General features: G+C 36.2%; 8 protein-coding genes across 9 annotated transcripts; 4 read left to right on the plus strand and 4 right to left on the minus strand.

Annotated features, from left to right (window-relative positions):
* The first annotated feature begins 4,735 nt into the window (after positions 1-4,735).
* On the plus strand, positions 4,736-6,208 carry LOC145070561 (putative F-box protein PP2-B12). The gene is made up of 2 exons (XM_079017500.1): positions 4,736-5,189; positions 5,455-6,208. Exons 1-2 carry the CDS (start codon positions 4,860-4,862, stop codon positions 6,073-6,075), a joined length of 951 nt encoding a protein of 316 aa, XP_078873626.1. The 5' UTR covers positions 4,736-4,859; the 3' UTR covers positions 6,076-6,208.
* A 6,129-nt stretch (positions 6,209-12,337) lies between these two features.
* On the plus strand, positions 12,338-52,657 carry LOC145066596 (uncharacterized). Its single transcript, XM_079013891.1, has 8 exons — positions 12,338-12,469; positions 13,338-13,406; positions 49,880-50,262; positions 50,352-50,598; positions 51,011-51,291; positions 51,370-51,432; positions 51,492-52,039; positions 52,653-52,657. The coding sequence occupies exons 1-8, from the start codon at positions 12,338-12,340 to the stop codon at positions 52,655-52,657; spliced, it is 1,728 nt and encodes a 575-aa protein (XP_078870017.1).
* A 2,780-nt stretch (positions 52,658-55,437) lies between these two features.
* Positions 55,438-70,239, minus strand: LOC145068623 (uncharacterized). Its single transcript, XM_079015617.1, has 9 exons — positions 70,075-70,239; positions 68,344-68,374; positions 68,084-68,252; positions 67,277-67,699; positions 58,666-58,712; positions 58,504-58,586; positions 58,240-58,434; positions 56,590-56,882; positions 55,438-56,416 (listed from the first exon to the last, which is right to left on the minus strand). The coding sequence occupies exons 2-9, from the start codon at positions 68,370-68,372 to the stop codon at positions 55,592-55,594; spliced, it is 2,064 nt and encodes a 687-aa protein (XP_078871743.1). The 5' UTR covers positions 68,373-68,374; positions 70,075-70,239; the 3' UTR covers positions 55,438-55,591.
* A 10,931-nt stretch (positions 70,240-81,170) lies between these two features.
* LOC145069698 (sterol 3-beta-glucosyltransferase UGT80A2-like) lies at positions 81,171-85,529 on the plus strand. Of its 2 annotated transcripts, none has more exons than XM_079016644.1 (13): positions 81,171-81,447; positions 82,496-82,668; positions 82,762-83,149; positions 83,246-83,416; positions 83,511-83,574; positions 83,671-83,728; positions 83,817-83,994; positions 84,228-84,358; positions 84,500-84,602; positions 84,713-84,789; positions 84,854-84,901; positions 85,001-85,150; positions 85,226-85,529. In XM_079016644.1, exons 1-13 carry the CDS (start codon positions 81,300-81,302, stop codon positions 85,394-85,396), a joined length of 1,860 nt encoding a protein of 619 aa, XP_078872770.1. In that variant the 5' UTR covers positions 81,171-81,299; the 3' UTR covers positions 85,397-85,529. The 2 variants fall into 2 exon arrangements, with proteins under 2 accessions (XP_078872770.1, XP_078872771.1); XM_079016645.1 differs by having other exon boundaries at positions 81,282-81,447; positions 82,474-82,668.
* Positions 85,530-87,651: 2,122 nt separating this feature from the next.
* Positions 87,652-89,920, minus strand: LOC145068061 (putative UDP-arabinopyranose mutase 5). The gene is made up of 3 exons (XM_079015052.1): positions 89,780-89,920; positions 88,999-89,110; positions 87,652-88,918 (listed from the first exon to the last, which is right to left on the minus strand). The coding sequence occupies exon 3, from the start codon at positions 88,832-88,834 to the stop codon at positions 87,791-87,793; it is 1,044 nt and encodes a 347-aa protein (XP_078871178.1). The 5' UTR covers positions 88,835-88,918; positions 88,999-89,110; positions 89,780-89,920; the 3' UTR covers positions 87,652-87,790.
* Positions 89,921-109,327: 19,407 nt separating this feature from the next.
* On the plus strand, positions 109,328-112,429 carry LOC145071074 (Zinc-binding dehydrogenase family protein). The gene is made up of 5 exons (XM_079018001.1): positions 109,328-109,737; positions 110,500-110,680; positions 110,812-110,978; positions 111,730-111,812; positions 111,920-112,429. The coding sequence occupies exons 1-5, from the start codon at positions 109,495-109,497 to the stop codon at positions 112,296-112,298; spliced, it is 1,053 nt and encodes a 350-aa protein (XP_078874127.1). The 5' UTR covers positions 109,328-109,494; the 3' UTR covers positions 112,299-112,429.
* Positions 112,430-112,482: 53 nt separating this feature from the next.
* On the minus strand, positions 112,483-115,540 carry LOC145071073 (U3 small nucleolar RNA-associated protein 18 homolog). The gene is made up of 2 exons (XM_079018000.1): positions 115,243-115,540; positions 112,483-114,279 (listed from the first exon to the last, which is right to left on the minus strand). The coding sequence occupies exon 2, from the start codon at positions 114,260-114,262 to the stop codon at positions 112,661-112,663; it is 1,602 nt and encodes a 533-aa protein (XP_078874126.1). The 5' UTR covers positions 114,263-114,279; positions 115,243-115,540; the 3' UTR covers positions 112,483-112,660.
* An 18,007-nt stretch (positions 115,541-133,547) lies between these two features.
* LOC145070764 (uncharacterized) lies at positions 133,548-135,117 on the minus strand. Its single transcript, XM_079017726.1, has 2 exons — positions 134,600-135,117; positions 133,548-134,304 (listed from the first exon to the last, which is right to left on the minus strand). Exons 1-2 carry the CDS (start codon positions 135,004-135,006, stop codon positions 133,713-133,715), a joined length of 999 nt encoding a protein of 332 aa, XP_078873852.1. The 5' UTR covers positions 135,007-135,117; the 3' UTR covers positions 133,548-133,712.
* Positions 135,118-144,179: the final 9,062 nt, after the last annotated feature.

Below are 144,179 nucleotides of genomic sequence, written 5' to 3' on the forward strand. Positions count from 1 at the left end.
CTCATAAAACAAGGTAACACAAAAAACTTTTGGTGATCCATAACTTATTCTTAAGTTATGGAATCCTTTAAAACATTAACACCAAATTTTGTAACTCCAAAAAAAAAACTTTGAATCAATTTTTTTTTAAAACCTTTTCATATCCATAACTTATGGAGGTTTCAAAAAATAAAACTCTTTAGATCAAACTTTTAAAACTAATAAAATAATCATATTATTTTATCTTTTATTAAATTTGACCTAATTCAACTCATAAAGCAAATTATTCAAATTTTACAAATAATTAGTTTTTCACAAGAACAAGTAATTATCTTAAAATTTGACAAACTTCATGTTTTTTTTTTCAACTTTGAAAATAAAATATTTGCATCAATATAACAGAAAACAACCCGTGGCTCTGATACCACTGTTGGGTTTTGAGCATTCTAACACTTCCTAAGTGTACATGCAACCCTAAATACCTTGGATCTATGTTTTCTCTATTATACATGCAAATAAGAACATCCAAGGTATTATCCTAATCTAGCATACAAAAACTATGAATGTAACAAGATAGAATACATACATCTTGATGTAGCTTGATGTCTTCAAGCTTTAAGAGCTTAGCCCCAATAGTGTGGAAGCCTCAAGTGGAATCACAAATCACCAAGACACCTTGGAATACTTTAGAGAATATGATTACTTGGTTCTCTCTAGTGAAATTGGCTAGCCCTTCTTTAGTGTATCCACACTAGTGCCAATTTCACCAACCAAAGACATCTTTATATAGTATGGAGGATTAGGGTTAAACCCTAATACCCATGACCTTTCATTTCCTAGGATCCATGGGTTAAACACTCCATGGACTATCCATGAAAGCTTAGCCCAACCTAAATGAACTTGGCCCATTCCATATATATAAGAGTCCATATTTAATTAGTTCCTTTTGATCACTTAATTAATTATGAATTAATTCTTGATCAATACTAATTAAATAATATGATTCCATATTAATATATTAGAACTTATAACATATTAATATTAATCATAAACATACTATTCTCAAAAGATTATCCATATAAATTGTGTCGGTGAAGTACAACCCAAATGGACCATGTCGGGTCGGGTCAAGTACATACCAAATATAGTTATGGACTTAGACATTAATCCAATAGTTATAGGGGGATTGTAGCTCGGAGGATCGAGCACGAGTGATTCCGGGATTTGCGAGCTATCGAGATACACGAGGTGAGTCTTCTCACTATACTATGCCCGGAAGGGTTTTGACTGTGTGACCGGAAGGTCGGATATGGTATGAGACATATGTGCTTTATGTGATAAGTTAATTGTTATATGTGCTATGTATGATATGCTTGATATGGGCCAGAAGGCATTATGTTATGGGCCGGAAGGCGAATATGTTATGGGCCAGAAGGCGATGTAATGTGGACTGTAAGGTTGGCATGGGTAGGACCGGAAGGTTTACCCAGTCGGGACGGAAGTCCCCTGAGACACATGGACCGGAAGGTCGGGGCCTGGAAAGGCGTATGTGTGTAGGTTGTATTTTGGGGAACTCACTAAGGATTTATGCTTACAGTTGTTGTGTATGTGTTTCAGGTACTAGCGAGGACCGTAGGAAGGCGTCGGCGTGATCTGTACACACTGATGGAGGATTTATGATCTTGGGATTTTATATGATTTGTATTATGATATGATACATTGGATCTTTATGCCTTATTTTGGATGGAAATACATTTTTAAGAAATGAAAATTTTGTTTTAAAATTTCCGTTGTTACAGGTTATGAGCACTACATCAATCCTATGGTGTTCATGCAAACCCTAAAGCTTTTGGATCTAGTTTGTCTAATGAACATGCAATAATCATCCAAAGCTCACAAACCGTAGATCTAGCATACAATAATCAAATTAACATATGAATAAGGGTTTAGATCTTACCTTGATTGTTATGTAGCAATAACAATCTCAATTCCTTTTTAATATTGACATTTGAAAGTTTAGTGCCTCAAATGTTGCACCTCTAATGGAGTCACAAACACCATGAGCAACAAGATGACCTAGGAGAAGGAGGAGGAGCACCAAAACGTCCAAGAACCCTTAGGGATTACTTCCACGTGTTTTTTGGGCCTTAGGGGTTCCTTATATAGGTAGGCTATTAGGGTTTTCAACCAGGAAACCCTAATCTGACTACTTAGGCCCTAAGCAGCCCATGGACTCCCTCCTTAGAAGCCTTGGACAAATTCTAATGGGTTTCCCCATAGATTTTTTCCACTCAAACTTCTATGGAGTCCATTAGACCAATATTCAACTATCACACAATTGACAGTTCTAGTCCCCTTTATTTAATTAATGTCTTTTAGCCACAAAATTAATTCTTATTAATTCTTAACTAATATTAATTAAACAATATGATTTATATTTTAATATATTATTGATATAATATATTAATAAATCATAATTAATCCTTTTTCTACTTAGTTCATCCTATCAGTTGCTATGGTGAAGGCAACCCAAAAGGACCATGCTCACAATCGGGTCAAGTACATACCAAAATAGTTATGGGCTTAGACACCAAATCCAACATTTTGTGCATTTGGATGTAATGGTTTAGAAGTACTTTGTTGTCATGGTTTTATTATGATCCTTTAGGCCTTTTGGTCATGAATCTAATGTTAACCTTTTTTATTGTTAAAGAATGATGTTTATATTGGATTAGGTGTCTAAGCCCATAAATATAATAGGTATGTACTTAAATTGATAGTAGCACAGTCCTTTTGGGTTGCTTTCAAGACTAGCAACTTGGAGGATGATTTTGGAGAAAGAGTTTGATTTATTATTTAATTAGTAAATTGAAATAACTAATTTGTTAATATATTATGAGAATAATATATTAATTAGAAATAGTAATATTTAATCAGAAATTAATTGGAACCAATTTTGGGATTAAAAGAATTAATTAAAAGTGCATGGACTAAATTGTAATTGTTCAATAGTTGAGCAAGAGGCAATCTAGAACCCTCCATAGGCTATGGACGGTTTTCTTGTGCCTTAGGGTTTCTAGAATGGTCTTTAATGGATAATTTGGAAAGTAGATAATTACCCAGTTTAAGATAATCTTGGACTTGGGCTTATCTAGGGTTTCCTATCTACACTATAAATAGGGTCATAACCCTACAATTTTCGGTCGCCCGTTTCCAAGAGATCCAGTCAAAATTTTGAAGCCTTCCTCTTCCTTCTCAATCGTCTTACATTGCTAGTATTGGATGTGAGCCATTAGAGGCATGATAATTGTGACGCTTGCTCTCAAAGTTTGAACAATACTAAGGATTTGCATTGTTATTGCTATATAACAATCAAAGGTATGTTTTATAACCCTAATTATGTGTTTTGATTATATACTAGTTCTAGGGTTTCTACATTGTCGTTCATATTGTATGTTCAATTAGAGAAAATGTAGATCAAAATTATTTAGGGTTGCATGCACACATATGATTATATGTTTTGCGTAATACCCATCGGTTTATGGTTCAGAACTACTTTGTTATCATGGTTTTATTTTGGTCCTTTAGCCCTTTAGGTCATGAATTTAATGTCAACCTTTTGTGATTGTTAAAGAATGACTTCTTTGATGGAATCATTGGCTTCGTAATTGAGAGAGAGAGGGAGAGAGAGAGAGAGAGAGAGAGAGAGAGAGAGAGAAAAGGGGGGGCTTCTCTTTATTTATTAATTCTTAAAATAGATAAATATATATTAAATTAAAAAATGGAAGAAAATTGAAAAATAAATACATGAGGGGCATTGCAGTCATTTTAGTTTACAGAGAGACCAAATATGCATCGAAACTAGGCCAAAATGACTACCAATATAAAATTGAAATGTTTTTTTATCTTTAGAAGGTAAACTAATTAGAAATTGATATCCATTTAAAATTTTAAAAGTAGAAAGTAAACTAATTGATGAAATTGATATCCATTTAAAACTATATTTATTGCAATTATTACATTAAAATATTAAATAAAATTTAATAAAATAAAAAAAAAACTCATAAAATAACATGTGAAAAAAAATAATTCAAAATTACCACAAATTGACATTTGTCAAAATGAAGTAGAACATCTCATGTGGCAAAAAAAAATCTTTATTTATTAAGAAGGATAAAATTAATACATATAATTATAAATTTAATTACACTCATAAATCATTTACCACATATTGACATTTATTAAATTGAAATAGAACATGTCATGAATTCTTTATTTATTAAAAATGATAAAATTAGTACGTATAATTATAAATTTAATTACACTCATAAATCATTATCCATATAAAAGTGTGTGCTTTTAAGATATCTTAGCGAGGGAGACAAAACATGAAATGTTGAATGCTAAGGAATGGCGATTGATATTTATTTGACTTTAATGGAACATACATAGAATCTTCTGTCGATCACTTTCTTGTGTGGTTAATAACCCTCCTTCCCACATCCTCCACGTTGTAATCTCTCTCTCTCTCTCTCTCTCTCTCTCTCTCTCTCTCTCTCTCTCTCTCTCTCTCTCTCTCTCTCTCTCTCTCTCTCTCTCTCTCTCTCTCTCTCTCTCTCTCTCTCTCTCTCTCTCTCTCTCTCTCTCTCTCTCTCTCTCTCTCTCTCTCTCTCTCTCTCTCTCTCTTATATTTCGTCATTCACTCTCAGATCCAACGTCTTAAAGTCCACCCATTTTAAACAACACCGCTTTTTTTAACACTAAAAAACTTAACCCCTAAGCTATCTGACACTGCTGAAAGGTACACCATATATATATAGACAAACACATACATCTTCTTCATATAAACATATACACATACATTTCAAAAACTGCCAAATATGAGAAGTCGGTTATCGAAAATGGAAAATGAAGATAGCGTTGAAAGGTGTTTCGCCGACGATGATTTCTTTGGGTCGTTACCAGAAGGGTTCGTAGCCAAGGCGTTATCCCTCACCAGCCCTCGGGATGCTTGCAGGTTGTCCTTGGTTTCCTCCCTTTTTAGGTCGGCGGCGGAATGGGACGCCGTCTGGGAGACTTTCTTACCGTTCGATTACCAGAAGATTGTATCCGAGGCCGAAGACGGTGGCTGTTCCTTAAGTTTTTCTTCCAAGAAACAGCTGTATCTTCGTCTCTGTGATCATCCTCTCATCATCGATGGCGGCAATAAGGTTAAATTCTCGATTTTTTTCTGTTAAAATCATTTAAAGATCAAACTTTGTTAATTCTATCAATTTAAAACCATTTTAGCCACAAAGACCGATATTTTTTAACGGCCTCGAGTTTTGGGTGCCTCTGTTTTCTAAAACGGCGGAACGGATTGAGTCTTTGTTCGTTGAAATTGCGGGATTGAGTCTTTGTTCGTTAAAATTGTGGCTCAAGCTTTAAATTTGAATATTGTCTAAACTGACGCCATTGATGCTATTTTTTTTACAGAGCTTCTCACTGGACAAAAAAACCGGAAAGAAATGCTACATGTTGGCTGCAAGGGACCTATCGATTGTCTGGGGAGATACTCCGAGGTATTGGCGATGGATCTCATCACCGGAATCACGTTTTGCAGAGGTGGCTGAGCTGATAAGCGTATGTTGGTTTGAAGTCCATGGCAGGATCAGTACTTCCATGCTTTCACCAGACACCACATACGTAGCATTCATCGTCTTCAAATCAACATCAGAAACTTACGGATTCGAGTATCAACCTGCAGAGGTTTCAATTGGGATCAGTGGGCTCGAAACCCAGACTCAAACCGTGCTTCTAGAACCAGAATCTGAAGAGAGAAGACGATATCCAGTTGTGCCCAGAAGAAGAATGGGAATGTTCCATAGACGCCACCTTCCGAACCACCCAGTCGTCGTCCCTGTTAATACACACTCTTCAAAGGGCCCAAAGCAAAGAGAAGATGGATGGCTGGAGATTGAGCTTGGTGAGTATTATATCAAGAAAGGAGAAAAAGGAGAACTGGAAATGAGTATGACGGAGGTGAAAGGAGGAAACTGGAAAGGTGGGCTTCTCATTCAAGGAATTGAGATCAGGCCCAAGCCCTGTAAAAGTTAAGATTAGAGATGTTTTTTTTTTTTTTCTTTTTTTAATTTTCCAGATTACTTCATGTTTTCTTTTAAGTTCCCCTATGATGGTTTTGAAATTTTGTGATATTATTACATTATTATTATTTGAGGTCTTTCATTTATAGCTTTCCGGCAAAATAATATATTAACTATTACCACAAAGTCTTGAACAAGACTTGAACTCATAACCTCTAACTCTAAAACTAAGTGATTTGATTTGAATTGATAATTGTTGCTAAAAATGATATGATTTGAATTGATAATTGTAGCTAAAAATAAAAAAGGCTACTGCTATGAAAAATCAACTCATAATTCAAAATGTCTCGCATTAGTTTCTCATAATTTCCTCTATAACTAAAATCCCACAACTTTACTTCTAAGTACAATTCATTTAAAGATTACTACAAACAACTATTATTTCTTATTTTGAGTTTATAATTTGGAGTGGAGTGAACCTTTTTAATAACAACAATATAAAAATCATAATAATAATAATAATAATGGATCTCACCCTCCATCTTCATCTTCTCTAGACCATGCTTCAAGTAAGGTGATAATTTGTGATCTTCATAGAAACGTCATGGTCGTGGGTTTGGCCTAGCGTGATTGATTGCAATGGTGATGGGGTGGGGTCATGAAGATTTGTAGGGACATTTCAGGTTTATCAAAAGAGAGTTTGGGGTCCATATAATAATAATAATAATACAAAATTTCAGAATTGATCCCTGAGCATTTCAAAAAGTGGCAGTTTGACGACAACTTTAAAAAACTCTTCAAGTATAGACATGTGGTTTCAAAAAGTAGCAACTTTGGTCCTTTTTCAATATTCCGTTCAAATGGAGTTGTAAATCACCAATATAATCCGAAAGATGTTTTTTTTTCTATTTTTATACTAGTTTATAACCCGTGGAAACCACGGTTACAAAATTAATTAAATATTCATAGTAAAAAATTCAAAATTATTAATCAATTATTTTATATAAAATTTTAAATACATTATTAATTAAGAGATTTTTTTATTAGTTATGTAAAATTATAATTATTGATTCAAATAAATATGTGTAATTAATTTATCATATATATTAGACTATTTTTATTTGTGAACTAATGAAAACAATAATATAAAATTTAAAATTTAAAATAATAAATAAATAGATTGACAAATAACATTACATTAATTAGGAGGTTTAATGAATTTAAAATGGAGAATTAATAGAATGACAAGTGGCATCATATTAATTAGGAGTTCTAATATTATGACACTTGGCAAAATAACTACTCTTTTATTAGTATAGATATTATTATTTCATTCACCAATTCAATTGCCCACGCATCATCCACGGTCAACAATCATCCACCACTAACTACAACCGTCTAGATTAAGGGTATTTTTTAAGAAAAAATTAATATAGATTATTGATGTTGAATTCAAATGTTTAATGTTATGAAATATTAGTTTGTGAATGACCATTGGATTCTTCATTTCTCTCATAATTTTCTATCATTATTTAGCATTGGTAACAACCATTTCAATGTATTTTATGAGTGTAATAATGCACAATCATAATGTGCATTCATCTTTCATCTTATTTTGGCTGGATAAATAGTGAATCATATGTATTAGAAAGTTCTCTCCACTCTTATGTCTTTCTTTACTTTATAAGTTATCTTGTTATTTGATCATATTTTATAACACGTTATCAGCACGACTCTACCATAGAGCTCTAGCTCCTTATTGTTCTTGACATTTTCAGGTATGTATTTTTTATAAGTTTACGTCTATAATGCTTACAACTTATTTTATGAAATTTCTTAACTAACAATTCCTTAACATACAAGTCTTTATTTTGATTACTATTTTCATTATAGAAGACCATGCTAGAGAAAACTTTCTCTATTTTTCATGCTACTAAAATGCTCCTACAGTAGCAATATCATAAGAAAGGTTTAAAATAAATATGAATCAATCTCATGTCTTCTTGTAGCTAAACAAAACAATGAGTTATTGATGAAAAATCACTAATCAATCTCGACCAGTTCTAGTGCATTCTCTGAAGTGAATGCAACATCATATAATCATAATAGTCATGGGTATAACCGAAGTCATGGAGGTTATCATAATTATTATAAAAATGACAAGATTAGAAGTAACCACCAGAAGTTGGAAAATAACAAAAACTCACATCTTAGATAAAAGTGGTCAGGGAAAAAAGAAAGTTGAAAATATTTGTCACCGATGTGGAATGACCAGTCATTGGTCTTGTATATGTCACTCTCCAAAGCATTTTGTTAATTTTATCAAGCTTCTCTAAAATCTAAAGAACAATAAAATATCGAAACAAATTTATTCAAAATGATTTTCACAAAGATGAACAAAAAATGGATACATTTAAATGTTGCGAATTATCTTATCTACCCAAAAGGAACAAGTGGTGCTATGGTTGATGACGGAAAAATAATATATAATAGTTTTGTTTCATGACTTTTATTATGTTTTTATGTCATATTCGTTTTATGAGAAATGATGTCGCCACAATCTTCCCAAAGTAATAAAATATAACTTTATTTCTCTTAGTCGAATGTTTCTTATGTTTTATTTATTTATTGAAGAGAAATATGGATATTCATAAAAGAAATAAGGAAGATATATGTCTTGCAGACATAGCATTTTTAATAATAAAAAATATTTTGCATACTTATCAATTGGAGAAGCAAATGTTAATACAATAACGGGTAGTGCAAAAATGATTGAGGCTCCGGAAGAGCGAATATCATATTACCACAAGGGACAATAATTACAATAGGTGATGCGTTATTTTTATCAAAATCACCAAGAAATTTATTAAGTTTTAAGGATATTCGGTCCAATGGATATCATGTTGAAACAAATAATGATGGTGATAAAGAGTATCTCAATATTATAAAAATGAGCCCATTCATTCCATTCGATCGATCTCACCTATTTAGTGATAATAGGTGTGGAGGACTTTTTGGAATTGAATAAAGCAAGACTTTATCGGGTAATAAAAGATTTTTGGAAAAGTTACCCGTATTGTCCTCCGGATTGTACTATACAAATATTAGAATGATTGAATCTCATGCTATTAAAAATAAAATATATGATAACACCTTCAAAGTTCGGCATGACCGGTTGGGACATCCCGAATCAATTATGATGTGTAGAATAATTTAAACTTTAAGTGGTCATTCAATGAAAAACCAGAAGATTTTTCAAACTAATGAATTGTCTTGTGTTGCATGTTCTCAAGGAAAATTCATTTCTCGTCCATCATTGAGTAAAGTTGGGTATGAAAGTATTGGTATCTTAGAAAAAATTCAAAGGGATATATGTGGACCAATTTATCCACCATGTGGATCATTTAGATATTTTATGGTTTTAGTTGTCGCGCCAACTAGATGGTCATACATGTGCTTGTTATCTAGCCATAATCTTGCTTTCGAAATGTTACTTGCACAAATAAACCGCCTAAGGGCACATTTTCCCAATTACCCAATTAAGAAAATTCGACTTGACAATTGTAACATCCCAAAAACACAGTCTGAAAATTTCGTTTAAATTTAATAATAAAACCATAAATAACTTCTTCTCATAAAAATCATAAGTCATGTATCAAGTCTCATATCAAAATATATCAGAGTAATAACATCTCAGGCTAAACAAATGGCGTGTACACTGCAATCTTCCCAAGCTCCTCTTTTGAAAACTGAAGTACCTGAAACCAAAACTAAAAATTGTAAGCACGAAGCTTAGTGAGCCTCCCCATACTACCACATACCATACACATAATCACATAACTTGGGCCTAGCTCACTGTATCAGGACTGCCCCGACATCGGACCGTAATCCGGAACACATATAAACATATCAACAATGCATATAACATAAACACAAAATTTAACTCTGGGACTACTCCCAACTGCATCGGGAAGAATCCCGGCATCGGCTTACCCGACATCTGACTCCTCTTTGGCATCGGGCTCACCCCGGCATCCGATCGCATCGGGAATCGGGCTCACCCCGGCATCGGGCTTACCCCGGCACATACATAGCATATCATATATCATAAATACATAACATAATCACATAAACTGCATCGGGCTTGCCCCGAAATCGGACCGGAGCCCGGAACATATAACATATAGCATATGAACTGGCATACATCGGGCTTGCCTTGGAACACATAATACATGGCATAACAGCTAACATACATCGGGCTCGCCCCGGCATCGGGATTACCCCGGAACACATAACACATAATACATATCATATCATATAACATGTATGAATCACAAAGACCTCATGCATACTTAACTACTTCTCGGGACCGCCCCGACATCGAACCGAAGTCCGGAAACATATAAACTGCATCGGGCTTACCCCAGCATACTACAACTACTTAAACGGGCCGTCATTTTGGCCTTAGACCTATTCCTACTGGAAGAGGACTCACCTCACACTGTTGTAGTCCTGCTGATAAAACCATAGTTGCTGGATGATAGATTCCCGATCTATCAATATCAAAATAACACCTAATTAATAATTAGGTTCCACTACATGACTATAAATACATACTTTGGATAATTACTACATTACCCCTAGCTTGGCTTACCCAAGCCCAAGGCCCAATCCATAGGCCCAAAGTCAACTAGGGATCGAAGCCCAACATATGGCCCAACTTTCCAAATTGGGCCCAAACCTCTACATGGACTTCCCTTAAGGCCCAATTGTTCAGTCCAGTCCAACATGTCTCATTCTTAGAGCCCAATATCATAAAACCATCTAGGCCCAAATTATCGCCCATCCAATCCTTCATATGGGCCTTACCCTAAAGCCCAACTAATTACTTTAGTCCATTTGATTGTTCTTGGATGGCCCAACACAAATACCAAGTGAAATTAGGGTTTCACATAAAATGATAATTAGGGTTAAGTGTTTCTTACTTAACCCATTAAGGACTTAATCCATTAAGTCCTTTACTCTACTAGATAAATGTATGGAGTGATTGGGCTTAATACACAATTCCATTCCAATGGTCCAAATGTGGGCCCAATAAGTCTAAGGCCCAAATACTCACAATTAGGGTTTTCTAAACCCTAATTAGGGTTTCTCACCCAAACATGGCCCAATAGGCCCAAAAATAAATCTTTAAGCCCATTAGGGTTTTGCTAGGTCCATTAGGGTTTTTCTTGAGGGGCACCACCCATTACCACCTCGGGTAGTGGTGGTCAATGGCGGCTTACTGAATTACTCCGGGACTTACATTTATTAATTTATTTAAATAAACAGGGCGTTACAACAATGTTGGAGAATTTAGATAACAAGCTTTTAATGAATATTGCATGTAAATTGGGATAACTATTGAACATCTTGGTGCACACGTTCATATGCTAAATGGTGTAGCTGAGTCGTTAACGAAACACCTTCAATTAATTGCAAAACCAGTAATAATGCATTATAAATTTCTTAATTGATATAAGGGCATGCAATTTTACATGAAACATCACTTATACGCGTCATGCCAACTAGTTATCATAAGTTCTCCCCCATTTAACTAGTTTGCGGTCAGGAACCAAATATTCCCCATTTAAGGACGTTTGGATGTTCAATTTTGTGTACCCATTTCTCCACCTCACCAAACAAAAATGGGTCCTCAAAGAAGAATGAGAATTTATGGTGGATATGAATCTCCATTTATATTAAAAAAATTTAGAACCATTAACTGGAGATTTATTTATAGCTATATATGACGATTGTCACTTTGAGAATCGGTTTTTCCAACATTAGATGGAGAAATAAAGAAGCTGGAAAATAAAATCTCTTGCACTGAATTATCACTTTCATTTTTAGATCCTCGTTCAAGTCAATGTGAACTTGAAAAAGATAATTCATTTACAAAATGTAATATATCAGTTGCAAGATGCATTTACTGACCCTAAGTGAGTAACAAAATCTCATGTACCAGTTGTAAATGCTCTAATTAGAATTGATATCCCAAAAGGAAAAATACAACTACAAATGAATCTAAGCCACGCCTGAAGCGTGAAAGACCAACCGGTTCCAAAGATAAAAATCCTAGAAAAGAAATGGGAGCAAATCTAATTGATGGTCAAAAAGAGAAAACAAAATCTCTTGAAATGATTAATGAAGCTCTAGAAGAGCCTAATGACATAACAAAAGAAACTAAGGTACCTTGAAATTATGAAAATAAAGAGATATCAATAAATTATGTCATGATAGGAATAAGATGGAACAGAAATAAGATAGATGTCGACGGTAATTTTTCAAATCATGTTGCACGCAATATTATGGAAGAAAATGAGGATCTTGAATCTGAATCTATAGATGAATGTAGAATTGAAAAGGTTAGCCAAAATGGAAAGATGTAATCATTAAAGAGCTTAATTTACTTACTCAATGAAAAGTTTTAGGACATGTGGGATACAAAGCAATACTTGTTGCACGAGTTTTTACCCAAAGTCCCGATATTGATTATGTAGAAATGTATTCTCCGATAGTTGATGCAGTTACATTCAGTTATTTTATAAGTCCGACAACATATGCATAACTGGAGATGTGTCTAATGGTTGTATTTACTGCCTATTTATATGGTTCACTTGAGAATGATACTTATATGAAAACCCCAGAAGGGTTTAAGGTGCCAGAAGCACAAATGTCTAATTTTCGAGAAGTATATCTAGTAATATTAAATAAATCTTTGTATGGATCGAAACAATCTGGATATATGTTGTACAGTTTTTTAAATACCATTTTGTTGAAAGAGGGCCACAAAAATGATTCAATAAGACCATGTGTATTCATAAAAGATTCGGATTTGAATTTGTCATAATTGATGTTATTCTAGATGATTTGAACATAATTGGAACTCCTTGAAAATTGGAAAAGGCCAATTCTTTTTTTAAAGAAATATTTGAAATGAATGATCTTGGTAAGATGAAATTTTGTTTGGGTCTTCAAATTAAGCATACAAAAATGGAGTTTTTGTACATTAATATCTAGAAAAGGTGCTTAAAATGTTTATAGGAATAACTCACGTCCATGTGTAACCCGATGGTGGTAAGGCACTTAGATGCCAAAAAGGACCAATTTCAACATCATAAAAAACATGAAAATCTTCTTGTTCCTGATGAACCATATCTTTGTGCTATTGGTGCACTAATATAGCTTACTATTAATACAAGACCTAATATATATTTTTTGTAAATTTATTAGCAAGATATAGATCTTGTCCAACAAGAAGACATTGGAATGGAGTCAAATATATTCTTTGGCATCTTCGAGGTACAGTGGACATGAATTTATACTAATCAAATTTGAAACATCCCAAAATTCGAGACCAAAAATTTCTTTTTAATAAAACATTACTTTAAACAAAGACATCATTCCAAAACATAATCTGAGTATAAGTTTTCAAAACACAGGTTTATTATCAGAGTAAACATTCCCAGGCTGACTAAACTATGGTGTGTGCCATGCGATCACCCCGAGCTCCTCCCTCCGCTACCGGAAGTACCTGAAAACAAAACTAAAAACCGTAAGCACGAAGCTTAGTGAGTTCCCCACCTTACCACATACCATGCAAAACCACATACTGCACATACTGGGCCACGCCCGCTATCCTGGGCCTCGCCCCCTACCTCGGGCCTCGCCCGATACAACGGCCCCGCCGCTCCAAGCCCCGCCTGGCTTCGAGCCCCGCTCGGATACAGATCTGTTTCACTTAGGCCTCGCCTGTCACAGGAGCCTCGCCCACTAACATATAATATCACCTAAACATATCACATAACATTACATAAACTAAACATATATTGACAACTCTTGCTCTAAGGCCTCGCCTATCTCTGGGCCCCGCCTGTATCCTGCTACTGATGAGTCATGGAACCTCGTCCATACTCCTGCTGCTAGTGAGGTACGGGCCCAGCCCACCCTCACTCCTTTCCTAACTTGGGCCTCACCCCTGCTCTGCTGCTACTGAGATGTGGAACACCATCCACACTTTGTTATTGGTGAGATACGAGACCTCGCCCACACTCACCCCCCTACCAGGTACATACAAGTATCACACAGACAACAAGTATAAACTATCACATAAACCATTCCTTGGGCACCCGCCCGCTAACACTGGACCTCGTCCTGAACACATACTAGCATACGATGCCTAGGGCTAACCCCTGGGTCTTCTACTCATGTCTACATGGGCCGGCATTGTGGTCGTAGACCCATTCATACAAAGGGAAACTCACCTGATACTGTTGAACTGCTGCTGCTAACCCCTTTGACCGCTACCTGGCCACTGACTCCGAACTGCTGCTCCGCTAGCTCCCCGAGCTACCAATATCAACATAACACTTAGTCTAACTGACCTTCAAAGGTCAACCAAGTCAATTCTGGTCAAAGTCAACGTCCTGGTCAAAGTCAACCTTCCAGGTCATCCCTACTCGTCGAGTCACCCTACTGACTCGCCGAGTTCATAATTCCAGAGTCCTTCCACTCGCGACTCTACTCGCCGAGTCAGCCCCTGACTCGCCGAGTCTACGGATTCCCGATTCCTGTCCTGTCCAACTCACTGAGTCCTGGCTCGACTCGCTGACTCGAGACTTAACTCGAAGGGTTTGGGACCACGCGACCTGACTCGCCGAGTCTAAGAACAGACTCGCCGAGCACACGACAATCTTCATCCAACTCGCCGAGTTCATGCCTATCTTCATCCGACTCGACGAGCTGTTCATTCCACTCGTCGAGTTCCTCCTCATCTTCAAGCTACTCGCCGAGTCCACTCGAAGGACTCGCCGAGTCCAATAAGATCCACTTACATGCAGAGGACTTCCGAGTCATGCATGAGCTGCAAACTGTAGATCTACCCTTCCCAAGCCTATTCCCCACGTAAAGTTGCAAACTTTACGTGTAGAGAGGGAGATCTAGGCAAAATGCACTAATAACTAGGGTTTAAGACCAAAAGGCTCCACAATCCATTCAATGGCTGATACTTTACGGGATTCTAAACCAAAACAAGCATGGATCCGAGGTAGCAACCTCAGATCTGGACCTCAAGCTCAAGGTTGATCTTAAACATGGCTTAAAAGCCCCAAAACTCATAACCAAGGAAAATCTGGAGGAGAGAAACGACTTAATACCTTCAAATGCTTCTGAAATGCCCCCCCAAAATTCGGATCCAAGACCACTCCTTGATGCTTCAAAGATTCCCACTCCTTTTTCTTCCTTAAAACCACTCAAAAATGGCTAAAAGCTTGAATGAACACAATGGGGGCTTAAGGTGCGGCGTTTTGGGTGTGAGAGGCTGTAAAGGAGCCCTAGGAAGAAGATTGAGACGTTTAAATAGGCTCCAAGCCCCGGATTTAGGGTTTTCCTCGCACAGACCAGACTCGCCGAGTCCACTTACTCCTCGACTCGCCGAGTTAGTCACTTACTCCTCGACCCGGATCCCGCTCCGACTCGTCGAGTCCTTCCTTGGACTCGCCGAGTCCCTCCTAAATTTAGGGTTTCCTTTACTTTCTTGGCTTTCAAAATCTTGGGTGTTACAAAATTCTTCTTTGTAAAATTAATTGGTTATGCAGATGTTGGATATTTATTTGATCCATATAAAGCTCGAACTCATACAAGTTATTTATTCAGTTATGGAGGTAAGAAAATTTCTTAACATTATGTTAAAAAAAACTTTAGTTACTGCTTATTCTAACCATGCAAAGATTATAGCAATTCATAAGGCAAGTCATAAGAAAGTTAACTTAACATATTCGCAAGAATTGTGGTCTAACTTTTAACAGGGATGTTCCAACCATACTATATGAAGATAATACGACTTGTATAGCTCCATTCACGGAAGGATTTATCAAAAGAGACAAAACCAAGCATATATCACCCAAGTTCTTTTTCACTTATGATCTTCAAAAAGAGTGTGGCATCAACATCCAGAAAATTCAACCAAGTAGCAACATTCTTGATTTGTTCACTAAAGCATGTCCTACATCCAAATTTGAAAAGATGATATGAAACATTGTTATGCGGCGCTTCAAGGAAATCAAGTCATGTGCTGATCAGGGGGAGTTGGAAACATATTGTACTCTTTTCCTTTGCTATGTTCTTCCCATTGGGTTTTCTTGGCAAGGTTTTTAATGAGGCAATTATTTCCAATATCTATTAATAATCATGTATTCTTTTTTCTTAAAAAGGGGTTTTTCCAATGAGGTTTTACCTATTAAGGTTTTAACGAGGCATGATACAATCGTCATTCAAGGAGGAGTGTTATGAAACATTAGTTTGTGAATGACTATTGGATTCCCTATTTCTCCCATAACTCTCTATCATTATTTAGCATTAGTAACAACCATTTCAATGTGTTTTATGAGTGTATAATGCACCATCATAATGTGCATTCATCTTTCATCTTATTTTGGTTGTATAAATAGTGAGTCATGTGTATTAGAAAGTTGATGATTTCATCACAAGTATTGGAATAAAAGTTCTTTCCACTATCATGTCTTTCTTTACTTTATAATTTATCTTGTTATTTGATCATATTTTATAACATTTAAGACATAATTATTTTGATATGATATTAATGATGTACTGTTTTGAACAAAATATCTCCATCGTAACTAAATTCATCTATTTCTTATGCTTTTTCATATGCATAATTAACCAACAAGTAACACATCCATACCATCCACTACAAAAATAACGAAAAAAAATAGAGTAAATGCTATTAACTTTCACATTTCTTTGTTTAGGTGACATAATTTCTTCATAGAGACCACAACTTTTATAGGGAGATAAGAGAAATAGAAATGAAAAAGGAAGGTGGTGTTTATTTGGGAACCATGTGTTAGGGACAGGTGCCAATGTTTTGATGCATCTCACTCTTAATAGTCATTGAAGTCTCCAAATGCTCATATGTTGGTTGTGTTGTACGTAGGAGAGGTAGTGAAGCTTACAGCATGATTCATCATCTTGCAAGAAATTTACAGCTCAAAAGGTGGAAGTTATCCATACCTAGAATTACTCAGTTATATCAATTAAAGTAACCTCTATGGCAATACCTCGTACAGTAGTAGTTACAAAATTGGAGAATTAAAATGTACATCATTAAATGTGATTATGTCTCATCCATAAGCGATTCCACTAGTACCTAAGTCAAGAAGTAGAACATGATCCCATGAGCTATTAAATCGAGAGAGTTGGAAAATCATGATGAAACACTAACAACTGTATAAACGTGTAGCCCAACTGAATTCCATTATATTCCATGCTCATATATCGAGATTCCATCTCATTCCTACAACCAGAATCGCAACAAATAGTGATAAATTAATCATCTTCCTCTTTATTGATTTATGAATGTGATCAATAGAAAACTCACTACTAGCACTTGGATTGGATTAATGACCATGAAGATAAGGCTAGTATACCATTAACGGAGGGGTTTGTGGTCCATTTTGGCAAGAACCACGAGCACAAACACCACCCCAAGTGTATGTGGTTGGTCGTGTTTGTGGTGGGGTGTGATGGCTACAACGAAGAAGAACGGAGAATAGGAGGGTGAGGGGTGTTTGACTCGGTTGACTAGCCGTTGAACGGCTAGTTTTATATTTTTCATTTTTTTAAACAAAATTACCTATAAATACTACTTCAAACAACAATATTCTCCACACCATTCTTCTCTTTCTCTATTTACATATACACATTTGTATTGTTTAATCCAAAAACCATGGATCCCAACCAAAATACCCCACCAAAGTTGTAACAACCCGATATTTTCAAGTCAATATAATGATCTAAAGTCAAGTATTGTAACCTATTGTTTTTGAGATAATAAGAATAGCGTCAAAAATGAAATGTTCAAAAATCTCAATTAGAATGTACTAAGTGATAGATATCGTAACAAGGCTTTCAAAAACATAAAGAACACTAAAATCCGAGTTATAACGAACAAATTATAACCAGTCAAAGATCCGCAACAAAACCGGTAAAACACTGTTAAGCATAAAACGCGAAATTTCAATAAAATACTTTTTAGCCTTAGGTATCTAAATGAAAGTCGTAGATATCATTAAACCGTAAACGTACATAAAAAGAACATCCAAATCTAACTTCGTAGGAGAAAGTTATGATTTTTCTAAGTTTCGGGTATAACAGTAGATAGCTAAAAACTCGAAATAGAGATCGAGCGATTTTTAGCCGACGCAACCTAAACGACAATCGAAGATCTCGACAATAGTAGTACAACAGTAAAAAGACACACGAAAACGGACGTCGTATGAAGGAGTTATGAATTTTTAATGGACTTTTCATGTCCCGGCCTGTTAAAAATATAATATTAAAAATAAAGTCAAAAATTAGCCGACAGAGTCTAAACGAAAGTTTTAGAGCATAATCTCACCTACACGTGGATATAAAGAACGTAAAAAACGGAACTCGTATTGTAACGTCCGGGTTTCAGGGCTAAGCATTTTTCTCAATGTAATAGTCTAGGTCAACTTTTGTAACTCTTTTTAAAGTAATAAAGATGAAATATTTGAGTATTATGTGAATTATATGTGTTTATTATTTAATTATAAATGTATAATTAATAAAGAATAAAAATGAGCGTCAAAATTAAAGTGTGAGATAATCCCGGTATCTCTACATAAAGTTGTAGAATATGTCTCAAGGTTTCCGTGCATATAAGGAACGCCGAAATCCGAGTTATAACGAAGAAGTTATGACCCGTCGAAGTTTCACGACAGAACCGGCACGATACCGGAAAGCATGAATAGTGAATTTACGATAAAGCGAGATTTAGCCTTAGTGATCTAAACGAAAGTCGTAGAATATGTTAAACTAAGAACATCGATAAAAAGAACGCCCAAATCTGACTTCGTATGAAGAAGTTATGAGATTTTAAACAGACCAATTCTGTCCCGGCTTGTTAAAAATATAACTTTAAAAATAAAGTCAAAATTAGCCGACGGAGTCTAAACGAAAGTTGTAGAGTACATCTTCACCTACGCGTGGATATAAAGAACGTCAAAATCGGAGTTTGTATGAACGAGTTACAAATTATAATAGCATATTTACGTATTAAAATAAAGTATAAATCATGTATACGTACACATATATATACATATGTATATATCATTAGAAAGGTATCGACGATGCGGTCATTATAAGACTAATGTTGAGTTCTTTCGACATTAGTTTAGTACAAATATCATTAAATCCATTTATAATAGTATTATAGAGGGGTGTTTAGTTGTTTATATAACTAAAAGGTCATTAAGTAATTATGGAGGGTAGTTTTTGAAAATTCAATTAGTATAAATAAGAGCTTTGGGCTCTCATATTTCTTGCACCATTCTCTTGATTCAAGAGTCTTTCTCTCCTTATCCCCCGAGCATTTCGGTCCCTCGTGATTCGACTTCTCTTTCTGTAGCTTAGTATAGTAAGGTGAGCGCTGAAGCGCTACACGAATCTTTCTTAGAAAGATTCAGCGACGAAGTTCTGCCCCTGCAGAGCCCGACTCCTAGCTAAAACCCCCCTTGTAAGTAAGTTATGCTTACCTTATTTTAATATAGCTTATATTTAAAATTAGTATTGTTATTATGAACTTATAATAAATATTTGAGCTATTATTATAACTTATATAAGTGTCGTTATAATATATTTTTTTAACTACTCGCGGTACGGGGAATCTGGTTTAAAGGGCCGCATAGGGTTGTTGGACTTCAGAAGTGCTATATGCCAAAATGGTCCTGCCCTCCGGTGTTTTATGTCTGGCCCCTGTCTGTACATAGTGGTTGGAAAATATTGTTTAACGCTTATATAATAATAATAATACTAAGACTAATAGTTGGTCACGGTAGATATTAGACTAAAATTTAGCGATAATAATGCTAGGTTTCGTCGAAGGAAAATAGAATCGTTAGAAGCAAGCGTTGCCCGATTTTGGAATCATCACCTTAACAAGTGAGTGCATAGTTACTTTCAACTTACACATAGATATGAAGTATTTTATATAAATTACGTGCTATGTGTGCATATTATCTGAATACTTGCTATCTATGCTAGATGAACGTTGTTATACATGTTTTCAATGATTTAAACTGTATATGTATTTTATATCTACGAAAATGTTGGGGTAAAACATGGGTAGATGCAATAGGTGATGTGTGATAAAATGATGAGAGGCCTCGATGTTGATGTTGTTGATTCTTTCATCTAGAGGAGTATGGATGACGACCACGGACTCTTCTAGACAGTCCAGTGGAACACTAGCAGGCTCGCAACCTGTAGGTGTTTGTGAACGATATGTTCACCGGTGTACTCCATCCCCCACATGGTTGCCTTTAGGACATTTATTGCTGAGGAATCCCCTTAGCAGTAGTGTCCGTCCCGATGATGATCCTTAGGCTAGGTCCCTTATGATAGGTGTTTAGGGACGTAAAGTGAGGATAACGGGAACGGGTAATCGGGTTATTGTTGATCGATGAAATTAATAAACTTATTTATTGTGGGTTGAAAACCCTATGTGCTCACCAGGCTCCCAAGCCTGACCCACTCAGTTTTATGTATTACAGGTAGTGGCGCATGAGCATAGGTGTGATGTTTTGGACGAGGGATTACGGATATAGGCCTGTAGATATGAAATAATGTAGTAAGGCTTATATTGTACTGTTTATGCTTTTGATCTGTACGAACATGACATCCCGAGTCTTTTAATGAAATACATTTCTATGGAAATGCTTTTGATAAATCTTTATCATATTTTTGTTTTGGGACAAATTCTGCAACACTTTCATTTAAAATGTAACTCTGATTTTTAAACAAAGCATAAACAAACCGGTCTTTTCTAGCCGTGATTTTGGGGATGTCACACGTATGCGAAAGATATGATTTTTTGAAGTTCGGGACATTAATTCCAACAACTGTCAGAGACTCACAACGTGAGCCCGAAGCTCGCGACGCAAGCCAATGATTGATGTGTGCCAGATTCGGGTATCATACGTCGAGTCTACGGAAGGGATAAGAACCAAGTTCACGACATGAACAACTTCATGTTCACGACGTGAACTCAAAAAATGCACCCTATAAATAGAAACCGAGGGCTTCGGTTTTGGATGCTCAATTCTATCATCTCTCCTACATTTACTTTGTTTTAAGCCTCTCGATTCTACCCCGATGCCCCGGTTACGTATCCTAGCTCTGACGGAAGCCCGAAGCCCCAAAACTCCCGAGAAGCTAACCTCGTTCCAGTCGAAGTGTTGCCCGCGTATAGCCTAGCTTTTCAACAGATCATCACTCTTACCAAGTGAGTTCATACCCCTAAACTTATCTTTTAAATGATTTTAAATGATTTTATGGGGGTGGGTAATACAAGTAGAAAACAGTATAGTTATTGTATCAATCATATGTGATTAATAACTCTCAAACAAGTGGATTTCTTATATTTCAAAACGGTTTTATCAAACAAACTATTTCAAAACATTTTATAAACTAACATCAAGTCATCAATAACCATTCAAATGGTTAAAATTCTTTTATATGCTAAACTTTTTTATCGAACTCATTTAAACTTATATGTTGTCAAATCATGTATATATAGATATAGTTATATAAATAAGGTTGAAAGGGCTTAGGACTGATAACTCGCTTTATTTCCTGTTCCTTGTTTGGTTGTGGACTTAGGGTATCAGTTGTTTGTCCGAGTGTCGTTTGAATCTTAGATATATATTATGTATATGTATGTAGATATAAAAGTTCTTTTATTAGTTCAATACCTTTCGGTAGCAAAGGTGTACAATCATGATCAGTCATTCAAACAACATTACCTGTAAACTATAATAGGTATAGTTTAGAAGATTACTACTCCCTATTTCTAGAACAATGAAACATACAAGAGTCATTTCATACATGAGTTAGTTCAAACATACTATAAATAGAAACAAGGAGGAACATACTATACACTAGGATAGAGAGAACATACTATACAAATACAAGAACACTATAACATTAACGTGAGCCACTGCTTCATGGCATGGCAATATACCGTTGTGTCACATTTTGTAACCAGAGTCTGCTGGAGGGAGAGCATGAATTTGTGTATAGATCTATACGGGATTGACCATCCTACACCTTCCTGCTAGCTACAGTGGGACCTGCAAGTCTACGGGTGACGAATGTCATACCATTTTGACGTCTTTGATCGTCGTGTTTTACTAGTCAATCAAGTATGGTTATAATTTCATCACATTTTACCTTAATTAAACAATTGGTTTAAGGTAGTTAGCACAATGGTAGTTAGTATATACAATACTACAATACATCTTTATTTTCCCATTACATTCATATTGTGATCTTCTCACATAAACGGTAATGTAAACTATATTTTTGGTAATGATAGTCATATTTGGGAAAAACACTCACTTTTACAAAAGAACAAAACTTACAGAACAGTCGGGTCTTGGAAGAGACTACATTTCTTTATAAGTATAAAATATAAGATTTTCTAGGAGATACAAACATTTACATCAAACACTTACAAACATTTACATCAAAGATTTACAAACAATTTCATCAAACTTATATGAACATTGACACTAAAATACTTATGAACTCACCAGCTTAAATGTTGATCTACTCTTTCAAAATAACTTGTATACTCAAATCACCAGTAGACAGGTACACTAGACAAGGTTTTTGAGAAGATGGAGCGTGTTCAAGACTCGTCTTTTATTTTGATTCATATTTTGGCATCTTTCAAACTATACACAGAACACACTAGTATTAAATTATACTATTAATGTAATGGATGATGTTGTTGCTTGTTTACTATTATGCATTGATATGATATTGTACATGACGTCCTCTGCCCCTGCATGTTTCCGCCTTTCCGGTTTGGGGTGTGACAAAAATATCGAAACCAAAAGCCTGATAACTTTTTTACGTTAGATACAACTCATCGTCAATACTCGAACATAGAATCGCCTCAAGGTGGTTTTATGAATTTGCTCCAAGGTTGTTCCCCTATCCAACAAACTCATTTTTTTCAACAAACTTATCAACGGTTTACGCCCTATAAACAACCTTTTCAATAACAATTTTAATCCATTTTCGTATACCAACAACATTTCCAACCACAACAACACCCACAACCCTCACAACCCCAACCACCGGATTCACTGGATTTTGTAGCCAAAACACAACCTTCACCACCACCTTAACGGCCCAACCAAAACAAAATAAAAACCCAAGGTTACCACTCAAACCAATCAAAGCGAAAGGGTGACTTGGACAAAAGAGGAAGAAGGGAATTTAGCAAAAGCATGGCTTTCGGCTTCCCAAGACACCATACACAGAGATACTCGATACTCTGACATCTACATGTTTTTGGGCAAATGTTCAAACTGTGTTCTATTGTTTAGAGGGAAGTGAACACCGAAATCCTGACCAAATTAGTTTGCAGTGGCACAATTTGAGGCCAAAATGTACTGAATTTGGTGGAATCTACAACAATCTAAGCAACCTACATAAATGCAGGTCAAGCAATTTCGATGTGTTTAAGGCGACTAAGGATCAATATGTAAAAACAACGGCAACCCGAAAAGCTTTTCCATATCTCAAACCTTGGCTACAGTTGAAGGATGCTCTAAATGGAAAAAAAAAACTTACAGAAAAAAAAAAATCTTCTAGTTTGAAGCGTCCAAAAAATGTCGATGGAAGTCACAACAATCGGACGGCCGAACAAACATCAACATCAATTATGAGTGGGTGGATCTTAAATATGAACAACCTCTTCGTCAACCGATAGAAAAAAATAGAGTAAAGAAAGGGGCTTATGGATTGTCTTCAAAAATTCCGGGTTCTAGTATTATTGATCATTTTAGAGAAAACAATTGAGCAATATATCTAACTACAAGAGAGCAAGGTGGCGATGAAGAGTCGAGTGGAACATAGAAAATGCTAGATGTGCAAACGTCGTTTCAAGAAGCGTAAACGGCATTTCAAACGAAAAACGATTTGGAGATATTGAAAATGATAGTTGACAACTACGATGGTGAAGATTTGGAGATTTTTTTTTTGCAATGAAAGAATCCATCCGAGCGAATTATAGAAACAGGGAGTAGTTTTTTATGTTTTTTTGTCTTTTATTTTTTAAAATTCTTGTTTTTTTTAAATTAATGTAGTCTTTTTTAATGAATGAAAAACTAGTTTAAAATATCTATGCTTTTTTTTGTATATTTGATTTAATATTAATTTTAAAAAATGATGTGGATTGGTGTTTTAGTGGTAGGTACTCCAGATAGCCTAAGATCATTTGGAGTACCCTCACAAAGGGCTCCGTTGTCCACATGGCACACAACCATAAATGTGAACACCACCTTAGGTGTTTAGTGGTGGTTGGTGGTTGCAAGCTTTTGTGGTCATTTGTGGTGGAAGCATGAATCATCATAGCCAATGTTAGGTGTATTTTATGCATCTTTTTACATATGCATTTCACGTTTAATTATAGCATTAAATGGCATTTTAGTATAAGTTTACATGCATTTTACATTTTCGGGATCGATGATCTATCTACTTTTCACGGTTTTTATGGATGTTTCAGGCGCGTTTAAAGGTTGGAGCATGTATAGGATGTTTGAGGGAAGCTCTCGGTAAAGTTTCAGAATTTTCGGAGTCAGATTAAAGAAATTGCAAAATCCAAAAATGGATGTCTCTCAGATCATTACACGGGTCGTATTTTGATTACTCTTTTCTTTACACGATCGTGTTTTGGAGCTCTTCAACACAACAAAGTCATTACACAGCCGTTTTTTGTCAAGGTGTATCGTTACACGGCAATGTAACATGTTTTGACAGTTTTTGGACTTTTAATTTCCAATTAAAAGAGGAATTTTTTGTCATTTTGAAGATAACTTTGGCCAAGGACTTGCAAGGGGAGATTTTCAGAGATCATATCATCGATTAGTACTTTGGAAACATTTTATCTTTGATTTTGTAAGCTAATTTAAGATTTATACTTTATGTAATTTGTGTTCTAAGTTAGGCATGTGTGGCTAATTACCCTTTCATTTCCGATTCTAGATTCCTAATTACTTGTTGTTTAGATTGTAATATGTACTAAATTTCATGTTTCTATCTAGTAATGTTTGATTTGGTTTTCATTATATGTTTGAATTGTACACTTTTCACTTGATTAATGAATTATGGTTCATATCATTCTTGTTAATCAAATTGTGAAATTTGTATATGTTTTATGATTTTGAATTGGTAACAAGCACTTAATTGGTTTCAATGGAATCAAAATTAGTGTAATAAAAGATTATATCTTTTACATTCCCGAGCCTACGAGGACTATTCAACATTCTCGATATTAATTGCTTGAATTTAAAGTCTTTTAGTGATTTAATCTAAGAGCTTGGTTGGATTTAATCAACTAAATGAATTTTTATTTAAAGATCTTGTTTAGGGTAAAATATTTTTGTCAATTTAGAGATATTAGATCATATTAGTATCTTATTTACCAATCTAGATTAAACGTGAATTGATGTCATACTACGTCTAGCAATATAGCATTTGGAATCGTAAATGTCTTTTAATTATTAAATTCTAATCTTTATTTAGTTAATATATGAAGTTTATATCGATGTTACCAAAACCCCCAGTTTAACAATGGTAATGTGTTGTGTGAAAACATGGTCAAACATTAAGTCTCGTATCCCGGTGATCAAATCCTGCTTATTCTATATTATCTCTTAGTATATAGTAACAGTGACTTGCTATTATTTGTGTTATTTTATCCCTTTCATTTATTGGTTTGACACTTAAACGACTAATTATCTTCTTTCTCTCTCTATCTGTCTCTGCCTCTCTCTGCCTTTTAAGTAATTAAAACAGGGAAATCTTCAATGAAGTCCTAATATTTTGAACCAATTTACGGTTTAATCCCAACTTTTATTTTTTAACAGAAAAGTCCCGATTATTTTATATTTTGCATATATTTCAAAATAGTGATTTTTTCAACAGAAAATGACATATTAACGTATAAAATTAGATAATCGGGACTTTTCTATTCTAAAAATAAATGTTAGGATTAAACCGTAAACTAACCCAAAATATTATGACTTTCTCACAGATTTCCCAATTAAAATATATATTTTTTATTTAAATAATTAAAAAATAATACAGATACAGTGGTGGGTATACCAACCATTTGTTATTATGTATGGTGATGAGGTGACACTCACCACAATAGTGGTTACTAGTGGATACTCCGGATTACCGGATAGCCTAAGGGGACGCGGCGGTTGTAGTGATCAGGAAAATGTAGGATTTTATAAGGGGTAGGGTAAGGCTGGTTTATTTATTTTTTATTTTTAATTAAAAATAGTTAAAGAACAATATAAAATAAATTAAAAATGTATAAAAATTATTTGTCATTAACCAGCCATGTAAGAAATTACTACTATAAAGATTATTCATGAGAAGTAAAAAAAAATTAGAGATTGAACTTATGACTTTTATAAAGCACATAGAGTATTTCTTTAATCTTATCTAAAAATAAAATAAAAAATTAATATTAATATAGATAAAAATATATAAAATATTGGTCTATTACGGTCTTAATAAACTCTTTTTATTATATATGCATATTAAACTAAAATAAATGAATATTAAATGAAACTTTAATATGAATATAATATTCTTAAATACAAATTTTGTATATTAAATGAATAGGCGGTGGGCATCATTGTGTTCTATGAAAGGCTTCTTGGGTAGAATGTATTAGGCTATCGGGAGTGAAGAAGTGGTGGAGACGATTGGTGCACATGATATGCATGAACACAACCCCCGGGTAGGTTTATGGAGCGTGGTTATGACGGTCCGTAGTCCCATTTACTCTCCTTCATGACTTCTTATCTCTATCTTTCTCTTATTCTCATATATCCCTCTCTCTTTCTAACTCTCTATGTCTCTTCCCCTCTCTTCTTCCTTGCATCAAGAGCAACCTGATGGTGATGGTGGAGGGAAGTGGAAGGTGGCCATGTCGGACCACTCCCCCTCCCATTTCGAACAACCTTAGAGTGGACGGTGTCATGCAATTAAATTCAGGAAATGAAACAGGGGAAAAGAGGGAATGGATAGAATATGACCTTATGTGTTTAGGAAAAGAAGAGAGAAAATTTCTTAGGGAAAACTCCCCAAGCTTTCTTTTCACTTTCTTCAACTTTCAACATATGTAGTGTGCATCATTATGTGTACTAAAATGTTAATGAAGGCATGAAAGTTAAGGAAAACCATTTTCACGTGATCAAGGAAGTTGAGGAAAGAATGAGAAGTGGGAGAAGAAAACGATCGGGCGCTAATGTTGCTTCGGGGAAAAAAGAGAGATGCTTAGGATAAATGATCATCAATATATTCCACAAAGTCGGTAACCCATCAGTCTAAACTTAAAAAACTGTACCCTAATACTGATGATCATCCATTCGTCGTACCTGCCCCTAGTTTCCTGACTAGGAACAACACCAAACCATGCAAAAAGAATACTCAAAACATCTCGATCGTGAACTTCACCTAATCCCAAATCCGGAAATTGTGCCTCAAAACCTTAAATACACACTTGACTTCCTAACAAGACATCACCAACTCATTGCTCCCACGAGCATAACGATCGTCAATCCAAGAGTCTCATGTTGCATCTAAATCCCTCATCATCTCAGATGTACAACCACTTGACAAATCATTAGAGACATTATCAATAATCTTAATGACCCGAAGTTTCAAATCTAATACCCATCTCTGGTAACCAACTCCTAATAATAGCCTACAAGCAAGCAGAGACCCACAAATGCAAACACTCAGTAAGTGACTTCCAATGCACAACTACTACATCAAAAAAAAATAAACTTTTACAATCCACATGATCCAAACCAGCTGTCCACTGAGTCTACCGACTACCTAAAATGCACCAACACCCAACCATGTCAATAAGACTAACGATCTAAGACCTAAGAGTCTCAACCAAATGACTACCACCTCCCACCCATATGAGTCATGCAACCACTGGTTCACGATACATTGTGACACCCTCTAACCACCAGAAAGATTAGCTCACGGTGCTACGCCGATCTTGTCGTCATTCTATCACTGGCCCGAAAACTCACAACCAGCACCATAAGGGCCTAAAGGTACTCAACCATCAATCCAGGGAATTGCAGGAACCCAATCAACATCCCTATCAACACTGACCAAACAAGGGATGTCAAAAACTTATGTGGGACCTCGCTCTCATGGGACCCCGATTCCGTACGAGATTCATTTTTTAAAAACTTTGGGGGCAGGAGTGGGATTAAACCCCGTTTTATTTTCGGGACCAAGGGCGGGAGTGGGTATTTCCATCTCGTACTCCCGTGGGGGCCTCGTTTGTATACATATATAAAAAAAACTATGTATTTAATATAAAAAGATATATATAAATAATACATTATCTAATTTTAGGGTTTTGTGACTTTCTGCCACTTCACAGCATACGACGATATGATAGTGAATTGGTCATATATTTTTGGACATGTCATACTTTTTTTTGTAATGTTGGATTTGTCATTTTGTAATGTTAAATTTGTAATGTCAGATTTTTTTTGTTAAAAATCTAGATTTTTAGCTTTTAAAGTTATGAAAAATAGTTCTAGCCCAAAATATAACAACTTTTTTAGCAAAAAAATCGATTTTAAGCCTATAAAACGGCGGAACGGGGGCGGGATCGAAGGTGATTAAGGTATTCCGGGGCGGGATCGCGGGCTATGTAAAAGGGCAGGGGCAATAACTAATTTCAGGGGTGGGGGCGGGGCAACGATTTCCGCTCCCATTTGGTCCTGTTGACATCCTGTAACATTCGCAATTTGGTATGTTTCCTTTTATCCCCTTTAATGCAAATTGTTAACATTTTGGTCCTTAGCTATTATGCGGTGCGTACTCTATGAGTACGCTTAGCGTACTAGCCCATTAACTGATCGTGGGTTTCACCCACGTACGCGGGGCGTACATGGAGTAGGGGCAAACCCTAATTTTTAGAGTTTGCGCCCTATTTAAACAACTTATAGCACCTCTTGGACATTTATTGACCAGCCTCCAACACTTTATGCCCTAAAAACGAAACCCTAAGTGCCTCTTGTGAGTTTTGAGCTTGCAAGTGTAACATCCTAAGTCAGAATCAAGAGCTCAGGGGGTAAAGTGTAAGTTTGGAAAAGAGGAACTCGGCGAGTATGAGCTACAACTCGTCGAGTCTAAGCATGTGTCGGGCACATGTTAAGTGACCGGACTCGCCGAGTCGGAGGCTGGACTCGACGAGTCCGTGCTGGAATGAGAAACCCTAATTCCTAGGGTTTGCACCCTATTTAAGGAACCTTAACCCCCATTTCGGCCCCTTATTACTCCCCTGAGAATCAGCAGCCCTAAAATCATAAGTAAGATCCTTGGGAGCATTTTGGAGCTTGATAAGTGGATTTAGGAAGGAAGTCTTAAAGATTAAGAAGCTTGGATCAAGGAGGCTTGAGGAGATTTGGTTTGCACTTCAATTGGAGGTTGTTTTGAGGTAAGGATTCATCATCTTGGCATTATTTCTTCTAGATCCACCTTTCATGTAGCTTTAGCGTTTGTTTGGAAGAATTTGTGATGAGATCTTGATGCATGAGCAAGATCTGGAGTTGAAACTCCAGATTTGAGTTTTATATGGATTCTATGTGAAGAAAGCCCTTTGTTTAACTATGCAAAAGCCAGCCCTAATGATTAAGTTCCAATTTAGCTTGGTTTTTGGTGAATGGGTCATGGAAGCACGTAAAGGTAGCAACTTTATGTTGCTAATGAACCATAGGAACCTTGATCTATTGTTTGGAGCAAAGGAGAAGCTCTGTAATTTCAAATTATGGAATAACCCGTGTGGACTCAGTGAGTCTGGGAGAAGACTCGGCGATTCGGGTAGGGTTTGGTTCGATTAGTCCCGTGTGGAATCGGAGAGTTGGAAGAACAACTCGGCGAGTCTGTTGAAGATTGCCTTGGACTCGGCAAGTCTGGTCGTGGAACCCTAGCCTTTTCTGGTTGAGCTGTGAATCGGTGAGTCGAGGGATGACTCGGTGAGTTGAGCAGGATGGGACTCGAAGATGGTTGGACTCGACGAATCTTGGGGTGACTCGGCGAGTTAAGTCGTGGCATGGGAGTTTCTGAACATAGGAACTCGACGAGTCAACGAGTTGACTTGGCGAGTAGGTCAACCAGGAAGGTTGACTTTGACTAAGGACTTTGACTTGGACCAAGGGTTGACCAGTTTGACTTCCAAGGGTATTTTGGTAATTATTGGTGTTTATTGGTTTGGTTATTTGGTAATGATCAGTGGTGGAGTTCGTGCTGGTGGTCGGAGCAGCGTGGTCTTAATCCTTCAAGTCGGCAGTTGCAGGTGAGTTATCCTCACTATACTGACAGGGTCTACGGCACCAAGGCCAGCCCTCTATCGGATGGAAATCCGGGTATTGTTGTTATGTTATTGTTTTGCTATGTTTGCATCCTGGTAGTTAGGATGGTATACGTTAGGGACCTGGTTAAGGTCGGTATCCTGATAGTTAGGATGGTATATGTGTGACCGGAAGGTCTTATGTGCTATGAAGAGTATGAGATATATGTTGTTAGATGTTATGAGAGGAGTTTTGTACAAGGGCATTGTGTTTTTAAAAAATATATACATATCCATAGTACTTTTAGATTTATTTACCAAATCATAGTAAAATTTAAATTTAACTGTCGGATTCCATCTCTTTTATACCAAACATAAAAGAATATTAAGTAGACTTTTATGGGTTGTGTCTAAGAGGCCTCCTCGATGCCTCCTCTTTGTTTGGTTTGTCGCCGGAAAATGATAAAAGCAAAATAACCCAAAACATTGAAAATATATTTCTTCTTTTGTTTATTTGCTTGCCAGAAAATAAGAAGAAACACTGGCAGCAGGAAAATAAAAACAACCATAATCGATTTGAATATGTTGACAAAATATTTGCTTTGAGTTTGTTCGCAGGAATATGAAAACAACCAAAATCAATTTGGAAATCTGAACTGTAATGTTGGAGATACACAATGTTCATCGATAATATTCCAAACACTTCTCGTATCATTTCAAACATTGGTCGTTCAACAATGTGTTATAAATAGGAATGTGGAGGGGGGCGTGTTTCACCAACTGTACGGAGGAGTATGAACGGAATCGCCGGTGGCATGTTGGAAGTAGATGGCCGGCATCGTTGTGTCAACAGTGCTTTAAAGTTGACGGTGGCATGTAGCGGTTGTGTGATGGGTGTTCTCCGACACTCCTCATCGGGTAGACTAGCCATTACTAGTGGTGCTTGTGAGGAATAAAGCAAAAAACTAGTAGACATGTAAGAACCTCATGGTGAAGTAAACTTCATCTAATTATCATGATCTAAGAAAGTCAACTCTAATTAGTTAAGCAATCATCCTCAGAATTCAATCGTTAAAGCATGTCAAAGGCTTTTAAGATAGCAACCATGTGTAGGCACCACGTCCAGGGAGTGGAGTTTAGTAGTTTACGGTGGTTGTAAGGATTGCTGATAGTTTTCAAGAAAAACGAACGACAAAAGACGATCAAAAATGATTTTTGTGTTTTATTTAAAAATAAATAAAATATACAATTAAATGGTAAATAAATTTAAAAGTACCCTATTATGGTAAATACTTTTCTTACATGCTACCTTTTGGTAAAAAAACTCGTTATGAGAGCTGTATGTGCTATGTTACGATATGAGCAGTATGTTATGGACCGGAAGGTCATCATGTTATATGCAGTTATATGATATGTATGTGCTATGTATGTCATGTATGATAAGGTCCGGAAGGTTAAGATGATATTTATGTATGTGCTATGTATGCTATGTATCGTAAGGACCGGAAGGTCAAGATGATATGGACCGGAAGGTCAACAGAGTATGGACCGGAAGGTCAACAGAGTTATGGGATGGAAATCCCCTGAGACATATAGATCGGAAGATCCTATGGAGTTATGGCCTGGAAGGGCGTATGTGTTGTTATGGCCTGGAAGAGCGTATGTGTTGTATGTAGTATTTTGGGGGTAACTCACTAAGCTTTCGGGCTTACAGTTTCAGTGTATTGTTTCAAGTATTTCAGGAGATCGTGGCAAGGCGAAGGCGTGATCGTATCGCTCCTCATTTTTATGTTGATGTTTGTGGGATACTCTGATAATAAAAGAATTGAAAACCTTTTTGTAATAACTTAATGAATATGGTTGTTTTTGAAAAGTTTAAATTGGTTGTAAATTTCATGGTCGTTACACGTTGGTATCAAAGCCTTGGTTTGAGTGAATTGGAGGAACATTCGTGTGAATCCAGTCTCAAATCAAGGAGAGTTTTCAAAGTGAAATTGAAATGGTTTTCAAAAATAAGTAGAAGATGATGCAGAGGTATGATCAGCCAGAGCCAGTAAGTAGACCCCAAAATACCATACAAGTTATTTGATTATGTGATATGTTAGAACACCATGCTAGTACTAGGCTAGGGATCTTCAGGAATTGCATGATAGAATTGCCTGATTATATGATGTCCGCTAGCCTAGGGTTCCCCGTTATGTGAAGTAGTTAGCAACTCCTCTAGAGGTGAGGATTGAGTGTTGCCACGTAGATGTTATCGCTAGGGTGTTGTGATGATACTTGATATAAATATGGGTAGGTGTGGAAGGTAGTATGGGCCCGTACTAATGAAAGCACAGGACCCATACGCGTATCAAGGAAGTCACAACCCCTAGGGTCGGGTTGGGAGTTGGTTCCCGGGATATTGGGGAAGCATCTGATTTTCTGGTGGTGTATTTCCAGTATGGTGGTTTCGAGGCATGCTGGGGGTGGATCCGGTTCAGGATCGGAATCAGGAGAGGATGGTCAGGGTGGATCAGCGACACCCGAGGTCATTGGTCAGATGAGTACGGATGAGTTGGATGCCAGGATTCGTGAGATCCTGCATGATGAGATTGCTTCTATGTTCAGGGCGGAGATGCCGGAGATGTTTGGGTCGATCAAGACCGCCATGGTTGAGTACTTTGATGAGCGCTATGCAGCTCTTACAGAGGCGGCTGCCGCGGCAGTTACAGCGACTGTATCAGTGGCAGGGGTAACCGGTTGAGGTTTTCAGTATCGGGACTTCGATAATACGAAGCCTCCTACATTTGATAGAGTTCAGGATCCGATCGTTGCTATGAGGTGGTTGTCAAACGTGGAGGGTTGTTTCTTCACGTGTTCATGCCCTGCGGATCAGAGGGTGAGGTGTGCTCTGAACCTTTTGAGGATCGGGGTGAAGGATTGGAGGAGGTTGACTACGGGATCGTATTCTGATGCGCAGCGGGCTGCGGTTACATGGGATCAGTTCCGGAAGATGTTCAGTACCCGTTATGTTCCACGGGTTGAGAGGAAGAGGTTGTCTCAGGAGTTCTTGAAACTGGAGCAGGATTCGGATTCGGTGACGGAGATCACCAAGATGTTCACTGAGAGGGCGATGTTTTGCACTGAGTTTGTTTCGGAGCAGAGTCAGATGTTCCGATATCTGAGTATGCTTAAAAGAGATATCAGGCAGTTTGTGTCTACGCAGAGGTGCGAGACCTTACTGGATTTTCAGGAGGCCGCTCGGCGGCATGAGTTGGAGATTGAGTTACAGTTGAGAGAGTAGAGGCAGGCCCCGGTGCAGTCGCAGCCGGTGCCGAAACGGTCCAAGACCGTTAATTCCAGGTTGGACAGTCAGAGCGGCAGTACTTGTGAGAAGTGCGGGAAGGGTTATACCGGAGTTTGTAGGTCCGGTGGTGCGTGCCGCAAGTGCGGGAGAGTGGGGCATTATGCGAGGGATTGTCGTCAGTCAGCCCCGGTTCAAGATATGAGGATTTGTTATTAGTGCCATCAGGTTGGCGACATGAGGGCCAACTGTCCACAGCTAGTTTCCAGGCCAGTGCAGGCTCCAGCACTGGCCACTTTGAGGACTACTGGCGGGGACTAGGGTGGAGCGGAGCCTCCGAGGGCTTAGGGGCGTGCTTTTCAGCCCACAGTAGAGGGGGTCAGGGCAGAGTCGGATGCGGTTGCGGGTATGTTTTCGTTTCGTTGCTGTCTGGTTATCTGGTTATTTTGTGGTGTTGCATTTTATTCGCCGTTCTGCGTGTTTCATGGGTTGGTTGAAAGTGATATTAGTCAGGAGTTGTAAGTGGTTAGCATCCAAGGGATTGATGGTCAAAAATTGGTTGTATGGTCTTGTTGTCGGATATATCAATTGCGATTTGAGAAGTGTTCAGCAGAGAGTCGAACTCCCTTAGAGTTCGAGATGTACGATGCCAGAGGAGTGATTTTGTGGAGGTGCTCGTCTTAGGGGGAATCAGTTCATGGATAAGGCGAATATGTTGAGTAGGGTTGTTTAAGTGATGTCGTTTGGGTCACCAGTGGTTGGAAGTCAGTGCTCTAAGTGGGGAGAATTGGAAAATTCTCAGGAGGATCGATAAGCGTTAGATTTTGATTAGTTGGTTGGGATCCAACAGTGTTTTAGTCAGCCAAGATTGTGGGCTGGTATGAGTGAGTGACAGATCGATGGGGCGGAGTACAGACCAAGGATTCCGGATAGGGTGATTGGTTGTTGTGAGGCCTAAGGTTAGGCCGGGATCTGGGTATATGGAATGGAGTTGGAGTTCGGAACCCCTAGAGGGCTAGAACAGTATGTATGGGAGAGATTCCCAGGAGGAATAGCTCGGGATGATGTATGGATAGTTTGAGCGGACCGGGGACACTGAAGGCCGGAAGGCGTATCGGTCAGGCCGGAAGGCGTACCAGTCAGGCTGAAGGTCTGGTAAGGCGGTCCAGTCATGCTGAAGACTCTGTATGCGTTAGTGGATCTGTATGCGGAGAATGGGTGATTATGTCGCCATGCAATAGCAAACAGTAGGTCTGGCCCCGGGTATTGATCATGTTAGTGAAAGGTGGGGTATGCACTTCGATAGTCCTTGTGATCAGATTCAGAGTATATGTGATGCATAAAATAGCGATTACTCTACAAGGGATAGTGTAGAGTGGACTGTGAGCACCGTGGCACTTGTCTGAAGTGGCAAGGTTGGCAAGTAGATTTCATTGGATAAGGAAGAAGGAAAGGTATGTAACTCCGGGAGGGAGTGTTGGATCACGGAAGTGAAAGCAGTAGTGAGAATGGATGATTGAGAGTATTTTAATTATGGTTGTTGAGCACCGTGATTGTGCCAGTGGTTTGAAAGCACATCCGGATTGGGTGTCTATTGAGGTCGCAGAAGGAATTCTGGTGGTATCGAACCTGAGGAGTCCGGAAGGGATGCAAGGGTAGGTCCTTGGAATCCAGTATGGAAGTATCATCGGGTGATCATTGGTTGATAAGTATGGTTGTCAGAGAAAGAAGTCAGTGGTCGGCTTGAATCAGTGGTCGTTACTTTGTGAGGGAAGAGTTGGAATTTATGGAGGTTGAAAGCAATGTTCGGAGGAACCTGGGTCGGTTGATACCAGTAGGTGCATTGTGGGAGTATTATCTGGAATTGTGTGCTGCAGTAGGCTTCGAGGGCGAAGCCTAATTTAAGTGGGGGAGAATTGTAACATCCCAAGTCAGAATCAAGAGTTCAGGGGGTAAAGTGTAAGTTTGGAAAAGAGGAACTCGGCGCGTAGAAGCGACAACTCGTCGACTCTAAGTGTGTGTCGGGCACATGTTAAGTGACCAGACTCGCCGAGTCGAAGGTTGGACTCAACGATTCCGTGCTGGAGTGAGAAACCCTAATTCCTAGGGTTTACACCCTATTTAAGGAACCTTAAGCCCCATTTCGGCCCCTTATTACTCCCCTGAGAATCAGCAGCCCTAAAATCATAAGTAAGATCCTTGGGAGCATTTTGGAGCTTGATAAGTGGATTTAGGAAGGAAGTCTTAAAGATTAAGAAGCTTGGATCAAGGAGGCTTGAGGAGATTTGGTTTGCACTTCAATTGGAGGTTGTTTTGAGGTAAGGATTCATCATCTTGGCATTATTTCTTCTAGATCCACCTTTCATGTAGCTTTAGCGTTTGTTTGGAAGAATTTGTGATGAGATCTTGATGCATGAGCAAGATCTGGAGTTGAAACTCCAGATCTGAGTTCTATATGGATTCTATGTGAAGAAAGCCCTTTGTTTAGCTATGCAAAAGCCAGCCCTAATGAGTTAAGTTCCATTTTAGCTTGGTTTTTGGTGAATGGGTCATGGAAGCACGTAAAGGTAGCAACTTTATGTTGCTAATGAACCATAGGAACCCTGATCTATTGTTTGGAGCAAAGGAGAAGCTCTGTAATTTCAGATTATGGAATAACCCGTGTGGACTCGGCGAGTCTGGGAGAAGACTCGGCGAGTCGGGTAGGGTTTGGTCCGATTAGTCCCGTGAGGACTCGGTGAGTTGGAAGAAAAACTCGGCGAGTCTGTTGAAGATTTCCTTGGACTCGGCGAGTCTGGTCGTGGAAACCTAGCCTTTTCTGGTTGAGCTGTGAATCGGTGAGTCGAGGGATGACTCGGTGAGTTGAGCAGGATGGGACTCGAAGATGGTTTGACTCGACGAGTCTTGGGGTGACTCGGCGAGTTGAGTCGTGGCATGGGAGTTTCTGAGCATAGGAACTCGACGAGTCAACGAGTTGACTCGGCGAGTAGGGTCAACCAGGAAGGTTGACTTTGACTAAGGACTTTGACTTGGACCAAGGGTTGACCAGTTTGACTTCCAAGGGTATTTTGGTAATTATTGGTGTTTATTGGTTTGGTTATTTGGTAATGATATATGGTGGAGTTCGTGCTGGTGGTCGGAGCAGCGTGGTCTTAATCCTTCAAGTCGGCAGTTGCAGGTGAGTTATCCTCACTATACTGACAGGGTCTACAGCACCAAGGTCGGCCCTCTATCGGATGGATATCTGGGTATTGTTGTTATGTTATTTCTTTGCTATGTTTGCATCCTGGTAGTTAGGATGGTATACGTTAGGGACCTGGTTAAGGTCGGTATCCTGATAGTTAGGATGGTATATGTGTGACCGGAAGGTCTTATGTGCTATGAAGAGTATGAGATATATGTTGTTAGATGTTATGAGAGTTGTATGTGTTATATTATGATATGAGTAGTATGTTATGGACCGGAAGGTCATCATGTTATATGCGGTTATATGATATGTATGTGCTATATATGTCATGTATGATAAGGGCTGGAAGGTTAAGATGATATTTATGTATGTGCTATGTATGCTATGTATGGTAAGGACCGGAAGGTCAAGATGATATGGACCGGAAGGTCAACAAAGTATGGACCGGAAGGTCAATAGAGTTATGGGATGGAAATCCCCTGAGACATATGGATCGGAAGATCCTATGGAGTTATGGCCTGGAAGGGCGTATGTGCTGTTATGTAACGCCCGTAGATCCGGGCTAGTCAATTTAGAGATTACAGGGGTCGAAAATGACTTTTCGAAAAAATATTATTTAGCATAATAATCTTAACCAAGTTGTAGAATATGTCTCAAGGTTTCCGTACATATAAAGAACGCCGGAATCTGAGTTATAACGAGGAAGTTATGGTCCGTCGAAGTTTTACGGCAAAACCGGCACGACACCAGGAAGCATTAATAGTAAATTTACGATGGAGAGACTTTTAGCCTTATCAATCTAAACTAAAGTTGTATTATATGTTAAACCGAGAACATACAAAAAAAAAAGAACGCCCAAATCTAACTTCGTATGAGGAAGTTATGATTTTTCTAAGATTCGGCTTAGCAGTGCACGGCCCGAAACTCGAATTTTAGTTCGAGCGGTTTTTGGCTTATGCGATCCAAATGAGAGTTGAAAATCTCATTAATAGGAACTCAACGGTAAAAAGATAGAAGAAAACGGAGTCCGTATGAAGGAGTTACGAATTCTTCGTGGTCATTTAACAGTTTAAACGCCTCCTACTGTTAAATTTGAGATCGGTCGAGAATTAGCCGACGGAGTCTAAATGAAAGTTGTAGATATTGATTTTAACTATGCGTTGAAAAAAAAAGAACGTCGAAAACGGAGATCGTATGTGAGAGTTATGATTTTTATAAGTTTGAAGGCTGATACGCGATAGGGGGTGACGTGGCACCACCAGAATTGGACACGTGGCACCACCAGAAGGCTGCCACATGCCCCAACTCGGCGAGTAGGTCCTCTTACTCGGCGAGTCCATCAGGAATTCAGCCTATAAATAGAGGTGTCGGGTTCCTCCATTTTCTACACCTTTCCCCACTTCTTTCTCTCTCTAAACTCTCTCTCTAAGCCTCCCTAACCCCCCCCCCCCCAAAGCCTAGGGTAACTCCCTAGCACAAGGCGGAAGCCTCGGAGCGCCCGACGGATCCGAGTAAGAATGTAATGTCTCAAAAATCATAACCAATTTAAACTTTTCAAATCAACCATTTTGCTAATAAAAGTGTTTACAAAACCATTGTTTTCAAAACATTATTCAAAATAGAGTTTCCCCAGATCAATATAATAAAATCAGGATGTGTACAGTCACACCTTCACCTTCCCACAATCCTCAGAAGTACCTAAAACCATAAGCAAAAACTGTAAACCAACACTTACTTAGTTTCCCTCAAAGTACCACCAAAACACATATCATAAACGAACAAGCATGTTGGGTCCAATCAGTCAACGGACTGGATTACCCTTGGCCCAATCAGTCATCAGACTAGAATGCCAACATACAACAGGTTCACTTAGTCATCGGACCAGAATACCAATATACAGCGATCCCACTCAGTCATGGGACTAGAATACCCCGGTCTATTGACTCACGCACATAGCAGTAAAGTCTCAACCCAACACAATATGTCGACATATAACAGATAGCAAACATAATCAACAGACAAATAAGCATGCAGCCAGAAATCACAGGCAGTCCTATAGATCTACCGGTCTACGCATATCAACAACTATCATATAATCTTACAGATTTATCCCATACTCAGCATATCATAAATCAATGTATAACAACATATCAATCCTATGGGTCGGCCTTGACCCGTAATTACAGTGAGGAGAACTCGCCTCACAGTCTGAACAATAGCCGATGAGGTATTGAATCTAAATCTCAGCTCTAACCATCACCTATTCATCCAAATGACCAATTCTCAAACACAATCCAAAATAAACCTAGGTCAAAATCAGGTAAAATTCAAAATTCCCAAAAAGTCAACCGAGTCAACCCAGCTGATTATGCCCAACATACTTAGTAGTACGCCCAGCATACACGACGATTGATCAAGCACGGGTCTCTTGACCACGTACGCACAACACACGCCTTGTACGCCCAGCGTACGTACCTAGCTGCTAACCCAACTCATTAAGAGCTTAATCCTTCATCCCTTAAGTCTATTTTCTAGATCCAAGTCCAAAATGATGTCTTTGACCATAAATTTTCCAACTTTATAGTCTTGCATGCCCATTAAGTGCCCAACACTAAAGATCCTGACCTCTTAATCCATTAAGACCATGCATGGGAAGAAACCAGTGTCTAAGATTACATTTTTATGACTCAAGAGGCTCCAAAACCTCTGAAATGACAACTCAACTGGATTAGAGTAACCCCTACTCATAATACAAAGCTTAGGGGACCAAAAGAACATAAAATCAAGCCCGAAACAATATCTAAGTATAACTTTACCAAGTTCAGAACTTTATACCTCCAAGTGATGCCAAATGATGGTGTGATTCAAGATCTAAAGTGCTTCACTCCTCCAAGATGGTCTCTACTTTCTCCCTTCTTCTTCAAAGGCACAAAACACATACACTCAAGCTTAAAACAAGGCTCACAAGGTAGATTAGGGTTTGCAAAAACATTTTGAGAGGATGGAGGCTGATGAAAGGAACCGGATTTGAAAGTTAATGATGAATAAATAGGGTCCAAATCCTAAATATTAGGGTTTGGGACTTCACCCCGTACGTCCTGCGTACGCAAACATACACCTAACATACGTGGATCCACCCCACAATTCCAAAAATGGCAATATTATCCCCTCTGGACCACAAATCTTACATTATAAGGACCAAAATGTAATAAATCTCAATATAAGGGTCAAAAGTGAAAGTACCTGAAAACAAGATATTACAATTCTCCCCTACTTGACTTAGACTTCATCCTCGAAGTCTGCTGTAGTGAATAACTTAGGATAATGATCCCACGTCTCAACCTCTGACTCTCAGGTCCACCCGGAGCCTCTCCGATCTTGCCACTGAAATTTTACCAAAGGTATTTCCTTGTTGCGAAGGACCTTCATCTTTCTCTCCAATATGGCCACCATCCTCGCAATATAATTCAGGGGCTCATCAACCTGAATATCATCCAAAGGGACCACCGCCTCACCGTCTAATACATACTTCCGCCACTGAGAGACAACGAAAATGTTGTGGATTTGACTAAGCTCACTCGGAAAATCCAACTGGTAGCCCACCCTGCCTACCCTGGCGATCACACGAAAAGGTCCAATATACCGGGGACCCAATTTCCCTCTCTTCCTGAAATGTATCACACCCTTCCAGGGCAAGACCTTTAGTACTACCATATCGCTGACTTGAAATTCCAACTATGATCCGCATGGTCGGCATAACTCTTATGCCGACTCTGAGTTGTCTACAGTCTGTGCCTGATCTATTGAATAAGCTTCATGGTCTGAAGGACCACTTCAGTCCTTCCCGTGACCCTATGACCAACCTCTCACCAACATACCGGCATACAACATCTCTGACCATACAAGAGCTCAAAAGGTGGGGCACCAATGTTGGAGTGATAATTGTTGTTGTAGGAAAACTACGCAAGAGGTAGTTAGGAATCCCAACTCCCACCAAAATCTATGACACAAGCCTGCAACATACCCTCAAGGGTATAGATGATCCGCTCACTCTGACTATCAGTCTGAGGATGATAAGCAGTGTTGAAATGTAGCCTCGTGCCCCATTTGTTGTGGAACTTCTGCCAGAATCGAGAAGTGAACCAAACATCACGGTCTGAAACAATGGAGACTGGAACCCCATGACGAGCAACAATTTCCTAAACATACACATCGGCCAACTTTTCGGCCTAAGAGCCCTCCCGGATGACCAAAAAGTGGTCACTCTTGGTCAATCGATCCACGATGACCCATATAGCATCAAAACCCTTCGCAGTCTTCAGCAACTTGGTGATAAAATCCATGGTGATATGTTCCCAGTTCCACCTGGGAACCTCCAAAGGCTACAGCTTGCCTTGCGGCCTCTGATGCTCGGCCTTAATTATCTACAGTTCAATCACCTCTCAAAGTACCAGGCTATTTCCCTCTTCATACGTGGTTACCAATAACTCAATCTCAACTCTTGATACATCTTGGTGGCTCCCGGGTGTATAGAAAAGCGAGACTTATGAGCCTCCTCCAACACTATTTTCCTGATCCCACCAGAAACTGGAACCCAAACCCGACCGCACTAGGTCAACAATCCTCGACTATCGGTGACAAACCTGTCGATCTTGCCCCTGATCCTTTCCTGTTTCCAGTTCTCCTCCCTAACTCCCTCTGTTTGAGCCTCTCTGATCAAACCCATAAGTAAAGAATCAACACATATCCTCATACACATATCCCCAACTGAAGATCTAGCCGACTTGTGGCTCAAGGAATCTGCTACCAAATTCACTTTACCTGGATGGTAAAGGATCTCGCAGTCATAATCCTTGACCACGTCCAGCCACCTGCGTTGCCTCATGTTTAGGTTCGGCTAGTCCATAAGATATCACAAACTCTTGTGATCCATGTAAACAATACAACGGACCCTATAAAGATAATTTCTTCAAATCTTGAGGGTAAACACCTTCCCCCAACTCCAGGTCATGAGTAGGAAATCATGCCTCATGCGGTTTCAGTTGCCGAGAAGCATAAGCAATCACCCGTCCCATCTTCATAAGGATCCCCCCCCCCAAACTAGTGATGGATGCATCACAAAATACCACGAAATCCTTGACACCGTCTGGAAGGGTCAACATCGGGGCCTCTCATAACCTCTGTCGCAACGTCTCAAAAGCAACCTGTTGCGTAGGGCCCTACCGGAAAATCACTCCCTTCCTCATCATACAAGTGAGGGATATTGCAATCTTAGATAATTCTTGAATAAATCTTCGATGGTATCCCACCAAACCTAAGAAACTCCTGATCTCTAAGGGAGATTTCGAAATCTCCCACAGCATCACGGCCTCGATCTTGGCCGGATCGACCAAAATCTCATCTTGGTTAATGAGATGTCCTGGGAACTGGACCTCTCGTAACCAAAACTCACATTTCAAGAACTTGGCATACAGTCGTTCCCACCTCAATACTCCCAAAAGATCTCGAAGATGCTCCTCGTTATGCTCTCTGGTCTTCGGATAAACCAAGATATCATCAATGAACACAATAACAGATCGGTCGAGCATCGGCCTGCACACCCAATTCATCAAATCCATAAACACTGCAGGCGCATAGTGAGCCCAAATGAATCACCATGAACTCGTAATGCCCATAACGAGTCCGTAACGTGGTCTTCTCTACGTCCTCGTCTCTCACCCTCACCTGATAATACCCCGACCTGACGTCTCTCACCCTCACCTGACAATACGCGGAAGGGGATAACGGTTCTTCATCATTAACTTTTTTAACTCCCAATAATCAGTTCACATCCTGTGTGAACCATCCTTCTTCTTGACGAACAGTATTGGCGCTCCCCACGACGAACTGTTCGGTCTGATGAATTGCTTGCCTAACAACTCCTGAAGATGAGAGGACAACTTCTGCATCTTGGGCGGTGCTAAGCGGTACAATACCTTGGCAATCGGATCCGCATCTGGCACTAGATCAATCATGGACTCAACCTACCTCTAGGGAGGCACACCGGATAACTCCTTCGGGAATACATCGGCAAAATCTCTGACAACTGGCACATCTAAAACTGATACCTGCTGCCCCAACCGAGTATCAACCACATAGACAAGATGACCGGCACACCCATGTTGAATATATTGTCAAGCCCTGGTTGTCGAACAAAACCCTGAACCAACCCTAGTACCCTCTCTATAGATAACCAGTTCTCCCCCACTTGGGTTTCGAACAACAACTCACTGTCCCTCACAGTCTATCATAGCACCAAACTTTCTTAACCAATCCATCCCTACTATCACGCACACATCCCCCATAGGGATAGGGATCGGATCAATCGGATAAGGCACCTCGAAGATCTCCAGTACACAACCCTGATACATTATGGATGCAAAAGCCTCGTGTTCGTTTGCAATAGAAACCAGCAACGGACACTCTAACTCCCCAGTAGGCATATCAAACTCCCTAATGAACATCTGAGATACAAAGGACCGATTCTCACCCGACTCAAAAAGCACAAGAGTAGGAAAAGAATTCACTAGGAAGGTACCTAACATAATCATAAATATAAGAATACCATAAAATAATCGACAGAACACAAAATAGAAACATACCCGTCACAACGCCTGGCGCCACCCTGGCCTCCTCTGTCGTGAGCTGAAAAGCACGACCTCAAGCCCTCGGGGGCTCTACCCTACCCTGGATCCCATCTGTGATCCTCAAAGTAACTAGCGTTGGAGCATGTGTCGGTCTAGAAGCAAGCAAGGGACAGTTGGCCCTCACATGGCCCACTTGATCACAGTGACAGCAAATCTTGGTGTCGGGTACTAGGGCCTGCTGACGGTAGTCCCTTGCAATGTGACCCTGTTTGCCACATTTGTGGCATCTAGAAGAAGATCGACAAGCACCAACATGAACCTTACCGCACTTCCCACAAGTGTGGCCCCTCTGACTCCTATATCTTACATCAGCGGTCTGCCTCTGCTCTCTGTTCTGGAGCTCCATCTCAATCTCCAGCCGCCTAGAGGCCTCCTGCAAATTCACCAGTGAACCATAGCATTGCCTAGACGCAAACCGACAAATGTCCATCTTGAGCATGCTCAAGTATTGGGTCATCTGAGTTTTCTCAAAAGCAGCAAACTCAGGGAAAAACATAACTCTCTTTATGAAAATCTTGGCAATCTCCATCACCGACTCGATCCCCTGCCTCAGATCTAAATACTCCTAGGCTAGCCTCTCCCGCCACCATCAATGGAACATATCTCGATCGGAAAATCTCATAGAATTACTCCCATGATACTGTAGCCCGCTGCTCTAGGGTGTATAAACTAGTAACCAGCCTCCACCAATCCTTCACTCCAGATCGAAGAATGTTCAGATGGCATTTCACCTTCTGGTCAGCTGTGCAAGAGGAAGTAAAGAAAAATCCCTCAACATCTTACAACCACCTCATGGAAATGACCGGATCCTAAACCCAATCAAACTCTAGGGGCTTCGCATTATCGAATTCTCGATACTAGAAATATTTCCCAGCACCAATTCATGTTGCAGCAACGGTCGAGGTAGCTATAGCAGTGGCAATATCAGAAAGTGCAGCGTATTAGTCATCGAAGAATTCCATCATATCAGTCTTGATAGACCCAAACAAATTTGGTATCTGCTCCCGGACAATAGAAACAACCTCCTCACGAAGGATCTCCCTAAACCGGTCCTTAGTCAATCCTGGCCACCTGCTCCGGCTCCTGATCTGAATCCTGACACAAATCGTCTCGTAACCACCATACTGAAAATAAACCAGGGGTATATCAGATAAAACGCATATCATACCATAGGAACCATTCCCTAAAAAACCCTAGGGGTTATGACTTCCCTATTACGCGTACAGGTCTTGTGCTTCCAGTAGTACGGGCCCATACTATCTTCCGCACCTGCCTGTATTTGTCTCAGAAGATCATCACAACAACTCTAACAGCACTCACTAGAATACACATACACCCTATTCTCACTTCCTAGAGAAAGGCTAGACATCCCTCAACTAGTCGGCTGACCCCACATAACTCATCCATGAAACCTCCACCAACCATGCAGCACTCGTGTATGCTAATCATACATAACATTGGATCCTATAGACATTCGAATACTTGATTCTTCCCTAAGCCCATAACCAAACAACAAACGAGAAATAAGGCCAAAACAAACATTCTCAAGCTCTAAAATCTTAGTTATGTACAATTTTGATACATACACTAAGCAACTACAGTAATGATCTCAATTTCATATAAGGAAGAAACCCTAAGCTATCAGACATCATATAATCAGGCAATTCTATCATGCAATTCTTGAAAATCCCTAACATATCACTAGCATGTTGTTCTAACATATCCTAACATTGAATAACGGTGTGGTAACTTGGGGTCTACTTACTGGCTCCGGCTGATCGTACACATCACATCCTTTATTGATTATTGTTTAAACCAATTTTTTAAAATCATTTTTAAAACTGTTGCAGTTCCTTATTTTGAGATTGGATTCAAACGGATGTTCCTCCAATTCGCTCAAACCAAGGCTCTGATACCAACTTGTAATGTCTCATAAATCACAACCAATTTAAACTTTTCAAGTCAACCCATTTACTAATAAAAGTGTTTACAAAACCAATGTTTTCAAAACATTGTTCAAAATAGAGTTTCCCAAGATCAATAACATTAAATCAGGATGTGTACGATCATGCCTTCGCCTTCCCACGATCCTCGGAAGTACCTGAAACCATAACCAAAAACTGTAAGTCAACGCTTAGTGAGTTTCCCCTAAAGTACCACCACACAAAACACATACCATATGTTGGGTCCAATGATTCATCATACTGGAATACCCACGGATCCACACACAGCCATCGGGCTGGATTACCCCTGGCCCAATCAGTCATCGAACTGGAATGCCAACATACAACAGTTCCAATCAGTCATCGAACCGGAATACCAATATACAGTGGGCCCACTCAGTCATCGGACTGGAATACCCTTGGGTCCACTCAGTCATCAGACTGGAACACCCCTCGTATGTTGACTCATGCACATAGCATTAAAGTCTCAACCTAACACAATATGTCGACATATAACAGATAACAAACATAATCAACAAACAGATAAGAATGCACCCAGAAGTCACATGTAGTCCTAAGATTTACCGGTCTACGCATATCAGCAACTATCATATAATCTTACAAATATATCCCATATTCAACATATCATAAATCAATGTATAACATGATATCAATCCAATGGGCCGGCATGAGTGCCTTCGACTCGTAAGTACAGTGAGAAGAACTCACCTCACAATCTGAACAATAGTTTATGAGGTCTCGACTCCGAATCTCAATTCTAACCTTCACCTATTCATCGAAATGACCAATTCTCAAACACAATCCAAAATACCCCTAGGTCAAACATGGTTAAAATCAAGAAAAAGTCAAAATTCCCAAAAATTCAACCGAGTCAACCCAGCTGAGTATGCCCAACGTACTCGGTTGTACACCCAACGTACATAACGATTGACCATGCATGAGCCTGTTGACCACGTACGCATAGCGTACGCCTTACGCCCAGCGTACGCAACTGGTTGCCAACCCAACTCATTAAGAGCTTAATCCTTAAGCCCTTAAGTCCATTTTCCATATCCAAGTCCAAAATGATGTCTTTGACCATAAAGTTTCCAACTTTATGGTCTTGCATGCCCATTAAGTTCCCAACACCAAAGATCGTAACCTCTTAATCCATTAAGATCATGCATGGGAAGAAACTAGTGTCCAAGATTACATTTTATGACTCAAGAGGCTCCAAAACCTCTGAAATGACAAATCAAATGGATTAGAGTAACACTTACTCATAATACCAAGCTTAGGGGACCAAAAGAACATAAAATCAAGCCCAAAACAAGATCTAAGTATAACTTCACCAAGTTCAGAACTTTATACCTCCAAGTGATGCAAATTGATGGTGTGATTCTGGATCTAAAGTGCTTCACTCCTCTAAGATGGTCTCTACTTTCTTCCTTCTTCTTCAAAGGAACAAAACGCACACACTCAAGCTTAAAAAATGCTCACAAGGTAGATTAGGAGTTTGCAAAAACTTTTGAGAGGATGGAGGTTGATGAAAGGAACCAGGTTTGAGAGTTACTGATTAATAAATAGGGTCCAAACTAAATATTAGGGTTTGGGAGTTCACCCCGTACGCCCTGCATATGCAAACGTACGCCCAATGTATGTGGCTCCGCCCGACAATTCCAAAAATGGCAATATTAGCCCCTCTCAGCCACAAATCTTACATTATAAGGACCAAAATGTAATAAATCTCAATATAAGGGTCAAAAGTGAAAGTACCTCAAAACAAGATGTTACAAAGAAAAAGAGTAAAATGGTCTTTTACCCTGGTTATTGGTCAAGTAGCTTAGATTCTTGGTTATGGGTCGAGATCCAATTATTAATTGGATGTTATTTTGATTATGTTAGCGCGGGGATTTTTCGGACCAGCAGACCGAGATTCATTTGAGTGTTTCAGCAGCTAGAGGTCTGTGTGACTCTTGCATAGGTTATGTGTCAAAGGCACCAATTTCGGCCCATGGTTTGTTATGTTTAGGATGCTAGATGTCTGCATGACTCTTGCATATGTTATGTGTTTATATGATTACCCGGCGGGGCCCGATGACTATCCCATATGCTATTTATCATTGTGATTTTTGCATGTGCTTATATGATTATATGTTTATTTGTTTATATGTATACCGAGCAGGGTCCAATGCTAGTCAGGGCCTAATGACTGACAGAGATGTATATCGTGCGGAGCCCGATGACAGGTGGGGCCTATTATATGTTATTTATGTATGGTATTAGTATTTTGGGGAACTCACTAATCTTTGTGCTTACGGTTTTCAGTTTATGTTTTCAGGTACTTTTGGTTCGAAGGGGAAGAGCCCAAAATGATTCCAGTGCACACACCACCTCGTTCCGCATTTTATATTACTCTGATGTATTGGGATGTTATTGATACACTTTGATTCACCATAATTTCTATGATGATGTTTTGGATAATAGTTTTATTAATTTAAAAATGAAAATTTTTAGTCTTAATTTTTGGGACGTTACACATCCCCATACCAATAACAACACGAGTCATACCCTTCTATAACGCACAATTCCTTTCACATAATAGGCTGGTACCCACATAAAATCAGAAGAAAACATGGTCGCACACAACCAGAGAATGAGATAGACGGTTGTATTCTTGTTCCAATTCAAGGTTGTAAACTAAATAAGAACCATACCAATAAATTCGGACAAAATGTTCTCTTGATATCTTCTTCAGCCAACATACACCCCTTACAATATCTAATGAACTTACCACAATACATACCATCAAGGGAACCCACAACCAACCCTAGATCTACTGCATTCCTTCTTCCTCATAACCTTACCCAAAGGGTGAAGTACCAATAGATCTAATGAAATGATCAACCTCAACCGTTAATAGAAACATTCTTATAAACAACTGAAACATGATCCCACACCTTAATTGAAACTGAAAAGATCCTTCCAATATGCAACTAACTCAGTAGAACTTCCAAATTTATCCAGAATTGTTGTTAAAACTCTGGTCGGATCAATCCAAATACCAACCCTTCCGACACGGCATACCAAAGTATACAACATACAGAACTTGACAATAGGTTGACACATCCATTGAATTTCATCTGATACAGTTTGAAAATTTCGAAGAATCTCAAGTCATGAAAGAAGTCTGAAACATCATTTTTCCCATTTTACCCTTTGATTCCAAAACACAACCAATGGCTTAGATCATATAACCAAATTATCAACATCCAATAGTATCTAAACCTTATTCCCTTGAAGTTCAATGTCTTTACTTGAACCATTTATTGTCCACAATCGAGAAATAAGAAACTTCTGAAAACAGGATGTTATACAATCTCTCTCCAAAGAGTGCAATATACAAAAACCATTCTATTTTGGTTATCTTTGAGGTTTAACTAGGGGTGGCAAAAGGTGACATAAAAACCATTTATGAGACACTTAATCATACTTGGTATCGTGCTATATGAGTTTAAAGTAGTCACAATTAAAAAGGTTGAGTTTTTTACAAAAACATAACAGTTGGAAAAAGTATTTACAAGATAAGGGTAGTTTAAAACTTATTTACCAAGTAATTGTAGTTGAAAAACAAATAATAATAAACCCTTTTTTTATTCGTTAACGTCACGCGATAAATATTGACACGTTCTCTCACGTGTTCGTCATCTGTGTGTTGCTGCTACGAAAACAGACAGCGACAACGAGTCTCCCTGCCCTCATCGTAATTGCCTACAATCCATTTTCAATTGCCAGAATTTCTTATTGTAATTGCGTTGTTCATGAAGTCGTAGGTAAGTAATTTTTCTTGACTTCTTTGTTTAAGTTGTCCTGTGTCAATGGTTTTGGTTGGAGATTGTGTATTGTTTTTTTAGTCAACAATTGTTTAGTATAGAAATTAATTTGATTGTGATTCACTGTTACCGATGCAACTTTTTTTCATCACTTTCCATTCCATTATATGTTTGTGTATTAATTTAATCTTATGCTATCATATAGTGATTTTTTTATATGTTTATAGGTTTAATAACCAAAACATCATGGAGTGTTTTCTTTTGTATATGTTTATAGGTTTTATAACCAATTGAATTTTTTTAATGTTTTATTTTATATGAAATTCTGTTTTGTATTAATGTGTTATATTATATGACATTTTTTTATGTTTTGTTGTTTATAGACTGTCATCAATATGCCATCAAAATTTGTTACATTGTTGTGTTATCGTGATGGTAAAATTTGTGATGGGGAAGAAGGTATAACCTACAACAAGCCTCCAAGTAAAGCTATCAAGGTTCAATATGGAACACAATTCAATGACTTAATCAACCAAATTCATATCGCGACATCGATTGATAGGCAACAATGTCATATTAAAGTAATTTGCAGATACTCATTAGTTGATGGAAATGTAATGAAATATATTCATCTCCCAATCAAGGGCGATAATGACGTTGAGATCATGTTTGATGTGCTTAGTCTCCATCAACAACTAAGCAACATAGATTTATACTTAGAGGTTGAAGTTAATGGCAATAAAGATCACACGAATATAACACCTAGGTATGATGACTTATTGATACATCATTTTTTTAAACTCTTTTTTACTTATATTATTTTGTTGTTGATTTTGTTTGTAACATTACTTGAAGAACTCATAAACCGATTTTGATAGAACAAGAAAAAAACACCACTTTATTACCCACTATGAATCATACTGTCAGTTTGACTGACATGATTTTGAATAAGGACTTCAAAATAATTTCCCAATTTGCGGTTGTGAACAATGATATGAATAGTGGGTTTGACACGGACAATGAAAAAGACGAAAGTGGATGTAAACGTCAACGTAGTTGTTATTTTGAAATAGCACGATACATTGGTCCAACAATTTGGAAGGTAAGATGTAAGTTATGAAGTGGTTGAAACATGTCCAACAATTTGGAAGGTAAGATGTAAGTTATGCTCACAAACAGGTTGTAAGTGGCAATTGCGTGCATGTAAACGTCAACGTAGTGGTTATTTTGAAATAACACGATACATTGGTCCACATACTTGTTTTCAATATAGAATTACTTAAGACCATCCAAATCTAGATGCAAACTTGATCGCTCAAGAAACCGAACACCTTATAAAGGAACAACCATCTATTAGTGTTCCTACTTTAAGAGCTGAAATAGTTGATAAATTTGGATATACTCCTTCGTACAGGAAGGTCTGGGTGGGAAAGTAGAAGGCAATTGAACACATATTTGGACACTAGGAGGAATCTTATATTGCTTTACCAAAGTTTCTTGCTACACTTCAGTAGTTCAATCTAGGGACTGTAGTTGAATGGTGCACTGCTAGATTGAGTAATGTGGATCAAGTGGAGAGTAGTAGTGTGGATCAGGTAGAGTTCAGACATGTTTTTTGGGCTTTTGCGCCATTTATTCATGGATTTGAGCATTGTCGGCCTGTTATTAGCATTGATGCGACACATTTATATGGTAAATACAATGGCAAGATGATGATTGCAATGGGGGTTGATGGTAACAATCAAATTTTTTCTCTTGCATTTGTTGTTGTTGAGAATGAATCATATAATAGTTGGTATTGGTTTCTTAGTCATGTTAAGAAACATGTGGTGAAAGAGCGTGATGACATTTGTTTAATATTTTACTGACATAGTGGAATCCTAAAGGTTGTTAATGAACAAGGATCTCCATGGTTAGAGCCACAAAGTTTTCATAGGTTTGTTTTTTTTCATTAACCACTTTTATGATAAATCTAATTTAAAACTCACGTTTAAGCGTTTTTTACAAATATTGTTTGCGACATTTTGTCAACAACTTCCATGACAAGTTTCACAACTCACATTTGAAAGTTTTAGCTTACCATGCCGGAAGCCAGAATCAAGTTCGCAAGTTTAACTCTATCATGGAAGAAATTGGTAAACTAAATGCACAAGCTTGCCAATGGCTCGAGGGGCATTCACTTTGTAGATGGACAGTTGCACATGATGGTGGAAAGCGTTATGCTTTACACACAACAAATATGTCTGAGATTTTTAACAGTATACTCAAAGGTGCTCGTTTTTTACCAATAACTTCGTGTGTCCAACTTACATTCTATAGATTGGTTCACTACTTTGATGTGAGGCGTTCTTTGGGACGTTCTGCTCAAGCTAATGGAGATGTGTTTACTCCACACGTTGTTGCAAAACAAGCAGCATCAATGACAAAAGCTAATGCACATACCTTGAAATCTTTCAACCGAGCGAAAGGAATATTTGAGGTGGTTACTCAAAAAGGCAAAAATGGGCAAGTAGTTGATTTGGAGAAAAAAACTTACACTTGTGGTAAGTGGAAAATATATAAATATCCATGCTCTCATGTATTGAGTACATGTGCATTTCTTTCTTTAAATACGAGTCAATATATTCAACAGTTTTACTCAATTTTTGAGTATTCAACTACTTGGGCACCTGAGTTTTCCCAGTTCCTCATGAAGCATATTGGCCTGAGACATCTATTAGACAAATGCTTCCAAATTCAGAGCTAAAACGAAAGGAAAAATGTCGTCCTTGCTTGACAAGGCTACGAAATGGAATGGATATTAAAGAAGTAAAAAAAAGTTAATCTTTTTGGATTATGTAAACAAAGCGGTCATAATCAAAAAACATGTCCCTCTAAACCTAGAAAACGACCTGCTGATGTGTAATTGTGGTTGATCGAGTAGGATTTATTAGAAATTTTTTAGTGATTTTTGAATGTATAAGATTTATGCAAGGTATATTTGTATTTATGACCTTTGATGGCTGTTTTTAGTTTTGTTACTTTTATGATTATGCTTTATTCATAGAAGTTAGAAAAAAATGAAATTATATGGTGTTTTGTCAAGAATTAAACAGACGTTAATATATAATGATTAAAAAAAATAACATTTTTAATATTTATTACTTGATAATTTAGCTTAAAATTGTTTTGAACAACTTTAAGTTAAATCACTCGAGCAAATATGCTCTTAATTAAATACTATTTTAACAAAATAAAAAGAAAAAAACTTTGATATATTAAAAACATGATCATTTCTTTTAATTCTAATTTTATATTATAAATTCATACTATAAAAGTTATGGTGGATAGATATTATCTATAGCTATTTTTTATTGTAAAACTGGTTTAAATTGTAAGTAAAAATTCTGGTGAGATTTATTTACGTATATCCCATTTAATTTAAATTGGTAAGTACTAAGTAGCCGTAAATGCCAAAATACCATGTTTTGGTAATTATGTTTGGAACTACAGACATTTGTAAATATTTTTAAAAAGTAGTATGCGTTAATACAAAACTCTAAAAAGGTTATCATAGTTTAGTAACATTACTGGAATATTTAATGTCAAAGTATAGTCGATTTAATTTCACTAAAGACAGTCAAATTTAAGAGCTTTCCCACTTTAACATGCTATGTTGTCAAATTTGGATGGCTTAATAATAATGTTTCTGTATATCGTCCCCATCCAAATTAATGGAGAAATTGCTAAAAGAAAAACTCTTACAACGGTTACGTACTAAGCTTTTTAAATTGAAATGGCATCAATATCCAAAGCTAAATGATCAAATGAAAAGATATATACTAGGATTAATTTAAACAGACCAAACCAATTAAGCCGTACTTGTCACAATGCCAATGGTAATTGCTATGTAGTGACTTACTAATTTTATAAATACAAGCAAACCGCATGCATATACCACATGCAGACATGCTCATTTATATATGAAGGCAAGCATACATGAGCTCTTTTTAATTTAATTTTTCAGTCACCGGAATTTGAAAACCAATTACTATAAAACTAGCTAAGGAATCACCAAAAAGTTGTACGTACGTATATATACACTTAAATATGGACATGGTGTTGGGTTTCTCAAGATTCAGGTGGTGGCAGTGGTCCTTTAGATTGAAGCAAGCGAAGAATTGTGTGGTGGGGAACTACAAAGAATACCCGACCCGGAGCTAGGACGGACTCAGGTCTAACAACGATCCATGGAAACTCGAAAATGTCAGGTCTGGTGACACAGTGTCGTGGGTATCTTTCCATTACTTGAGCTGCTGTTATAGGATGGTTATACTGATCAACAATACCTCCCGGACGTACCAGCTTCAGTATGCCCTTTTCGCCTCTCACTCCACCCATTGTGGTTGTCGACGATGGCAGTGCAGGGTATTAAAATATATTTATACGTCATTTGTTGAGTTTACGACAAATTCTGGTGACTGAAAGACCGAAAGCACTATATAGAATATTATGGATATGCTGATAATAGTCCGAGTTTAATAGTTTACAGTGGAAGGGATATGGTAGGGTAGGTTTGGTGCTCGTACGTACATATATCCTAGGGAATCTCGGACCGTCAAACAAAGATAGGTGCCGCACATCGGCACATGTATATTCTAAGGGTATCTCGAACATATTTTTTTTACTTTTTTTTTTTTTTTGGAACTAATCACAAATATGACAAAATAATAATTATTATTATTATTATTATTATACAAGGCATCCTATCAAATATTTAACTTTTTTGTATTTCTTTAATACCGTATAATCATTATTCTCTAGTGCAACATTGGGGATGTTTTGTGGAATCAATATATATATATATATATATATATATATATATATATATATATATATATATATATATATATATATATATATATAGTCAATACTCGATACTTAATGACATCGAATTAAGTAATGCAGCATCTATTAACAAATTTAATCTACTGAAAACTCTTGAGTATTGTGATTTGTGAAACCATGTACTTTTTCATGATACGTATTTTTCTAAGATTTTTTTAATAATTTATTTAACTTATTCTATTCGTCGTTGGATATTTACTATCCAAACTGCTTAATTTATGAATTTCTTTAGACCTATTTTGCATGACATATATTGTGAAACTATGCTCTGTGATTTGGAGCCTAACGGTTGAGGTGCAGCATTCCACACATGAGCAATATTGTTTTAAAACCTGAGTTGACCTGTCAGTCAAATCGGTTGGACCGTGACCCAGTGAAGAGAGTGGGTCAATCATAAATGAGTGAGATTTTAGTTATTTATTTCTGATTAGGATATCAAAAAACCTTGCTAAAAACCTAGGTTGAACCGGTGCAAGCAAAAAATGTTGTCTAAATTGTTAGTTTGCAAGAGTTAATATTAATGATACTTGCATTAGATGGCATTTTCTAAATTATGAGTGCTAGCTTTTTATTTACATATCAATCATGTTCTTACAGTTTATTCAACTCAATGTTGTTGCTTTTAATTTAAAAGATGCAATTGCCATAAAATGGCATCTCATTGGTTTTTGGTGTTTATGTTTTAATATATGGATCTTCAATCTACTACATAAAAATAAAACGTGTATGTCGTTACCTTTTTAATACATACAGAGTTAATTGGTTAATCATGTGTTGAACGGCTATTTTAATGTTTTATTTGAGTTTCTATTATCTGTACTTCAATACTTAATGGTTAACAACGGTTGTAACAAGACTAGATTAAATTTAGGTTTAGTTACACTTTGATTATTTGTTGTAAAATTTGCATGATTTGAGATAACTTCCGCATAGTTTATCTTTGTATTAACTTTCTAAGGCAGGAGTGGCCTAACTCGAGCCGAAAATGAGACTATTACATGTTATAGTAATCAAATATATGAAAGTATGTTAGTATTTTGTTGCATTTAGCCCCTGAAAAAAAAAACAACTAATTTCCCAATTAGTTAGTTCAAAAACTACCATATCCATATCCATAGCAACGTACAAATCCAAACATGATCTGACCTGTACACGATTCAAACATCCATACAAGTCTACTCACCCTGCCTGCACCTAACCCCTAACCCCTAACACTGTCTATGATCATCGGATATAGTCTCCTCAGAAGACGCATCACTGTTTATCACAATCACCTCATCCACTTTCCCAACAGAACCAGAAGCAGAAGCACAACGGCGGGGCCCAATTACTTCACCCGACCCATTCAATACCATCGGGTCAGGCAAACGGGTCCCACCTTGTGGTCCCGAAAACGGTTGGTTAATCCAGTGCATCATTCCAGATTGACCCGTGTATGAAACAGAAGGTGGAACGCTAACAGCTTCCCAGAGCCAATGAGGTAAGTTCCCCTTCACACCAAGGGACAATTGTGGTTGTGGCTGTGGTTCTTCATATTTCTTGGAAACCGTAGGTCGAAACCACTTATTTTGGGAGGCCGAGGGGGGCGTTTTGGTAATTAAAAGCTTTGAGTGTTCTTCCTCCCACCGCTCAGCCAACTCCCTCGGGGACCTCGAGTATGCGAAATGAAGTCGGGGATCGCGTAACATGGAATCCCAGTTTCCGATCCCGTGTCTCCTTACACCGATCCATAAAAAGTCGAGTTCGTCCTCCGACCACGTGAAATTCTCTTTTTTACCACCACTTATGATCCTTGCTTTACTTATAATGTTGTCCAGCATCATTTTGTGTCTCATTAGGGAGACCGAGTCGGACGGGTAGGGGTAGTGTCCCCCTGCCCCTGGTGTGGGTGGCCATGGGGATGATAAACCGAAAGGGGTTGTGGAAGTGGAAGGTGTTGGTGTTGGTGTTGTTGAGGTGCGGAAGTGCAGATGTTTCCCATTTGATGTGAAGGATTTTTCTTTTAATGGCAGGACTCTGTCTTCCGGAAAAAGCTGCAACAGCAAAATATGATGAATTAATTTGTCACATGAGAACCAAGGCAAACAAGTATCCCAAAACAAGTCTTAGATATTTGATTTGATTATTATGCAATTTCAGGTCAAAGTGCCAGCCAATTCAAAAACTGTTGCATTTTTCTTAGAGATAGTGAGAGTGATAATCATACCTGAAGGAAGCTCTTTTTTGATGTTTGAGTTTGAGTTTGAGTTATGGATGCCGACATGTGGCTGCTAGTGGGACCAGAGTGTAGCTGAGAATGATATGATAGGGGAGTTTCCTCGTCCCCGATTCTTTCATCAAGCAATTTCAGTATCTTTCCTTGACAAGGAAACTCATGCAAAACTGTGGAGTGACTTCTGCTGGTAGAGTCGGCTGAATCTCTATGAGTTTCTGACTTATTATTTTCAACTTGTATATTACAGCTAGATTCCAGTGTTAAGTTGCAGTCCACCAAACCACCTGATTCTCAGTCACAAATCACAAATACAATTAATTCACAAACATGTTTACCCACTAAGTTCCAAACAAAACCAATTAACTATTCATTGAATTGAAATGAAATGTGATAACAATTCACAGCAAATTCAAACCTCCCATGTCTACACGTATTTGTTATAAAATCTAATGTGATTTATCTATTTTTCTGTAATTGAAAAGATTTCTTGGGAATGTGAAAAGTTGGTAATTCAGTCTCTTTGACCTCAAATTTGATTTTACCTTGTCTTTTTTTTTATGGCCAACTGTTTGATTTGATGGAATGGAATTGTAAATATATGTGGAGCCCCATACTAACTCTCCAAAAGAGCCCTTGTGGAGAGAAGGGGAACTCCAACATATATAACCACTTATAAGACCGATGTGGGATACACTAACAGGAATGGAATAGAATGACGAAGGAATCGAATGGTAGGTACATTGGAATAAGCAATGTAATGGAATGACTCATTACATTCCATAATTATGTTTGGTTGGCTTATAGGATCATAGTGAATTTTCATATGATTTTTTATATTATATATAAATACAACATACAGTTTTACTTTACACCATACTTTATTTAATTATATTTAATGAATTTTTTTTGTTTACAAAAAAAAAAAAAAAAAAAAAAAAAAAAAAAAAAAACTGAACATAATAAGGCTCATTAAAATCCGAATAAGAATATAATAAATAAAAAAATAGAGAGTACATTATAATTTGGTCCCTGAATATTAGCTGATTTTCTCAATTTTGGTCCCAAAAAGTTTTCTCTTGCAATTTTGATCCTTAATTAAGGTTTTGGTAGCGTTTTTTGTCCTTGTTCCAAGTAAAATGGCTTATATTATTATTGGGACCAAAACTGCAAAATCAGTTATACTCATGGAACAAAAGCAGTCATATCAACTAAAACAGTGAAGAAGAATGTTACAAGAACCTCAATAAGGAGCAAAACTGCAAGAAAATACCTTTTTGGCATCAAAATTGCAAAAATCAGCTATAGTCAAGGACCAAAAGTATAAAATTGTAATTTTATTATTATCGTGAAAATTTTAAAAGTATAATTTGTGTCGATTAAGATTAAGTAAAGAAAAATGGGTTATATTGCAATTTTCATTCCATTCCATGATGCACTGTTGACAACACACGCCTTGGCTAAGGAATGGAATGAATGCACTCCTTCAAGAATGGTCTACTCCATTCGAGCACAGACAAACAAACAGTTTTTTTTTTCATTCCAATAGAATAAGACATTCCATTCCATCTCTGATTCAATCATACTGAACGCTACCTTAGTTTTGTTACAAGTTAAGTTTAAGCAAAACACTAAGTCACTAACCAGGTGGAGGCTTTGACAAATCAAAAGAAGCAAGCGGGCCCCCATCACTTTTCTTGTCTGTGGTAATTCCATCACTTGATAAGATCCGTGATTCGTCTGCTGCAGAAACATGGCCCTCTGATGCTTCTGCTTCCGGTTGTTTATCTTTTAAAATTCCCAGTCCCACATGAGACATTGCATCCATTGGTGGCATTCCTGCTCCATTAATCCCTCACAAGTCACAATCATTATTATACAAGAAAACAGCACACTGATGATCCTTACCTGGTGTTGGTTTTGTTATGGGTGGGGTATCCTTTAAAATGCATTTTTCAGTCACCAACTCTTCACTAGTTGCTCTATCATTGCTGAAGTCAGCTAAAAATGGGAAGTGAGAATATGATGTGACAGAGGTATCATTTAGAAAAAGAAGAATATTCAACATACATTTCGATTTTAGGAACGGGAAGATCAACAACATCTTCACTTGTTTTCTGTCATAAAAAATAAAAAGTGAAAACAATCATTAAATAGATTATATGAGAGAAAGAATAAACCAAGTAGAGTACAAACAAAAATACACGTTGCAACTTTGGACAACATATTCTTGAAAGAGTTGGATAATTTCTTCCAGTCTGATGGATTGGTCATTGATTTGCTTTTTGCCTTTTGGCCAACCATCTGCTCTTCTGTAATCAATCTATCTATGATTTCTGTATCCAATATTTATCAGTCACTTTGCTTTAGTTTTAATTCTATTGTGAAAGAAGAATTCCAAAAGAGATAAGGGTCAATGTTTCTGTTTTTCTTATTTATGTTTAGGGGCATTTGGTCCTGAACTGGAATTCAACTCCATTCCAATGCTGCATTTGTTTGTAATCCACAAAGACAAAATCCCTTGACTGAGTGGAATTTAATATCCCATCCTAAAAGCTCCTCTTGTTGAAAATACGCACATTACATACCCTTTTAATCACAAGCAAATGCCTCTCACCTCTCCATGTGCTGTGCTCATATCCTGCCAACCAAACGCAAACACAAACGCATGCATGACATAACTCAACTCCTTCATATTCCATTATTCCAATTCCTGGTTTGTTACTTTAATGACGGCCATCCTCAAGTCGCATGGGTTTTTCTTTTTCCAATAAAAGATTAAAGATGTACCAAAACTGTTACACATCATCAATCCGTGCTTAATTAAGTTAGTTAAGTTAGTTACAATTTGTGTTTCTTGTAATGTATATATTTTCTTTGTTCTTGTATTGTACAGAAGGTTTTTCAATCAATCAATGAAGAAAGCTTATTCTCTTTCTATTATCTTCATCAATTCTAACATGGTATCAGACTAATTGTGTTCGATCCATCTTCTTCAAAATTCTTCTTTCTTGCTCTGTTTTCTGCAAATCATGTCTCAATCAACGACTTCTCATTCTTCATCCAGTAATTCTTCTCAAATTCCTGATCATATCAGTCCCTATTATCTTGGATCTGCAGATAATCCAAGCTCAATTCTCGTTTCTACTGTATTCAATGGAATTGGATTCGCTTCTTGGAAACGATCGATGTCGATCGCTTTGTATGCCAAAAACAAATTTGGATTCGTTGATGGTACTATTCTTCAACCTGCAATTACTTCTTCAGAATATTCTGCATGGTTCCGAGTCAATTCGATGGTTATTAGTTGGCTTCTAAACTCTCTTCACAAGAACATTGCTGATAGTGTCTTGTTTCTTCCATCTGCACATGAAATTTGGAAAGAGCTTCACAATCGCTACTCTCAATCTGATGGATCATTGATTTATCAGATTCAACAACAATTATATTCAATTTCACAAGGCGCGGATGATTTTCACACATATTTCACCAAGATTTCAAAGATCTGGGATGAGTTACGCATTGTACAGAATTTATCTGCTTGTACCTGTGAATCTGCTACAGGAATTCGTCAATTTCTTGAAGATCAACGCCTTATTCAACTGTTAATGGGACTCAACGATTCATATAAAGTAATTCAGGGACAAATTCTTATGATGAAACCTTTACCAACCGTCTCTACTGCTTATTCCTTGATATTTCAAGAAGAACGTCAAAGAGACATTCATGTTTCCCCAAAGTTTGCTCATGATACTATGGCTATGCAAGTATCAAATGATTCTTTCAAGAAAAACATCACATGCAGTCACTGTAAGAAATCTGGTATATATGAAGTCTCAGTGTTATCGGCTCATTGGTTTTCCTACCACTTTCAAATTCACAAAATCCAAGAAGGAAGAGCCTAAATCCGCAGTTCATAATGTTGCAGTTTCACCTTCAATTTCACAAGAACAATATAATCATCTCATGCAATTGCTTCAGAATATTGGTGTTTCATCTTCTTCATCATCTAATCAAGTAATTTCTGATATTACTGAAGGAGCAATGCAATCTGAAGGTACTTCTTTTTCATTTGCACTTTTTGCTGCAAATGCCTATCGATCTGCATCAAAATTGAAAAATCATTTTTCCTGGATCATTGATTTTGGGGCTACAGATCATATTTGTTCTAATCAATCTCTTTTTTCTTCTTTACAACCTCTTTCTCAGTCTCACTAACTTGGTCTTCCTAATGGTCTAAACACACAAGTTACTCTATTTGGTAATGTTAAACTTCACAATTCTATAACATTACAAGGAGTTTTATATGTCCCTTGTTTCAAATATAATCTCCTCTCTGTTTCCAAACTCAATTCTCAACTCAAAACTTTTATGTTCTTCACTGATGATCAATGTATCATGCAGGACCCTTCGAAGAATGAATTAGCCCTTGGAATACTTGGAACAAGAGTCAATGATTTGTTTGTTTTTGATCATCATGATATTAGTCAAAGTCTTTGTTTCAATCTTAGTTTTTCAGATTTCATTCAATTTGTTCCTCTTGTAAGATTTTCATGTAATTCTGCAATAAAATCTTTGTCAAAGACTATGATATTACATCAAAGATTTGGTCATATTCCTTTTCTTAAACTTAAGGAAATGATGCTTGTTTCTTCCAATTCTAATTCATATGAGATTAATTCTTGTCTCATTTGTTCTAAATCTAGACAACATCGATTGCCATTTCCTAATAGTATTACAATGACCAAATTACCCGTTGAATTGATACATGTTGATATTTGGGGTCCTTATAATAAATATCCAACTCATGATGGGTTTAGATATTTCATTACAATAATGGATGATTACAGCAGGTTTACTTGGACCAAACTTTTATCTCATAAAAGTTATGCTTTTCCTGCCATTCAAGCCTTTGTTATTTTCATCCAAAATCAGATTGGTGTTACAATCAAAAGCATCCGAAGTGACAATGCTTATGAATTGGGATCTAATAATGAGGGTATTGCTTATTATGAATCTCTTGGTATTTTACATCAAAAATCCACATCCAATACACCACAGCAGAATGGTTTAGTTGAAAGAAAACATAAGCACGTTCTTGAAATTGCTCGTGCCCTTTATTTTCAATCTGGATTGGGTAATGCATATTGGGGAGAATGTGTCACTGTGGCAACACATTTAATCAACCGGATTCCTTCAAAAACACTTGATAAACAATCTCCTTATGAAGTTCTTTTCAAACAAAAGCCTTCATTATCTCATTTAAAGACTTTTGGATGTCTTTGCCATGCTTCTTCTTCATCAAATGGTCGAGATAAATTCATGCCTAGAGCACAATCATGTATTCTTATTGGTTACCTTGGTTACCCTGAAGGACAAAAGGCTTATAAACTTCTAAATTTGGAAACTAAAACCATTTTCGTGTCAAGAGATGTTCGTTTTTTTCCACTTCTCAGTAAAGATACTCATCACTTTACTTCACAACCCTCATTTCTTCCCAACATTCCACATACTTGTGATGATTATCCATCTCCTTCTCCATCTTCAACTGAGTTACCTCATGCCTCTATTGACCATCAATATATTCCTGATCCTCCTCCAGTTTCTTTACGCAGATCTACCAGACAAAGTGTGCCTCCTGCACATCTTCGAGACTATGTTTGTAATGTTGTTCTTGACAACTCTGATTCAGATTGTTGTCATACACTCACAAATGTATGCATTGATTGCAATACATCACCTATCAACATTTCAAATCCTTCTTCTTTGGCTTTTCATGTTAACACATCTATTCCTGAACCAGCCTTTTATAATCAAGCCAAAGGTGTTCCTGTTTGGGAGGAGGCCATGAATAAAGAATTCGAAGCACTAGAAGCTAATCATACTTGGGATATCGTTAAATTACCAAAAGGAAAGACCTATATCATGTCGATGGGTGTACAAAACTAAACATCGTGCTGATGGTAGCATTGAAAGACACAAAGCACGCCTTGTTGCTAAGGGCTTCACTCAAAAATATGGTGTCGACTACCATGAAACGTTTTCTCCGGTTGTGGAATTTAACACTGTGAGAATTCTTGTTACTCTTGCTGTTAAAAACAGATGGAAAGTTCATCAGTTTGACGTTAATAACGCTTTTCTTCATGGCGATCTTCATGAAGAGGTCTATATGAGAACACCACCTGGTTTGCATGTTCCTTCTTCATCACATGTATGCAAATTAAGGAAGTCCCTTTATGGTCTTAAACAGGCCTCTCGTCAATGGTATGAAAAGTTGTCCATTGCTTTAAAATCTATAGGATTTTCTCATTCTTTGAATGATTATTCTTTATTTCTCAAGAAAGTGGACAATTCCATAGTCATCATCAAGGTTCTAAATGGCGTGAGGAGTGGCGTGGCGGCAAGGCCAAGCCTCAAGCTTAACGAGCCATGGCGTTTTTCAAGGCGTGATGTAAGGCGGCGATTTTGTATTAATTTAAAATTATATTACCACATAAATATAAATTTATATTAAATATAACAACTTTTTAGAAGTGTTGGATCAATAACTAATAACAAAAAGTTAACAAAAACCACAATACTTGTATCTCCAATTTGAAAAGACATAACAAAGAATAAAAACTGTCTCAAATGAAAAAACACGCGCCATAACACGCCATAATGCGCCATGACGCGCCATATCACGCCTTGCCACGCGCCACGTCTAACAGCAATGTTATGAAGCTTTTCGTAACGGCGAAGCCACGCCTCACGCCATGGCGCGCCTTTTAGAACACTAGTCATCATTGCAGTATATGTTGATGACATTCTTGTCACAGGAGATAATGAACAAGAAATTCATTTTTTGAAAGAATTTCTTGATGATCAATTTCGTATAAAAGATCTTGGATTCATTCATTTTTTCTTAGGATTGGAGTTTAATGAAGTTTCTAATGGCATGGTTCTTCATCAACACAAGTTTATTCTTGATTTACTTCGTGATTATCACATGGAAAATACAGATTCTGTGAATACTCCTCTTCCTACTGGTTTAAAATTAGTACCCAACATGGATGATCCTCTTGAAGATCCAACCCTCTATAGACAACTTGTTGGAAAACTCAATTTTTTGCTTCATACTAGACCTGATTTGTCATTTGCTGTTCAGCATCTGAGCCAATTCAATCAAACTCCTAGTAAAGTACATTATGATGGTGCAATTCATGTTTTAACGTACTTGAAAGGGACAATTTCCAAGGTATATTACTCAACAATGATCCTACTTTTAATATTGAAGCTTTTTGTGATTCAGATTGGGCTGCTTGCCCAATCACTAGACGTTCAGTTAGTGGTTTCTTCATCCTATTTGGCAATGTTCCTGTATCTTGGAAATCAAAGAAACAAACCACTGTATCCCTTTCATCTGCTGAAGCTGAATATCGATCTATGCGGAGGGTATGTTCGGAATTAGTTTGGTTAAGTCGTCTTTTCCAAGAGCTGAATGTCCCAAATATCATTCTAATACCACTCAAGTGTGATAACCAAGCTGCAATCTACATAGCTAAAAACCCAGTTTTTCACGAACGAACCAAACACATTGAGCTAGATTGTCACTTTGTTCGTGAAAAGTTACAAGGAGGATTGATTACACTTTCTCATGTTTCTAGTGCTAACCAATTAGCAGACATTTTTACTAAATCTCTTCCTTCTACACAACATATTGATGCAATTTCCAAGCTGGCTTTTTCTCAATATCCACCACCAGCTTGAGGGGGGTTGTTACACATCATCAATCCGTGCTTAATTAAGTTAGTTACAATTTGTGTTTCTTGTAATGTATATATTTTCTTTGTTCTTGTATTGTACAGAAGGTTTTTCAATCAATTAATGAAGCAAGCTTATTCTCTTTCTATTATCTTCATCAATTCTAACAAAACTAATATTCAAAGGAACAAGTCTATAAAATATTAGTTTTTATCTACCCTGAACAAATGTCAATTTGACTTAGTCACTCAAAATAGGAAGCAACCGGTTTCAGCATGATTTTATGTAGTTAAAGCATCCACAGGTAACCCTAACCAATCACACAATGTTGACCAAGCATTCTCACGATGGGCAAGACACTTTTTATAACAAGTGTCTATATCATCTTAACCAGACAGAGACTACATACTAGAAACTCATGAACTAAAACTTGTGTTATAAAGAGAGAGAATACCAAAGTCAAAGATCTTAGTCCATTGAGATATTTCCTAGAATGGAAATTGCATGCATGATCAAGAAAAAGAATATTTGTATCATTCTTGATCTCACAAATGAAGCATTTAGTTTGCTAATATATCTATCTTGCATATCATATCGGATTGGCGGCAGATGGTATGGTGAATGCTCCAACCAACAACTCATGATATGGAAGTTGTGTATCAAATAATATGTTATCCTTTGCGTAATATGCCAATGGATATATGAAGGAATATGGCTTCTTAGACTTAGAGGATACTTAAAGACTTGAAAATTCTAATTACTGGAAGAATGAATCCAACAAAGCTACTATCGAAATAGCAACAAAATCATGTTCATCATGATGAAGATGAACAAAACCAAACATGTGGATCAAAGAAAAATTACTAGAATTGCCTACCTCCAGATTCCAAGGAACAAGCTGGACATGAACTGGCAAGCATACTCGGGTTGATGAGAGTGAAGCATGCTGAAAGGGGTTACTGGGTTAAGGTAAATTAGTCAAGTCAAAGTGGTATGTCACATGACATGATTTTATCCACCAAAGAAAAATTGCGGTTCAGACTTCATTATTTTGTAGCATAATCAACATCAAAAATCCACTGGTCTGGTATAGTATCCAGGCAGTAGGTTTCAACTTCCTGGGCATGATAGAGCCCTAGTCATGGTTTTCTATGGCTCTGGTTTTGGTTAGGCTTTTTGGAATTTGGATAGACAGGTCTCAGTTGGCGAGGACTTGTGGTGAAATACTCACTTTCCTTTCTGTGTAGCAAATAATACCACAAAGATGCCATGTGTCCCACTCCTTTGCTTGAACTAAAGGAAAAGTTGCATGAATAGTTATTATTATTCCTGGATCAAGTAATTTATTGGACATTATGGATGACAAATTAAAGGTAGCACTAATAACTATTAAACTGGATTCCTCCTATAACAATGCCTAAAAGTGGAGCAAATGATCTAGATATCACTGTTATCGTTCTATTTGGCCATAAAGTTGACTCAAAAGTCCACCTGGTTGCATCTGTTGTGTTTGCTATGTTCAAAAAAGTGGGAGCTAGATGCTAGGCAACCAGGTGTATCTTTGTTGGTTATCTTAGAAGTGGTGTAGGTCTCATGACCCTTATCTCAGGATACCTTGCATCTGCTACGCTATACTTGCCAGTTGCCACCCCCTAATTCATCCCCTGATATTTTCATTACTCATTAGCCCATTTCCCTTCATTTTAGCCATGGCACATGATCCCTTAATCGTATCTATAATACAACAACAGCAAGAATTTACCAAAAATCCCATAATGAATGGGGTAAGGGGGAGGTTAGATGTATCATGTATGGTGGGGTAAAGAGACAGTTTCCATAGATGACAAAATCTGTTGGTTCTTAAAATTTCCCCTTAAGTTTCAGCGGGACCTTGTCACACAAAACTCCCCCCTTTATTCAATGGATAATGCCCCCTTCCTTATGCATCATAGACCGCAAGTACTTGAAACTATCATATGATGCATGTCAAAGGTTTACTCTACTTGGCAGTAAGAAGTAGGTTGATGTTGATCTTCCCACCCAATAAATATCCTTGTTGCTTGTAAGAGGGTGTAAACCCAAACTGTATTGCACATTTACAAGAGAGACTAGATTGGTGGTCAACTTACAAATGTCTGGTCAAAATTATGATGAGACCTTTAGTCCGGTGGCAATTAGCATGCATCACTACAGCTGGACATTAAGAACGCAACTCCTGGTTTTTGGTTCCCAAGGAGGCATCTCGAGTTTTCAGGTTGATGTCATTGTTTGGCTTAAAACAGACTCCACAAATCTGATACTCCTAGTTCTCTCAAGCCATAGATAATTTCAAGATGACTGACTATTCAGTAGTTTTCACTGAAAAATATTGTTTGGGTATTTTATGTCAAACACATGGTCTTTTCTGAAGAAGGTCTGAAATATTGCATCCAACTGGGGTGTTAGAAATAGGATATTATTATATTTTTAAGTTGGTTATGTTTATCTTTTATTGTATATGCTTTATAAGGGACATTTGATTCTTAGATAAACATCTCTCAAGAAACACTTCTTGATTCTGATGAAAGACAAACTAATATTCAAGTTGGCAAAGTTCAACATCTGGTGGTACCCTAAGGTAAGGAACACTCATTACAAACCCAAATAATGGTATTATCCTTCTTGAAACAAGTTATAATAACCCAAAGGAGCATTGATTAATATCACAAAATATGATCGATCAAACCAAAGCACAATACTAAGAAAACTGATAAGAGATTTCTCATCTTTCGTCTCAAAATCAAAACTGTGCAATAATTATGGTTCCAAACGAGAGACTATGTGATTCTTGCTCTCTAGTAAACGAAATTACTTCCAGCAATATTTTCATGTAGACTTTCAACATCAAAACAGACACAGGACTAAAAAGTGCACTTCAAGTTTAAGTAAAATAGGTTACCTTTTCTTGACTTGCCATGCAGCATCTAGAATTGGGATCATTTCCTGTAAAATCTGTTGAAAGATGTACATGAACACCATTATTCATTGTTGCATTACTACCACTTGTCACCAGTAGATCATCTTTCTCCAAAACAGTTGACCCACTCCCATCCACAGGTTTCTTGTGTCTGGATCTGCGACTGAATGTTATCAACGGGAACCCTTTCACTGTGTCTGCAGACTTACCCTTTGAGGTTAAGTCAACTGCTTCTAAACTAGATTCATTGTTGACCTGTCCACTTACAGATACCAAACTGCAAGGATCTGAAACAATGTCCACATTTGTTTTAACCATCTCAGATGATGAGTTCCCCGTGTCCTGTATGCTGTCACACTGGACTGCAATGCTGCCACCACTATATACAGAACATGGGTTCAATATCTGCACAAAAGTTGAACAGCTAGTTGAGAAAGAACCAAGTAATGGGGATATGATTATGGCTAGAAAGAATACAGCCGTAACTTCATCTCAGAAGTATCACTAACATAGTAACATAACTCAAACTCCTATAGTTTTCATATCAATATGAGGCCAACCAGTCCTAGAAAAACAATTATAAAATACAACTCTTATGAAACACCAGAATTTATTGAACAAATCAAGAGCAGAACAAATTAGCTGGAAATAAAGAATGGCTTAATCAAGAGAAGAACAAGCATGACAGAAAGACACTAGCATGTGTATTCCACAAGTCTATACTAAAAAAGAAAATTAAATTCACCATATCATTCAACGGCAATAACAGAAAATCGATACAAGAATTACCTCTGGATCTTTTCTCTCAGATTCATGTTTTGAATCTTCTTCTTCTGTGACTGATGTTTTCAGTACTTGTAAGGTTTCACATCCAGAAGATTGATCAGGGCACTCATTTTCAAACCCTAAACCAGGTCTTGAAGAGAACCGCTTCCTCTTGTATGTCAGCACCATTTTACTACCAATCATTCAAGTTTGTCAACTGTTGATACTTTAAAATGCTATTGAGAGGAATAATATGCTAAAACTGATATTCATGAAGCATACACCTGACAACCTCATTAATGCTCCCGCCCATAACTGCAACGAATGAGTTCCCAAAATATTTATAAAAAAAAAGCTCAGAATTAAGCAATCTGATACAATGACAGTGCAGTAGCTGTAAATTTTCAAATGTAGATGGATTTTAGAATATAACATATACACTTTTTTCATGGCCTTCTTGTAAAAAGAAGAAACAAAAAATAATATATAGTCATGGATCACATGTTATATTTGCCTAGTACAAACCTTTCTATGTGAGAATCATGTTTCTTGAAGTTGTTTCCAAGCCACCAAAAAATAATATAAAATGTACAATTTTTTCTTCTTGACTCTTATTAACACACATAAATTCATTCAAAGCAGCTACTATCTCTATCTGCATGACCATTAAGATCTCCCAAAGAGCTTCTAGCCAATTAATGTCCACCCCAACAATTTTTCTAAGTACTACACAAAATTTATTTGATTAAATACATTAAAACCCACATCCACAGCAAATGAGCTAATGAAATTTATAAGCACCTCCCATACCACTAATTTGGCAAGTATAATAATATCCCTTTTTATCCTTTAATCTTAAGTATATCACTTTCAGGCTCTTATATATATATATATATATATATATATATATATATATATATATATATATATATATATATATATATATATATATATATATATATAAACATGTATGATTCTATCCCTTTTATCGTTTAATCCTAACGGCATCATTTTCAAGATCTTATGCATCACAAGAACTCTCACGTGTCTTAGCTTTATAAACATGAATTGAATATCGGTACTTAAAGCTTGCATCTCATCTTCTTAAGAATTTACACTCTCTAATTCAATTACTTGAGCGGCTCAACTTCAACATATACAATATTCACAATCTTCTACTTATTGTTTCAACTAACTCCTATATCTTCCCTGTTAAGTGTTAACCACCCTATAACTTTACCTTGTAACTATGTTTTGTGAAGCATTGTCTCTTTCACACATTTCAAGAACGCCTGGCCTTTTAGGCTTTTACCATATCCTTCAAGAGAACCATTGGTAATTTCGTATGGAACAAATTACAGGTATGACTTCTATTGGCACTTCAAATAATTTCTTTCTGCAATAGGCCAATATGAACAACTAAATCCCCTACATAACACATTTACACATAAGAATAACTCCCGGATACAAATTACATTAACATAACAAGAACAAACACTACCCTAAAAGAGCGAACCCGAGAACACAAGAAATTTTTCCCATCCAAAAGTACCTAAATGATTATATCTACCATGTCCTCTCGTAGAACCCCAGGAAATCACTACCCTTTATTCGCCAAACCTAATTATTTTCACATAAAAAATTTTTACATATTTTTGTTTGCAGTCGACATCAACAATCATTCTATCCATACAGCCCGCAGTTCTTTCACAAAAAACCTCAAAGATACATAGCAGGTTGACAAGTAACCCCCGCGACTTGCCAGAAAATTAAACAGAATACGAACAGCACAAACATGAAACAAATTACAGAAACAAAGTTCGCTCAAACTCTCTTCATCCTCATCTTCGTTTAATTTTTATTAAGAATGCTAATGATGATAAGCAGAATTCGCTAACTACAAACAATCGGGTTCAACTCCCAAGGCCTCGCACACAAAACATGCAAATAACAAAATCCATATTCCATAGCCAAGTATATCAAAAGGATTACAGCAACAAAAAGCTAAAACTCACCAAATAATTTTCCAAACCGAGAATGAATGTAACGTACGGAAATGGATTGAGATAGAAATAAACTTGAAGGCTTTGGAACTCTCTCTGCAAACGTTGGTGCAAGTGTGTGTGTGTGTGTTTTCTCTCTCACATATTTCACTTTTTTGGTGGGGATGGGAATGAGATGAAGGAAGGGGCCCGCTTACGAATTGAATTCCATTATATGTCTGTTCCGGATGGTGGCACGTGAGAGTATACGCGTGTAAAGCTGGGGTGTGTAGTACACTTGGATAGGGGTGCGCGTGGGTGACGATAAGGACTGTGGAAAGAGCAGACTGTTGTCTTTTATGGTCAAAAGCAATCGGTAATGTAATGCAGCTCCCTTCATCATCTATTTACATTAACTAGTCATGGTCAGATTTGTAAATCTAAGGGAAAGCTCATCCGTATTTTTATGGACCATAACCACATTTTTATTAAAATATTGTTTCTAACTGGAAAAAATTGTCATATTTAAAAAAAAAAAAAAATCAAAAAAGGAATAAAATTAAGAAATTTCCATATAATAACCACCAATTTAGCTGGACTAGATAATGGACGTCGCTTTGAGAGTATTTCGCAGTGGAGTTTTAAACAAGCTTTAAAATGAATTTTATAAAATTAGATTCATTACAAAAACGATTTGGTAAAATAAGTCCCAAATTTCTTAATATTTAAAAATATTTAAAATGACAATGGGCATGTCTGGCACGGAGATTTGAAAGCGTTTGAGAGCTTTCAATTTCTAACGTTCGACAAAACTCTCTGTTTTGAATAGAAAGTTTTCTTTGCAATACAAGCTTCTAGCGTTTAGTTTAAACTAAACGTTACAAATTGGTATCAGAGTCTTGGTTTGAGGGATTCGGACATACTCTTAGGTGTGTCTGAACTCAAACTGAGGATTTGGTAAAGTTTTTCAAACAGAAATATATTTTTAAGGAAAAAGTTTTCTAAGACAAGAAAAGAATGTGGTGCATGCAATCAGTTGGGCTCAAGTAAGTTTTTCTAAAATATCCATACATGTTATATGATATGATTCGATTTATGAATCTGTGAATAGCATGATATTTAGGGCTAAGGATATGTTTAGTGTTTGCATGATAGAATGCTATGAGAGATGTCTTGTATGTCTATTATTTGAGCTTGTAGATTTGCATGCTAATTATGATTAGTCAGTGATAGATTGGTCTGATATGTGATGTCTTGTAGCATAGGGAGCATTGGATGTTATGCGTGATTGGGAATATGTATTGGTGTTAGTAATTGTTAAGTGTATGCTTTAAAAATTGTAGTACCTTCATCCCAAATTAATTGTCCACATTTGACTTTTGAAGTTTTTATACCTCAACTTTAACCTTAAATACTTTTCTTTTTTATAGATAATAATTGATAGAAGATATATGAATGGATTGTATTTTAAATGATTTTTTATTGTTATAAACTTCATCAAGTAATATATAACACAAATAAAAATATTTAAGGTCAAAGTTGAAAAAAAAATACTTCAAAACTCAAAAGTGGACAATTAATTTGGGACGAAGGGAGTATACGGTTAGGATCATATAGCCCAGGAATGATTGATTTGGACTTATTTATTGTTCCTCGTTTGGTTGTGGTCCTAGAGTAGAGTTTTTTATTTGACAGTCTATTTGATCATGTATTGTATATAATTTGCATGCATAAGGCAACCGACAGTGGGAGTGGAAGTTCCTGACTTGAGTTGTAGTATGTGAGATTGGATGTTCCTTGGTTATTCTATAGACCTGAGTGCTACTACACGAATGTTGCTTACTTTGTGTTTTGTGGAACTCTTAGGCGATAGGAGTTAACTACTAAGTGAATATGTTAAGTCACATATGACAAGGGTTGAATAATCTCAGAGTGATAGATTTGACCCTATAGCGCAAATCTTGTATAGGTCCAACCGTTGTAGGGATGAGTCTGTTACTCGAAGGATTATCTAAGCTTTGTTGCATGTGATTGTATTTATGAGGTGGGTAACCGACATCATGGGAAGTTCTTCACCAGTTGATGGCATGGTGAGGTCGGGAACCTAAGAAAGCCTAGCAAATGCTTCAGTGGGTTTTGTTGCGTTGTTTAGTGAATGCTTGGAGTATTAGTATAAGAAGGTGACTTGGAGGATTCGGGATGATTCATGCGGAAAGTATGGATAGGTGTGGAAGGTAGTATTGGGCTTGTACTACTGAAAGCACATGATCCATACTCGAATAGGGGAGAGCCTTGGAGAATCTAGGAAACCTGTGGGATGAGGATTCTTGGGTATGTTATGATCCTTTGCATATTGATTTTTCATTATGATGTTAAGCACTCGAGAAGAGGGTTCAGGTTCGGGTTCCGGCTCAGGTGCAGGTACTGAGTTGATCAATGAGCGAATGCGAAAGTTCATTTCGTCGAAGATTACCCGCGGTATCTTAGAATGGACTCCTATGATATTTGGTTCAATCAAGGAAGGGATTTTGGAGCTCTTGGATGGTCGTCTCAAGGCTTTTCGGGCCGAGGTTGTAGCGGGGCAGTTGGGGGCTCATCCGGAGCCCAGAGCTTGAGGATCCCTATATCCTTCAAGAAGGAGGATCATGTTGTTAGCTATTGTCATTTGGGATCGGAGGTAGGTTATGCACCATGTTTTTAGGAGGGTCGATCCCATGATTGGATTGTCGTGGAGGTTTTGATAACATTACGCGAGAAGTTACCTGACATCATTGAGTGTGTCACTAATAGATTGGTCGTCGAGTCTAGGGGTCGGGCCTAGGCTTCTCAGACGGATGATGAGATGGTCAGGGTAACCCATGAGCAGGAGATTTATTTGGAGCACCTGGGGAAGAGGGAACCAAAGCATGTGCAGGCAGTTGAGGGTCATGCGAAGAGACCCAAGACTTTATATCAACGATTAAAGGGCCAGCAAGGTCGGGGTTAGTGCAGCACGTGCGAGGAGGAACACGACGGGGTTTGTCATTCTAAGGGCATGGGCTGCTACAAGCATATCCTTGACCCATTAAGTTTTCCTTTCAAACCTTTGGAGAGGTCTTGAGTCATAAAAATGGATTCCAAATGGTAAGTTTTACTCCATGCATCATTTAGAAGGTCTTAATGGATTAAGACCTTGAGTAAAGCACTTATTGGGCATGCTAAGTCATAAATTCAGAGACTTTATGAATCCTAAAAGTATTTTATTCATGAATCTACAATATGGACGTAAGGGCTTAAGCCATTAATCTCTTATTGGGTTTTTGGACTTATGGGAGTACGCCCCACGTACTTACTTTGAGTTGATTCGGTTGGGTTGACTCGGTTGACTTTGTTGGTTTGACCAGTTTGACTTTAACTTTGACCAATTTTGACCTCAAAGGGTATTTTGGGTATTTTTTAGATTTTGATTGAGATTGATCATTTGGTTGGAATAGGAGACGGGTAGGGTTGAGATTCGAAGTCGAGACTGTTGGATTAGTGTCTAAGCCTATAACCATATTTGGTAAGTACTTGACCCGGTTGTGCATGGTCCTTTTGGGTTGCCTTCACCAAAGCAACTTGACTTGAGAAATAATAGAGAAAGAGGTTATTATGGTTTATTAATATATTATAAGAGTAATATATTAATAAAAACTCACATGAAGAAAACAACAACAATTACATAGTAATATACTTTTTAAACAATCTTAAGGGGTATTAACTTTGTGATTACTTAGCATATACATCAGGGTTATATACAGTTAATATACGATAGGAAGTGAAATGTGTGATTTCCACCTTATTTCTTGTTCCTTGTTTGGTTGTGGGCATAGGGCAGAATCACCCATTTGACTGTTTGTTCGATCTTGATTATATACAACTCGTATGCACTAAGTGATCATAGGAGGGTATTAACATCACATCTAGTTTACAGGGCAAACACATCTTCAGCTAGTTTTACTTACTAATAAAACTAGGTATCATCAAATTAAGTATGACAGTTATACTTGTACTTTTCGGTCTTGGAACGTTTAAGACCACAATTTGGTTTTATGGAAAATATAGGATTTTCTAGGATAAACATCATTATTTTACAAACAAACAATTTACAATTCAACTTTTTGGAAACAAATACGATTACTTACCAAAAACAATACTTTATAGTAGAGCGAGTGGAACTAGGAACAGATTTACAAACAATTCAACACTTATTTACAAACTAGTATAACATAAAGGACCCTTAACTGTTAATTATATGGTTCCTTATCTTATACATCAGATTTATATATATATATATATATATATATATATATATATATATATATATATATATAATATCCGATAGGCAGTGGAATGTGTGATTTCAGCCTTACTTCTTGTTCATTGTTTGGTTGTGGGCTTAGGGCAGATCCACACATTCAATTGTCCGTTCGATATTAGTTTATATATAGCTAGTATAATCTATGTAATCATAGAAGGAACTGGTATGGTCACATTTCTTATAAAGAAAATATAGGATTTTCTGGAGGAACACATGAACATTTTCAATGAACAAATAATATACCTTCTATAACAAAAATACTTATGAACTCACCAACTTAAATGTTGATACACTTTCAAAATCATTTGTATTCTCAGGAAACTAATAGACAGGTACACACACAGGTTTCGAGAAGACGGAGCATAGTAGCTTCAAGTCTTTGTTTTGCTATTTACTTTTGGAGTCAATCATATGTGATTCGAATATAATGTAAACACTATATTATTAATACAATGTTTGTTGTTACTTTGATTACTATTATACAATTGTTGTGATATTGTACATGATGTCCTCCACCCCTGAACGTTTCCACCATTCCGGTTTTAGGGTGTGACACAGTTTCAGTTTGTGTTTTAGGTACTTCTAGCTCGAAGGGAAAAGGGTCGGCATGATCGCATCGCATCACACTATAATTTTCCACAGTAGAGATTTTGGGACTTATGCTATGATAATACTTTTCTATGTCTGGTTTTGTTAAAACAATATAATTTGTATGTACACGCTGCTTTTGAAACTAATGATGTTTTGGGATATGGAACTAGTAACTTTAAAAATGAAATTTTTGGGTTGTATTTTTTTTGGGATGTTACAACTTGGTATCAAAGTCTTGGTTTGAAGGATTCAGACACACTCTAGGGGTATGTCTGAACTCAAATCGAGGGTTTGATTGTTTTTTTATAAGAAAACTTCTTTTTACTAAGGGTTTTAATAAAGTGTAAGGAGTGTGATGCATGAAATCGACCGAGCTCAAGTAAGTTTTTCCCAGGATACCCATACATGTTATCTGCTATGATTTGATTCATGAATATGTGAATTGCATGCTAGTTAGGGCTAGGGATCTGGTTAATTTTTTCATGATAGAGTGCTAGGAGATATGCCTTAAATGCCTAATATATGAGCTTGTAGACTTGCATGTTAGTGCTGATCTTTCAGTAATAGGATGGCTTGATTAGGGTATGTTTGTTTCTTGTTACCTGAAGCCCGAATGTTGCTTGCTTTGTGCTTCTAGGAGTTTTAACTAACTTTAGTTAGCTAGTGAGCGAATATGCCAAGTTACATGTTATGCGAACCAAATAATTTTAGAAGGTTTGGTTTAGCTCTACTGCACAACTATTATTTAAGTCCAACCTTTATAGAGTAAGACCTCTCATTCGAATAATTATCTGATTTTAGTAATATGTAATATGTAACGATATCCGTGAGCTAGTTAGAGGAAGTTCGTGGAAGTCCTTTGGACAACTGAGGGCAGTGAGTGGGGAGAGTTGTGTCCTAGAGGGTGTATAAGAAGAGATTAGTGTCAGGAACCTTATCTGATTTCAATTGTATGTTTGGGTAGAAAGTGACATGAAAGACTCAAAGCAACCCTCGAGGAAAGTACAAATAGATGTGGAAGGTAGTATGGGCCCGAAAGCAGAGGATCCATACCCGATTCGGGTAAAGCTGTGAGGAAACCAGGGGGCTTGTAGAATGTGAAATTTCGCAAATTATATTCATGATCCTGATAGTTGTATGGTTTGTTTCAGAATGGTGATGACGCGTCAAGGAAACCAACTGCTGCAAACTGGCTCCACGAACTGAACCAAGCAACCAAACCATACTCAATAATTATCCAGGGCTAAGCCTTAAGCAATAGGTTCAAAAATGGTCAAAGTAACCAGGCCCACTAATGGACCAAGCCTATTAGGCCCATTAAGGCCTAAAACCACAATCATAGGCCCAACAAGGCAACCCAATAAATAATTGCCAACTTAATAAAATAAAACTCCACTTCAACAAATAAGCCCAAAAACTTGATCCAAGCCCAAGACCTAAACTCCAAAGTCCAAAAGGTATGAACTCCAAAACTGCATGCTGGTCGCATACGCTTGACGTACACCTTGTACGCTTGACGTACGCTAAACGGTTTGGGACGGGGCAAAAACTAGTACGCGGGGTGTACTGTACATTACATGCGGCGTAATAGCATCCTTCAAAAAAACTCATTTTTTACTTAACCCAGTAAGCACTTAGCCCCCAAACCTCATGAAACCTTCGAATTAAGTCATTAACCCGTAAAGTTGGCAACTTTACTTGTTTGAATGACTTAATGGGACCCAAAATCTGATTTTCTCCATCAAGTCTCACAATAAGGGCTCAAACTCATGCATGGTCCAATATCCACAAGCAAGATGACATTTTTATGAACTAACAACATCATAAGGGGCAATATCTATCACTTCAAGCTCCTGGAGTGGCTCCAACTCACAAGGAGAACTTAATACACCATGTAAGCTTCTAATCTTTCCCTAAACCCAAACTAGCATAAAAAGGAATCAAGATAAGAACTTTATACCTCCTGAAGCTTCCTAAGAGAGTGAAGGTTTTGGATCTACAACCCCAAAGCCATACCAAGTTTGCTCACCAAGATTTACTTCCTTGAAATAACACCAAAAACCCTTTAAAGTCACTTCCAAGCTCAACAATACACCACCAAGGGGATTAGGGTTCGAAATGAGGCTTAAGATCAGCAGAGGTTGAGAAATGAGAGAGCCTTGAACTTATAAGGATGCTTAAATAGTGCACAAACCCTAATTTGTAAGGTTTGGTACTCTGCCAACTACGTTGGGCGTACCCACCCAGACACACGCCATCAGACCATGCATGCATGGAACCAATCTTGTAATTCTTTTTCAATTAGGGACCATTTCTGCCTATAAATTCAAACGACCATAACTTCCTCTCTTAGGTCTGTTTCCAACGAACTTTATATCCACAGAAATGTGACGAAAAGCCCTATACTTCTGACAGCTCACCTTAGCCATAAAACTTTCTGAATAAAACCCAAAATCCATAAATAACCGAGCTGCCAAATTACGATGATACCCTTAGGATCCGAAACACAAACGAACACCCGGATTACTTAATCCATAAGACCCACATCCAAAAGGCCAAATCCTTTCTTCCCCAAAGCCCTAAGCCTTATGATAACCAATGATCGGGCCATAACCCCGAATAATGAAGAAATTCGAAACCGAGTGTTACATAAACCCTAAAAATTAGGGTTTGGGATCCTGTCATGTACGCCCAACGTATGTGCCCCACACCCAATATTTACAAAAATACCAGTATGGACCATTTTGCAACACTTCTCATGCACAAGGGCTAAAATACAATAATCTTCATACATAGAGTTAAAAATTGGAAATACCTCAACATCAAGATATTATACATGCCTGCTATTTACAATATAAAAAAAAAACAAATCGTGTTTTCACTCACCACTAGATGTGGTATGGATTCCTCTGACATATTTATTTCCAAGTTTAATTTGGAAAAAAAATCTATAGATAACAAAATATCTATATCAACCATATGTTTTTCTAAAGTTGAAAATGCTACTGGATTAAATTTATTATTAAACTAATGTCAATAAGGAATGTTATTATTAAACTAATACAACGAATATATGAAAGTTGATGGAAGAAATTGTAGCTATTAGATGAATTTTAAAATTTGATATCACTAAACTTAATAGCTAAATTCTAAGGGTGGTAAGAGTGGCACTAGATGGATGTGGTATAGTACCTCCAAGATTAAGAATCTTTGGTATTATAAACAAGGGGTGGGTGTGTAACACCCCGGATTTCTAGGTATTATTTATTCTTGTATTTTTGGGTGAATTGTGAGGAGACTCGGCGAGTTGGAGTCCAAACTCGCCGAGCAGGATCGCGGTTTTGGGCGCGGGTTCGTGTCTGGACTCGGCGAGTCCAAAAGTGGACTCGACGAGTCCACGCTGTTTAATGAAACCCTAATTTCCAAGGGTTTGAGACTCATTTAAAAGGGCTTATGGCCGTCATTTGCGGCCACCAACCCCTAGAGAGAAACCCTAAAGAGACTTGAGCGTTTTGGGAGAGAGAAGAGGCCATTGTTGACCCTTGAAGCTTTGTTTGGCAAGGCAAAGGAGATTCTAGCTAAGAGAAGGCAAGGGAGGTGGACATCTTTCGATTTTGGAGCTCAAAGCATCATCTTGGAGGTATATTTGGCTCCATTCTTTTGTTGTTATGATGAACATGGGGGTTTAGGGTTTCTTGACCCCTATGTTGGTTAGATTTGATGTCCATTTCGTCCCTATTTGTGACGAGGCTTGAGATGAGATCCATAGAGGTCCAGAAAAACTTTATTCCTTAAGCTTTATGAGGGTTCATGAGAGTATTGACTTAGAGTTGTGAGATATGGGGCTAAAACATCATTTATGAGCAAATAGTTGTTGTTTGAGCACCAAGGTTTGGACTTTACGTGATTATCATGCCTGGGGAGGCCAGATCTATGATTGTATGGAACAGATCTGACCTTAGAGTGAGTTTGAGTTTATGCATGGCATGGACTCGCCGAGTCTGAAGAAAAGACTCGGCGAGTAGCATGAAGTTTGCCCGTAACCACTCAGCGAGTGGTCTTGCCGAGTTGAGGGGTCAACTCAGTGAGTCAGGGAGAGTCAAGGGGTGGGCCTGAGTCAAGCCTGAACTCGCCGAGTTTCTTGAGACTCGGCGAGTTGAGTCGTGGTGGCCCCACGATTCATGCCAGGTGAAACTCGTCGAGTTAGGGAAACACTCGACGTGTCAAGAGAGGATCCAAGGGAGTCAGTGGACACGTATAGACTCGCCGAGTCGCCCTAGTGCACTCGTCGAGTCCGGTCAAAGTTGACCGTTGACCTTGTTGACCTTTAGGGTTGAGTTCAGTTGTATTTATGGGTGTATTAATTTGTGTGATTAGGCGGAGGCTAGATCACATTTAGTCCGAGACAAATATTTACCGAGATACCCGAGGTGAGTCTTCTCACTATACTTTACCTAGTGTGGTAATAGAGTTCAGAGATAAAGTATTATAGAGTTATATGCCATAGTGATTGCATGTTATTATGTGTTGTGATTTGTTGTGATATGTGATATGCATGGTTATAGAGTTACAGAGTTGGGACTTTCGGGTCCCTAGAGTTAGGGCCAGAGGGCCCACAGAGAGTTGGGGCTGGAGGGCCCCACTGAGACACATTGACCAGAGGGTCAACAGAGTTACAGCCTCGAGTGGCTACTATGTGATTAGTGTGGTATTTTGGGGAAACTCACTAAGCTTATGCTTACAATGTTCAGTGTTATGTGTTTCAGGTACCAGTGATGACCGCGGGAATGCGCCGGCTTGATTCGTACACACATATGGGAATTGGATGTAATTTTGATCTTGGGAGACATTTGTGATTTGAAAACTTGATGTTATGACATTTTGTGAACGAATTGTTTAATTAAAAATGTGTTTTTCAAAAGAGAAAAATTGTTTTAATTTTTACGGTGTTACAGGGTGACTTCATCATCAAGGTGAACCCACTCATCTCTTTCTCTCCGAACTTATACCATATGTTGTACTTGTACATTGAGAGTGAGTTGGAAGATATGAATTATTTGTTGTGGGTTAGGAGTGATGAAAGTGAGAGAAAATAAAAGAAAAAAAAATTAATATAATGCCTAGATGGCAAGTGGCTTTAGATGGTCAAGGGAAAATGACTATCTCCACCGTAATACTTAAACTAATAACATAAATGAATTAGTCTCAAAACTCATTAAACTAATAACATATAAATTATCATAATTAATACTGATATTTTCCTAAAATCACTTAAAAAACCAAAACCAAAGGATTACTTTAGTTTTATATATACAAGGTTAAGGACTATGGCTATTCATATCCTAATGTTTGAAACACTTTGGTGTTTCTATACTTATCAACTTAGGAATTCCTAGGTCAAATTGAGTTAAGGTAGCGAGTTCACATTGGATACATGTTTTTTTTTTCAACCCTAATATTTCGAAGCCTTAAGGGATTAAACAGTCGGGATCACTAATAGGGCATAGGGGGCCTAAATCGGGTAGGGTCGGGTTCGAGGGCTGCATAACCTGCCAGTTTCCATCCCTAGAGATATGTGGGCCGGTCTATTTAAGGTTAGTGAGCTTATTTACTATAATAAATGAAAATGACTTTGCCATATGTCCTTCTCTCATAAGATTAGCCACATGTCATTTTGTCATAATTTGAGATATATTTATTTTCTACTTGTCATTACTTTAATTTTCATTTTCAATATATCATTAATTTACTTTCCATAAATTAAACCTACTATAATAACTATCAAATTTTAAATTTTAAATTTCAAATTTTAAATTTCAAATTTTAAATTTCAAATTCAATTCCAAATAAATTTACAGTTTAAACCTTTATGTTTAATATTTTGTTATAATTAACCCATTTAGTATACACTAAACACATAATTTTAATTAATTTATTCTTTGCATGTCTTTTTCTCATAATTTTCACTTATTTCAATTTCAAATTCAAATAAAATTTCTATTTAATCGTTCGTACTTAACATTTTGTTTTAATCAACCCGTATATTATACGGGTCTCACAGCTAGTTTAGAATTAAAATAAAAAAATAAAAAAAATGTTTTGAATGACCACCAACTCATTCAAATTTCCTACCCAATTCCCTCGTTGGCATTGCTTTACCAACAGTCCAACACCTGTCTTTGAATGTGATGTAAGCAAGCAGGCGGTCACAACCGAACATATTCCTTCCTTCCTTCCTTCGTAACCAAAACCCTCTTTTCCCTTTTCTCTCATTTTCAGCTTTCAACAAAAGCACTTCCAATCCTTTTAAAGTACTACAGCAATCGCCATGAATTCTTACCCTGATGTGGGCGACGGTGGTCATCATAATCAAAGCTCATCTCCTAGTGTCACTTCTGAAAGCCCACCGGAACTCGATTCTGATGTTGAGATAACTGCCGCAGACGAACCGCCTCAACATGTCGGTCTATCTTCAGGTTTCCCCTTTTTTCGTTTTCACATATCTGGGTGTCATGTAACTTTAAGCCGATGAATTTATACACCAAATGTGATTATAATTGTTGGAGGAATTGCTAATTTTGAGTTTTAAAGAGCACCCTGGTTGTGGAACAACGAACAAGTGAGACTTTGTATGAATCTGTAAATTAATTATTCTAAGGAGTAGAATACTAGAAGAGTTAGGTGAGTAGTTGTTTTTCTATTAAAGTTTGCTGAATAGTTGAGAATTTTAGCATCTCTCTCCCTAAAAAAAATAAGAGCCTTTTTCTTCAATCTTAATTGCTTTGACCAATGCGCATTTGAGCTATTTCTGAATAAGCCAGAGAATAAATTCTGTGAGGACGATGTCATTTTGTTCTTTAATTGATGTTTGGCCTTAGGACGTTTGATCTTCTGGTTAATCCTCTCCCAATGATGATGGATTGAAGTAATATATAAATAATTGTACTTTAAGACTCTAATTCCTCAAGAGAGTTTGTTAATGTCGCCCATCAAGACTCTAATTCCTCAAAAGAGTTTCTTATAGTAACTGCACGCAATACCCATTACATTACCCTACCTTTTACTAAATAAATAAATCATAGTAAACTAACAACAAAGTGGATAAACAATAGATTCTTAGATTAAGTGAAGGGTGCTGCCAGTATGTATGTCTTGAATAGTTTCCCTAAAGAGCCTTTTTTATATATCTGACGATTTCCCCTAGGTGGCATATACATAGAAACAACTACTACAATACAATGTTTATATATGTGTATGTACATGCTATACTACAAACCCATGTATTCTTTTTGTTACTACTTATTGACGCTTCTATTCACACAACGTTCATATTTGCTCTTGTAGACAAAATCTCTTCTCTACTGGAGTGGTATTTTCTAACTTGTTTCCCAAATGAAATGAGCTTTAAACCTAATACTTAGATGGAGCAGACATTATTATTCATTGATCTCTCCATTTGCTACAATGAAGTTTATTCTATTTGTTAACCTATCAATTGACAGCTTCCGAATGTTGTCTACTCAGAGTCTATTAATCGAAATCTTCCCGGTGGAAGTTCTACTCCAGACACATCATCAGTGACAACCAGTAGTCAACAACAACAACAACAACAACAACATGGGAGAATTAAACAAAACAAAATCCATGGCTTACTTGGTGCCAAGTTTTTTGACAGTAAAATACCTACAAAAAAGAAGGTTTTGGCTTCTTCAGTTACTACATCTTATTTTCAAATAAATACTCAATAAGAATGATTAAAAACAACATAAATGTAATGTACTTTTCTGCAGCTCAAGTGGTTGAATCGGTTAGCTAGTGTTCGAGCTGATGGCACAGTGCAATTTGAAATTCCGGATGAAATCAGGCAACAAAGCTTGGATTTTGGTACCAAAGTTGAAGCTACTACTACTACTACTACTACTATTACTGAAGATGAAGATGAAGATAAAGATGGAGATTTTGATGCAACAGCTATTCCAGATTTCCCTCCATTGCAGATTGTTATGCTTATTGTTGGAACAAGGGGAGATGTACAACCATTTGTTGCCATTGGAAAACGTTTACAGGAATATGGTCATAGAGTCAGACTAGCAACTCACTCCAATTTCAAGGAATTTGTCAAGGCTTCTGGCCTTGAATTTTTCCCTCTAGGTGGTGATCCCAAAGTCCTTGCTGGATGTAAGTAATGTAGCCATATTAATAGTTTTATCTTATAATTTTTTTTATTATTTTTTTTTTTTTTTGTGATGGGTGGGGTTGAATTTGTTTGTGTAGACATGGTGAAGAACAAAGGATTTTTGCCATCAGAACCTTCAGAGATACCAATTCAAAGAAGTCAAATAAAGGAGATTGTATTTTCTTTACTTCCTGCATGTACTAGTCCTGATCTGGACACAAACGTTCCTTTCAATGTTGATGCTATAATTGCTAACCCTCCTGCATATGGTAGGGCCCACATCACATCACCATTAAAATTGCGAATTATCTGTTTTAGTTAATTATTAACTAGATTACATTGAATGGAATTATGCTTTTTCAGGTCATACTCATGTTGCAGAAGCACTTAATGTTCCACTCCACATCTTTTTCACTATGCCATGGACGTACGTTTCTATTGCTTTTTTTAATTTTCTGAGTGTGCCAGTTAGGAGAGATAGGGTCAGTTCCGTCCTTTTACTGATATTTTTTGTTTTCTTCAGGCCTACAAGTGAATTTTCACACCCTCTTTCACGGGTTCGGCAACCTGTGGCAAATAGAGTAAGCAGCTTTGATTATTGTTATAGTTCCAACTAGTAGCTTTATTATTTGTACTCATGGGATGGAACACTATTATTGTTTGTTGCAGCTATCATATCAGATTGTTGATGCATTAATTTGGATGGGGATGCGAGATATAATTAATGAGTTTAGAAAGAAAAAGCTGAAGCTAAGACCTATTACATATTTAAGTGGTTCATATAGTTCTCCACATGATTTGCCTTATGGATATATTTGGAGTCCACATCTTGTTCCCAAACCAAAAGGTATGTCTGTCTGTCTGTCTATATTTGGTTTACACATAAATTAACATGCTGCCTATAGTTGGATTGATTAATTATGCTCCATATCATCTTTTCCCCAAACCAAAAGCTCTTCAAATGTCTCTGTTACTTTCACTATTCTGTCTCACAAAATCTTGAAATATATATATACTATGGGCAAATATTGTGGATGGTTATATAGTAATGATTTGTGTTGTTGATTAATGGGATTTCAGATTGGGGTGCGCATATTGATGTTGTAGGTTTCTGTTTCTTAGACCTTGCATCAACTTATGTACCTCCAGATCCGCTACTGGAATGGCTCCAAAATGGTAAAAAGCCCATCTACATTGGATTTGGTAGCCTTGTGAGTTTTTTTTCCTCTTAAATGTTACATAAATAGATTATTAGATAATACAAGCACTTAAAAGCAACAACTCCAGTACTCCTTGACTAAAAGCAGCAGCAATACAATAGTTTGTAATTGATTTGATGACACATGACACAGCCTGTTCAAGACCCTGATGGAATGACAAAGATAATTGTGGAAGCCCTACAAATTACAAAACAACGAGGCATCATCAACAAAGGCTGGGGTGGTTTAGGAAACTGTAAGTAAGATCTTTATCTTCCTCTACTTTTCTACCTCATTAATTACTTAAAAAATACAGTTTGTTTGTTAATATTGTTCTACGTACATATATCATATATATATGTGCAGTGGCCAAGTCGAAAGATTTCGTATACTTGCTGGATAATGTTCCACACGATTGGCTATTCCTACAATGTGCTGCTGTGGTACGTAAATTTTTTTATACATTTTTCATTTGTGTAACAAATAAAAATTATTTACTTTTTGCAGGTTCATCATGGTGGTGCTGGAACAACTGCTGCTGGTCTTAAAGCTGCGGTGAGCTTGCTTTTTTCTATCATATGAAAAAAAAAAAGTTCCAAGTATTGTTTTATTTATTTCTATAATAATAATAATAATGTATATAAATTACAACAGTGTCCAACAACTGTGGTTCCTTTCTTTGGAGACCAACCATTTTGGGGAAAGCAGGTTCATGCTAGGGGAGTAGGCCCCCCTCCAATTCCTGTGGAGGACTTCTCACTCAAGAAATTGGTTTCTGCGATACACTTGATGTTAAAGCCAGAGGTGAGTATTCTGTAAGTAAAACACAGAGTTATACTTATTTACTTTTCTCATAAATATAAAATAACACACACACAGGTGAAAGTAGCTGCTACTGAACTGGCAAAGGCCATGGCGGATGAAGATGGGGTTAAAGGTGCAGTGGATGCTTTTCATAAGCATTTTGGTCGCAGAAAAGCTCAGTCTCCACCTGCAAAACATCCAACACACTTCTCACTTTCAGTCAGACATTGTCTGGGTTGTACTTAGACTTCATATTCAGGTCTCCTGACTTTTGTCAATACCTGTAAATTTTATTTTTATTTTTCTGCTTTTCTGACACAATTGATATCAGTTGAGAGACCTGTTTCATTCGTAAGTATCTCTTGTTTTTTCTTCTTTTTGGCTGGATTGTGTTTATGTATAGATAGGAAGGTTCTTATAAATTTTATGTTGAAAGAAATCTAAATATTGGAATCACGCTAAAATCCATTCAATACCACTGTCATTCATTCTAATAGTAATGCTTTATGAACAAGGTGATGTATTCATGATTCATTTAAAGTAAATGATTTCTGATTATGATATATAATAGAGTTGATGGTGATGTGAAATAAAAGAATCATATTATACATGTCATCCGATACAAATGTTTTTACAAATGTAAAGGGTAGTTACTTGTAAGTCATCCCACATGCATTTGATTTCTTTCAATATAAATCATTTAAACGCATTATAACATTATTAGTTACTAGTATTACTTAATTAATACTCCAGCAGTATAAAACTGTGTATACACTAATTATTATTCCTTCGTTATATCCACTATCAAATACAGACTAATCTTTCATAATCTTGTCCAATTACAAGACAATTAATGGATACAATAAAGGAATATGAACCTAGTTGGGTGATATATAAAATCTTTTATATTTTATTCATATTAGGAAATAAGAATATTGGGTGTATTTTTATCGAAAGGCCACATGTGGATGATTGATCGCTTTTTTATTTTCGCTTATACTTAAGTCACTACTTCTAGTACTTAATACTTATATTATATACATTCCATTCAAAAATCTTACATGGAAATCGTTCGTATTGTATGATCACAAATAATTATAATATATTTGATAATTTGATGACTTTTTCTTTCTTTTTAAAAGTGGGGATATTGATTTTATAGGGTAATGTATTTTTTATTTTGTACATATTTAATCATTGAATTTTTTTGTCCATATTTGACAATTTAACTTTTTTGTCCACATTCAGTTCTTATAATCGGTTTCATGTTTTGCTCATGGCATTCTTCGTGGAAAAATCATTAATGAAGCGTTCTCGTACGTGGCTCTTCCCTCACTTATATCATCATCTTAATTCATGAATCAATCAAATAATGTTGGTATCTTATATTCTCCAAGCAGAAGATGTTTTCGGCTACGGTTTCATCTATCTTAATGAGCAAAACCTAAAGAAACTAGTCATAAGGACTAAGGTGCTGTTTGTTTTGGAAGTGGTTAATGTCTTTTGTCTTTTTCCAAGTTTGCGGAAGAAGACGTGCACTTGCGAAACGTCTACCCGTCAGAAGAAAAAAGTGCTAGAAAAGTACTTTTGTAGAAAAACAAACGAGGCCTAAATATAAACAAAAAATTAAAGACTAAATTTATGCAAACTGGAAATTATATTACCATGTCAAGTCATTTTTCTGGCTTAACCTAAAGTAACCAGTTATAAGGACTGAATATGGAAAAAAAAATAAAAAACAACTTAAATAATCAAATATGGACAAAAGTAATTAAATAACTAAATAATAATAAAAAATTAAAAATTAAAAATTAAATTGCTTCCTATTTCATCTTTTTACCCATTTAATGCATGTGTAAAATACTAATTTGATACATTTTATCTTTTGATTTTGACACTTATGATAATCTTGTAAATAGAATGATAAATAAGAACATTTAATAGGAAGATACTTAACAACTCATAAAAAATACATTACTCCTATTAAGTTATTAACCATTAAAAGAATCTATATATTTGGAAACATATGAAACAAAACTGGTGGCGTCGATAATAATTCTACAAAATGGAATTAAAACAACTCTAAAACGCTTCAAAATCGTTTTTTTATAAAAACTTAGTGATTTTAATAGAATTTGTTATTTTGTTGCACACCTAAAAATAAAAATTAATTTATTTTGTTAAATAACAAGGATTAACCTCAAATTTTATGATGTTTAGACCAACATCGCTCTTGAAGTCTAAACATTTTCGAGTGTATACGTAAATTAACCTCAAAACAAACCATACTTAGTCACCGATGATATGTTAAATGAGAATGTGGCCTTTACATATTTTCAGAAATAAAAAAACACCACCACATATTTACAACTCCAAAAAATAAAATATTATATTGTCGATAAATAACAAAAAAATATTAAATCAAACCTTTGATCAACAACGTTATATAGATCCTAAACCCAAGTCCAAGTCAAAGATCACGTGTTAACTATCAAGTCTAGTTGATTAACAAAATAAGAAATTAACTAAACGCCAAATACACTTTTTAATTCTCCAGAATTAAACGTCTATTAAGTGCTTATTAGAACAAAATGAACCCTAACATAACCGACAGTCAGAAAAAAAAAAATGAAAAAACAGTTAAGCCTGGGACCTGACAGCATTCCAGAGCTTTACCCATTCTACCATCGTCTCAGCAGCAGCGGAAAACACCGCATTTGATGATCCCAGCCGCTCCTTCACCGCCGCAGCCACCTCCATCACACAATCTTCCGCCGTCACTGCCTCCGGAGACAACTTCAACGTCTCAAAAAACGGAACCACCTCCTCCATCAGCTTCACACCTTCCCACTCTTTCCTCAAACTCTCCACCGCACTCCCCTTTTCGTTCCGCCAAACATACGGAATCCCACTTTTCACACCCAACTGCAAATGATCACACACCACTTTCACCACAAGACCACACCATATATCCTCCATCGTCTCCCACCGGACCTTCCCTTCCTTCATCAGCTTCAACGCCGGCATCACGACGGCGCCCACCAGCTCCCGGTCAAACGCGATGTTGATTCCACTCATCGGCATCATTGCCTTCGAAGGAACAGTCAAAACAGCATCGACATACCTCGTGTTCTTCAGATCTGGTTTCAGCGCTTGTGTCGGTGCATCGTAGTCTGCTACATTAAGCCAAAGCCCACATGAAATCGCACAAGGTACGCCGCTACGTAGACTAAACGGGTATCCACGAACAAAATCGGATCCCTTCTGATACGGATCGTAGAGAGTATTGAAGAAGAAAGGAGTCGCTGGAGTTTTAAGGTTGTTGATGTGTCCGGCGACTATGTCTACCAAATCACCGTTGTTTGTTTTGGCCGGCGTGCAGTCATCGTCGATTGAAATAATATACTTTTTATCGGAAACGAGATAGCCGAAATAGCGACAGGAGTAGCCGGAAAACAGAGCGATTTTAGAAGGACCGACGACTTTGACTATATCGGCCTCTGTGTAGACACGAACGTCAAAACCTTCGGCAAGTTTTAGCTCTTTAAGATCCGGATCTTTCACGATTATTAAGTGGAATCGAGAGAATATAGGTCGCCATTCCTCCATGAAAGACGTCAGATCAGATCGGAAAGCACCGATCACGATATCCACCTCCTTGTCGCTAACACTTGTTAGAGACATACTGGAATGAAAGTGTTCAGAGATTTAACAGTTGAGGAATGAAGATCAAACAGTGGCCAATCTTATAAAAGTTTTCCGAGCATCCTGGCATTAAAAATTTAATCATTTAGAAAGAACATCTCTCATGAAGATTTAAATTGTGGATCAAATCGAGCAGAACTTACTAATGGGAAGGATATTATTATGTGCTTGAATTATAGAAAGGATTTCCTCCTTCCCAGCTGCCACAACAAATTTTAGAATCTTCCTGGTTACTCTCCAAGCTTTCGAGCTTATCTGAGAAATAAGAAATTTAAAGTTTGGATTGATATGAATCGGTGACAGTAATATTTCAAGACTAAACACCAACTTAGCACTCATGTATCTTAAACAATCGTTAAAATTCCGATGAATGTTTAAAACCGGCCTGATATAAATCATAATGTTGATTAGTTCTTGGTGATCCAAACCCTTACGAAGATAAGATCTGTGATCCAAGAAAAAGGTTCACCTGATCAAATTACCTATCTGTCTGTATCTAGTTTCTCCGTAAGGAGTCCATCGTATTGACATTTATAGACACAATTACTTAAATATCAATGGAAGTTCCGATCCAAAATCCGAGTTCGTATATTAGATCGTTCATCGCATCATCTTCCTAATATAGACAGCATAATCACTAACTACTCTAATTTAACGAAGCAGGATCATAGATAGGTTTCTTCCTCTTTTCCCCAATTCCTTACACCCCAAAAAACCGACATTAAAACACACAATCAGAACAACAAATACCACAGATAGATCACAACGACCTAAATATAGGACAGATTGGGGTAAAGATCAGTATCAAAACACGAACAGATATTCGAATAATGTTCTATCAAACAGACAACACAAATTTACAAAAATATGAAATCAGATTGACGGAAATAGTGTAACAAAAATGGAGCTGGAGAGAGTACGTACCAGGAAAAGATCGATGCGAATGTGTTGCGGGAGAAATGATAGATCAGAGATGTTATGGAAATTGGAAAGCGTTTGCGTCAATCGATGGGAATGAAGAAGGGCGTCGATTGCTCATTCATTCTCCTCTAATTTCTCTCTCGCGATCCAATGTTTTTTTTTTCTTTATTTTTTTTATTAGTTCTCAAATCAAATGTTGTAAAAGTCACTTCTATGTCTTTTGCGCCAGTCAATTAGAATCAGTTTTATGTTTATTTTTCGACCAAAATGAGCCGACCGGGTTTTATAAAAACGGGTTGAATCGATTGAATTGAATAAAAACGCATGTTTAATGTTGAATTAAGGATAGTTAATAGTTTCTCTCTCTATGAAGTCTGGCAGTCGCAAGGAGAACAATGGGGGGTGGACGGATGTCCGCCGAATGAAATCCGATCTAAACCCCAAAAAGGCGTTATCCTCCTTCTATGTCTCAAACATCCTTATGGGTACAAGTAGAATCACTATCAGAGCCGTCTTCTAAACTTATGGAAAATAAAAGGCGTATACCTAACCAGAAGAAAGAAGAGGGGGGCTCTTTCTTTGGCATCATCAAGTTTAGTTGTGTAAGGGACATGCTTGCTCTCGAGAAATCGCTGCAACGGCTAATATGTGGGCACAACATTCTTCAGGTGAATATCTCAAAATATGACAGGCAAAATGGGAGGAAGACATGCACGAGGGAGGAAGCCCTAAATAAGACGAAAGGTCACACTCATCCTGCTTACGAAACTTCGTGTCATAATGCATGGAGGGATCGTTAGGACTCAAGATCATATGTCGATGTTGTTAATCACCATCCATATATTCCACGACCATCTGCCCCATGGTGAACTCCGTCGCACTAAAACATGTACTTGCAATGGTAGGGTGGAACTATTATACGGTGGCTGGAGAAGTTCTAAGTCTTCATCACCTTACTGAACTCCCCAAACTTTTTGATGGGTTTTATAGGTTACAAGAACTATGTGTTTGCAGAATTTCACTTAACACTTAAGGGCACATGCAACCTAAATGATCTATGTCATTGATAACGCATCCCACTAGTGTCACAACTAGCATTTTTGGTTAAGAAATTTTTTCTTCATGTAAAAATCAACTTCTATATAACTTGTAATCTAAGTTAACTTCATATACTATAGTCATTAAAAATCAACCATTGGAATCAAAACTCCTGAGTGAAGTGTAAAACCTAATTCAATGCATCTCATATACTTTACTATGGGCTTGAAACCCTAATATCCCAGTTCAAACTCAGAATGGACCATGATCTTCTTGTTGGGCCTAATGGGCCAGTAAACTCTCAATTTGGTTATTCTGGGTTAAGGAACCCTATTTGGGCCTTAAATAGACCCATATTCATTAAATAATAGTATTTTTGGGCCATAAGATTTCTCATGGGCCTTATTGGGCCTAAAATGTCTCACTTTGTCATCATAGGCCTTAATGGTCCGTAAATGGTATCTTGAACCCTAATGGGCCGTAAACTCCTTTTCCTCATCACTATTGGGCCGTAAACCCTCATATGGGCATAATTGGTCGAAAACTTTCAATTTGGGCCTCAAAATTTCGAAAATAAGCAAACAAGGCCCAAACCCTTTCCCTTGTCTTTTCCTTCCCCCTCATACTCGGATATACTAAAAGAAAATATAATAATCTATATAAAATTAAAAGGGATTAGAACCTTGACACCTTAATATTACATGGTGGTTATCCCTGCATTTTACACTTCAAATACCTAAGCAATCACATATCTCCATGCAACATCAAATCTCTTATCTCCCTCTTCTTCTACTCTCGGCCATAAGAAGCCCTCACCACCATCTTCATTCCACCCACAAATCAAACACCAATTCTCTCAAAAACTCTCAAGAAACTCCATCAATTCCTTGCTTTAAAATCATGTGGGTGTTTGTTCTTCAAGGAGTTTCTTTCAAAGCTTCATACACTAGGTAAGTCTTGGTTAAACCCCATTGTTTTGTTTCAAGTCTAGAGCAAGATCTTTGTTCTTACAACCTTATTTTCGTGTATAAGGCTCTAGGACCACCCACATTTTCAAGATCTCCACTCAAGAAGCTTGCTACGACCGAAATCCTTCTCATTCTTCATCAAAAACCGAAATTACCAAAGCAAAGTGAGTTCATATCCCCTATTTTCGGTTTTTACTATGTTTTGGGGGAGAATACAAGTTGTTTTGTGTAGATCTATGTGTATATGCATGATTTTGTGTGGTTTTCATGATGTAAGTGTGATTATGTGTTAGAAACTTCATAAATTTGAAGATATGTTAAAATATGATGATATTTGTATAAAATAACATTTATTGCAACTTATTATGCAAAGAAACGGTTTTAAACACTTCAAAGTTGCTTAAAACTAAGAAAATTGCATAAGAGGGCCAAAAATGACAAATCAAAATGAGGTTATTATATGTAACTCATGGTTTTAAGGGACCAAAAAGGATTTATTTTTTATAAATATGAATCTTTATGGTATTTGTGATTTTAAAAGGGCTAAAAGTGTAAATTTTCACAAATGGGCCTCATTTTGGGCTTTCATGGCTTTTGGGCCAAAATTGCAAATTTTTGGACTTTTGGCGGGTTTAAGTGTCACTTTAAACAAAGTTGTGCCAAAGATGTAAATTTCCGATAAGAAGGACTGAAAATGTAAATTTATTAAAACTTGGGCCAAAAAGATAAATTTATTTATAAATGGGACGAGAATGCACTTTTTCATAAAACTAAACCAAAATTGATATTTTTGACAAAAGTGAGTTAAAAATGTTATTTTTACTTAAAACTAGCCTTAAATGCAAATCTTTGGTCTTAAAGGACCTAAAGTGTTATTTTTACCAAAAATGTGCCTTAATTGTAAACTTTAGGTTTTAGGACCAAAAATGCCTTTTACAAAAAGCAGGCATTTTTATGCCATTTTAATAAACAACGAAGCTTAAAACAACCAACATAACAACCCACGAATCGATTGCGTCATTTATACTTTTATTGGGTCTGAAATATAATTTACATGCTTAGTGGGCCTTGGTTGTCCACTTACATGTTTATTGGGCCTGAATATACCTTATATGCTTATTGGGCCTGGAATATAATATACATGTTTAGTGGGCCTTGGCTGTCCACTTACATGTTTATTGGACCTAGAATATACCTTATATGTTTATTGGTCCTGGAATATAATTTATTTGCTTAGTGGGCCTTGGTTGTCCACTTACATGTTTATTGGGCCTGAAATTATACCTTATATGTTTATTCGCGTATATTCGATTAAGGATCTAGTGAGACGTTTCGTTTGGCACCAAATGACTATATAAACGTAGCCTGTAGTTATAACCAGAGTCTCCCGGAGAGAGAATGAGAGTTTGTGTATAGATCTATACAGGGGTGACACCCCACACCTGAGGTGTTTGCTACAGTTAAATTAGGTCAGTCTAGGGTGACAAACCTTACCTTAAACAAGTCAGCTTCTGACAGACGTCATGATAGGCGAAATTGTCATTATCAAGTATGGTTATAACGGCTCACTTAGAGGAATTAACACCATTTTAAATTTTACGGGAAACAATCTTTTGTGGAAAACACGGTAACCTACACGCACTGGTACTCAACCTCGGGTGTTGAGATTCCAACATTTTCATAAACAGATAACATCGGGTTGTCTGGGGTCATTCTCTTTATATTCTCACAAACATTAACACACATGCATTAATACAAGATCAGACACAAACATTTCAAACCGTTTTTCAGAAAATATCGGATTTTCTAGTGTTTACAAAGTAATACGAAACATTTTTTTCAAACATGCTTATGAACTAACAAACATTATATATGTTGACCTTTTTAAACTAACTTGTATTCTCAGGAAATCGTTGAGCAGGTTGGTCAGCAAGAATAGATGGATATTTTGTTATGTTCTGTTTTCATCATACTTTGAACATTTTGGCATGTAATATCGAAATGAAATACTTGATGTAAACAATGACTCTTGTAATATTACATGTGTGATGATGATGATGTTATGTTTCGATTATATGAACTATGATGATACTACAAGAATGAAGTCACCTAATCCCCGGACGTTTCCGCCGTCTGGTTTGGGGGTGTCACAGATTGGTATCAGAACATTGTTTATGTTGGATTAGTGTCTAAGTCCATAACTATTTTGGTATGTACTTGACCCGATGGTGCATGGTCCTTTTGGGTTGCCTTCACCAAAGCAACTTGATAGGATGAATTATGGAGAGGAAGGATTAAATATGATTTATTAATATATTATGGGAATAATATATTAAAGGGGAAATCATATTGTTTAATTAATGTTAGTCAAGAATTAAATGGTAATTAGTTTTGTGGCTAAAAGAGATTAATTAAACTTAAGGGACTGGAATTGTAATTATAAGATAATTGCAATTTGGGCCATGGATTGCCTTTTATTATAAGGTGGACGAATTCTATGGGGGAAGCCCATATGAAATCGTCCAAGGCCTTAAGGAAAGGGCTCCATGGGTTGCTTAGGGCTTAAGCAACCAAATTAGGGTTTCCTTGTTAGATAACCCTAATTGCCTCCTATATAAAGAGATCCCTTATGACCAAAAACGTGGCGAAGACTTCTCTAGGGTTTGTAGACGGTTTTGGGCAGCCTCCATCCTCTCTCCTCTTCATCGTCTTGCTTATGGTGTTTGTGAACCATTAGAGGAGTGACAATTGTGACTCTATGCTTTCTAAAGTCAATACAAGGAGGAATTGGATTGTTATTGCTACATAACAATCAAGGTAATATCTTAGACCTATTCTTATGTTAATATGATTACTTGAATGCTAGAATTAGGGTTTACAGTCTTAGATAACTTGCATGTACAATAGAGAAACGTAGATCCAAGCATTAGGGTTTGTATGAGCACATAGGATGTTCTTAGGACCAAAACCCATTAGTGGTATCAGAGTCTAGATTGGTTTCTATTGTATTGATGCTTTGTATATTGAAAAAATTCGATTTTTGTGTTTCTGGGGGCTGAACTCGTCGAGTTTTTTAGATGAACTCGCCGAGTCCAAGCTTGACTCGACGAGTCAACTCGTCAGATGGAGCATATCTCGAGATTTCTTGCTGTTTTTGCTTTGGGATAGTTACCTTATCACATTAGATCAATATAAATCCGATTTTATGATATATTTGACTATATTCTTGATCTAATTGAAGATATTTATCAATTAATAAAATATTTGTTTCCTTATGTGATAATTGATTAATTATTTTGATTAAATTGATAAATTGTTTTGCAAGAAATCATTAAATAAATCAAATATGGATAATTATGTGATTAAATGTTAATTTTAGATTATTTGTTATTTGATCCTTGTGTTATGAAATGTTTCATATTTTCCCCTTTAGGTTTTATAGTTTAAATTTGAACCCAATAGTTTTGTTGTTTTGAAATTTAAATAGTTAAAACCCTAATGTTTTGAAAAAGGTTTCAAAACTTGCCCTCAAGTTTTGGAATTTAAATTTTGATTAATAGTTTAATTTTGATGCATATTTAAATTCTAAATCCTAATGTTTTGAAATGTTTCAAAACTTGCCCTCAAGTTTTGGAATTTAAAAGTTGATTAAAAGTTTAATTAGGAATGTTAAATTCTAAGACCCTAGTATTGTTTTGAAAAATTTCAAATCACACCCTTATGGTTTTATTAATTAATTAAGGTGTATAATTAAAAGAGGTTTAATAAATCCATAAAGTTTTTGGTTTAAAATTTAATTGAATTAAAAGTATGATTGTTAAATTTGACCTCCTAATATTTTAAAAGTGTAAAATACACCTTATACTATATATAACATTAAAAGTCTAACATTATATATATGTATGAGTAAAAGTCAGTCTTACCGTTAGTAGGTCTCATTCACGAAGCTAGTCTATGAGGGGTGTTTAAGGAAATTGCCTATAAAATGGCGATTGAATGGGTATCCACTCTTACCCACCGCACTCTTGACTAGTGGAGGGTCGTTAGCCGAACGGGTAGGATAGGACGAAACCTTCCATTATAAGTATAATGAATTACTAAAGTAACTAAATGTTTTTCAAATTCCCAATCTTAGTTACTTAGGCAAAGTGAATTGATGTAATTCCATGAAATTACACTTTGTACCCTTGCGAAGACGTTAGTGGAGCGTGTGTGGTTTACCGGCACACTAAATGGTTCTGAGCAAAGGTAGCAAAGGGTGACTCAATGTTTGTCATAGTTCGGTGGAGCGTGTGTGGTTTACCGACACATCGAATAGGTGACTGTAACATGTGAGGGCACCATGTAAGTTTGCATGGTTATTCACACCCGCTTTGTGATCCTCGGCATCCCAGTCACAAACTAGAGGGGCATATTGAGATTTAAACATGTTGTTGAAGTGTTCAATGAATCTCAAAGGATTTAGGAGTTTTCATAGATTTAAAACTTAAATTTATTTTTCATTTTTCATGGTGGAAATTAGTGAATTGTCATTCACTTACCTTCAAATATTCTGCAATTAGGGTTACGGCATCCCTCTCCCGAGTTGTAGAATATTGTGTTGGGTCCTAGCCTTAGTATCTCATTTGGGTGATTTACTGAGGACTCAATCAATCAACTTTCTTGAATTTGTTTTCTCCCGTTTTGTAGATGTCAAAGTTCGACAACTATGGTCTTCCCAAATCCCGTGGAACAAGCTTTCCACATGTAGATGATATTCCATGATTCGATCAAGGAACAAGAAATCATGCTTCACTTCCTCCACCTCCTCCAATCATTCTCCCTAACCCACAAGTTCGAAGGCTTGAAAAGTTCAAGATCACTCAAGCCCTTTTGGCAAGTAAACATAAAGAAGGAAAGTCGGTGTGTGCACACATCCTAGGGATGAAGTCACACATTTATAGGTTAAGAATGTTGGGATCCGTTGTCTGTGAGGAAATGGTTGTTGATTGGGTTCTTCAGTCACTTCCTAACTCATATAGTGAGTTCGTAAGAGAGTACTATATGATGAAACGCGACGTGACCCTTATAGATCTCACCTATATGCTTATTGTTGCTGAATCAACAATGGTTTGGCGCAATAGAAAAGCAAAGTTGATTGGTGAATCTGCCTTCAAGACCTCTATGGATATAGACGATGGCAATGAAAGACATGCTATGATCGAAAGGTTTGATCATAATAGAAAGGTAATGTCTAAAGTAGTTCCATGTCATGTTCGAAAGGAGTCAATTTGCTTTTATTGCCAAGAAAAAGGGCATTGGAGACAAAGCTGCCCCATTTACCTAAGAGATCTAAGAGATGGGAGAGTTGAAACGTATGGCTCTAATATAGGTAAAATCCATTAACTAACTCTTTTAAGCTTCTATTCTAGATTCTTAATACATAATGTGATAAGATTGCAATTGATGTTTTGTAGGATCGAAGAAAAGAAAGGAAACTTAAGGGAAGAAGTGAGCAGAATCTAACCGTGAAGGAATGGATTTCGATCGCATTTCTCGAAAATTAGATTCTTGAGCTACTACTTAGAGTTAGAATTAGATTGCTAAGAAAGATGTATTAGCATAGTTTTTCAATGAATTGCATTGTAAGGAAAAAAAATTCCGCAATAAAATAAATTTTGATTTTATATTATTTATTTATCCTTGCAATGGCGTATATGAAAAATTGATGTTTGAATGTTTCTATTATTAACAATAATGGATTTGGTTCTTATTATGTTATTTTTGGAAAGTCGAGAGTTTACCAAATAGGGAGAGTTTCTCATCGCCCAAGTTTCAATTGGACAGAAACTTGGAATCATGCAACTTGGTTGCACGATAAATGAGAAATTTCCTATTTGGAAATTAGACTAATTCATTGACAAAGTGTCAAGTGAAGGACTAGGAGATCGAGCACACAAAGTTGCGTGTTGATCAAGTCAACCATAAGAGTAACAATGATATTCGTCATGATTTACTAAAGGTTTAGTAAATGTGATTATACTTATAAGATTAAGTGTAATTGTGAATTGATTAAAAAGGTTTAAATCAATAGCAAAACGAATAAGAAGAATCAAATAGACAGAAAGATAAAAGTTTCTCCATTCTAAGAAGAAGGGAGAGTAGCTTTTATGCTTTATGATAGGTCTTAATGATAAGAACCATATCTCAATTGATCCTCTAAGTGAGTCTTAGTATAATTGTATGTTTGAGAAGAGGAATCAAGGATTGAAGAAATGGTTAAATCAAGAAGTCTATCATACTTCGTTCCAATAACAAGTCTTAAAGTTAAGATTGTGACAATGAGTGAAAAGTATTAAAGGTTTATAACATTCATCAAATATGGAAAGTTGTGATGTCTTGAATAAGACAAAGACCAACTAGGACCATTTTATGAAATGTTATGATAAAAACTACACTAACTCTTGAATATTTGTTTGTCAAGAAATGTTTATTGACAAGAGAATCTTATATGTCAAGGAGTAAGTGGGAGTCTTAATGGTCTTGAAAGGTTTCAAGAACAAATCAAATAAACCTTATCAATAATCACTAGCCCACGAGTTGAGGTTAACAACCTATCGTGTTGACGTTATTTTGTTTCTGTGCTATTCCAATTAAGTTAATTATGCATGTGAGTTCTATAAGTTCTCATGTTGAACGCATAAAAGGCAAGGCACCTTAATCAATGAAAGGTACATTGAATGGAAAGGGTGAACTGCTTAACTACTTGGAAGACATGGTGGGCAGCTGTGCTACCATAAGGCAAGAAATCGAAATTAAGAAAGTTCGATCCATATGAGTTTGAATTTGTCGTAAACTTTGGTTTTGACAAATTCAGATGGATAGGAACAAATACACCGTTTAAATCTAAGTGTCATAAGATTTCCTCCTTCATGGAAATGATTGTGAGGAAATGCTTTCACTAAGAAAGATTTTAAGAAGATAGTGATTGTAAAATTACATTCTCGAATTCGATTATGGTTATGGTATCCCTTCCATAATTTGAATTGTGAGGTTTGGCAATTGTTTACACACACATATGAACTATCTAAGGCAAGGGTGTATAAGTTCAAGAAGCCGTGATAAAAGATTATCAAAGCACTAAGTATTAGAAACATGAACTTAAGAAATTCAATAAGCATTGTTTTTCTGAAAGTTAAGTTGTTTATGAATACATGTCAAAGCTAGTGGGAGCATAAGTGTTATGTTTTTTTATAATAATCATCATGATAGTGGGAGCATAAAAGTTATGATTGTATGATTCTTAAGGCACATATTGCAAGTTGACAATATTAATTATAGAAAACAAGAGTTATACCTTGCAAAGTCGTAAGGGTTGTAAAGTTGTTTTGCTATAATTAAGGGAGAGAATATTATGCTTCATTTCAAATCTAAAGGATTAGGTTGAGAAATGCTAATAAATTTAGTCAAGGGTACATAGTGTGTTCTTAAAATTTCGATTATGATTACGACATTCCTCTTCACAATTCGAATTTCGAGAACATAGCAAATAAAACATTATGTGTTGTGTCCCATACGCTTCGGGTATAGGATCGATTGCAAATGCTTTAATGTTTGACCATTCTAAAATTTTCCAAATGTCTAGTGCATTTAGAGGGAAAAGGGACTAGAATCGGTTTTGACTAAAATAATTAAACAACTATCAAAGGACAATCCAAAGTTCGACGAAGATTGGTCGCTTGTGAGTAGTTGGAAGTATAGTATTGGAAAATATGGAAATGTTTCCATATTGGATGGACCATATCGACATTATTATGAATAGATAAGATTCTATTAAGAATGAGTTTTCATATGTAAAATATGGAAACGTGTCCATATTGAGAATTGGATATTGAAAATCTATGTCTAGATTAGAAACTTTTATGCAAAGGATGTTCAAAGGAATGTACTTTGAGTGAGAGACATCATATCTAAGGAATTGTCTTGTAACAATCTCCAATAGAGAACTTTGTAATATCATTGGCAATAGTCTTTGTGACTTTGGTGCAGTGACATTACGAAAGGATCATTGCATAAAATGTTAGAATCTAACATATTCTATAAGTGGCAAGAATTTGATATTCTTTCACTTATGAAAAAGGATTTGGAGTTGTGAAATGAGAATGATTGGAAATGTGTTCATTTGATCTATTTCACAAAGTAAGAACCATAGGTAAACATTGTGTGCATGCTAGGAGCATGGGACAAGTGTAATAATTCAAGTAAGAAGTTGATTACCCGAAACGACAAATAATGAGTAATCGATATGGTGATAAATAAAAGGAGTTTTATTTATACTCAAAGGTTTGAGGCCATATGGGATTAGTATTATTCTTGTGTTTCACTTTGCATTTTTTGACTTCCAGAATAATTGAGTTTATTAAGAATAATCGAATTATTCGAACGGGCCACAGTCGTTCATATGTTGGAAGTAGATATGAATGAAGACTGTCGTGAATTGGTGTGTGGATTGTCTATAAGAGTATTAAACATAAGCAAATGTTTGCTGCAACGTTCATGAGTGCTTATGAATATGAATTGAGCATTGGATTAGATCCACGCTCACTTAGATCACTCCATGGATTGTGTCACGAGTGATTGGTGAGACGATAACATCTTATATTCTTGAAACCGAGATGTGTGAGTTGTATCTTGCAAATCGGTTGCACATTGATAATATGTAAACACACTAGTAACTTGGTGTTATAAAACATATTGTTGTGTGTGATTTGGTGAGTAAGTGCAAGCAAGCATTATATCAAAGTTTATCCGTTCCTTTTATCCAAAGTAGGATAAAAGCGATATCTTTGGACCCCTCGATGATTTAGTGGTGACAAACGTAAATGCTTGGCGGGGCTAGGGCTAATTTGATTTGTTCAATTAGTCAGTCGTCATAAATCGGGAATCGAGATATAGTACAAAGAGAATGATTTTAAATCATATCTCATATGATATCTAGAATGGAGGAATATATGATCCCTTATCTAAGGACACGCGTATCTGATAGGATGAGAGTTGACAGCGACTTTGGAAAGCTATGATTGCAGATCAGGATCTGAAGTCATACGCATAATAGTTATTAGACTTATCCAAGTGGGAGACTGTTGGATTAGTGTCTAAGTCCATAACTATTTTGGTATGTACTTGACCCGATGGTGCATGGTCCTTTTGGGTTGCCTTCACCAAAGCAACTTGATAGGATGAATTATGGAGAGGAAGGATTAAATATGATTTATTAATATATTATGGGAATAATATATTAAAGGAGAAATCATATTGTTTAATTAATATTAGTCAAGAATTAAATGGTAATTAGTTTTGTGGCTAAAAGAGATTAATTAAACTTAAGGGACTGGAATTGTAATTATAAGATAATTGCAATTTGGGCCATGGATTGCCTTTTATTATAAGGTGGACAAATTCTATGGGGGAAGCCCATATGAAATCGTCCAAGGCCTTAAGGAAAGGGCTCCATGGGTTGCTTAGGGCTTAAGCAACCAAATTAGGGTTTCCTTGTTAGATAACCCTAATTGCCTCCTATATAAAGAGATCCCTTATGACCAAAAACGTGGCGAAGACTTCTCTAGGGTTTGTAGACAGTTTTGGGCAGCCTCCATCCTCTCTCCTCTTCATCCTCTTGCTTATGGTGTTTGTGAACCATTAGAGGAGTGACAATTGTGACTCTATGCTTTCTAAAGTCAATACAAGGAGGAATTGGATTGTTATTGCTACATAACAATCAAGGTAATATCTTAAACATATTCTTATGTTAATATGATTACTTGAATGCTAGAATTAGGGTTTACAGTCTTGGATAACTTGCATGTACAATAGAGAAACGTAGATCCAAGCATTAGGGTTTGTATGAGCACATAGGATGTTCTTAGGACCAAAACCCATTAGTTTATAGTGAACTAGCATATCTAATCATACAAGATATGCAACAATAAATACAATGAGACTAAGACACTCTGAATAAAATAATTAACATACATACCTAGGTGTGATACGCTTTAGGAAGAGGGGGAAACTAGGTCCCCGGTATATTGGACCATTCTGTGTGATCGCCAGGGTAGGCAGGGTGTCCTACCGGTTGGATTTTCCGAGTGAGCCTAGTCAGATCCACAACACTTTCCATGTCTCTCAGTTGCGGAAGTGTGTGTTGGACATTAAGGTTGTGGTCCCTTTGGATGATATTCAGTTCGATGAACGTCTGAATTATATTGAGAGGCCGGTGGCTATATTAGAGAGAAAGATAAATGTCATGCGCAACAAGGAGATAACTTTAGTAAAGGTTCAGTGGCAACATCGGAGAGGCTCCAAGTGGACCTAGGAGTCGGAGGCTGAGATGCGGGAGCATTATCCTGAGTTATTCGCTACATCCAACTTCGAGGACGAATTCAAGTTCAAGTTAGGGAGAACTGTAACATCTCGATGTCAAGATAATTTCATTTCCAACCCTATGTTTGAATATTATTGTATTTTAGCCCTTGGGATTGAAAAGGATTGCAAAATGGCCCATAGTGGCAATATGGTAATTATGTTTCTGTTGATTTTATTTGTTATCTGTTATATGTCGACATATTGTGGTGGGTTGAGACTTTACTGATTTGTACGTGAGTCAACAGACCAAGGGTATTCCAACCCGATGGCTGAGTGGACCCAAGGGTATTCTAGTATGGTGAATTAGTGAGCCCGTTGTATATTAGTATTCCAGTCCAATGACTGAGTGGACCTAATGTATATTGGCATTCCTGTCCGATGACTGATTGGGCTAGGGGTAATCTAGACCGGTGGTTGTGGACCCGCGGGTATTCCAGTCCGATGACTAATTGGACCCAACATGCTTGTTTGTATATGATATGTGTATTGTGTGGTGGTACTTTGGGGGAAACTCATTAAGCTTTGGCTTATAGTTTTTGGTTATGGTTTCAGGTACTTCCGAGGATCGTGGGAAGACGAAGGCGTGACCGTACACATCCTGATTGTATGTTGTTGATTTTGGTAGACTCTGTTTTGAACAATGTTTTGAAAACATTGGTTTTGTAAACACTTTTATTTGTCAATGGGTTGATTTGAAAAGTTTAAACTGGTTGTAATTTTTGAGATGTTACAGTAATGTCGAGTGTGGTTGTTAGGAACCATGCAATAGAGTTATTGGATTGGCTTGGAATTTGAATGTTTATGAAGTTGTCAGAGTTTAGCAAATTCCAATTGGGGGAGAATCGCTCTTTCATATGGAAATATTTATAAATATAGGTCATCTCAGAGGTTCATATTTAAGGATACGAGGATAGATGGTTTTGGTTGTTGTTCGAATTAAAGCTTACGTAAGGAATGTTGTCCATCGGTCAGATGTGATTAGGGAAAGTAGATGTTGATGATTCAAGGTTATCTTGTCTGAATACTTGAAGCGTCTTTGGCGGCGCAAGTCAAGGTTAGTGATTAGTCTCAGATCGAGGGTTGTTTGTGCACCTCTCTTCCTATTGTTGTCTGACGAAGGCTTTGGGGTTCAAAGCACGAACCGAACACATGATAGGGTCTATTAGACTAGGGTTTCATATTGTGTTAGTTTTTCTTGGTATTTTGTAGATTGTGGAAAGAACATGGGGGAGCCCATGGTAATCGCAGGAGAGTTGTAAGACTACGATATGGCCCGTAATATTCACTCGGCTAAGATAGGTTGTTGCAGGGGTGATTAAAAGAATATAGGATGGCCACACTATCTGTGTAGGGTGAGTAAGACCTGTCATTGTTGTTTAGTCGTTTTTCGTTCAGGCTTGAGGGTTGTTAGAGTCGTGTTGGTGCTTAGGATCACGTAGCTTTTGATTGTGGGGCGATGCCCATTTTTTATGTTATCTTGGGTGAGACCCATGGGCGAGTCCTATTTGTTTATGTTATCTTGGGTGAGGCTTGTGGGTGAGGTGTGTTTATATGTTTGTTAGATTTTGTTTGTGGTCTCGCTTTTGGTGTCTGTATGTGAGGTTGTCAATGATTGTGGTCGACCGTGGATTCCGTATTTCAGTTTATTAGTAGGACGGTGTGGGATCGATATGGTCTTGGGCATATCGAATTTTTGAATATTGAATCATCATGATTGATGTATAGGTTAATGTAGTCTTTATGATTCGCCTTTATATTTGAGTGTGAGGTTGTCGGCATCGGCGGGTGGTCATGGAGTATGTTTTCAAGTTATCAGTAAGATGGTGCAAGGTCAGGGAGGTCTCAGTCAGATCCGATCTGTGAGCTTTTGGTTAGCATGGGTGACATATGGGGTGGCTTTGTCTACCTAGGAGTCGAGCATGACTTCAGAATTTTCAAGGCATGGGCATGGAAGTTAGTTATTCTCTTTGTGGGTTAGCGTGGACATGTTGGTGTTCATCCTTCGTTGGGTCATGTATTTTTCTCGCTAAAGATTGCTTCAACATCGGTGTTGGAAGGTGGTCATCTCCGTAAGGTATCATCTCAGTGATGCATTGGATGCATTTTCGATCTTTGAGAGTTTTCGCTCGAGTTTAGCTTATGCACTTGATTTTGTAAATCCTTGTGATTGTAGTCGTAGACTCCTACATTCAAAGTGGCATTAACCCGAGTTGAAGGTAGCGGACTTGGAGAACCTACAAGGGGTTCGAAGGGTGTTTTAAGAGTAACCTGTAAAGACATATTTCGAGTAAGAAATCAAATTTAGGGGGGGGGAGTTGTAACATATGTTTCCCATAATAAATCAATTGAGGGCTCAGAGAGATCAAATGTAAGTTTTTGGGAAAAACCTTTTGCCACAACGTGACAAGACAATTTCAGGAATGTAATACTCCTTAAAATCATGATAAATTTAAACTTTTTAAAAGCAACCAATTTCACAAATTGTTTACAAACATAGTTTTCAAAACATATTCAACATTAGACTCTCCCAAAATCATAAGTGAAATCATGAGGATGTGTACGGTCATGCTTTTGCCTTTCCACGATCATATGAAGTATCTGAAACATAACCCAAAACTATAAGCCAACATTTAATGAGATCCCCTAAAGTACAAATACATAACATAAGAATAATACAGACATCATGCATACATAACCTTCAGCCTGATTAGAACACCCCACCAGCCTACAGTCTATCTGGCACGCTCACAAAACCTTCAACATGACTGGTACTCTTCACCGGACCTTCAACCTATCTGGAACATTCTCCGGGCCTTTGGCCTGAATGGTACGCCTCACCGGCCTACAATCTATCTACGACGCTCTAGGTCTCTTGGCCTTCAGTCTCCACTGGTCCGCCTCAACCCAACCACACATAAACCATGTCGACATATACATAACATATAAGCATACATATAAGTTATAACCATTCAACAGACAATTAGACAGATCTCACAGATTACTAAGCATAACATCATCATATATACTAGGATATATATCTAACAGATCACTACATCATACCAACATGTGATAAACTAGGATATCAATCAAACGGGCCGACCTTGGTGCCTTCGACCTAAAAATACAGTGAGGAAAACTCACCTCGCAAACTAAACAAAAGTTGATGAAGTCCCAAATTTGAATCTTAGCTCTCTAACCGGCACCTAATCCCACTAATGACCAATTCTGTCAAATTCCCAAAATACCCTCAAGGTCAAACTTGGTCAAATTCAAAGTCAAGTAGTCAAACGCACTAAGTCAATTGAGTTAACCCAACCGAGTCAAATCATTCGACCTGATCCAGTGCGAGTACGTGGGGCATACTCTGGAGGTACGTTGAGCGTACACCAAGCCTCGCAGTTGACCACCATCGGGGTGGTTGACCTCGTACACAGGGCGTACTCCGAGTACGCGGGGCATACCCTCGCATCCTTCAAAACTCAATAAGTTCTTAATGGCTTAAGAACTTATGTTCATATTTCAGATCCAAGGCTAAAATACACTCTAGAGTCATAAAGTTTCTAACTTTATGACTTTATATGCCCATTAAGTGCTTAACCCAAGGTCTTAATCCATTAAGACCTTCTACAAGATGCATGGATCAAAACTAACCATTGGGACTTCATTTTTATGACTTAGGACCCTTCCTAGGTCCTGAAAGGACAACTCAAATCGTTAAGAACATGCCATGCTCAAGATAAGACATTTAGGGACCAAAAAGTATCACTAAAACACCCATTTCTAGATCTACATGATTGAATGATCAAGTTGCAAGCTTTATACTTTTGAAGGGTTACAAATGAAGAGTAAATCCCAAACCCAAAGTACTTCACTTTCCAAAGATGATATTGGCTTCCTTTCTTCTTCTTCTAAGCACACAAACACACACTTTTAGGCTAGAAATGGCTCCTCAAAGAGAACTAGGGCTTCAAACATGAATGAGAGGGTGGGGGCTGATAAGGTGAATGGAAATGAGGCCATACATATGCTTAAATACCAGCCAAACCCTAGTACACTTAGCGTACACCACCTATGCATTGCGTGCTCCGAAGGCTCCTAATTACAACAATGCTCTTCAACCCCTTTAGCATACAATTCTTGAACTTTGGGACCAAATGCAATATAAATGAAATAAAGGGGGTTTAATTTATAAATACCTCACATCAGGATGTTACAAGGAACACACATTTAGATGGAAGCCACAATGTAGCAAGAGGTAGGTCATGACGTGGCGGCCGATGCAGCCTAAGCCCATAATTTTTAGGGTTTTCTCCATATTTAAAGGCCTTAACTCTAGGTTTAGGTCATTTTCCCTCGGCATCCACCCTATTATCTCAAAACCATAGCCTCTCATCTTGTATCTTGAGTTACTTGTTGGTGTTTTGACCATTTGAAGGTTAAAGGAAGGCCTTATTGGGCAAATAATCGACTAACATCTTGTATTCATCTCTTGGTGCACCTTTTGGACTTATGTAATTCCCCAAGCTCTCAAATTTATGGTTCATCCTTTGTAGATATAGGTTTTTAGCTCATTTTATTCTTTATATGTTGGCATGAATGATTGGTTTTGATAAAGTTGGCAGCTTTATCACTTTTCGCGGTTCCTTGGTCAACCTATGTTCCAGATCCAGATTTTCATATTGTTTGGTGCAATGCATGGAGTTTTAACTCCATTTCTTACCCTTTTGACATAGTTTTGACTTTTGAGAGTGACATGCATTGGACATGCATGTCCATAAAGTAAAGATTTTTATGGTTCATTTAGGGGCAAGGAATCCCTCTTAAAAGTCGGAGCAAAGGCCATAACATGGATTAAGTCCTTAATGAGAGAAAAATGATTTCTAGCAGTGGCCAAAGATTGACCACGACGTGGTGGAGTCCTGCTTCGCGATTTTTTTGGTCCTGAAATTCCCATGACATGGCTAAGGATGGCCCACGACGTGGTAATGTCCTGCATGCTGATTATTTTGTCTGGACATGCCCACGACGTGGCAAGAGGTCGCCACGTCATGGTGACTATTGACCTGGTTGGCCATTGACTTTTTTTGACGTTGACCGTTGACTTTTGATCAGTTTAACTTGGAGTATTAGGATTGCTGATTGAGGATTTATCTACTTTTGGTGTTAGTCGGTTCGCGAGATAGTGCAAGGTGTAAGAGTGTTGATGTGCTCCTCTGGTTCTTCAATTCAAGTGAGTTTCTCACTATGTCACGTATCCCATTGTATATCTTTTACATGGTAGGATAACGATACTGTTAAATTATGAGTATGCTAGCTAACTAGGAGGACTTCGTGTTATGTTTATGCAGTTTAGGACACTTGGGTGTTGTTTGTTTTTTCTAAAAACCACTTCTGACCACTTATTGTTGCGCCGTGCAACACTTGGCCATTTGCAGTTGTTTGTTTTTCAGAAGACTTTTGACTTAAAAATTGTTGCACGTGTGCTGTGTGGCGCAACGCTTAACCCTCTGCTTCATATCTCTTCACACCTTACTTTAACTTACTGCAACAGTCTGTATAGGTTAAAAACAAACAAACTTTTTATTATATGCTGCAGCCGTTTGGTCCCCCTCTTCTGCTACAGAGGGTTGCAGAGGTGGTCCGCAGACTTCAGACGTTTTCGTTTCGAAAAAACAAATGACACCTTGGTGTCTTGGTTTGCTAGACTGGTAGGGTCTTTCCTATTGATCGTAGGATACTCCTAGGCGTAATGATTGGTTAAGAGTAATGATAGTATTGACTGGTTATTAAATGTTTACCGTAAGGGATTGTATGCAGTCAAGTTGGATAGCATGAGAACTCTTGGTCTAATGTCCGACTACATGGTTTTTGTTTGATTTATTGCTTTTGGGTGGACCATCTATTCAAATGTCTATCTGATTCCGAATATATATATATATATATATATATATATATATATATATATATATATATATATATATATATAGGGAAAAGTGAATATACCCTTAAGGGTATATAAGCTTAGGTACCCGAACGCATTATAACACATCATTTTGTTTGATATATTCATTATAATGTTCTTAAACATCAATCCTAACTTGATTTACTTTCAAGATTTTCAAAATTTCACTATTATCTTCTTCTTACATCACATTTTTTGGCCGAACACCTATTAGGTTATATATATTATAGTTTAAAATGAAAATTATATGAGAGGAAGATAAATGTGAAATTATAAAATTTTTGGAAGTAAATCAAGTTAGAAGTTTAACTATAAGAACATTGGACAATTACAATGTATATATATGATACAAAATGGCATAGTATAGTGAGTTTGGGTACCTAAACTTATATACCCTTATGGGTATATTCACTTTTCCCATATATATATATATATATATATATATATATATATATATATATATATATATATATATATATATATATATATATATATATATATATATATATATATATATATATATGGCTTCGTGATAAGATATGGTTTTCTGAAATAAAGGTTTTCAATCGATTAATCTATTTTAAAATAAAAAAAATTTCATGTAATTTTCGGTAACATTACAAGTCATAGTGATCACTTTTGTTTTTGTACAAAAACTGTATTTTATATACTGTAATGTCAATTTTGTTAATATTTATTTTCAAGAAATCCGATTGTTTTAGGCTATGTTTGGCGGAATAGCTGAAAAGCTAGCTGTTAAATAAAAAGCTAGCTGATAGCTGGAAAGCTAGCTGATAAAAAATAACGTTTGGTAAAACTAGCTGAAAAGCTAGCTGAAATATATAAAATTACATAAAAGGACATGTAAGAATATGTGTTTCTATAATTAATTAAGGGGTGTATTTGGAAAATTTTAAAAAAACTCATAAAAGTTAGTCTAAGTAGCTTTTCAAAAAGCTAGCTTATAAGCTAGCTTATCAGCTACTTTTTAGTTTACCAAACACGACAACATAAAAAAGCTCGAAAAATAAGCTAGCTTATCAGCTAGCTGTGGCGCGCCAAACACAGCCTTAGTCTTTTAGCCACTTTAGTTTTACCAACGGGTTCTAGAAACTTTTAAAAATATGATAACATTAAACATAAATATTAATTTTTTATTTTGTTAATATAAAATTATGTCCGGCTCTTTGGAAACCTTTGTCATCGGAGATTTCTAACACGGTGTTCAATCTCCCGCCATAAATAAGGGTACCCTCACCACACCAGTCACCAAACCAAACCATACTGAACTGAACTGAACTGAATAATAGCAACGAGAATAGACGACCGAAGCAACACAGAGAGCGATCATGGAAATAGATTTGGTTGGAAAAACAATGGAAAACAAGCAGATCATATTCAAAAGATATACGAATGAATCTGTACAAGAAACCGACATGGAATTGAAGCTTGGAAATCCGATCAAATTGGAAGCACCGAAGGGATCGAATGCCGTTTTAGTTAAGAACCTCTACTTGTCATGCGATCCTTACATGCGCGGCCGTATGCGGGATTTCCATCGCTCCTATATTCCTCCCTTCTCTCCTGGATCTGTAAGATTTCTTCTTCTTTCTTTCATTTTCATGCTTGCTTCTTGTTTGATTATGGTACAACACTTTATTGCATCACGGGTAGTCCTTTGCCGGCCTCTGCAATCAGGCATCTTAATTATGTCTCTTTAGTCATCACGAGAACACCAAAACACCTCCAAAATAGTGAATATCAATCGTTCACTTTTGAATGATTATGATTTATGAGGAATATACTTTATCGATTCCAAATGATTTGGTGAAAATCAATCGTTGATTTTTTACATAAAATTGAATCTATAAATAATGAATTTACCAATTTGTAAACTAAGTAGGTGTTTGGGTAAGTACTAACTTTTCAAAATATAGAGTTCTTAGACTTTTCTAAAAAGTCTATAAGAGGGTGTTAGGGGTTGCTTTTAAAATAATTTTGGTTTTTAACTTTTCCAAAAAGTTAAAAAAAAAAACCAAAAAGGTGTTTGGATAGTTAAAAAGATGTTTTGGAAATGACTTTTGTCAAGAAGAAAATAAGGAGTTTCTAAAAGTCACAAAATCATGACCCTTTGTTGTTTTCCTTCTAAATAGTTTTACCCCTTAAAGGAAAAGGGTTAATCATTTGCCCCTAAAAGGAATGTCAGTATAATACCATAAATTAAATAATTTACCTAGCTTTTCTGACTTTACTGAGGAACTTGTGTGTAGTGTAGGAAGAGTTTATGTTAATAAGATCAATTTATTTGGACTATTAAATGGCATAATTACCCTTCGTTTGAACATATGTTGTAGGCAATAGAGGGGTTAGGAGTGTCAAAAGTGTTGGATTCTGATGACCCAAATTTCAAAAGAGGGGACTTGGTAACAGGATATACAAATTGGGAAGAATACACTTTAATCAAGAAGACTAATGAACTGAGGAAAATTCAACAAGATGATGGAATCCCTCTCTCTTACCATGTTGGTCTTCTCGGTAATTAACACAGCATATTTTCAAGAATCTCTTTAATTTGTCTAACAACTGGAATTTGGCCAAATTGTATTAGAATTTAATTTAGTGGTTACAGAATCCTGATATAAATATAAAAATATAATATTATGCAGGCATGCCAGGATTTACAGCTTATGTTGGGTTTTACGAGGTTTGTGCTCCTAAAAAAGGAGACTATGTTTATGTATCTGCAGCATCTGGAGCTGTTGGACAGCTTGTTGGTCAACTCGCTAAGTTACATGGATGCTATGTCGTTGGAAGCGCTGGAACAAGCCAGAAAGTACATATTACCTGTTTCTTATTTACTTAATGAGCTTATTGCTTAAACATTTAATATGGACATATACATGGCTGATGGCTGTTTTGTTTTTACTTAACCTGGACATAATGACTTGATGGGTTAAGCCAAAAAAACATGGCTTAACGTATCAAGAGATTAACTCTTTACCTATTTTCCGTTCTTTTTCCTTCCTAACTTTTCTCAAATTAAAATTGACGAATACAATGAATATATGTTTTTCTGGAATATAAGGGTAAAATGGTCATTTATTCTTGTTCGGACAGTTTATTCAGTCTAGAAAATAAACGTACCTTATGTATACAACAATTTATCCAGCCAAACATCATTACCCATTAAACTGTTTTACCCATATACAACTTAATGAGAAAAAAAATAGGATATATTTGGTCACAGAATTTTATAGGAAAAAATAAAGTAAAAAAATAATAGTATTTAGATGCTATTGTGAGCAAAAATTTGATGAATGCAATGAAATTTGTTTTTTGGAATACAAGGGTAAAATGGTCGTTTACTCTTGTTTAGACGGTTTATTCGGTTTAGAAAAGAAACATAACTTATGAGTACAACAATTCATCCAGCCAGACATCATAACCCACTAGGGTAAAATTATTTTGAGAAAAAAAAAAAAAAGAGAATGTATTTAGTCTGAGAATTTTATAGGAAAAATAAAGTACAAAAATGATAATAGTATTTTGATGCTATTGTGACCGAAAAAATGTACATTAATTAGGTGGAACTTTTGAAGAATAAGCTTGGGTTTGATGAAGCCTTCAACTACAATGACGAATCAGACCTCGAGTCAGCTTTGACGAGGTAACGACTTCCACATATTTCCTAAAAGATCGATGTTAAGTCTTTTTTAAATATACGTATGTATGTTACCTAAGAAGGGGTAATTTGGTAATTTACTATGATGGTAGGTACTTCCCTCAAGGAATTGATATATACTTTGATAACGTGGGGGGAGGGATGCTTGATGCAGCACTCGCAAACATGAGGGCCCATGGGCGTGTGGCCATATGTGGGATGGTTTCTCAAAACAATAGAACGGATCCGCAGAGTTTTCGCAACATGTTTAGTATTATATCAAAGCGTATAACAATAAAAGGTTTCCTTCAGAGCGATTTTATCCATTTATACCCCAGGTTTTTGGAGGAAATTACGGGTTACTACAAACAGGGAAAGATTGTTTACATAGAGAATATGAACCATGGCATTGAAACTTCACCGGCTGCCTTTGTTGGCCTCTTTTCCGGCAAGAATGTCGGTAAGCAAGTCATATGCGTGGCTACCGAGTAAATGGGTTGATATCTAGAAATACTTTTACGATTAAATTATCAAGATTTCAATATATTTTTTTTAATATCCAGTATTGTAATATTTTCATTCAGTTGAACAAACGGTAGTAAATAATTATCAAGATTAAGCAAGTAGGTCTGACTAAATCTGATTACCACATTCTTTGTGAAATTGCAACATAAGCTAACATCATAAATAAATAATAATAATAATAATAAAAATAATACAAATTGTAACCAAAACATTTAGCCAAAAATAAACACAGCGAAGATAGATGTCGCTGTAACTTAATCCTATCAAGTAAAAACAAAAATGCTTCAGTAAGGTAAAAACCAGACAGATTTAGCTTGTGTATGGCTACTTTATGCATGTAGGTAATGGTTTAACTTGTAAAGCAACACATGACCAGCAGCATTCCCCAAAGCCATCATCCCTCCACTCGGACTAAAATCCAAACACCGAGGATACTGCAACGCCTTATTTGCTGGTGGCCAGTTTGAAAAAACAGTGAAGGAAGGTACATGCACCAACTTCATACTGTTCTTCTTCATACTGGAACAAATTGCCAAAATCTGCGCATCACTATTAAACTTGATAAAATCAACTTTTGTTGTCAGATTCTCGATCCTTTTCATTGGTTTTCTGTTTCCCCCCAAAAACTCCTCCTTATTGTAAACATTCACAATCCCACTATCGGACCCCGCTGCAAATATGTTCCCATTTGGTGACATTCCAAGAGCCGTACCCGTTAAGCACCCTTCATCAACACCTTTATGGAAACAACTCATGCTTCTCATATCAAAATGGTAGATCTGCCCGTCCCCGCCCGTGGCTACCAACTCCTGCCCGTGATTCCCGAAAGTTAAAGCCCGGGCAGTTCCGTTCATTTTTAGAGTTCCTATTAATTCTTTTGTTTTGGATGACACCAGTAGAATATACCCTTCGTTGCCAATAAACGCAATTGTTTTCGAATCCGGGGAGATTTCAAAAGTTTCTAGGCTTTTCTCCTCACGCCCCACTAACGGCCCGATTTTATCCATCTTCGCTTTGACCAAGTCAAAGCTGTAAAAAAACTTTCGCCTTCCGGAGAGAATAACCTGGGAACCATCTGGCGTGAAAGACGCCTTTCTGATTGGACAATCATCAACAAAAATGGATTGAATTTTTGTGTTTCGTTTTCCATCAATCTGAAAAAACCGCAGCTTTTTGTCGAGTCCACCGGTTAGGAGTAACTGACCGTTTCTATGGAACTGAACCGAATTAATCGGACCGCTGGATGGGTCCTGTGCGTTTGCATCAACTAATCTTGAATACTCAAGTAACCCGGGCAGCAGTTTTGAGTTGCCCATGCCCGAAACAACAAGATCTTCAGTGGTTTGAAGAATACCATCAAAATCTCCATCGTTGTCATCGGAGTTGTAAACATGTGAATTGGGCCGGGCCCAGTCTGTGCTCGGGTTGAGCTTCATGTGATGGGCCCGCAATCTTGATACATACTCGGATCCGGATATTAGTTTCTCATCTTCTTCTTTCCGGATCTTTCTTAAACGGTTGACTTTTGAAATGTTTATGTTTGTTTTTGCTTCCTCTTCGTCTACCCAAACGGGTGTCCGTGGGGCGTAATCCTTTGTGGCAATGATTGCTGCATCCTCTTCGTATACAGACAATGCACTGTTGGCAGACCGATCAGTAAAGAACAAAGCATCTTCTTCTTCTTCAATGTTCTTCCCAAACTCAACTGGATACAAAGACCCAAACAAGACGTTTTCAAGTTTCTTCATCTCAGTTTCAGCTTCTTTGTCCTCTCTCTTTTTCTTCTTAGGCTTCACTATGCTCAAATTTTCTGACATTTTTGTTTCTTGTAACACATCTAAAGGTAAAGGTTCATCAAGATCAGGATTCTTTCTTTTCATCTTCTCACCTCTGTCTTTAGAAACCGCATTTTGAGAAATCAAAGTAGCCATTGCTAACACAGCTGTCACTGCAAAATTAAACAAATTCCAACAGCAAATCATGATAAATACACTGGAATACAAGGATAAAAGCTAATAATTTTCCTATATAAGACTCTACTGTGCGTGTGTGTGAATATGTGATATTAAAGTTCTAAACAACTCATACAATCAGAAAATAATAAAAATCTGATTAATGTCACAAAATTTATGCAAACAGATTTATGTGACCATTTATGCAAACAAAACCTGAAAATAATAAAAAACAGAAAATAATACAAACATACAGTCAGAAAAATAAAAAGCCATTTATGCGAACAAAATCTGAAAATAAACTCATACAATCAGATTTATGTGACAGATTACAAATCTAGAATTACTCTACGGACATAACAGCACATAACTTAAGCATATCAGCAGATTATTCAGCAATGCATATGAAGCACATAGAGTCATGGACACAAGTCCTTGCTGCACAGGGAAGTCCACGAGAAATCACTGAAACTAATAGGGCTATTTTTGTCCAAAATGTAACTGAAAAAGGGAAAAAAATGCAGACATGTCCTCATGTCCATAGAGTAATTCTAGGGAGTCTGAAATTTTTTGAAACAGAGATGTAGATTCAAAAAGTTATTCACTCGCCATATTATATTGAGATCTTCTATATTACAGCATTAACTATTTTTTAAGAGATTTCACATATAAAACTTTTAGTAAAAGGTTCAGATACTATGCACCCTCCTATGCATTCAAGTTCACAAGAGAAGCAATAATTTCTCAAATAAACAAGCCAGTGGAATCACTCGTGACAAGCTTGAAAACTGTGTAAATATGCTTGGAAGATAAATCTACCTAATATTTCTTTACAGTACGAAATCATAAATACTGAAATCAGTAGCACAACAAATTAACACAATAGCAACAACTCAAAAAATAGAAATACAAAAAAAACGCACAAACCAAAATTGGTAACAGTACGAAATTAGAAATACCAATGGATGCCGAGTCGTTGATAGCGGTGTTGGACAATCCAATTCTCGTTGTCACCGATGGTAGTGGTGGACAAAATCAGATATACCGATGGCAGCGTCGCCGGCTCGATGGTGGAGGAACTCTGCGTCGCCGTATCGACTGTGAAAATGCTCTACGTCGGCAGCTTCGCCGGTCGCCGGCTCGTCGGCAGCGTCACCGTTTATCAAAAGCGGGAAGCGGGAAGCGGCAGAAAGAACTACAGAAGCGTGAAGTTAATATTTGATTTAGGGTTTGTAGTTATCAGGATAGAATGTAATTTAGCAATTTCTATTTTATAAATATACAGTTAAGTCATGAGTAGCAATAAACACTATGTTGAAATTCATGGTTTTATATATGTTTTGAAAGCAATTTCTATTTTATATATATATATATATATATATATATATATATATATATAAAAGTCATGAGTAACAATAAACAATATGTTTTGAATATTAACGGAATTAACAAACAATAAAAAAAAAAAAAAGGAAACTGATCTTTCCACGCCTCTTTTTTATATATCCATGGATTTTTTAAGAAGTTGACGATAATGCCATTCATTTATATCCTCCTTAATAAATCAAAGTTTTTTTTGCCATATTCCTCCTCTCTTTCATTTGGATACATGACATTTTTTAGAATTTTTGAAATTTCTATTTTCCACTTGTCATTTTATTGTATTTTTCATCTTATTAAATTAAAATTTCACATTTAATATGTAAGGTAATATATATGTAACGTATTTATTATAAATGATTTATATATGTAATGTAATCAATGTATTAAAGCCTCATTAATTTTAATAATTAAATTTTTTTTCTCATTTTTCTTATAAATTCAAACTTCTCAAATTGTTAAAATTTCATATTTAATTTTTTTAAATAAACTCATGTAATACATGAGTCTCACACCTAGTTTAGAATGAAAACCCTTATTCAAAGATATATGGACCTGCACAAGATATATGGACCTCCACAATGGTGATTAACTAACCGCTATCTTCAACGCTAAAATCTCCATTTTTAATAAAAACCTCTACTACATATCATGTGTCTTTCTTTTAGACCATCATTTTCTCCAACACTTTTATTTATTTTCTCTTGCCCAATTCAATGATTCATCGATCCATATCAAATCTATAATGAATTTTGAATCCCTAAATTCCAGCCGCCGAATTTGGTGCAATCAGCTATCAAAATATCTTCAACTGATTATTCAAGGTAATCACAATAAATCAGGGAGTCTTCGTCAAATTTGAATCAGATATGCTATTCCTTTTATCGACTTCATATATACATTGAATCAAACAAACCTCACCACCATCAATATCAGTCGCCACTGATCATCAGACACCACCAATATATACATTGAATCGGACAAATGTCACCACCACCAATATCAGTCGCCACTGATCATCAAACACCACCGCACCACCATCTCACGATGCCCTCGAGAAACCCTAGGTTTCACCACAACGACCATCGCACAACACTCACCGCCACCCTCACTTCTTTCCAGGTAAAAAACGGTACATCTTTTCTGTATTTTGAATGTTTCTATACGATTTAGGGTTTCAATCAGTTGTTGTTTACTAGGTTTTCCAAATTAGGTTTGGTTGTTGTTCCAGTATCATAATAAGAAATATTTCATGATTGGGACTATTATGACTTGAAGGAGCTCCTCATACAATTCGGGCCACATACAAAAAATGAAGAGATATTAGTGGCGTATGTTAGCGTAGCTTGTACAATATATATTTGTAACTTGTATTATGTAATTGAGTAATGAAGAAGAATGTTTTCAGCTCTTCAATTGATTCTTTTCTAAATCATATTATGGTACCAGCGATACTTTCCGCTCATTTTTTATTCTCGACCAATTCTAAGAGTTCATCAATCGTCACTTTGTTCGTCGATTTGTATACCAAATCGACACTTTTTGTTTTGATGCTTGTTAAACTTTATGATTGATGTAAACAAAATCTGTTTATGGCATATGGTTTTAATCACTTATTAAACATGGTTTTTTTTGTGTAAGTTGAGTTTATTATGTTGATAGATTAGGGATGGGTCGGGGATGGGCTGAGGAAAAGCCCAAAATACAAAGGGGAGGGGATTTGATTCCCCACATCCGTCGGGGATGGGGATGGGGACGGGGTTAGACACTCGGGGATGGGGACAAGGATGGTCAACCCCGCCCCAAACCCACCCCATTTCCATCCCTAAGCTTCTTCACCTTTCATATCACCTTCTTTTTAATACAGTTGGATTTTACATTTATATAGACCATGTTTAATCCCACCAGCTCTACAAATCACATTACCGACCCCCACCCCTCACCGAGACTCATCATTACACTATCTAAACATGATTCTTGATGATTGTAGATGTCTAAATTATGATCAATTATAGGTTTAAGCGAACGTTTCAAAATTTTAATCGAGAAATCACAAGTTATATGGAGATTGTTATTCCGCCGATGGAGATTTTACTGTAAGAGGTAGAAGGGAGGGAATCCCACAAATATGTGCCATTATTTCATTAAAGGTTATTGTAAACATGGCAATCAATGTATATTTTTACACACCCAATCTAACTTTAACAGGTTGATGATCAAGCTGTGTGACTAAATTTATGTGCCTTGGACCAGGTTCACAAGGAAACGAGGAGTTGTGAAATAGTAAAGGTGATAACAAATGACAACTTGGTCCTCCTACTCTTCTTGAGAAAGAGTTGTCAGTCTGTAACTTTATTTGAAGTTATCAAATCATTCTTTAGTGCTCACTTAGCTCAATGAATTGCACAGTTAGGTCCGTGAACATGAGCTTGAAGAAGAAGTGAAGCTTCTTAAGAGTCCTTTTGATTCTAACATTGATTCAAGTGCAGTTTCATTGAGATTCTTGAAATGGTTGTTCCCCGTGGCAAGCAACTATGAAATTTCAAACTACATTTTTTCTATTATCCTCTTGTAGATGAATATCTAATTCTTTCAAGCATGTCATAAGAATGTGCACAAAATAGCTTTTACGGGGGAGAAGACTATTCTTTCAAGACCTAAAGTTGATGATTCAATTAGTGTAAGTTCAATCAATCCATCAACTTTCCTTTCAATTTTGCTACTTTTTCTCATGAATATCAATTTCCACTTCATTATTCTCTTCTTTCTTTTTAATTTTTCTACTTTTCAGTTGCATGTGACTACCGTATTATTATCTTTCTGTTTAAGTTGAATTATATCTTTTATTAATAATAATTTCATTTTTAATCTAGAAAGGATTTCTATCGATACAAATCCCATGATGGTTTCATTTGGATGGTAAGTTCTGTTACAACAGATATCAGACTAATCATGTAACCCAAATAATCAGATGGTCGCTGAACATTCCCATCAATTATAGCAATATACTTTCAAACTAATTATGTAACCCAAAATTGCAAAAAGGTCCGGAAATTGATGTACAAGATGTATACTAATAAAAATATCATTTGTGTGTCATGTCAATTCCTCAGCTACCTCCCAACATTTTCCCCCGCCAAGAATATGCCAAGAATACTACAAACTGAAATACTAAAAATGACCTTTTGGTCATTTAAACTCACGTTACAGTAAATCAGGAACATGATATGCAAAAAATCCAAACTCATTTACAATCTCATTAAATCAAGAACATAAGTTGTCCATTGCACATATGTTTTTTTCCCATATGTTCCTTCATTTTCGTACTTCCATTTAATCTGTATAAAAATTCTCAGTTAATATCCTTATAATTGAGCAATTGAAATCGATAATATTGCAATCCCTACTAATCAACAAATTAAATCCTTTTTTTATTGGTATAGCTATGCAAGATAAACATAGTAAGTCAATAATGTATAATTAAATAACTTATTAACTAATTGTTGTTTCTATGTTTTGTTAATAAAAAAAATCACTAAGAGGGACCATTCAAGTAACTATTCTTAAACGTCAGGTACCTTTTTAAAAAAATAATTCTAAAAAAAGTTCCAAAAATTAATCAAAAAAATTATTTTATTTCATGATTATCATAAAAAAATGAAACCTTTTGATTACACAGACACATTGTTATAAATTGTAACATTTAATAAAAAAACAACATAATGATTTCCCCACGTAAGCAGATTTTGTTGTTTTTGTTTAATTCTTCTTAACCACGCTGTAATTTGTAACACTTTATAAAATAACTAAATAATAGTTAATGAATGTTGAAATTTCAAAAGTGTTAAAATGTAATCCTCTTTTTGTCAAAATATTTTTTATATATATTATACTTTATGCATTTATTTACTATTTCAAATCGTCTGAAAGTGCAATGTTATAATACATATTACAATGTCGTTTAAAAAAAAAAAAACTACAATGCTTATGATGAATAGAGGTGGCAAAAATTGACACTACACGAAATAAACGGGTTTGGGTAAGATATTTCAACCCGTTTAAATAAACAGGTTGACACGACACGACACGAAAATTAAATGGGTAAGGTTAGTGTTGAGACTTTCAATTCGAATATGACTTGAAAATGACCCGTTTATTTATATGCACGTTTTTTGAATTATTTAAATAATCTAGAAGATACAATACCAAAACCATAAGCAAAAGAAAACCTTCGAATTGAATTGTTTTTAATGTTGAAATGACTTAGTTGTCTAGATCAAGACTTCATTTTAGTTTTTTCATTCTCTCCCAAACTACCCAGTCTCTTTCACCACTCTCACATCCACATGACCTTGTCACTCAACTCCCACTCTTTTAGTTTTGTCATCTGAACTTGCTATGACTTCATCTATTCTACCTTCAAACTATTAGTTTTTCCTTTTGGCCTACCTAACTCCTACTCTTTCAACATGCTATTTCTTTTAACCTCACATGACACGACATATTTCAAGGTATAGCCTAACCCGAAACCCGACACGAAAATAAACGGGTTACCACGACACGACACGTTAATTAAATGGGTCGGGTTAGGGTCGTTCACTTTCATCCTGTTTAGTGTTTCGACACGACACGAACCCGACACGCCCATAACATCAAGAAAGGATTTTTTTGCAAATCAATAAATGGCTATTATTTTATAGTTTGTATGTTATTTTACTTTGTGTATTGTGACTTCCACGGGTTATAATCTAGTGAGAGAATGAAATGCTTTCCACAAAATGGTGGGAATATTCATAACTGGCAAATATACTGATTAATGTAATAATGTTAATATATTTACAGATAATTCATTTTAAATCAAGTAAGATTGAAGGGTTTCAAGACTTCTTAATTGCTGCCATCGCTTCTTCTTTCATGCAACTTCAACCGTTAATTTTTTAAGTTTATTCTTTCCTCCGGCGACCTCAACTTTTAATTCTTCTCTCCGGCGACCCAACTGTTAAAGCTTTCATTTTTCTTCTTTTTGAGATGGAAAACTAATGGAAACGAGATACTGAAATTTGGATACTGAATTGGCAATTCCAGTCTTCTTATTTCCTTTGACGACCAAAGTGTATCTCGCTCTACATTTTGGAGATGGAAAACTGAAACAGAATTGGGCACCAAAGAAACTCTTTTATCTGGTTCTCACCTTTGAAATAAATGAAAATGGAGATGCACAATAGAGAGTTCTCGGTAGAGTGGGTAATTGGGAAACGTAATCTGTGTTTTCAGAGGAATAGCAAACGGTGGGGATGAGACTTGGAACGGAGACGACAAATAAACCAAGAATCTGTAATATTCGACACTAAAATTGCCGACGGCTGCATCTGCAAGAATAACAACAGGTTGTGAATAGCGGTTGTCACAGCTTCGTGAAGCGATGGAGTGATCCTTCTTCTTTAAACCCCATGACTGATTATTGAGAGAGGAGATTCCCTGGAGATTTTCCATTTGGGTGGGATGAGATAAGGAAGAAACAGTCATTGAGATACAAAGACAAGAAGTCTTGGAATAATATTAATTTCATCCTAAATATAAATGAGGGGTAAAATCGTCAATTTACTTTAAAAATCGTGGATCAATCAAAAACAGCCGTGGAAGTACCACTTCCCATAAAGACTATCTAAATTTTATTTTGATATTATTTAATATAATCCAAACCTTTGTTTTTAATTTTATTTAAATAAATATTAGTATCAATTTTTTTATAACATCAATATATTTGAAATACTCTTTAAGGAATATTGTTAAGTTAAAAAAATTGTTTGAATTAGCTATCAAAAAATAATATTGACCTAGTAGACAGGGGCGGACCTAGGGATGGTCCACGGTGGCATCGACAACCCCCTAACTTTTCCGGCCGCAGTGAAAATTTTTTCGAAAATTTTATTTTTTTTACTACCGTGCAACCCCTAACTCTCCCATGCAACCCCTACTGTAAAATTCTGCGTCCGCCCTTGCTAGTAGATTTTATTATTTTATTATTTATATTACAACAAAACATGAAAGGTTTTATATATAAACTTTCAAATATTAAATATCGAAATTAAAAATGAAATCATGATAGATGTATTTTAGTTACCTTTTTATAGTTTATTTTAACATATTATATTTCATTTTTAGCTAATCATTATGTATATTTTTGTATTATTTATTTTTATCTGTATCAAGAAACCTTCTGATCTTTGTGTTTAATTTCAGATATTTCAAAGACTATGCGAAGCGAGAATGATGGGGGAATGCAGAAATCAAATAGACTTAAAGATTGAAGAACATTAGGCTTTGTGACTTTTGAAGATGGTACAAAATAGGCTAGTTGGTGAATGGAGACTTGAAGAAAATATGGGCTACTTGATTTATGAAAATTTGTCTTATGGGTCTTGGACTTAAAGGAAGCAACATTTGGGTTTTACACATTTGAATGATCAAACAAACAAGTATATGAGCTTTGAATGATTAAAAAGAAATAAATTGGGGTGAATTTGAAGCAATTTAAAAGAATCATAGGCTTACAATCAGATGGGAAAGAGTTGGACCAAAACACAAGTGTTGGAGCCCAATTGCTGAAAAGCCCAAAATCACATGCAAACATATCACGCGACTCGCATAATATTTTTACATTTGAGCCATGCGGCTCGCGTGGACTCCCGACAGGGGCATTTTCCGGATTTTTGTTTTAGTTGTTATTTGGAGAAGTTTAGTAAGGGTCTTTTGGACTTTCGACCAGATCTTTGAAGGGCATTTTCTCTGGAGTTTGAAGCTCTCTTGAAGGCTTGATGAACATCAATTTCATCTCATTTTGGTCTTTGAATGCTTGGTATTTCTAAACACTTTTCCTTTTATTTGAGTTTATCCATGTTAGGCCAATCTAATCTTGGTTGACTTGGATGTAGTTACTTGAATATTTGGTTATTTTGAAGAATGTCATGAACTTGGGTTTGAATGCCTATGAATATATTTACTAGAAAAAGTTCATTCATATTTATACATCTTTAATCATGAGTTTAGATCTATGAATATTAATCTTGTTGGTTAATTTCTTAATTAAGTAATGGATCTTCAAACTAATAAACAACAATTGGTTTAAGTGTTCGTTTTCATTTCATATAAATCAATAAAATATTGTCTACATAATGGGTATGGAAACATTTTTTATTACCTTTTGGATTTGGTAACTCTTAAAACCTAATGCTAATTGATTTTCACATATTGCATGCTTCAATAATTTTGTGACTTAATGAGCTAATTTATCCATTTTAATAATTAAAAAGAGTTAAGGTAACTTATGATTATAATTTGTTATAGCCAAGTTAGATATTGAACGCAAGTATTTCACATTGAGATTCTGATGATTATTCAACCAAATGTTCAAGTCATGAAATTCAAATGTCAACCATTCCCTCCATATTGATTTACATCAACTTTTACTAGCTTAATTTGTGTTTTATTTGTACTATTAAAATTATATTTATAACAAAGATGAAAAGAGAAAAGAAGCACATATGAGTAATCAAACATAAAAATATTAACCTTATATAGCCAAAACATTTTAGTTAACTAGTCAATTAAATAACATAAGTTAAAGAGTTAGGGGTCTCAAAACATTGATATTTTTATTAATCAATCAATTAAATAACATATGTTGAAATTATTACAATCATTATTAAAAGGCATTTGAAAGATTATTGGGGTTTCAAATGAATATGGTTGAAGTGTTTTGGCATATATATATATATATATATATATATATATATATATATATATATATAAAGTTAGGTTAATATATAAACTCTAATTATTGTGTGAATGTATAACCAATTTTGGACCAATCACTTATTTTGATAACAAAAAAAAAATATTAATTCTATATTTATACATATTTTTCGTTAAATCATGGACCAGTTACAGATTTTATATATTTATCGTCTTCTAAGCACTATTCATTTTAATTCATCATCAGTGCTTTACATTATCATGTGCATGGTTCAAAATCACCACTTTAGTGCCAACGTCTTCAATTTTGTACCGATTCCACTGTTGATTTGGAACACCAATGGGAACGGCATTGCTAGATGGTACGTTAATTTCACAAAATCGACTTCAATCTCTAATTGTTTTTTCCTTGATATCGATCGGTTATGTATTTCACAAAATTAATTTCAAACACCGATTGTTTTTTTCCTTTGGATCAATTGTTTTTTTTTACTTCTAGTTGTATCAATTAAATAAGGAGGGTGCAAATAATTGATTTAACTCAATGCACTAAAATTGTTGGAAGTTTGTATCGCCGATGGGAAATAACCTGCTGATTCTTTAATATTAATAAATTGATTTTACTCACTCACTTTATTCATTCGTATACACATTTGATTTAATATACAATTCAATTCATTGGGTTAAACTATTTGGATGGTGAATTTCTTTGTTGATCATCAACTTTATGAAGTGAAGCTAGTTTAAATATATTGTGTTCTAATTATACTATTTTTATTAGTAGATTATGTGGTATATTGTTTCGTGTATCAAGATCGTGTTTCGAATGAATCTATCTTTATTGCACAGAATTTTAGAAATGCTCAATGCTCATTTCTTTTTTGTTCCACTTACAGAAACATTATGTGTTTCATGTAACTATGCTCGTGTTATGACTTGTTTCGTGTAAACGGCTTTGAATATTGTTTTCTTTTTCTATAAAATTATAATCTAAACTTTTTTTTAATATAATTAATTTCTGGCGGTGGATGATTTTAAGTGTTTGATAAAAATTATTAGCTCTGTTTTGGTGATTTTTATTTTCATCTTGTCCTTTTTAAACATTTATTTCATATAGCCTTAAAATTAATGGTTTTTTTTTTGGTGTCTAGGTACTCTAACATAATTGAGGAGCATCAATTAACAAAGTATATGGACTCAATTAAAAAGCATGGCTTTTCTAAAGCCTAGGTTTTTGATTTTTTTAAACACACAAGCAAGGGATAATTGTAGAGGAAAAAATGGGGTCCTTTCTTTAATCATGAAGTGTTTTCTTCATATGCTCACCAGATTTTCATAAACCCAACATAATTTAAATTCATTCTTAAGAGAATATCATATTTGGAGTTGTAAATTATGTCCATTCTTACAAGAATGTCATATTTTTATACTTGTTATTTACCTTCTTTATTTATTTCATGTTATATTTCTTTCAAGAATGTTAAATTATTATTCAAGAATGTAAGTTATGCACTTGTAATTAGTTTCTTATTCTTCAAGAATATGTTTTTTTTCAAGATTGTTAATATTATGCTTAAAGAATATCGATTATAAACTTGTAATTCATGTCTTATTCTCCAAGAATAAGAATGATAGGAATGAAAATTTAATTGTGACATTTGAGAATGTTCAAAACAATCTCCAAGAAAATCGACCTCAAAAGTTATTTTCAAAACTATTAGTTTGTATTCTTAAAGAGTGGAGAATAATCAACAAAATCAACCAAAATAATTTCAAATATGAAAAATTTAGTATACCATATTCCTAAAGAATCCAGAATGATCATGAAAAGAATGGAAATTGAATTAAAAAATTATTTTTCCAGAATGAGAATGATAATAAGAGAAATTGAATTTTGGAAACTTTTAACTAATCTTAATTTGTATTTTTAAATTTTAATTTATATTAATTAATTTGACTTAGTTGCCTAAAATGTAGGTAATTTTTTCATTCTCTCTCTTAATAAAGTGATATATTTACTCATATAATTAATTAATTGTAGTTACACAGTAAACGCTAGTCCATATTAATAACATGTACCTTAAAATTATATTCATTCGTTCTTTTAATCTAATGGTTATAAATTGGTCATACATTCACACAATAATTATGATTCACATTTGATCCTAACCCTATATATATATATATATATATATATATATATATATATATATATATATATATATATATATATATATAGAGAGAGAGAGAGAGAGACTTAGATTATTCTGTTTAAAGTATTTATTGTGTTATTGTATGCATAATTGTGGGTCAATCAATTATTTAATTTCTAAAAGATAATGATTAATATTAAATTGATATACAATAAATGAAAATGGCTCCTCATTTAAAGATAACGGATGAATAAGGGTATAAGTGTACATTGTCATCTCCATTAAAATAGGAAACTGAATATATTGATGCAAACTACCCGCATAATCCCTATAACATCGCATGCACCCGGATTCCACTACCCTCTGTATCGGAACATAAAAGCAAACTATATCTTCTCTACTCAACCCAAAAAGCGGTAGATTCTGTTGTATATGTTATATAAAGTGATCGATTCTTGAAGATTATTCACAGAAATTGCGTTGTGATCGTTCGAAATAAAAGAAATTGCAGTGCAATGAGGAGTACAAGGACAACTTCTTTCAAATCGAAATTTTAGAACACACAAGAAACAGTGTTGAATCTAGATGAAGACGATGATGATTTCGTCGCTCTGCCTATAGGTAATCTTTTTTTATAAGTTTTTTTAAGGTAATCGTTTCAATACACAACATTCTTTTGGAATGTTCTACCAATGAAGTATTTGCATGTGGTTTTTTAGTTGGTTTAAGTAAAATAGAACGAAATAGTTTAAAAAAGGGGTATTTTTTATTAGGGTTTTATGAAATTAGGGATTTAAAACCCGATAAAAATTTTGGATTTTAACAGATATGCGAGAGATGTTTTGCAAAAAAGGGTTTGTGATTGTTTATTATGTTATGTGTTTTAAAGGAGAAAAAAGACTATTTTTTTGGTAATATGTTGTCGGGTTTTGTTAGAATTCTGTTAGGATGATATTCTGTTAGAAAGCTTTGTGGTTTTGTAAAGTTCATATGAAATGCATTCTTCTAGAATATGAACATATTTAAAATCTTTTCTTTTAGGGTTGGTAGTGTTGTTGGTGTTTGAATTTTTTTTAAGAATTTTAAGTTAAGTTTTTAAAAACTGTCATGTGTTTGATGTTCTTATAGAATTTTTGAAGATACTGTTGAATTTTGTTTTTTCAGTTTTTGAAGAAATAAATATTTTTTTATTTATAGTTTTAATCTTGTGATTTTGATGGTTTACTTCATTTGTATATACTGTATGAATCTTATTCTCATAGAATATGTAACACTGGCCAAAATAGTCAATAACAATCACAAGTGATTATGCTAATCATATAATGTGCTAAATGTACTATGTATTTCATGATAAATTCTAATACAAATATGAACTTTTTTCATGATACAACTCAAAGTATACGTCCATACGATTCCAAAAATATAGAGAACGTCTGAATCTGACTTCGCATGAAGAAGTTATGATAAACCGAACACTATAAATCTCTATAATAAGAGGAATTTAAAATAGACTTAGAATTAGCTATTTAAGTCTAAAAGAGAGTTGTAGTACTTGTAAATACCTACGCGTGGATATAAAGAACGTCAAAAATTAAGTTCGTATGTGAACGTTATGACCTTCCGAAGATTCAGCTTTCAGAAACCCTAATCTAATTAAACTCACGACGTGAACAAGGGTTTATTCACGACGTGATGAGTCATTTTGCCACATTTTGGAATCTAGAAGGTGTGACGAGGCTGCGAGGGGATAGGATCCAAACTCACAACGTGAACAAGGGTTTTTTCACGATGTGAGGAGTCACATGGCCACCTTTCGAAGCTAGGGACGCAAATGGCAAGTCTACGGGGTGATCATGCAAGACTCACAACGTGAGCCTTATGAAACTCACGACGTGAGAGTCCAAAATCCTTACTATAAATAGCAGGTCCGACTTCAACTATTCCTTACACCATTTCCTTATCTCCTCTCTCCCTTGCTGAAGCCATCTTGCATCCCGAGCCCCGACGATCTCGCATGCTGACTGTATTGCTTAGATAACATAAAATCAAGCTACTAGGGTGAGTTTCACGGCCCCACTTTCTAATATTTCGGGGGAAAACGCATGCTAGTTATTATATATATGTTATTATTATGTCTATATGATAGTATATAGTTATGATAACCGGGATATGATTGTTCTAAATATAACATGTTGAATACATACAACTATTATTAACTTATCAGTATGTTAATTTACTAATGTAGATCTTGAGTTATACTTAGGATTCTATATATATGTTGTGTGCGATATAATACCAAAGTTATATTCGAAAGTTCTAAATGTTAAGTTATATAGTATGTTGTTATTATTAGTTTTATGTCAAGATAAAACTGGATATGTTATATGTTGTTATTATTAGTTTTATGTCAAGATAAAACTGGATATGTTATAAGTTGTTATTGTTAGTTTTATGTCAAGATAAAACTAGATATGTTATATGTTGTTATTGTTAGTTTTATGTCAAGATAAAATCTGGTATTGTTATTGATAGTTTTATGTCAAGATAAAACTAGAAACGTTATATGTTGTTATTATTGGTTTTAGGTCAAGATAAAATATGGTTTTACTTCAAGATATAGCTGTTATACTGCCTAAATATTATGAAGTTAGGAGTAATGTTTAAAAGCATAGTCTAGTAACTTAGGGTTTTAGACATGAAGATGCTTTTGTTGTTAGAGCTATAAGAAGCCGTCAAAGTCTACATGAGTAATTGTATTCATCAAGTAAGATTGGGGATGTTAGCGGAAATCCTCTGAACTGTAACCGTTAATCCCGTGTGAGCGAGGAAGTCGTGTATAATTAGTATACGGGTTGACCACCCCACTTGTGACTGTTAGCTACAGTCAACCAAAAGCAAGTGATGAACTATCCTTTTATTTGTTATTATTCCGGCGTCGATGAAGGGTACGGTGTTGTTTCTCATGGTAAATCATGAGTGTGTTTGTTTCTCATGATAAATCATGAGTGTATTGTTTTATCAGAGGTATTATGTCATAGCAGCGGTTATAGGCTCATGGTAGCAAATTGTTAGAAACATTATACCTTGTTGTATACAAGTATTAATGTTAAGTATAAGTTTTCCCCTACTTATACCTTAAGATTAAAAAATGTTTAGGTATAACAGTTAACTGATAAGTATACTATTATACCTAATATACATATTAAATGTTGGAGAGTCAAAATGATACTTTCAAAACTATACTTTTGAATGTGTGAAAATGTATTATTTTATGGAGTCAAAACCTGTGGACTCACCAACTTTATGTTGACGTATTTTTAAAATGCATGTGTTTTCAGGAACTTGAAAAGCTGGTATGTATTCGAACAAGATAAGTTTTACTACCATTGTCAATGTATATTCGATGGACCTTCGTGTTATAAATAAATCATGATATAAGGAGTAGGTCTCGTGGATCCCAGTTTGATGGTCTGGGATCACTGCTCGAGAAACTGATGTTGAGTAGGTTTCTCGAGAGTCCCTCAATCTCGTTTTCTGCGTAGTGAAGTGCGTTTCTCTTACGAGAGTTAGAGATAGTGAATACTTCAGTGCCGTTATGTGACATCCCCAAAATCTCGGCCAGAAAAGACCGATTTCATTTATGCTTTTTAAAATAATTTCAGAGTAAATCTTTTTGATTTAAAAGAGTTGCGGAATTTGTTCCCAAAACAAAATATGATAAAATAATATTTATCAAAGCATTTCATCAAGAGATGCATTCTCATTATATAATCAAAACTCGGGATGTCATGTTCCGATACAGACCATAAAGCATAAACGATAACATTACAAGTCATTCAACAAATATATACATATACAGACTTGTAAACAAAACAACTTGATGATTCAACCATCTTATGCCCTCGCTCCACTACCTGTAATATGAATAAAACTGAGTGGGTTAGGCTTGGGAGCCTAGTGAGCATATAGGGTTTTCAACCCACAATAAATAAATTATATTTAATCTCACCAACCAATCACTATCCCGATTACCCATTCCCGTTATCCTCACTTTACGTCCCTAAAACAACATCTATCTCAAGGGACCTAATCTAGGATTTTCATCGGGACAGACATTACTGCTAAGGGGTTTCCTCAACAATAGATATCCTAAAGGTAACCATGAGGGGGATAGAGTACACCGGTGAACACATCGTTCACAACACCTACAAGTTATGAACCTGCTAGCGTTCCACAAGACTGTCTAGAAAGAGTCTGTGGTCGTTATCCATACTCCGCTGAATAACTAGATCAACAACAACAACATCGAGGCCTCTCATCTGTTTATCACATATCAAATATCTACCCATGTTCTACCCTACATATTAGTAGATAAAAATATATATTTTTATACATAGTTTAAAACCTGTATAGTATTCTCATTCAATACATATTCCACATAACAGATGAGGCACACCCACATAACACGTATTTCATAGAGAATAAATCATATCTATGAGATAGAAGAAAGTGACTATACATTCACACACATAACAACAAAATTATACACATAACACGTATTTCGTATAAAATACTTCATAATTATGCGTTAGAAGAAAGTAACTACACACTCACATGATCAGAAGATGATCGGACAGCACAACGACTTGCAGAAGTAGTATTCTTCAGTAGATCTGGAAGATCTTCACAAAAACCGGGCTTCTCGCGAGCAGAGCTTCGGCTCGGGAATTGCACTTCTCGGGATCTTCGGGGCTTTGGAACTTGCTTCGGGGCTTGGGATTGATATCGGGGATTCGGGATACTTCTAGCACGCAAAACGATGCAAAACGGGAGAAAGAGAAGAGAATTTGGCAAATGGAGTCGGCTGCCCTCGTAACCCTTTTATAGGAGGCTGAGGCCTTGCAGTATGTTGGGCGTACTGCCTTACGCAGGGCGTACGCCTCGGTTCGTCATTGCATGCGTCATCGGAGCACTCGAGTCCGAGGCGGTGCATGCATCGGGGTACACTAGGCGTACTTCGGATCGGATCGATGACTCCCCCCCCTTCCTTCGGATAATATCGGAATTTAATAATTAAATTTTAATTTTAATTATTTAATAAACTTCGAAAATTCATATCTTCTTCATACGAACTCCATTTTCGACGTTCTTTATATCCACGCGTAGGTGAGACTACGCTCTACAACTTTCGTTTTGACTCCGTCGGCTAATTTTGACTTTATTTTTATTATTTATTTTTAGTAGGCCGGGACAAGAAAACTCCGTTATAAATTCATAACTTCTTCATCTGACGTCCGTTTTCGTCTGTCTTTTCACCAATGCACTACTATCAACGAGATCTTCGATTCTCGTTTAGATTGTTTCAACCAACAATCACTCGATCTCGAATCGAGTATTCGGGCTGCATGCTGCTAAGTCGAAACTTTAGAAAATCATAACTTGCTCATACGAAGTCAGATTTGAGCGTTCTTTTTATATTCGGAAACCTCATTTCAACTACTACACCATTATACATAGATATCAGCTTTATCTAACATTTTATTTTGACGCTTATTTTTATTTTTAATTCAATTAAGACACACAATTAAGCACATAACACATAATACTCAAATAATACACTTCTATTATTTCAAAACGGGTTACAAAGGTTAACCTAGACTATTAGATCCATATTAATGACAAGCCCAGAAACACAGACGTTACACGTTATACAGATTCGTCTACAATAAATTGGGATGTGATATCGCCATCTGAGGTGATGAGACATTTGATGACAATTGCCGAAAATTGCTCTGGAGCCCTGGTTCTGTTGTTCTTATCGTAATTGGCGGGATCTGTGTCATCAACACCTGGAGTGGTTCGTGTGTTCTGAACAGAGCTTCTACTAACATCCCAGATACTGTTGGGCTTAGATCCCCCTTATGCAAGGAACCTACATCGTCTATTGGTTGTATCACTCTGAGGATACGTCCGGATGGCGCCAAATGTTGTGACATGTTTGCAGATATTTTGGATGCTGAAGGATGGATCTAACTTGGGTGTTTGCCTGAGAACACAATCACAAAAGAACCGTTAAAGGACGACCGTGTGTTCTCCCGGGATGTCACTCCGACGATCAAGTTAGTTTTCTGAGATAAATAATTTTAGGGTAAGTTCTGTGAGAGAGAAGATGGATCTATCCCTTGAGACGGAAGAGATCATTTTATACCTGTTACTAACGGATCGTGGGGACCGTGCCTTGTGAGCGTGAAACGTGGCTTCCTCCTACTGGGAGAGTTATCCACGCTAACTAACCGCCAGGTGACGTCAGTTCTGACGTCACCTGGGCTATTTGTTGCTTTCTCACTGGTTGTGAGTGAATAAGGAGATCACATGGGATGTTCTTCCCTTGTGACGAGAGATGAGTTATCGCTTCAGCTTTGGCTCTCTGAAGCCAAGACCGGGTCTCAACCAAGGCGATAACGTCTTTGTTACATTTAACGTGACCGTTAGGAAACGTTAACATTATTCATTTTGCCACATGTAATTTTATGGTTATTTTAAATTAATTTTTATTTCACATGTCATTTTATGGTTTTTATATTTTATTAAATTCCATATATTATTTAAATATAATAATAAGTGCATATCAATTTCATTAATGGACCTCCCTTCTAATTTCAAAATTACTAAATTAAAGTTTCATTAATTTCCTTTATTTATTTATATAAATCATTTGTTTAAATTGAAAAAAGAAAAAAAAAACACTTTAATTTTTATAATTCAATATTTTTCTTATAAATTCAAACTTTTCAAATATTTTGAATTTTATATTTAAATTTTCTTTTAAACGAACGCATGTAATACATGGGTCTCACACCTACTTACTACTAAATCATAAAGATCAAGTTTCACCCAAGATCAAGTTTCAGACGTCCGCTCGCACTCTAATGGTTAGATAACAACTCAGTCACTTGTCACTTGATTTTACAACATATACATTGTATACTAAAAAAAATGTGCACTTTGAAATACGATTATATGAAATTCAACACCGATATATTGCTTTCCACAACATTTAAGGAAATTCATAGAAATGACACCATTAAAAAGGGGGAAAAAACAAAACGAATTTTGTTTTTATCAAATTTAAAACTTAAAACTCATTTTTGTTGGAAAAATGTTTGAAAATAATACTGGAATATGAAATTCAGATTCAGTCTGGAAAAAATAATTTCCAAACATGTTTTTTGTAAGAAAAAATCAAGTGCTAAAATCATAATGGAGATTTCAAAAATGACAAATTCTAAAACATTGCAGATGAGTGGATTCCACATGTCAATATTTGATCAAGATAAATATCAAAATTAAAAATCAAAATTAAAAGAGAGAATTTATGGATTGCAAATGTCAATATTTGATAGGAATAGAAAACTAAATAGAAACAAATGGTATGAAAATATTTAATTTTTCATTTGCAAAATGAAATAGTTGGAACGCGAGTGAACCTCATATCATGAGAAACGTAAACATGGTATAAGAAGAATACTTTCATTGGTGAAGACAAATGTTGATTTTAGGGATAATCCCATATTCTATAAAAGATGTAAACATGATTATTTTGGTGATTATCCCGAAAATCAAAATTTGTCCTCACCAATAAAACAATTCTTATATCTATCTTATACCATATCTAAGTTTCACATGATATGAGGTTGTTCAGTTGCATTCCAACTACTTCATTTTGCTATTGAAAAATTAAATATCTTGCTGCCATTTGTTCATATTTATCTTCCTTGTCTTCCTAAGGATATCAAATATTGACATATGGAATCCACTAATTCTCTATCTTAGTTTTGATACTTGTCTTGATCTAATAAATAGAAAAAATGTTAGGAAGATAAATGTGAGAGGATATTTGATTTCTCTTTGCTATTATGCATTGCAAATTCATCAAATATCTTTGCCATGGATTTTCACTTCTACACATCTGTTCATTCGATCGATATTTTCATCTCTTTACACAATTCAAAACCACAAATGGGAAGACATTTAGGGGTTCGAAACCAAAATTATGTGGGTTTCGTTTCGACTTTAGGCAACAAAAAACAAAAAAAAAAAAAAAAAAAAGTTGAACTATAACTAGAATTATGCTTCAACGATTACCTAATGTTCAAATCAAATTCACCCCCTTCACGCCAATCACTCTGCATACCAATATCTCCATTTTCTCGTTCTTCATCGTTCAAAAAATCCTCAGAAGGTTCTCTTTCATCTCTGTGTATATTCTCCCCCCATCCATTCATCATCTCATCATGATTAACTTCTTGATCCATTTCATGAGCTCCCATTCCCAATGCATTAGCCCTAATTGGAGCCCTGGCCATCATCTCAGCTCGAGCCTGTTCTGCTTGGGCAATAACCGCCATGCGCAGACTAGCCGCATGAGCTTCTCTCCCTCGTGTTTCCATTTCTGCCCTTGCTTCAAATAATGCTCGGCGTTCTTCCTGAAGGAGCATCTGTTCAACCAATAATCTTTCTTCTGATCTGAATTCCCCCATGGCTCGTTTTCGGGAGATGATATTGAAGGCAAGAACTTGTTTCTCAAAGGTTGCAGTGAATTCAGATACTTTGTTAGCAATGTTTTGATCCCATTGCTGTGACCGAGATAATGCTTGCCCTGTGGAATCAGAATCAAGGATTCTGTCGTCTTCCTCGGCTTCATAGTCTGCAACCACATGGTAAGGTAGCAGCCTGGAGAGAAATCAATGAGAAACATTAATAAGATATAACTGACAAACAATTTGTAAATTAAATTTTTAGTGGATCAAATGCTCATGAATAAGATGAACAAACTGAAGATCTGATGGTATTAATATGATCTAAGTAACTTAAGTGTTCGTCCCCAGAGATCTCAGATCGAAGGAAACTATATTCAAAAAATTAACTCGCACTTTGTGCAGAATATTTGCGTTCAGAATGGATAAAATTATGGATTATAACGAAGATGCATTCACGAAAAAGGAGCACTTATGTGTAATAAACAGACCTCTCACAAGCGTCTTCTAAGGAAGAGAAAGGGCGTTTGAAATCGGGATGACAGACACGCCAAGCGTCCTGATATGCCATATGCAATTCAGACTGGTGCGCAGGAGATGTATGAGGAAGACCTTGTGACCGATTGGGTTGTAAAACTGAAGCGTTAGGGTTTTGTAGGTGATTAGGGTTAGGGTTTTGTGGATGTTGCTGATTTTTTATCGGATGCAACGGTGACCGGAGATGGGAATCGATGTTAGAAGGAAAGCGAGAAATGGCCTGCTGCTGTTGTTGGATTTGTTGCAATAGAAGGAACTGTTGTTGATGATGATGATGTTGCTGCTGTTGTTGTTGTATCAACACCTGTTTTTGCATTTGTTGTCGTTGTTGCTGCTGAGCCAACGCCATCGCCTTCTCCATTTCGTTCTCTCCGATTAAATTCCGGCGAATCTTCAGACGAAATTCTCTGCGTCTTCCTATTTGTGCTCTCCCATTTCCGAAGAACTCGGCAAAGGAGTTTTGCCTGCAATCGTTCTTTTCAAAATCATGTTATTAAATAGGGGTTAATGTCAATAAAGGGTAAACAACTTTCAAAAATATTCAAGAAATACCTTTTAATTGAAAAAACTAAAAAAACGTCTAATAGATAATGAATTGTTGATTTTGTTTTCCTATCCAACTTATTTAATCTGTATATAATCTTTGCGACTTGCTACCTTTAGGTAAAAGGGTAGATAAAAAGAAAATGACTAAATTTGAATAAAAAGAATTCCCCGAACACCTTGAACACCATAACCATCATCGTCACCGCCACCGCCACCTCTGTTATCTATACCTCCGCCATCGTCGTCGCCACATCTGTTGTTTGTACCTCTGTCACCGCCACTACCACTACATCTACTACCGCCATCGTCACTACCTCCACCTTCGTCACCATCACTGCCACCTCAACTACTACCTCCACCATCGCGAAGGGAGTGATACAGGTGGTGGTGATGGTTTTTGTGAAGCCAAAAAAAAGATCTTTTTTTAATATAGGATAAATTATACTAATCGTTCATCGTGTATATGTCAGAAAGCGTGTTTAGTCTCTATTTTCAAAAATTAACTCGAACCGTCCCTCGTTTGCTTAAAATTTGCATGCTTCGTCCCTCTGGACATAAAAAGACCTTTTCGCCCTTATTTATTTCTTTTTTTACATGTTTATTAATTATAAATTATTAATCTATTAAAAAATATTTAATTAAATATAAACACCATCTCCATTATTGATTAAATGTGAAAATTCTTCCCAGATCTTTCTCAACTTCAACTACCACCACTTATCACCACCTATGACCACCGTCAACCACCACCAGAAACCACCACTTTTCACTCCTATTTCTCCCCCACCACCTATTTTGGAAGATGTGTCTTATGTCCGATCACCATTGAACATATCCCACATTTTTCCTTCCCAAAAATCCGACGACCCCTAAATTTAATAAACAAGAACCTGAAATCAAATCTAACTAAACCCTAAACCTGAAAATCAAACTATAAACCTATAAATAGAAACTCACGAGTCGTAGTATAAGAAAGAGGATTCAAAATCAAATGCATTGGTGGTCACCCCAAATCCCACTGCTTTTCGAAGAACCTCATATCGATAATGCTAACCACCAAAAAAACGTGAAGAATCAGACCTCCGACAACCACCCTTTCATCATGCACACTTTATTTTTTATGTTACTGATCCCCAAACAGGCGGTGGAGCTTGATCAGAAACCCTAGGTGGCAGATCAAAACCCTAGGCAGCGGCAACGTCTCCATCTCTATGTAGAACCCATCGGAAACCACCTCTCCACCTTTATGATGCCATTGATCTAGACTTTACTCTTTTTTTTCAACAACATCTCCATCAATGATTTGGATTCAAAGAAAGGTGACAGGTGCAGTGGAAACAGAAAGGGGACCGCCGAGAGTCTTGGTCCATACGGAGAGGAGATCACCAGAGTCACTATGATGAGTTTATTTCAACTAAACAAGACATCGAAAAAACAACAATTACAACAAAATCGAAAATCCCTAACCTTCTTCTGTTAAAGAAACAGATCGAAGATTAGAATCCGAGAAGAGCTATCGATATGAAATTGGTATCCTCGTTTCTGGGGCTGGCGGAATTGGATGTAGATGGTGATACATGGAGAGAAAGGTTCACCGGAGGTGGAGACGATGGTGGTGGCTGACGATTTGTGTCTGCACTTTCCCTCTCATTGAATATGTGTGTTTATTTCTGATTAAAAATGTGAGGAAAGTGAAGGGGATATTTTTTTAAATATAATAATAATAAGGGTAAAAATAAATTAATTATAAAATAAAAACACAAGGGTATTATCCTCATTTCAATTCTGGAACGGACTAAGTTCGCAATAAATTCACCTTTGAGGGATGAAGCGTGCAAGTTGAAACCAAACGAGGGACGGTTCGAGTTAATTTTTGAAAATATGGACTAAAAACGCTTTCTGACATATGCATGAGGGACAATTGGTGTAATTTACCCTTTAATATATATATATATAAAGAAGACTAAATATATAACTAGTTAATTTTAGACAATTTAACAAAATCGTCAAGAGGATCCAATTAGATGAAATAATTATAGCAACACAAGGATATTAAGAAGACAAAATTTTGAGCATTTGATTCCATTTGGAATTGGGGAGTTGATGAATATAGCATAAGAACAAGAAGCTTGAACTTCTCTATATGTATACACCATCAAGAGTAAGACACTTTGGAATACTAGTTCCCTTCTGTATTTATGACTTCTTAAGCCTTTAAGTGATTGACATAATTAAGCACTAAAGGATAACCACTTCTACACAAGTAACACTCTTCACTAACTTCAAAAGAGGGGGGAGGGGGGGGGGGAAGGGAAAGTAGAAAGAAACTTATGGCTTTTATACTTTTCTAAAAAGAAGAAGCGGTGAAAATGCAAGCATTACTCATGGTGAAAATGCAAGCATTACTCACACTTTGTATACTCACATGTAAGATCTTTAGCCCATACTTTCATTTAATGTAAAGTACAGATATCCTACAAGTAATGTATGCGTAAGTGGGAGGTTGGAAAGCAACCTATCAATCCCTTTGAAAGTCACAATTTTAGTGAGAGAAAAAAGAGAAAAAGTTTGACTTATTTCAAGAACTAGTTTAGTCCATGTAGTTATAAAGTTAGGTGGTAACCAAAGTGGCCGAAAACTTGTAAATGACTTATTAAATCATACCATGTGATACAATAACTAGTTCTACTCTATTGAATTATTATTTTATTAAAAAATAACTATTCTATAATTAAATAACAAACTTGATTTTATTTATTAGTAATCATATAATAAGAATAAATATTTAATATGTGCCAACTTGATTAAGGTGTAACCATATACAATCATAGGTTATTAGCAATATCATTCAATAATGATTATTAAGCATATAGATCCAACAGGTGGCGGTCGGTATAGGTGGAGGAGGTGGTGGCGGTAGGTGGTGAAGGCGAAGGCAATGGCGATGAAGGAGGTGGTGGCAAAGGCGGTGGTGGAGGTGGTGCTTGTGGCGATTGTGGCGGTGGGAGAGGTGGTGGGGAGGTACTTTTTTTCACATTTATTAGTCTTTCTATTTTTGTAGAATATATATCATCTAATTTGTTGAAGTTGTTCACATATTACCATTTTACCTACAGCAGCAAGTCGTAAAGTTAGGATGTGAACGTGTATAACAGGTTGTATGGTATATGATGTACAAAAAAAAAGACTAAATATGAACAAAATCAACAATTGATTACCCTACTAAGTCATTAATAATCCATTCCCAAGGTAAACATACCACATAAGATAGTTGTATGGATTTAACTTATATTGGTGTTCTATATATATATATATATATATATATATATATATATATATATATATATATATATATATATATATATATATATATAGGGAAAGGTTATATGGAAAATAAACAATTAGGGCAACACATGTTGGAACCAATGAAAGCATGACAACACATCACTTTGGAATAACTACATAAATAACTTCCATAATACATTGCTTATGAATAAAGAAATGGACACGTGTCACTTGATCATTGGTTCCAGCATATGTTGCCCTAATTGTTCATTTTCCATTGAACCTAACCCTATATAGGGAAAGGTTATATGTAGTTTTATGCCCTAATCGACTTCCCAGTCACAAACAAGAGGGGCATATCGAGATTTAAATATGCCATTGAAAGTTCAATGAATCTCAAAGAATCTGGGAGTTTTCATAAATTTAAAACTTAAATTTCTTTTTCGTTTTTCATGGTGGAAATTAGTGAATCATCATTCACTTACCTTCAAATATTCTGCAATTAGGGTTACGGCATCCCTCTCCCGAGTTGTAGAATATTGTGTTGGGTCCTAGCCTTAGTATCTCATTTGGGTGATTTACTAAGGACTCAATCTATCAACTAACTTGAATTTTGTTTTCTCCCGTTTTGTAGATGTCAAAGTTCGACAACTATGGTCTTCCCGAATCCTGTGGAACAAGCATTCCACATGAAGATGATATTCCACGATTCGATCGAGGAACAAGAAATCATGCTTCACTTCCTCCTCCTCCTCCAATTATTCTCCCTAACCCATAAGCTTGTAAAATTGAAAGGTTCAATATCACCCAAGCCCTTTTGGCAAGTAAACATAAAGAAGGAAAGTCGGTGTGTGCACACGTCCTAGGAATGAAGTCGCACATTGATAGACTAAGAATGATGGGATCTGTTGTCGATGAGGAGATGGATGTTGATTGGGTTCTTCAGTCACTTCCTAACTCGTATAGTGAGTTCGTAAGAGAGTACTATATGATGAACCACGACGTGACCCCTTATAGATCTCACCTATATGCTTATTGCTGCTGAATCAGCAATGATTTGGCGTAATAGAAAAGCAAAGTTGATTGGTGAATCTGCCTTCAAGACCTCTATGGAAATAGACAATGGCAACGAAATACATGCTATGATCGAAAAGTTTGATCATAAGAGAAAGGCAATGTTTGAAGTAGTTCCATGTCCTGTTCCAAGAGAGTCAATTTGCTTTTATTTCCAAGAGAAGGGGCATTGGAGACGAAGCTGCCCTGTTTACCTAAGAGATCTAAGAGATGGGAGAGTCAAAAAGTATGACTGCGCTTCAGGTAAAATCCACTATCTAACTTCGTTGAGTTCTTATTCATTGATTCTTAATACATGATGTGATAAGATTGCATTTGAATGTTTTGCAGGATCGGTGAAAAGAAAGGAAGCTTGGTGAGAGAGCAAGATGAATCTAATCACAAGAGATGGATCTCGATCGCATGGACTTGAAGATTAGATTTTGAGCTTAGATAGTTGTTAGAAATTTTCCTTTTTCATAGTTTTCAATGGATTTTGCATTGTAAGGACTAATTTTTCCACTGCTTTTATAAATAAAATAAATTTTGTTTGACTCATTTATTTATTTTTTTATTTCCTTGCAATGAAATCGTTATGAAAATTGATGTTTGAATATTTCTACAACGAATGGATATGATTCTTATTTATGTTATGGAAATGTCGAGAATTTACCAAATAGGGAGAGTTTCTCATCGCCAAAGTTTCAATTGGACAGAAATTTGGAATCACGCAACTTGGTTGCATGATGAATGAGAAATCTCATATTTGATAATTAGACTAATTCATTGACAAAGTGTCAAGTGAAAGGACTAGGAGATCGAGTACACAAAGTTGTGTGTTGATCAAGTTCACCATAAGAGTAACAAAGATATTCGTCATGATTTACTAAAGGTTTAGTAAATATGATTATACTTACAAGATTAGGTGTAATTCTGAATTGATTAAAGGGTTTAGATCAATAGCAGAACGAATAAGAAGAATCAAGTAGGCAGAAAGATAAAAGTTTCTCCATTCTAAGAAGAAGGGAGAGTAGCTTTTATGCTTTATGATAGGTCTTAATGATAAGAACCATATCTTAATTGATCCTTTAAGTGAGTCTTAGTACAATTGTATGTTTAAGAAGAGGAATCAAAGATTGAAGAAATGGTTAAATCAAGAAATCTATCATACTTCGTTCCAATAACAAGTCTTAAAGTTAAGATTGTGACAATGAGTGAAAAGTATTAAAGGTTTATAACATTCATCAAATGTGGAAAGTTGTGATGTATTGAATAAGACAAAGACCGACTAAGACCAATTTATGAAGTGTTTTGATAAAAGCTACACTAACTCTTGAATATTTGTTTGTCAAGAAATGTTTATTGACAAAAGAATCTTATATGTCAAGGAGTCAGTGGGAGCCTTAATGGTCTTGAAAGGTTTCAAGAACAAATCAAATAAACCTTAACGATCATCACTAGCACACGAGTTGAGGTTTACAACCTATCGTGTTGACAATATTTTGATTCTGTGCTGTTCCAATTGAGTTAATTATGCATGTGAGTCCTATGAGTTCTCATTTTGAATGCATAAAAGGCAAAGCACCTTAATCAATGAAAGGTACATTGATAGGAAAGGGTGAGCTGCTTAACTACTTGGAAGACATGGTGGGCAGCTGTGCTACCATAAGGCAAGAAATCAAGATTAAGAAAGTTCAGTCCATATGAGTTTGAATTTTTCGTAAACTTTAGTTTTAACAAATTCACATGGATAGGAACAAATACACCGTTTAAATCTAAGTGTCATAAGATTTCCTCCTTTATGAAAATGATTGTGAGGAAATGCTTTCACTAAGAAAGATTTTAAGAAGATAGTGATTGTAAAATTGCATTCTCGAATTCGATTATGGTTACGGTATCCCTTTCCATAATTTGAATTGTGAGGTTTGGCAATTAGTCTTAAGTGTTTAGACACACATATGAACTATCGAAGGCAAAGGTGTATAAGTTCAAGAAGCCTTGATAAAAGATTATCAAAGCACTAAGTATGAGAAACATGAACTTAAGAAATTTAATAAGCATTGTTTTTCTGAAAGTTAAGATGTTTATGAATACATGTCGAAGCTAGTGGGAGCATAAGTGTTATGTTTTATAATAATCATCATGATAGTGGGAGCATAAATGTTATGATTGTATGATTATTAAGGCACGTATTGCAAGTGAGCAATATTAATTATAGAAAACAAGAGTTATACCTTGCAAAGTAGTAAGGGTTGTAAAGTTGTTTTGCTATAATTAAGGGAGAGAATATTATGCTTCATTTCAAATCTAAAGGATTAGGTTGAGAAATGTTAATAAATTTAGTCAAGAGTACATAGTGTGTTCTTAAAATTTCGATTATGATTACGACATTCCTCTTTAAAATTCGAATTTTGAGAACATAGCAAATAAAACATTATGCGTCGTGTCCCATACGCTTCGGGTATAGGATCGATTGCAAATGCTTTAATGTTTGACCATTCTAAAATTTTCCAAATGTCAAGCGCATTTAGAGGGAAAAGGGACTAGAATTGGTTTTGAATAAAATAATTAAACAACTATCAAAGGACAATCCAAAGTTTGACGAGGATTGGTCGCTTGTGAGTAGTTGGAAACATGGTATTGGATGGACCATATAGACATTATTATGAATAGAAAAGATTCTATTAGGAATGAGTTGTCATATGGAAATTATGGAAATGTTTCCATATTGGATGGACCATATCGACATCATTACGAATAGATAAGATTCTATTAAGAATGAGTTGTCATATGGAAAATATGGAAGCGTGTCCATATTGGGAATTGAATATTGAAAAATCTATGACTAGATTAGAAACTTTTATGCAAAAGGATGTTCAAAGGAATGTACTTTGATCGAGAGACATCATATTTAAGGAATTGTCTTGTAACAATCTCCGATAGAAGACTTTGTAATATCATTGGCAATAGTCTTTGTGACTTTAGTGCAGTGACATTCCGAAAGGATAGTTGCATAGAATGTTAGAATCTAGCATATTCTATAAGTGGCAAGTATTTGATATTCTTACACTTATGAAAAAGGATTTGGAGTTGTGAAATGAGAATGATTGGGAATGTGCTCAATTTGGTCTATTTCACAAAGTAAGAACCATAGGTAAACATTGTGTGCATGCTAGGAGCATGGGACTAGTGTAATAATTCAAGTAAGAAGTTGATTACCCGAAACGACAAATAATGAGTAATCGATATGGTGATAAATAAAAGGTGTTTTATACTCAAAGGTTTGAGGTCATATGGGATTAGTATTATTCTTGTGTTTCACTTTGCATGTTTTGACTTCCAGAATAATTGAATTTATTAAGAATAATCGAATTATTCGAACGGGCCACATTCGTTCATATGTTGGAAGTAGATATGAATGAAGACTGTCATGAATTGGTGTGTGGATTGTCTAAAAGAGTATTAGACATAAGAAAATGTTTGCTGCAACGTTCATGAGTGCTTATGAATGTGATTTGAGCATTGGATTAAACCCATGCTCACTTGGATCAGTCCATGAAATTGTATCACGAATGATTAGTGAGACGATAACATCTTATATTCTTGAAACCGAGATGTGTGAGTTGTATCTTACAAATCGGTTGCACATTGATAATATGTAAACACACTAGTAACTTGGTGTTATAAAACATATTGTTGTGTGTGATTTGGTTAGTGAGTGCAAGCAAGCATTGTATCAAAGTTTATCCGTTCCTTTTATCCAAAGCAGGATAAAAGCGATATCTTTGGGCCCCTCGATTATTTTGTGATGACAAACATAAATGCTCGGCCGGGCTAGGGCTAATTTGATTTGTTCAATTAGTCAGTCGTCATAAATCGGGAATCAAGATATAGTAAAAAGAGAATGATTTGAAATCATACGATATCTAGAATGGAGGAATATATGATCCCTTATCTAAGGACACGCGTATCTGATAGGATCAGAGTTGACAGCGGCTTTGGAAAGCTATGATTGCAGATCAGGATCTGAAGTCATACGCAGAATAGTTATTAGACTTATCCAAGTGGGAGACTGTTGGATTAGTGTCTAAGTCCATAACTATTTTGGTATGTACTTGACCCGATGGTGCATGGTCCTTTTGGGTTGCCTTCACCAAAGCAACTTGATAGGATGAATTATGGAGAGAAAGGATTAAATATGATTTATTAATATATTATGAGAATAATATATTAAAGGAGAAATCATATTGTTTAATTAATATTAGTCAATAATTAATTGGTAATTAGTTTTGTGACTAAAAGAGATTAATTAAACTTAAGGGACTGGAATTGTAATTATAAGATAATTGCAATTTGGGCCATGGATTGTCTTAAATCAAGAGGTGGACAAATTCTTATGGGAAGCCCATAAGGAAATCGTCCAAGGGCTTGATTAAAGGAGTCTATGGGTTGCTTAGGGCTTAAGCAACCAAATTAGGGTTTCCTTGTTAGATAACCCTAATAGCCTCACTATATAAAGAACCCTTAAGGCTCAAGAACGGTGGGGAACTTCTTTTCTAGGGTTAGAACACGTTTTGGGCAGCCTCCATCCTCTCTCCTCTTCATCCTCTTGTTTATGGTGTTTGTGAGCCATTAGAGGAGTGACATTTG

Source organism: Lactuca serriola, chromosome 8 (assembly GCF_051521515.1).
Source record: "Lactuca serriola cultivar US96UC23 chromosome 8, Lser_US96UC23_V15, whole genome shotgun sequence".
NCBI lineage: Eukaryota > Viridiplantae > Streptophyta > Magnoliopsida > Asterales > Asteraceae > Lactuca > Lactuca serriola.

Excerpts from the sequence above, each read along its gene's own strand:
- LOC145066596 (XM_079013891.1), top strand. The coding sequence starts at position 12,338 with ATGATAGGAATAAGATGGAACAGAAATAAGATAGATGTCGACGGTAAT. Across the intron at positions 12,470-13,337 it reads ATGAATGTAGAATTGAAAAG|CAAGATATAGATCTTGTCCA; the intron begins GTTAGCCAAAAT and ends TAAATTTATTAG. Across the intron at positions 50,263-50,351 it reads CACACGAATATAACACCTAG|AACTCATAAACCGATTTTGA; the intron begins GTATGATGACTT and ends CATTACTTGAAG.
- LOC145071073 (XM_079018000.1), bottom strand. The coding sequence starts at position 114,262 with ATGGCTACTTTGATTTCTCAAAATGCGGTTTCTAAAGACAGAGGTGAG.
- LOC145070561 (XM_079017500.1), top strand. The coding sequence starts at position 4,860 with ATGAGAAGTCGGTTATCGAAAATGGAAAATGAAGATAGCGTTGAAAGG. Across the intron at positions 5,190-5,454 it reads TCATCGATGGCGGCAATAAG|AGCTTCTCACTGGACAAAAA; the intron begins GTTAAATTCTCG and ends TTTTTTTTACAG.
- LOC145071074 (XM_079018001.1), top strand. The coding sequence starts at position 109,495 with ATGGAAATAGATTTGGTTGGAAAAACAATGGAAAACAAGCAGATCATA. Across the intron at positions 109,738-110,499 it reads CTCCCTTCTCTCCTGGATCT|GCAATAGAGGGGTTAGGAGT; the intron begins GTAAGATTTCTT and ends CATATGTTGTAG. Across the intron at positions 110,681-110,811 it reads TTACCATGTTGGTCTTCTCG|GCATGCCAGGATTTACAGCT; the intron begins GTAATTAACACA and ends AATATTATGCAG.
- LOC145068061 (XM_079015052.1), bottom strand. The coding sequence starts at position 88,834 with ATGTCTCTAACAAGTGTTAGCGACAAGGAGGTGGATATCGTGATCGGT.
- LOC145070764 (XM_079017726.1), bottom strand. The coding sequence starts at position 135,006 with ATGGAGAAGGCGATGGCGTTGGCTCAGCAGCAACAACGACAACAAATG. Across the intron at positions 134,305-134,599 it reads TTAGAAGACGCTTGTGAGAG|GCTGCTACCTTACCATGTGG; the intron begins GTCTGTTTATTA and ends ATTTCTCTCCAG.
- LOC145069698 (XM_079016644.1), top strand. The coding sequence starts at position 81,300 with ATGAATTCTTACCCTGATGTGGGCGACGGTGGTCATCATAATCAAAGC. Across the intron at positions 82,669-82,761 it reads AAATACCTACAAAAAAGAAG|CTCAAGTGGTTGAATCGGTT; the intron begins GTTTTGGCTTCT and ends ACTTTTCTGCAG. Across the intron at positions 85,151-85,225 it reads ACTTGATGTTAAAGCCAGAG|GTGAAAGTAGCTGCTACTGA; the intron begins GTGAGTATTCTG and ends ACACACACACAG.
- LOC145068623 (XM_079015617.1), bottom strand. The coding sequence starts at position 68,372 with ATGGGCGGGAGCATTAATGAGGTTGTCAG. Across the intron at positions 58,435-58,503 it reads CATAACAAAACCAACACCAG|GAATGCCACCAATGGATGCA; the intron begins GTAAGGATCATC and ends TTAATGGAGCAG. Across the intron at positions 56,883-58,239 it reads TTTGTCAAAGCCTCCACCTG|GTGGTTTGGTGGACTGCAAC; the intron begins GTTAGTGACTTA and ends ACTGAGAATCAG.